Source organism: Dasypus novemcinctus, chromosome 29 (genome assembly GCF_030445035.2).
Source record: "Dasypus novemcinctus isolate mDasNov1 chromosome 29, mDasNov1.1.hap2, whole genome shotgun sequence".
In the NCBI taxonomy this organism is placed as follows: domain Eukaryota; kingdom Metazoa; phylum Chordata; class Mammalia; order Cingulata; family Dasypodidae; genus Dasypus; species Dasypus novemcinctus.
The window spans coordinates 10,236,343-10,380,521 of NC_080701.1; the positions used below are offsets into that span (position 1 = coordinate 10,236,343).

General features: G+C 42.0%; 1 protein-coding gene, 2 long non-coding RNA genes, 1 other non-coding gene and 2 pseudogenes across 4 annotated transcripts; 4 read left to right on the plus strand and 2 right to left on the minus strand.

Moving 5' to 3' along the window:
- Window positions 1–201: 201 nt before the first annotated feature.
- Window positions 202–33,652, minus strand: LOC131276516 (uncharacterized). Its single transcript, XR_009183984.2, has 3 exons — window positions 33,381–33,652; window positions 2,167–2,299; window positions 202–608 (listed from the first exon to the last, which is right to left on the minus strand). It is a non-coding gene; the product is annotated as an uncharacterized lncRNA (long non-coding RNA).
- Window positions 33,653–43,664: 10,012 nt separating this feature from the next.
- LOC131276526 (tigger transposable element-derived protein 1-like) lies at window positions 43,665–49,293 on the plus strand (annotated as a pseudogene).
- A 562-nt stretch (window positions 49,294–49,855) lies between these two features.
- LOC131276527 (tigger transposable element-derived protein 1-like) lies at window positions 49,856–73,892 on the minus strand (annotated as a pseudogene).
- On the plus strand, window positions 52,535–52,606 carry TRNAA-UGC (transfer RNA alanine (anticodon UGC)). Its single transcript has one exon. It is a non-coding gene; the product is annotated as a tRNA-Ala (tRNA).
- Window positions 73,893–75,011: 1,119 nt separating the features above from the next.
- Window positions 75,012–77,674, plus strand: LOC131276594 (uncharacterized). The gene is made up of 2 exons (XR_009184052.1): window positions 75,012–75,256; window positions 77,338–77,674. It is a non-coding gene; the product is annotated as an uncharacterized lncRNA (long non-coding RNA).
- Window positions 77,675–83,556: 5,882 nt separating this feature from the next.
- Window positions 83,557–117,151, plus strand: LONRF1 (LON peptidase N-terminal domain and ring finger 1). The gene is made up of 12 exons (XM_058289809.1): window positions 83,557–84,112; window positions 93,514–93,632; window positions 95,193–95,315; window positions 97,366–97,515; window positions 98,021–98,261; window positions 98,360–98,456; window positions 99,613–99,727; window positions 102,727–102,848; window positions 105,798–105,956; window positions 106,064–106,226; window positions 113,767–113,919; window positions 115,848–117,151. Exons 1-12 carry the CDS (start codon window positions 83,557–83,559, stop codon window positions 116,004–116,006), a joined length of 2,157 nt encoding a protein of 718 aa, XP_058145792.1. The 3' UTR covers window positions 116,007–117,151.
- The last annotated feature ends 27,028 nt before the right edge of the window (window positions 117,152–144,179 follow it).

A 144,179-nucleotide genomic window follows, 5' to 3' on the forward strand; every position in this document is an offset into this window, starting at 1 on the left:
ACTATTAATGTTACTTGAGAGTTTCTGAGTTACAATTGTTAACCAATAGTCATTCCAGAGATGAGAAGTACATTAGCCCTGTAATTCTGTCCTACCACTTCCCTTGTTTCTGGCACTATGTCGTGGTGCCCTGGATCATTCTTACAGAATAAAATCTTTGAGTGAGCTGAGAAATGAGGTCACACATAATAACTTCAGCTGTAAGTCAAAGAACAATCTTCTCTTGAGCATGGATTATAAAAATGAACTGGTTACATTCAGGCCATTTCAACCACATCCATGTAAATAAATGCAATGGGTCCTCACAGTGTGGCACCCAGTTTAAAGGACGGCTGGTCCAAGCCCTTTGTTGTATAATGGGATCCTTTTGCTCATGAAGCTTCGTGGATAGGCTCCAAGCTAGAGCCTGTTGGACTGACATTTTTTTTTTCACTCTGGTCCCAGTGTGTTTTCGGTAAGGCAATATGGTTCACATAATTAAAATCCCAGATACAGGCTGCATTTTGAGCTGGCAAGGAACTCCTTAAAGATTTGCCTGGGGAGGGAGCTAAGTGTCCCATCTGATGTGCCATCTGGAGATCATTGACTGATTGAGTGATCTGTTGTCTCTTCAAAAACAAAATGAAGAAATGAAGAGTTAGAGCCTTATACCAGGACAGCTCAATCAAAAATAGTAATAATAATAGTTTAAGAGTTTACTGTGTACAAGGCATTGGACAAGGAGTTTGTAACACAAAGAGAAGAGTTAGCCATGACCTCCATATCACTGTATGAGTCCACACCACAGGTAATTAGGTATCAATTACAACGCTTTGCGAGATAACACAGATTACCTACTTACACAATCAACTCTTGAATCAATGGTCATAATAGCTTGACAGTGACCTAGTGATTATTTGGACCAGTCACTGTTTGAGGGCACTCTTTGTCCTACGTGCCATGTGGAGTCTTTTCAAATGCCACCCACCCAGGTGCCCCCAAGTCCTTCAGCTTTCTGTGGGCCTGCTTCCTTTTATATTGAGATAAAATACCTTGACCTCCATCCCGAATAATGTGCGAAGTCCAACACGTTCCAGAATATTTGAGGGGCTTTCTGAGGATGTGCAGATGAGGGGGTTAGAGTTGGGTGATACATTCTCCTCTCTCCCTGGCTCCCCCCACAAACACATCAAGACATTTGTGTAAACAAAAGACCATTTTCTCCTTAAGAAGTACTTGCTGTCTTGACCAACAGCTCAAACAGAAGCAATTTTTAAAAATAGCGTTCTTGCTCCCTTGGTCTATACACGTATCTATATATACAACTGGGCACAGTGATTATTATCCCCATTTACAAATGAAGAACCTGGGGCCTAAGGAGGTAAACATACCTGATTTACCCAGTTGTCTGTGACAAAACTGGGATCCACCTCTACAGCCATCCTAAAGCCCTACCCACTGCACTAACTTATTTATAGTACTCTTAAGCAGAAATCAAGAACTACAGAAGCTCAAGAAGGAAATACTGGAAGAAAGGAGAGGAGATTTCAATTGGAAGTAAAGACACATAAGTGAAAATGAGTCCAGACATGGCAAAGATTTCAAATAAGAGGGTGGAAATGAGTCCAAAACATTAGCTATTTGGTAGGGAGCAAAAAAAGGAACCAAAGATGGTTTTAAGCACAAACCAAAAATAATTCCATGTTTTCTAGTCTGGGTGATAACCATCATTCATTCATTCAACTAATGGTTAATATATCAGGCACTTGATCTTCAGGTATTGTGCCAAGGCCTGGGAATATTATCAGAGATAGGAAAGTCAGGATGCAAAGGTGAGGAGTCTGCAATCAGACATGAAAAGTTTGCAGTGAGGATACACTCCCCCGTGTAATGTCCAGCAGGCAGCCGGAAATACCAGACTCCTTTGCTTAAGAGATGAAGGCTCTCAGAACACCAGGTGGCAGCACATGCTCAGAAATTAAAGTGAAGCAGGCCCAGCTAATATCTCTATTAAGTCCTTTATTTTGCTTCAACCAAAATACCAGGAGAGTGTTTTTAAAATATATAAGTAATATTAACCCATTAAGTGCATTTTAAACACTCGTAAATAACTTTCCCACAGTTTCTTTGTTTTAGCAGAAGCATGCATGTATTAATATTGTTAAGCTTTTACATAATAGAACCTACCAGAAAACTTTTCCAAAATATGCAGAGTCTTCAAACCAGACACAGATTCCCAATATTGTTAAATTGCACATCACCATCTTCACAACTTGTAAGCTGACAGTTGCCCATATTGGAAGGTATGAAAATGCTGTAACTGGGAGAAACGTGGGGCGGTGTTACTGCTAAGCAAGATGAATGTTTCCTTTCATAATGATCGCATTATATTCCCGTGTGTTTTCATGCCGATCTGTTGTTACGTTTAGCCTGATCTGCCCACATTGTCTATCCATTCCTGCTCTGCTTTCCCTAGAACCAAGTGCACAGCCTCTCTCGTCTCTTTCAGGGAGCTCTCTACCTTCACACTTCATGCAGACACAAGTTTTCCAGCAATGCAGCAGCGCCCTATTATTAGGGCAGGAATAGTGCAAGAGCTCAACACAGAAGAGCCACGCAGAACAGAGAGAGCCCTCAGGCTCCTGGCTTTAGAAAGAGGCAAAGGGTGATTAATACAGAGCTCAGACGGTATTTACGATGGTTGGTTAGTCCTTGATTTGTGCTTTACTCTACAGAATTAGTCTTAATTGTGTAGTCAGTGGCAAATAGTTAATTCAGAACTATGAATTTTTAGTTCTTCTCAATGAGTCTCTTTATTGTCCTTACATAAATCTACATTATTGAAATTACTTGGCATTGATCTGTGGTCCATCCAAGCAAAGAAAACAAACAAACAAAAAGAACTAGAAGCAGTTCAAAAAGAGGAAGGGGTTCAAAGAAAAATAATCTATAGAGAAACATCAAACCCAGTAAGCGGGACAGTCTACAATTGCCAGTATCGTGAAAGACAAAGAAAGTTTGAACAACTGGTCCAGATTACAGGAGACTAAAGAGACAGAACAACGAAATATGATAAATGACCGTAGACTGAATCCTGGAAAGAGAAAAATTGTTATGTAGAAAATTATTGGGCTAATTAGCAAAAATTAAATATGGACGATATAGTAGATAAAAGTACTGTGCTTATGCTACATTTCCCAATTCTGATCATTGTGTTGTGGCTATGAGAAAGAATGTCTTTGCTCTTAAAAGACAGAGGATGAAGTCATTAAGGGTAAAAGGGCATGCTCTCTGCAGTTTATCATTAAATGGATCAGAAAAAAAATAGAGAGGTGAAAAGCTAAATATGGTAAATTGTTAGCAAATGTTGACTCTAGATGGAGGGTAAAGGCATGTGGAGGTTCTTTGTGCTATTCTTGCAACTTTTCCATATAATTGCAGTGATTTTAAATTTAAAAGTAATAATAATAATGACAATTATTATTAAGAGAAACTTGATCTTGATCCAGAGCTTCATACTAGTCTGTTTCAAATTAGTCTAATGCAGTTAGACACCCTTGCCTAATCATCTATAACAGCTGTGAAATAAATACTCAAGGTTCTGTGCGTAAAGTTCACATAAAAGATCCTTTATTTATATAATATTATTTAATATATATATTAACAGAAAAATTGTCTGTACAGTACAAAGACCTTTTCTCTGAATCATCTGAAAGTTGCTGACCTGATACTCCATAATTATCCAGTACTTTAGCAAGGACATTCTCCTGCACAGTCACTGTACAGCCACCAGTTCAGGAAAGGAACACATGCACTACCATCATCTAATCCCCAGACCCCCCCGAAGTCTCACTAATTGTCCCAATAATGTCCTTTACAGTAAATGGATTAGATGTTTCATTTGGCTGTCAGTCCCTTCACTCTCCTCCAATCTGGAACTCCTGCTCACACATCCTTGGCTTTCATGACCTTGGCACTTTTGGAGATTACAAGTCAGTTACGTCTTAGTTTGCCTGGCTGCTATGACAAAAATACTATAAACTGCTTTGGGCTTAAATAGCAGAAATTTATTGGTTCACAGTTTTGAGGCTACAAGTCCAAAATCAAGATGTGGGCAAGGTCTGCTTGCTCCGAGAGTCCGCGGCATTTTGATTCTGGCTGCCAGCAATCCTTGGAGATCCTGGGTTTACCTCTCTCGCCACTTGTCACGTCACAATGTCCTCCCCTTTCTGGCTTTGGTGACTTCCAGTTTCCCCTCTTTATAAAGCCTCCAGTAATGTGGGTTTAAGATGCACCCTGATCCAGTGGGCCACCCCTGAGCTAAAAATGGCATCTTCAAAGGGTCCTCGTTACAGAGGGCTCACACCTCCAGACATGTGGAGTAAGAGCCAATCATGTGTTTGCTTAGACGTGCGATTCAACCTACCACTTACTGTGAAGAATATCTTCCACTGAGGATCATCTGATGTTTCCTCCTGATTAGAATGACATTATGCCTGTTTGGCAGGAACATCACAGGTGCAAAGCTGGGATCTTTTCATCGCACACTGTGAGTGGTGCATGATTTAGCGTTGTCCCATTACTCCCGTGATCATTTGATTAAGGGCGTTTCTGACAGTCTTATCTGCTGTAAAGCTACTCTTAGTAATTAATATGAATTTTGTGCAGAGGTACTTTGAAACGACATAAATATCCTACCCCTCATCAAATTTTCAACTTATTTACTGATTTATTTATAACAGGGAAGACCCACAGTTTCCTATTTTATTTAATAGGTTAGAATCCATCGCTACGATTATTTAATTTGAAGGCCAGTTGCTCCAGATTTGGCCAGTGGGGGTTCCTGTAAGCTGGCTCCTGCGTCCTTTTGACATATCCTAATAATTCTTGAGGATTTTCTTAGTTTCTGACACACAAAAAAGATGTTTCTGCATTTTCTGGTACATTCTGGCCTTGGCTCTGGAATCAAACTGTTCTCTGAGAATTCCTTTTCGAGGAGACTAAATCTGGTTGCCAGGTCTTTTGCTCCTGCTTTTGGAGTAGCTCTTCTTCCGGACCCTCTGCGTATACATTGAAATCTACTTGTATTTCTTTATCTGTTTATACATATTGAACACTCTACGTTCACAACACACATTCCAATGCTGATCCAACACCGCAGTGCTCACCTAGTTCTCGCCCCCTCCCGTTGACTTTCCTATACGTACTTATTTGACCCATTCTCCAGTAGGTAAGCCATCTCCTGGGGGTGCCCCACACCCCTGGCTTGGCCACCGCCTCTGCCTCCCTCCATGGACCGGCTCCTCATGTTCTTAGGGCTCCGACCCCGTGTCCCCACCCCGTGGCATGCTGACAGCCCTCCGGAGCAGACTCATCCCGCCCCGCTCCAACACCCAGACCAGACCACCCCTCCTCACCCCACTCAGCTTCTCGGTCCCCTTACTAGGACACACCCTGCGTGGATGCCCTCTGTGATGCAGGTGGCCACACCGTAATGAAAAGAACATCCTCCCAAGGTTCTGTTTTCCTGCCCAAGGTTGGGACTCCCTCTTCTTCCAGGGGAACTGTTCATCTGTGATCATTTTTTATAAAATCAATCGAAAGGAGTAGGGAAAGAAAATGTACCTGGAATTAATTTCTGAAAGTGGAAAATGGCAATGTATTGATAAACTTAAATGAAAGCAGGTTTGAAAACATTGGTTACCATTTACTTTTCTGAACTAAAAATGTATGACATTCTCCTGAGGACTGGATACTTGGTAGACAGAATGGGGCTCTGAAATCAGAATAACAAGATTAGGAAACAGTTTACGAGGGCCCAGATGATATCAAGAATTCCAAGAATGTTCCTCCAAACCTGCTCCTTTTTAATGACATGATCTGTTGGTTCTCTTTTCCTTATTCAGCAAGCAATCAGATGTACTGGAAGCTTCTCTTCTGGCTGAATGGCCTACTCCCTGAACAGCTCCGTCCTCAGTATTTCCCCACTGTTGGGTATCCAAGGTGGCCCTGCACAGAGGGGAAGGCGGCCTCGTTTGTCCCTGCACTGTGCCCTGACTTTCTCGACTCCATGGACAACGCCGGTAGCGTGAAGATGCCGGAAGCCATTTGCCGGCTCCTGCCTGGCCGCAGCTCCTGGCTCTGCATCTGTAGCTAAGCTTGGAGCTTTTCAGCAGGAGGCAACAGGGCAGCAGGGAAAAAAGATGGCCTTGGAGCCTGCCAGGCACCATCTGAAATCTGCTGAGTGAAATGTAGCTTCCTCATCAACAGAATAACATCAAAGGGTAAACTTACATTGCTAACTTTTTTATTAGGCTATGGGGTAGCATCAATGTAATGGGAGAAATTATTGGCCATTATCTATGTGCTTTTATTCTTCTGACTTCTGAACACACAGCCTTTATCCTAGTAGAGGAAGGCACCGTGTGCCTGAAGGAGAGAGATTAAAGTTTCTGTAAAAAGGAACACAAGAAGAAATTAACAATAAAATGGCAGATAATGTTGCCTTTCTGTCATTTAAACTAGGATTTTAAAGCAAAACAAAAGGCTTTCTCAAGCTAGGCTTTTGCCACAAGAAAGGATAATCTAAACTTATTCATCTTCTTCTGAGGCTTAAACCAGCCTTTTACATAAAGGGACAAACAAACCTAGAGAGGTGGGGTGGGGAGTGAGCTGGTCAGACAGGGTGCCTGGCTAGCCCTCTGAAATGCTCAACGTCAGCTGAGGTTGTGGACTCTTCTCTGATTGCTCTACTGGGAAGAGGTTACCTCCTAAGCAGCCGTTTTCCAACTTGGGGGGCAGTTCATCCAAGTAAACCTGGGGGTGCCATGTGGTCAGATCAAGAAAGGCCTCAAAGCTTAGCTTCCCAGGGCACCCCCCTTTCCAAGGAGGAAGGACGCAGTCTCCAGAGCCGGCAGGCCTGCCAGGGGGGCTGCGAGGGCAAGACAAAGGGGCCTCTGCCAAGGCCAAGAGGGGACTATCTGCAGGGACCATGTGGAGAGCGTGACAGAGGCTCAGGAGTGAGCAGGCGATGGGGATGAGGTGTTGACTGGCGCTGCCCAGGCGGGTTGCCCAAGGGAGGGTGTCCCTAGGGGCAGATTTGGAGGCAGCTGACCAAGCCCCATTGCCCTGGAGCCCAGCAGATGCTTCCAGATCACATTCGAGATCCAACTGGGCACCAGAGCCCTCCTTCCCCCACCCCAAATCTAAGACATGTGGCCACCCCTTCCCACCTGCTAACACCATCCCAACCATCTCAGGGAGAAGGCAGGCAAAGAGGGAGATGAAGCGAGAGACAGAACATTTACAAATGAGCTAGTTTTTTAAAAAGCACAAACACAATTATCAAATAATTTCTCTCATGACATTTATGCTACCCCAAACCCTTATAAAGACTTTTTTTTTAAAAAAAGCAAAAGTGATTTAATTTTTTAGGTGGTACTTAAACTAGGTTAGAGATTTAATTGTTTTGTTTTCCATCCCACGGAAAGGGGGAAGCTGTCTGCCTATAAAGCACCCTGTCCTTGACCGCACGCTGAGGCTGCTGCAGTGCACACCTTACTTGCCACGTCACATTCCACCCAACCCAGAGCCAGTGACTGCCACCAAAATAAGCAGCCAAGAAACTCTAAATAGGGCCCGAACACAGCCAAGCCAGGTTCCAAAAGTGGTTTTCAACATCCGGTCTGTCACTGGCTCCCTCTGCCAACAGTGAGAAGGTGCCGTTCCGTGGCCAAGGAGGAGAGCCAGGAGAGCCCACGGGTGCCAATTCCTCCAGTGATCACACCCCATACCAACAAATAAGCTTCTTTTCTGTTTTTTAAAGGCTTAACGTTAAGAGTCCTGAATTTGATGAAAACGAGAGAAAGGGTTAGGGCCACTGTCCATAAGCTAATCTAAGAGTTCCTGCCACTCTGGCCATGGACAGACGGCCATGATACCAGCCATTTCGTATCCATGGCTTCCAGGCGACAACAACATCTATCCCATATCTCTGTAGAGACTTTTTTTTTTTTTAATTAGAGCAGTTGTAGGTTTATAGAAAAGTCATGCAGAAGGTACAGAGTTCCCATACAATCTCTCCCACACAGTTTTCCATTATTAACATTTTGCATTCGTGTGGTACCTTTGTTATATTTGATGAAACCATATTATTATAATTATCCTATTAAACAATTCACAGTTGGCATTAACTCTTCATGTTGTACAGTTCTATGGTTTTCTTTGTTGGTTTTTAATCCTAGTAACATATATACACCTAAAATTTCCCATTTTGACCCCTTACAAATACACAATTCTGTGGTATTAGTTACACTCACAATGCTGTGCTACAATCATCAGAGACTTACTTTTAAAACAGTCCTGTGCTCAATTATTAGAACCTTGGATCAAGGGGAAAACAAAAACAAGAATAGAAACACGGCAAAATGTGGGAAGAAAGCACCCAGGACTAATTGCTTACTTTGTACCCCAACAACTGTGTCCTTCATTGATCAAAGCTACCCTGCCTGCACGATGCCTTTAAATGTGCTTGGAACATAATTTGTGTTTAATTTTCAATGGAACCGATGTGAAGTATATGAAGTATGTAGGTTTTATTTGCCAAGAAGGCCGAATTGCCCGGTAGCGTGGGCTGAGATTTTGCCCGAGCTTGGCAGGTGCTGAAGTCTATACAAAGAGAGTCCTAATTCCAAAGAGAAAATAGAAATTTTCCTCCTGGCAGCTTCCCTCTTGGTTAATTACATGGCAATGGGAAGAGAAAGGTTGGCCTTGTTATCTAGAAGAAAGTACCGTTAGAGATGGCATAATATCCTACAAACATTTAATACCCTGTGCTCTGGGCTCTAATGTGCCATCTGGAGCAGCTACTTGGGAAAACACCACAGCAAATTGATAGAAATATTAAAAAATTCTGCCTCACTGAATTCATTAACAAAGAAAAAACTCTTGATGAAAAAGAACACTTTAAGGGGTATTTGTGAATCATGACTTAACAGGCAACAAATACAGATGATGAGTCACTATCCTTGTCTCTCTCAGTAGGCCCATCACATCTTCATTGTTAGAAGACAGGAGACCCGTTTTCCTTATTGTAAAGTAGAGATAATTTTGAAAAAAAGAAAAAAAAACAGCTAAAAAGTCTTCTGAGATGAAGCAAAAATTAGCTATCAACATCTAAGTCTCATACATCAGGTCTTCATTTTCTGACGTAAATGATGGGGTATTCTGATTAATCATTTTGTTGATAAAGACCCGGATAAATCAACTTTTGTTGATAATAACCTTGTTTCGGGAATCTTCTCGTGCTTTCTACCAATTAGATTAGGATGAGAAGAAAGATTGAAATGCTTAAGTATTTCTTCAAAGCAAATAAACCATGGCGAGTACACCTGCTCTTTCCTTACTTCTTGCAGGGGCTCCAAGGCTGGGTGGGAAATGAGAGAAGGTGCTAGAGTTCCACAAAGACTGTTTCAACCACTTCCGGGCCCACTGAGAAGTCAACACCAGCAGACTTGTGTTGGTCAAAGAAGGACAGCAAAATTAGTAACTTAACTGTGAATGTGCTCCGTGTTTTGCCTTTTAAAATGTCTTGTTTTATTTTATGATGAGGGGAGGGAGGTCGGGAGATGGAAATTTCTCGTGACATGATTCATTTCTGATTTTGCTAGCAGAAATGCTCACCATTTTCTGCTGGAGGAAAAGCATTTCCCCACGCTGAAGCCTGGAACTTGCTTAGAAAATAGGAAGCGTTCAAACTTCAGATCCGTATCTGGGATATACAGAGCTCTGATGCTGTATCTGTTTTGTGAGTGTGTGTTGTTTTTGTTGTTTTTGTTTTGTTTTGTTTTTAGGAGGTACCGGGGATTGATCCCAGAACCTCCTACATGCAAAGCAGGCACTCAAGCTCTGAGCTACACTTGCTCTGCTCTGGTTATTTTTTGAAAGTCACTGCTCTTTTGAGTAAATAAATAGGTTTTACAATATTTCGCTGTTAAGAAAGCAAAGACATTAAACCAAAGCATCTTTAAAATTAATAATCATATGACAGAACACTGGAAAAAATGATCTAGATAAAACACAACAAAAAAAGATAATTGTAAATCCCCTTTATTTTGGTAAGACCAATATGTAGGTTAAGCAAAGAATAGCTATGACTTAAGTGGATAACAAGTGGTGCACATTCTGTCCAAAACAAAACTTTATGAAGGACATGTGTTTCATCCAAAATTTGTTTTACATTTGGAAAATTTACCAGAAACTATTATCTGAACCCATAAGGACAGTCTAAGGGAGAAAGCTATGAACTTTCTTGCGTTTTCGGGGTCATAACTAGGAACTGATCCCCGCAAAGGGGGAAAATCTCACCTCAAGGAGTAGAAACCAAGCAGCCTCGAGCAGGACCCCACAGTGCCAGGGCCCTGGGGAGCCCGTCTGCCAAAACTCACCTGCTGGACTCCTTGGTGTCAATCTCAGGCACAGGCCCTGCACCCTCTGGGGCAGCTCATCCACCCCAGGGTGACCCATGTCCTTCCACAGCCACACAGCACTCCATGGTGACAGAAGCAGCATCCCTTGGAGGGCATGGGATACCATTCCGTGGATAATGTACTTCGATATCTCGAAAGACTAACTGCTCCTTTATCAATGTCTGACTTCAAAGTCCTAAGCCAGGCAAGGGTTTCCATGGTCCGGTCATAACATTCCTTTCCAGCTGGTCTCCAGCAATGCCCTCCCACATTAGCCACACTTTGGTAAAGCTGGAATACTAGTTTGTTTTGCTTGTTTTCTCTTAATGCTCTCACATATTTTTTTCTTGTTTTCATTGCATGAATCCCCTTCTCTATTTCTGAATGCTTAAATCCACCCTCCCTTCTGCCATGTAAATGGCATTACCTCTGTGGAACCTTCTCTGAATCTCCGTCAACCCCTGACTAAACGTAGTCTCCTCCAACTCTTCATTCTGCTGACATTTAGCTAGTACTTCTCTATTAGGGAGATGTATCATATTCTAGTCCAACTCCAAAGCTCGTTCATTCTCTTAGCTACTGCCCTGCTATTCGAGCATGAACTTATTTAAAAAAGAGATGGAGGAAACTCACATTTACTGAAGACCTAAACCCATATAGGCACTAGGTCAGAAACTTTAAAGTGTATTATCTCATTTATCTGTGAGATGATAGTATCCACACTTTGCAGTTGAAAAGTTCACCATAGTTATACTTAAAAGGATTTAACGGATATAAGATGTTTGCAGATTATATAACTGGTGAAAGACTGATACCCAGAATGTATAACTATGTCTTGCAAGTTAGTAAGAAAAATAATCAACTCTTGGAAAACAGGCAAAATACATGAATAGACAATTCAAAGAAGGCAAAACTACCAAAAAACATACAAAATATGTTCAGCCTTCCTAGAATTAAGGAAGATACAAGTTTACACAATGTAATAGCATTTCACGTCCATCAAATGGACAAAGATTAAAATGCCTGACAACCTTGGACCGTTGAGGTAATACGAAGTTTCATCTACAAGAAATGGAAAATTGGCACAGCCATTTTGGAGAGAAATTTTTTAATGCTTATAAGACCTAGAAATTTTACTTCTAAGTATATTCCTTAGAGAAACTGTCCTCTGAGGTGAATACAAAGGGGTTGTATAGACCGTGATATTGTAATATAATGAACTATTTGACCAAATTAAATATATATCTATATGCATCAGACCTAAATCTTGAAAACATATTACGGATCGAAAACATCACATTGCATAAATGTGCTATTTATATAAATTCTAAAACATTAGAAAGTATTCTTTGTTGATAATGTGTAGTAAAGCCTTTGTAGGACATACCTAGTTAAAGTATTAAAATATACAGGTTAGAAGTAAGTGCTAGGTTACAGACATTACAAAATTTGTCTCCCAAATGGCTGTAAATGTTCATGCCCGTTTTCAGGATATGAAACTTCCTACTGCCCCAACACTTAGGGTTCTCAGGCATTTTAGCTTTTGCCACGTTGATGGCCGTGTATTAATTTGCATTCATTTCTATTTCCCTTAATTTTAGGAAGGCTGAGCATCATTTCATGTGGATACCTCTGGGGAATGATATAGAAGACTGAGGTTAGGGCTTGATTCATTTTCTCTTTCTGCGTAAGAAACTTAGTCACTTAAAACAAGGCCCGTTTATTAGCACCCAGCTTCTAGAAGTCAGAAGTCAGACCAGACTTAGCTGGGTTCCCTGATCAGTTTCTCACGCAGCTGACATCAAAGAGGCAGCCAGCTTGCACTCTCATCTGGAGGCTTGACAGCGAAGGATCAGGTTCCAAGCTCCATCAGGCTGTTAGTAGAATTCATGGCAGCTTGTTTTTCCAAAGTCAGAAATTGAAGAGAAGGAAAGAGCTTCTGTGGCTACAAGTCTCTGGCCTCCAGACCTTCTTTTAAGGGACCTGCTTGATTAGGTCAGGCCCACCTCCAGATATTCCTCCCCCTGATTAACCTAAAGCCGATTAATTACAGAGTTCAATCACATCTGCAAAAGCCACCATCTGGGCCATATAATATAACCTAGTGAAGGGAGGGGCATCCCATCTCCTTTGCATATTCTCTTGGTTAGAAGCAAGTGCAGCCTCTGCCTGCACTCGAGGGGAGGGAGCCAGGCAAGGATGTTTTGTGGCTGTGTAGGCCTCCGTAGACCACCTAAGGTATAGCCACCGCAGGGCTGGGGCACTTAAGTTTTGGGGAAACATTTTATCTCTAAAAAAGCAAAACAAAACAAAAAATGGAACAACCAAAGCCAAATTTTAACATTTTAAAAATCTGGATGTTGCATACACAGATGTCTGGAATTTTGTTTCTAATTGAAATAGTTCAAAATGTAAGCAAAAAAATTAAAGAAGTAATAATAGGGAGGCTCGCCAACAAAATGGAGCTCTTTTTAGGAATGAGAACCCTCCCAAAGACCAGTAGAAACAGCAGAAGAGGAGACCCAGAAAGGGGCCCGGCTGGAAGGCGCCCGCACTTGCTCTGATTCTGAGAGCCCTGGAGCAGCGTCTTGATGACTCTTTCAGCTCCTCTTAAAAACCAGTGGGCCTATAGTTCTGATGTCTGCACTTCATGCCCAGTTAACAAAATGCATCTGTGTTATGCTTTCATTTGATGACTCAGGAGACGGGCTCCCTGGTTCCCAACAGCTGATTTTAGTAAATGGACAGTAGCTGGCTTACTCTCAAAGTTGCCATCTAAGAGCCCCTGCAAAAAAACACAAAACAAAAAACCACGCACATAAAAACAGTACTTGGGATCATTAAACACACTTATTGTTACATTCCTGCAAATAGAGAAATAACCCACAGTCAGTGTTTTTCAAACAGTCACAGGAGACTGAAATTGATGCTATCAGGCAAATGCCTAGACAAACTTGGCTGAAGTCTAGGGCCCACACTTTAAAATGTATTTACTTTACTCAGAACTAGCAAGCATAACAAGTTTCAACAAGAGATGAACAGACTGAAGGTTGGAATTATAGAACCCAACTTGGTGCTAAGAGAAAACACTGTAGAGTGGTTTAAGCAATGCAAAGAATAGAGGGTCATTAGAGAATTTGAACCTGGATAGGAGAAACCAGTCCTTTTCCAGAAAAGCAGAGAGTGTTTAGGGTATCAATACCTAATTCAACATTTTTAAGGCCTGTTCATTGGCCCCCTATTGATTTCAAATTGGTTTGACAATGGTTTGTGTTTTTTTTTTGTTTTTTTATTTTATTTTATTTTATTTTTTTTTTTTTATTGACTTTGTAATAATATTACATTAAAAAAATATATGTGAGGTCCCATTCAACCCCACCCCCCCCACCCCCCTCTCCCCCCCCCAACAACACTCGTTCCCATCATCATGACACATCCATTGGATTTGGTAAGTACATCTTTGGGCACCTCTGCACCTCATAGTCAATGGTCCACATCATGGCCCATACTCTCCTCCATTCCATCCAGTGGGCCCTGTGAGGATTTACAGTGTCCGGTGATTATCTCTGAAGCACCATCCAGGGCAGCTCCATGTCCCAAAGACGCCTCCACCTCTCATCTCTTCCTGCCTTTCCCCATACCCATCGTCCACCATGTCCACTTTTCCCAATCCAATGCCACCTCTTCTATGTGGACATTGGATTGGTTGTGTCCATTGCACCTCTATGTCAAGAGGAGGCTCAGATTCCACATGGATGCTGGATGCAATCCGCCCATTTTCAGTTGTAATCACTCTAGGCTCCATGGTGTGGTGGTTGTCTTTCTTCAACTCCATCTTAGCTGAGTGTGGTAAGTCCAATAAATCAGATTGTAGGTGCTGGAGTCTGTTGAGGCTCAGGACCTGGCTATCACATTGTCAGTCCAGAGATTCAAATCCCCTAAATATATCTTAAACCCCAACATTAACTGCACCTCCAGCACATTAGCGTGAAAGTCTTATGAAGGGAGATCCCATCTGAGTCCAGATTCATCACACATAAACACCATTTCCAAAGAGGGGCCATCTGCCCTGGTAGTTAACCCCATCGGCCATGACCATAACTCCCATGGGTCTCTTTAGCCTTCAAAGGAACCAATATCTGGGGGTTGTATCTGCTTTATCTGTCTCTCTGACTCTGCTCAGTTGTGCATGAGGGCAATCCTTCTGCCAGCCTCCAGACTCTTTTTTAGAAACTCGTAGCCATATAAACTCATTTCTCCTTTCCATTTCCCCCTTACTTTAGGTCAAACAGCATTTTAAAGTCATGTTATTTTATGTAGACATGGATATTCTGCTGATCCGCATTGAACCTTCCGTATAAGGTCCTTTTCCAGTTGCATCATCAGTTGGTAGTTGATAGTGGTCCCTCGTTGCCAGGGAGGCTCATCCCCGGGTGTCATGTCCCACGCTGGGGGGAAGGCATTGCATTTACATGCTGAGTTTGGCTTCGAGACTGGCCACATCTGAGTAACATGAAGGCTGACAGGAGGAAATTCCCAGGCACAATGTTGCTCTAGGCCTTGTTCTTATTTTAGGTTTATCAGCTCACAAGCATAGTCATTAGCATCAGGGGCTCACTGTTGAACCCTCACTCCCTCCCCGTCCCCGCCGCTGTACCTGGGAGACTGTCACTGCTCCCCTAGGGACCACGACAGAGCACCCCTGGCCAGGAACCCAGTACCCCCCCTGCTGTGGTTTTTAATTGTTGCCACTATGAGTATATCCAAACATTACCATGCACCCTGGACATATTTTACCTATTCAGTAGGATCCAATGAAAATCAACACAAGGAAAACTCAGAAGGCCCTTCTGGAGAGTATTTATCTCAGCCTTCTCTCAGCAGCATCTCTGCGAAGATTCCAGGGATCCAAGTTCTCCATCTCCAGGCTCAGAGGAGCCCAGAGCCAATTACCAGTGCAAGCCTCTCTGTCTTCCTACACTGGTTTCTGTAGAAGATAGGTTTCATTTGAACAAGGACTACCTTGACAGGGAAAAGAGAAGTTGCAACAGAGCATCCTGGTGGCAGAGAAAGGACTGTAAAAAGGCAGTTATAGGGAAATGGATGTGGCTCAACCAATTGGGCTCCCATCTACCCTATAAAAAGCCGGCCCACGTGGAAATGCTGCCCTGCACAGGAGTGCTGGCTGACGCTGAGAGCTGTCGCAGCAAGATAATGCAACAAGAGACACAGAGGAGAGAAAATAAGAAGACGTGGCAGAACAGGGAGCTGAGGTGGTGCAAGAGAATAGTCACCTCTCTCCCACTCCAGAAGGTCCCAGGATCAGTTCCTGGAGCCACCTAATGAGAATACAAGCAGACACAGAACACATAGCAAGTGGACACAGAGAGCAGACAAGGGCGGTGGGGGAAGATTAAATAAAAATAAATCTTTAAAAGAACATAGTTACAGTCTAACCTGATCAAGCTTTGGTGCCAGTTAGAGTTTATACATGGCGTTTCTATGATTCTCAATGCTTTGGCCATATATGGCAGAGGTACTTCCTCTTCTCCTGCTGGCAGCTTTGCTGAATCATTGCCCTAACAGTAGTGTGTCAGTTACCTATTGCTGTATAACAAGTTACCTCAAAATTTGGCAATGTAAACCCACCAACCTTTATTATCACATACAATTTCTAAGGGTCAGGAATCCAGGGGTGGTTTAGCTCGGTGGTTGTGGCTCCAGCCCTCTTACGAGGCTGATGTCAAGGTGCTGGCCAGGGTTGCCATCATCTGAAGACTTTCCTGGGGCTGGCGGATCTATTTCCAAGATGGTCCTCCACATGGCTCTTGCTAGGAGGCCTTAGTTCTTCTCCACATGAGCCTCTCCATAGGCCACCTGAGTGTCTTGTTGACATGGTAGCTGGCTTTCCCCAGAAGGAGTGATCCAAAAGAGAGAGAGCCAGGCAGAATTACAATGTCTTCTACAACCTAGAAATACGATAACCTGTGTAGTATTCTACTGGCCACACAGACCAGTCCTGATGCAGTGTAGGAGGGGATTGCTCAAGGTGTGAATACGAGGAGGCAGGGATCGTTGGCGGCCATCTTAGAGGCTGGCTAACACGCCAGCCCCGAAATAGTGGCCTACTGGTACTTTTGATATTGCTTCAATATTTCTCTTTCTGTTTCAGGTGGCCCCCTTTCCCTAGTACAGTAAAGTTTTTGTTATTCTTTGTAGTGAAAAAAGATCTCAAAATGTATAAATGTTAATTCCAGATATTATATGTTGCCCCTTGAGAATTAATGTTTATTTAAAAGAGGGGTGATAAGAAGGTTCTGGAATTAGATAGTGGCGGTGGTTGCACAACATTGTGAATACACTAAAAACCCATGAATTATACACTCTAAAATGCTTCAGGTAGTGAATTTTGTGTTAAGTGAATTTTATCAATTAAAAAAAAAAGAGGGAACTGGATAGTAGTGATATATATTTTCTCTTCAAGAAAGACTTACGGCTACCTTAACCCAAATTCTGCTGTTCTCTCAGCTCAGATCTTTGAGCATAATTGATGGGGAGACTATCAGGCCCTGGGAAAATTGACTTACGGAGCTAAAACTTATGGGCGTAATGAAAAGCACGGGCGCAGCGTCAGGGCAGTTTTTTTTCTGAGCTCTGTCGAGATCCTTTCCTATAACCTGACTCACATGATCCTTTCATCAAAAAACACACAAAGCATATTTTATTCTGGCCCAAGAAATGTCGGCAAATAATGTCAACAGATTTGTGTTGCTTGGAGCAGTTTCCCCAGATCACTTTTGTCAAGGCTTTTTTTTGGGGGGGGGGGGTTTGCATGATTCATGATTTCACCTGGCAGTCGATTTCCACTATGTTGCATTTAATTGTCGGTTATTTGGAGAATCCCCATTTGCTTTCTTACACGTCATGCCATTTGTGGCTGAGACGGAGCTATGAAAACTCCTAGAGCAATTTTCGTGCGCTGCCTGCACCCTCCTTATCAGTCATCGGGAAGACAAAGTCCACCTCCTCTACCGCAGCCTGTCTGTAGCAGAGCAGGCTGGAGAGTGGCAGTCTCCCCATTGAGCCCCAGATGACTTCCATGGCTCTCCCAGCCAGGTAAAAATATATTGCCAGGCATAAGCTGCTCACACACAAGGAATCTCTCCTCTTTGAAGCAATTCAATAAATAGTAATCGGATTGAACTGAAGTGAATGTAATTGAACTCATCTGATTAGATATACACCAAGGTTGTGTGTCAGCTGGCACCCTCTGAGAAACCACTGTAGGATAAGCTGAAATGGCACAATTATTCAGGGGAAGGAAGGAAATGAACACTTAAAAACACCTAAACCACATTTTAAAATCATCTGACGTAGTAAGAGGAGTTCTTAGAAACAGCAGCTATAGATAGGCTAGACTGGAATGCAGCTAACAGGAAAGTATCCATTATGGTGAATCAATTTAAAAAGAAGACTGGTTCAATGTAGAATCATCATATGACCTGGCAAGGTCACTCCTAGATATATACCCCAAAGAACTGAAAACAAGGTCTAGAACAGATATTTGTACACTAAGGGCTATAGAAGCATTATTCACAATGGCCAAAAGGTAGAAACAACCCACGTAGCCATCAACAAAATGAACGGCCAAACGAAGTGTGTTACATACACACAATGGCATATTCTTCAGCCATTAGAAAGCATGATGTTCTTTCTCCTGCAATGTGGACAAACCTTGAACACATTGTGCCGAGTGAAAGGAAGTAAGCAAGGAACATCGGACAAAGAGTGTCTGATTTCACTCATGTGAAATATCTAGAGACAGAAAGTAGATTAGAGGTTGCCAGGAATCGGGGGAAGAGGGGAAGGAGGAGTTATTGCTCGAGGGTATAGCGTGTTTGTAAATTTGGGAAACTTTTTAATTAGAAAAATGTAAATCTACTTGTAGCAGTTTGATATGGTTTTGAATTCCAAAAATTGGATTATTCTTGTAATCTGATCTGTGTCTTGACTGAGTTATGATTAGGGTGTTGAGTCCCCACCCACTAAGGGGCCTGGCAAAGAACAGAGTTGAGGGTTTTTGATGTTGGAGTTTTGCTTTTGGAGTTCGATGCTGAAGCCTTAAACTGGAGCCCCGGGAAGTCAGTACACAGAGGAAAGAGAAGCCAGCCCCAGGAAGAGAGGAACCTTGGACCCAGAAAAAAGCAAGCCCCAGAAACGTAGGAACCCAGGAAGCCTGAACCCTCGCAGACGTCGGCAGCCATCTTGCTCCAAATGGACTTTGGTGAGGGAAGTAACTTATGCTTTATGGCCTGGTATCTGTAAGCTCCTACCCTAAATAAATACCCTTTATAAAAACCAACCAATGTCTGGTAGTTTGCATCAGCACCCCTTTGGCTGACTAATACACTACTGAATTACACCTTTTCAAAAGGGACTGAAATGTCATAGTAAATCATGAAAAAAAAATTGCTTAAAACTTAATCTTGAAAAACATCCAGAGATATACTAAATATAAGCTTATTTTATTTTGTATTTAACAAAATTTTGGTTTTAATTGCATCTAGGTGCTAATTCTTTGAATGAACAAAGAATACAGGAAGCGTCTGTTAGAGTTTTTTGAGATATTGTTTTTCTGACAAAATGGTGGGATGGCTCCAGGAGAAGCCTGTACTGGGAGACTGTGAGCCAGAGGGAGTCGTTGAAAGGAGGATGGGAATGGGAAGAGGAAGCGAGGTGGAGGGGAAATGCTGGTCCTGGGGCTCGAGCAGGAGCCTGAGTCCTTTGTCTCACTCCCCCAGGGCTGCACATCCTGAGTTGGTCCATCAGAAGTCAGCCTGTGCGGGCGTGAGTGCCACTACTCAGCAGAACAACACAAGGAAGGGTAGGAAAGGAGGAGAGAAGAGAAGCCAGCTGCAAGTGGAAGTTTCTACCAGGTTGGACAGGTGCTTTGAGACTGCTGAAAGGCAAGAGGGCTCCGGCTGAGGCTCGGACTGCCCCATGGAGGAGAGAGCAGGGGGGCATGCAGGGAGGATTTGTGGCTTCTCTGTCCAGCAGCCACTGGTGAGTGGCCACTTATTGAGTGCTCGCCCGTGGGCTGGTGAAGAGGTATTGGCGAGATTCCCTCCCTACAATCATGTTCATAGTGGTCATAGGTGGCCACTCCTAGCCACAGATAAGGTGGTAGACCAGCTGCCCCAAACCATTAGCTCCTGCCCAGTGAGGTGCTGGAACCCAAGCAACCACCTGCCAGGCCCCGTCGCCTCCCCAGCCCTACCTGAGTCTGGACCCTCTTTTCATCCTTTGGGCAGGATTAGGCATTGTTTAGGGGGACTTCCCAGAACAGTCTTCCTTAGCTTTACTTCATGGCCCTCTTCTCCCATCCAGTACCTTTAGATGTGGAGAGAATTCTCCAACACCTGAAAGGACATCTTGTATAGGTCCTCTAGCTGAACTCTCCAATACTCAAACCAGAAAACTATGTTCTTGTGTGTAGTTTCCAAGACAGTTTGCATGTGCTGCCTCTGTATTATTGTTTCATTTTACTACTTATCGCCGTTACTCTTGTACTATTAACTGATTGGAATGAATTATTTCAACATTCTAACAATCCCCAACCATGCTGCTGGGTGCCAGGTGAGCCAGACCTACCTCGGACCCTCCAACACAGGAAAGGAAAAGGCACTTAGTTTGACCATTTCTCAAAGAATGTTCTTTGAAATCAATGTTCATGTGTGGTTAGCAGATCTATGTATTATATTAGGAAACAATATTTTGGGTGTTCAACAATGTATTTTACTACCACATAATACAACTAGTTCTCACTTCATTCCAGGGTTCCCATATCCAGTGCCACCACTGGGTAATTCAGATCCCAGAATTTCCTCTAGGGTGTACAGGGGATGCAAGGGGAATTAGCTACAATGAGGACTATGAAGGGTAAGCCAACTCCTTCTGAATAAGATGGCCGATGGATAGGGAAAGGAGACAAGCAGAGGGAAGCCTGGGTCACTCTTTCTGCCCTGGCCCTTCCTTTCCTGTCCAACAGGGAAGAGATGGTATAGATGTGGTGAGGGGAAGCCAAATCCAAGGAACCTTTGTGGACTGAATCTTTTTGGAACCCTGGGAGAAGAGAACACGAGGTAGGGTGGCCCCATGCATCGTCAGTTGGCTTTCCTGGGCTGGTAGCGGTTGCAGGGCTTGCAGGGACATCCAGGGTCCACTTCCACTGGTGTTAGCAGCCTCATGCGCAGCATCTCTACTTGGCAGTGACAGGAGTCATATCCTCACCAGCCCTGTTCCAGGGCAGGATTTTTGTCCTTGTTTGTGACTTGGTGGGCTCGACGCTTAGTTTTCCAGCTCATCTGGAGAATATATGACTACCTGAAATCCTTTCAACACACTTCTTTCTTGTTTAAACAGTTCTGAGTTCCCTTCCCTTGTGGCAACTATGAACCATGATTGCATCATAGATAATAAACGTGATTACTAAATAGATAAGATAAAATAAATGATTAATACATAAGATAAAGGAGAAGTGGGATTCCATGAGGAACATGTAAAATTGGTTGAGTGGAAGAGTTGGAGCTCCACTATTTTAGGACAGATGACCCTTGAAATTCAATTTGTAAAACAGTCAAATGATCACCCATTGTACAGACAGGGTATAATATTAAAAGAACTAGCAAGTACTGTTTAAGATGATTTTAAGTATCATCTACTTTTGTTGCTTTCAAAATGTCCTACAAGAAAGAGATGAGTTTAAACTGAAAGTGATCATCTAAAAGCAGAGAGGGAGGCTGGAGACAGAAGGAGATAAAATTGGGATAAAAGACAAGTCTAATCTGCCATGTAATGGCCCGATACCTCCGATTAACCATCCTATAACCAAGAAAAGGGAGGAAAAAAGCATAGGGAAATGCTGGATTTTGGCTGGTTCTTCTCCCATACAAGGCTGTTAATCCAAATAACATCAAGGTTGCAGCTATTAACCGGAGACCAAGGGGATAGAGGAGATACTGAGGATCGTGGGTGTAAGACATGGATTCTGACTCAAAGGCCGTGTAGACACACTCTCTGCCTATAGTCATGAGCCCACGAAGTGGAAAAGAAACAAATCAAACCCCCTCCTACAGCATTTTAGAAGGAACCATGCCGCTGGAAAAAAAACCCCACAAAAACAATATTTCCAACAGTATCCAGAGATTGTTTAACTTCTCTGGCAATCTCCATACCACTCAGTGTCTGTTTTGGATGCCAAACATGAGAAGCTGTATCTGGGCCCAATATGACATCATAGCTTACAGAGGCACTGGTTGCTCTACCTGAAAGAAACACTGGGCTGTTTTCCTTTGAGAAAGTAGTAATTGTAATTCACATAGGAGAGGTCATCTTTGGAAGTGCAGATAGAAAAAGGAGAACGTGTTTGGATGTTGAGTTGCCAAAGGACTCCTCTGTCTGTAGCAGAAGCAGCGTATGTCCACCACGGCACCACCTTCACTACGTTGTTTTTGTTCAGGTAGTCCCCATATCTGAAAGGTCGTGTATTTCAAAGGAGGTAAGCTCTAGTCTGAGCTCCTGTCTAAACCAATCGTTGTGGCACCGTTCCCTTTGTGAGTGAGTGATTCTGGCTTTCAAAAAAGGAAGATGAGGAAGTCTGGGAGGGGAGCAGACTATTTTTTGTCTGAGAGATACAAAAGAAAGAAACAAAGCTTCTTTCTTTGGTTTATTGTTGTTTCTGGACATGCCATCTGAAATTGCAGTTATCTTTTATCAGCCTAAAGATAAAGTCAAAACACAAAGAGGGCAGAACTATACAGAATTGGACCCAGAGGCACCATATGTACCACGAACAGAGTTATATTTCATTGAACAAATTCTTGTTAAATGAGACAAGAAAGTTCTTTAGTATTTCAACCAGTTGGTTTGGAGTTTTCTGTTCCTTGCAGCCAAAATCATTGCAATGATGTAGTTCACAAGCTTGGTTATCAAAATCAGAAAGAGATTTTTACATTACTTGACATAACATTTTATGTTATGCAGCATTCCCTCTCCTTAAGTTGATAAATGGCTAATTCTAAATTTCCAGCAAAGTACAAAAGACTAAGAATAGCCAAGACAATCTGGGGTATCAACAAAGTTAGAGAACTTAAACAACCTGGTATCAAGACTTATGTTAAACATGGTGGTATTGGAATACAGATAGGAAAATAAACCAATGAAACAGAAAAGCATCCAAAAAGAGATACACACATATATAGTTGTTTGATTTATGACTCCATTAGCAATAGAGTAAGTAGGTTTTACAATAAATGGTATATGGATATCCACTCCCTACACAAACAAATATTTCTGACAAATATATATAATTATAAGATGAGTATCTGACAAAAATTATATAAGGAATTCCTAAAAAATAAGGAAAACATAGATAACCCAACAACAAAAAAATCCACAAAATACTTAAATAGACCATTTAAAAGAAGATATCCCAAATATCTATTTTAACATTTGAAAAAATATTCAGCATCATTAGTCATTAGGGAAATGCAAATAAGAACAATGAGATACCACTCTGGACCAACCAGAGTAGTTAAAATGAAAAAGAAAAAGGCATGCTTCGTACAAAATATTAGTGTAAATGAGGAGCAATTGAAACTCTCATACATGGCTAAAGGGAGTGTAAACTGGAAAACTGTTTGGTACTTTCTAGTAAAACAGAACATAATTATACTTTTGACCATTGGTGTACTGATAAATGCTTACCAATTGACTCTGTAAGTGTAGTTCCAACAGAAATGTTGGTTGATATTTTTGCTTATGTTAACAAATGATATGAAAGTAAAACAACAAAGAGTATTTGGAACTTCACTCTCTTGTCAATTATATGGGCAACTTCTTTGCTGAATTGGATAATAGTTTTCAAATACCTGAAGGATACTTTCTCAATTTTTTATACCATTCATATTGTAATGGCCACAGACATAACACACTACATAAAATGTTCTCCATCTCCTTCTCAAGTCTTAATAGCCAAGAAGACAATAAATCAAACCTTGATTTGTAGCGATCACTAATTCAATGGTGTAAATACTTGTACCATATCCCCATGTCATGCTACCAACATGACATTACTGAATGCAGAGTCAGGAAGACATGTGAAGTAGCTCACATTATATATATTTCCCCCAGACAGTTCCCATAAATGTAAATAACCTCATGAGCAAAGACAGAGTGAAAATGTAGTAAAATAATTAGGAAATGGAGAGGTTTGAATATTTATCTTTAAAAAAATAACGTGTTCAATTGTATAATGAATTTATATAATAATGTTTTTTAAGTCTGCAAATTTCCCAATTTAACAACGGGTTCTTAGAGGCTGGTACAAGCTGGCTCCTGCACACCATTTATGATGCAGAAATTCAACTTCTAGATTTATATCTATAGAAATGTGTACATATGCTCTCTCAAAGACATGCACAATAATGCTCATTACAGAATTATTCATAACAGTGAAACATTGGAAACAACCCAAATGTCCATCAGTGATAGAGCAGATAAATAAATTGTGCCATTTTCATACCACGGAGTATGAGTCAACAATGACAATGAACACATCAGTGTTTCGGCAACCTCACGGATAAATCTCACAAACAGAATGTTGAGCCAGGTGCAAAACAGTATACACTGCATGATGCCAGTTATATAAATTTGGAAAAAAGACAAAATTGATCTATGGTGATAAATGTCAACATAATGGTTACCCCTGGGGTGACGTGGCCTGGGAGCGGCTGGGAGGCAGCCCTGGAGAGGCTTCCCATGGCTGGCAAAATTCTATCTCTTGTTCTTGTTGTGCTCCCACAATGGGTTGACTTCATAAAATTTCATTGAGCTATACACTTTTTTGTACGTATTTTATACTTCGTAAGAAAGTTTATATTTTAAGCATGACTCACGGAGTTATTTTTTCTATTGCACATGTCCCCTAATAGAGAATGCCACATCATCTTCCCTCCTTTATAGGAAATGAGCTGATTTTAAGGCAAAATGTTGGGCACAGTGAAGATGAGTGAATGCCTATTGTTGAGTCTATGGATGAGAGGTCAAACATACCCTGCCCTGACCTGGGGACATCTTTCCCAGAGGGTGAAAATGCTTTGTATAAGGGCCTACATGACACTAAGAAAACAAAATTATGATAAATAAGAATATATTAAATTGGAGAGCAGATGGGGCTCAAGCAGTTGGTCACCTGCCTCCCACATGGGAGTGGTTCCTAGTGCCTCCTAAAGAAGATGAGCAGATGCAATGAGCTAATGCAACAAGCTAACACAACAAACAGGGAGCAGATATGGCTCAAGTGGCTGGGCACCTGCCTCCCACAAGGAAGGTCCCAGGTTTGGTTCCTGGTGCCTCCTAAAGAAGACAAGCAGACAAAAAGTGGATACAGTGAGCAGAGACAATGAGCAGACACAAAAAGCAGACACAATGAGCAGACAAGAAGCAGACAGACAAGGGAGCCATCTGGAGAGGGAGAAGATATTCAATTAAAATTTAAGGAAGGTGGTGATAGAAACCACCAAAGAAGGACAGGGACTCACTTTCTGTTCTTGCTCTGAGATGAGGCTCCTGGAGTCAAAACCGGAGCACGGTTTTAAAGTGACGTGGACATTTTCCTATTACTCAGGGTTTCATATTCTTTCTGTGGATTGGCTGCACTGCCATGATTCAGGAGAGCATGTGAGAGCAGGAAGAAAAAATACTTATCCTTGTGTCGTAGAGAGCAGAACAGAGTAGAGGCGAAAACAATTGTGTCGAGTAAGGTTTGAAATGATAAGCCAAATCTCAGTTACCCGTAGTAGCCATGTTTTGCTTTTAAAAACAGTGTCACAATGCTTCCATCATCAATTCACCAATAACAAACGAATAACAAAACCATCAATAACAACACTTCTCTCGTCATTAAAAGTCTACGGAACACTTTCCTGCACACTGGAGAGTTGCCCAGAGCCAACTCAAGCCTTCCGAGTCAGCTCAGAGCCTTGTCCACCTTACATCATGCTGTCCAAAGAGCATTAAGGAGTGCTTGGTAGAAGCACTAAAATTTCAATTACAGACAAGAAGCAAGGAGATGGATGATTTCCCTCTACCGAAAACCTGGCTGGCATAAATGAGCAGGCGTTTCTTGCCATTTCTCAAAGCACTGACAGACACAGAGAAAAGGGTCCCTCACGGAGAGCCACAGCTCTGTGTGCATGCAGTTTTTGCATCTCGCCATCAAAGACCCTCTCCAAGTGAGATAAACCTCAGTTTCTCCACAGGTGGGCTAGTGTTTTGTACAGGACACGGGTCGATTGTTTCGGAGACATGAGAGATGGGCCAGTGCCAAAGTATAAATAGCAACATTGCTGGAAATAATGCTTACTGAGCAGCAGACTCCGGACAGGATTAAATAAGATGAGGAGAAAAAATCACCTTCTCACACTAATGCTGAAAAATAAAGGAGAGAGTTTGTGCTGAGAGGTGGGCGCACGGATGTGCTGCTGGAGACCAGGAGAATGTGAGCTATTCCTCGGTGCTCTGGTGAATTTAGCAAACCGCATTCTCGTGCTCCGGGAGAGGTGCTATGCAGACTTGCACATTACATTATCTGGGAAATGTGTAGTTAAAAACAGATGCGAATGTTTTAACTAACATTGTATTTCCCCAGATTGCGTGGTCATGAAACCCCTTTCCTTATAACAACCACTATACTTTGAGACACAGGCTGTGACAGTCCCAAACCTCACCAGTGCACCAATACGACCTGGCGCAAGGGAAGCCATGAGCTGCGGCTGTGCTGTGCACAGGTGGGCTTGCACCTGCCGCTCCGTGGACGACGCAGCGTGAAGACACTGGAAGAATCACTTAGCGTGAGCAGGGACCTCAGGTCTGTGGGGTCTGTGCAATTTGGGGGCCACACTTTAAGGAAAAGAATACAAACTACTCAGACAAACGGAATGCGTGGGACCCTCAGTGGACCTTGGTTTGCTCCCAGGCAAGGGAGGGTTTCCGGGGTGGGAGCTTCATCAGCTCCATGAAAAGCCTATTCCTGCTTCAAATACGGTTGTCGATAGGCAATCAGATAGGAGCTCAGTTAGCAGTGGCTGGCGCCACGGCTCCGCGCCGCACGGGCCCTTGGATTGCGTTCCTCTGGCATCCTTAGGGCGCTGCTCTTGACCTTGGGCTGAGGGAAGGCGGGAGGAAGGAAGCAGCCGAGGCTTCGGAGATATGCCTTGCAGAAGGCACCTAGAACCCTGCCTGCGTCCCAAGGCCAGAGTCCACGGCCCCTCCTGCATCCCATCACCCAGAGTCCAGGCCCCTGCCTGCGTCCCAAGGCCAGAGTTCATGGCCCCTGCTGTGTCCCAAGGCCAGAGTCCACGGCCCCTGCCTTTGTCTCAAGGCCAGAGTCCACGGCCCCTCCTGTGTCCCAAGGCCAGAGTCTACGGCCCCTCCTGCATCCCAAGGCCAGAGTCCACGGCCCCTGCTGTGTCCCAAGGCCAGAGTCCACGGCCCCTGCTGTGTCCCAAGGCCAGAGTCCATGGCCCCTGCCTGCGTCCCAAAGGCCAGAGTTCATGGCTCCTGCCTGCGTCCCATCACCCAGAGTTCATGGCCTTTCCTGCATCCCAAAGGCCAGAGTTCACAGCCCCTGCCTGCGTCCCATCATCCAGAGTTCATGACCCCTCCTGTGTCCCATCACTCAGAGTTCACAACCCCTCCTGCATCCCAATGGCCAGAGTTCATGGCCTCTGCCTGCATCCCAATGGCCAGAGTTCTCAGCCTCTCTCCTAGCAGCTAGGAATTTTGAGAAACAGCCTCTGCTCCAGGTGGTCATGTACCACAGGTATATGCCACAATTTTATTGTTGTGGAAGAAGAAGAAAGTCAGTCTCAGGGCAGCTAGCATTTTCTGAAAAAATTTTTTTTACCTTTAATAAACAAGCACAGAACTTTATTACCAAGCATTACTACTGTAGCAGTTTGATATAGTTATGAATTCCAAAAATAGAAATTGGACTATGTTTGTAATCTGGTCTATTACTGGGCATGATTGAGTTATGAGTAGGGCTTTTTTTTTTTTTTTAAAGATTTATTTATTTATTTATTTAATTCCCTCTCTCCCCCGGTTGTCTGTTCTTGGTGTCTATTTGCTGTGTCTTGTTTCTTTGTCCACTTCTGTTGTCATCAGCGGCACGGGAAGTGTGGGCGGCGCCATTCCTGGGCAGGCTGCTCTTTCTTTTCACGCTGGGCGGCTTTCCTCACAGGCGCACTCCACAGGCGCACTCCTTGTGCGTGGGGGGACATCCTTGCGTGGCACGGCACTCCTTGCGCGCATCAGCGCTGCGCATGGGCCAGCTCCACACAGGTCAAGGAGGCCCGGGGTTTGAACCACGGACCTCCCATGTGGTAGACGGACACCCTAACCACTGGGCCAAGTCCGCTTCCATGAGTAGGGCTTTAATTGGGCCATGTCATTAGAGCGTTGAGTCTCCATCCCTTGGTGGGTGGGGACTCACGGATAAAAGGCATGGCAAAGGACAGAGTTGGAGCTTTTTTTTTTTATCTCCCTCCACTCCTCACCCCCGCCCCCCTGTTGTCTGCTTTCTGGGTCCATTCTCTGTGTGTTCTTCTGTGTCCACTTGTATTCTTGTCAGCAGCACTGGGAATCTGTGTCTCTTTTTGTTGTGTCATCTTGCTGCATCAGTGCTCCACGTGTGTGGTCCCACTCCTGGGCAGGCTGCACTTTTTTCATGCAGGGTGGCTCTCCTTACAGGGTGCACTCCTTGCACGTGGGGCTCCCCTGTGTGGTGGATACCTCTGCATGGCATGGCATTCCTTGCACGCATCAGCACTGCATGTGGGCCAGCTTCACCACACGGGTCAGGAGGGCCTGGGTTTGAAACTTAGACCTCCCATGTGGTAGGCAGATGCTCTACCCATTGAGCCAAATCCACTTCCCAGAGTTGGAGCTTTTGATGCGAGGGTTTCTGATGTTGAAGTTTTGATGTTGGAGTTTGATGCTGAAGACTTCAGCTGGAGCCCCAAGAAGTCAGCACACAGAGGAAAGAGAAGCCAGCCCCAGGAAGGAAGGAACAATGAACCCAGAGAAAACAAGCCCCAGTAATGTAGGAGCCCAGGAAGCCTGAAAAGACATCGGCAGCCATCTTACTCCAAATAGGCTTTGGTGAGGGAAGAAACTTGTGTTTTACGGCCTGGTATCTGTAAGCTCCTACCCCAAATAAATACCCTTTATAACACCCAGTAGATTTCTGGTATTTTGCATCAGCACCCCTTTGACTGACTAATACAACTACCTTCTGCATGGAGGCACTGATGTTACCAAAAGCATTTGAGAAAATTACAGGTTTTTTAGAAGAAAGTAAAATAGAGAAGATTCATGGACTACAGGGGTTCCCAAATTCTTTGTAAGAAAAACATACTTTTCATATCCCTTGCAGGCCCAGAAGATTTGGCTGTGAGACAACTGCCAACTTGGGGCCCTTCCCCACCCCCACCCTCCGAATCCAGGAGAACCTGGGGCCTGGGAGTGTGGGGTGTGGGGGCTATCTCCAGTTGGCCTAAAGAGCCCTAAGGATTTTGTATTTTTCTTGGTGGAAGGGAAGTAGGGACTGAAATACTTTATTGGAGGGAGGTTTTAAAAAGAAAATATGTACTTGGATGTTTGGAAGAGAGAAATGAAGTGGAGGCTAGATCAAGAAATGTGAGACATTTGGGTTGGTTGATGTCTGACTCTCTGAGCTCTATGTTCCTCCTAACAGGGCTTTATCTTTCTGCTGTCACCGTCACCACTTGGGCCAGTAGCTGAACATCCCAGGGTGTGCGGCAGGCTTGCCAGGGCCAACTGTCTATACCTTCAGCCTCCTGGGTCTGGAATCTAGGTCAGAAATGTGCCCATGGAGCAGAGGAGACCCTGTTTGTAACTACCACATTCCAGAAGAATCTCTACCTTTAAAGACATTGCAGGGCTAATGTGGTGCAAACTCCTGTATACCATACTCAAAGTTTTCCTTGTTTTTTTTTTTCAAACTCTAATTGAGATACATGTGGTTGAAATGAATACACACTTACAAAAGGCACCTATCTGCCTACCCCACAGAGTGTTTATGGTCCATTCCAAACCAGGATGGGCTGTGGTAGAAGCCTTCTGCAGTGTAGGAGAGAGGCACAGGATATGGCCTATAAAGAACCATTACTTTTTGTTTTCATAGTAGTTACAATTACAAACGACAACTGAGAGAGTGCTGAGTTCCTACCCAGTTCCTCCAGGGGAGCTCTGGCACATTCCTCAACGGAACAGCAACAATTCCCCAAGTGCAATGGCAAAGACCGATGAAGAAGGATGGACCAATGATGAGCCATTGATACTAATGTCTATGTTTATGAGCCTGTGTGCCTGAATTTTGAACTAGGCCTAGAGCTGCAGGGTGCCTAAGAGTTACCTCCTGAAAGCCTCCATGTTGCTCAAATGCGGCCACTTTTTAAGCCAAACTCAGCATGTAAATGCATTATCGTCCCCCTAGCATGGGACATGACTCCTGGGGATGAGCCTCCCTGGCACCACAGGATTACTACCAATCAATAACTGGTAATGCAACTAGAAAGAGACCTTGAATAAAAGGGTCAACTCAGACCAGCAGACTATCTCAGTCTACATGTAGGATCATGTGTTAAAAACTGCTTTTTGACCTTGAATAAAAGGGGGAAATGGCAAAGTCAAATTAGTTTATATGGCTAAGAGTCTTCCAAAAAGAGTTGGGAGGTCGTCAGAGGGGTTGCACTTATGCACACCTCAGCAGGATCCCAGAGACAGCCAAAGTAGATATAACTCCAGGTACTGGTGTGGCTGAGGGCTATGGAGACACACATGTTCTATGGTCATGGCAGATGGCTCTGGAGTTCAGTGCCTTGTCAGTGGGCCCTACATTGGAATTTGTGTTCCTGAGTGTGATGGGGTTGGACTCAGATGTGGCCTTTCTACACATGCCTCTCCTGTCACTTTTACTGAATCTGTGGTTGGTGCTGGGGTTGGTGTATACTCAGGAGACTAGAATTTCTGGATTGTCCATGTGCCAGCTGGGCCCTGAGCCTCAAAAGAGTTGCAACTCCTATTCTCTGGTTCATTGGACTTACCCAGGTCAGCTAAGAGGGAGGTGAAGATGGTCAATCACCACACCAGGGAACCCAGAGTACTTACAACTGCAAGCAGGAGAATTGTATCCATCAACCATGTGAGATCTAAGCCCCCTCTTCATCTAGAGGTGGAATGGACATTCCCATCCCAGGGTCCACAGGATGGAGGAATAAAATATGGATTAGAGTGGACTTACTGATATTCTACTGTGGAACTATTGTGACTAGTAATAGAAGAAATTGTAGCATTGATGTGGAGAAAGTGGTCACAGTAGTTGCTGAGGGGAGGGAGAGGAAAGAAGAGATGTGATGTGAGGACATTTTTGGGACTTGGATTTGTCCTAAATGATATTGCAGAGACAGATGTTGGACATTATATATCCTGCCATAACCCACTGAAAGTACTGGGGGAGAGTTTAAACTACAATGTAAAGTACTATCCATGTGGTACAGCAGTGCTCCAAAATGTATTCACCAAATGGAATGAAAGTGCCTCAATGATGAAAGAGGTTGTTGATGTGGGAGGAGTGGGGGTGTGTATGTGGGGGGTATATGGGACCCTCTTATATTTTTTAATGTAACATTTTTTGTGATCTATGTATCTTTAAAAAATACAATTAAAAATGATAGGGGTGGGGAGTGGGGTATATGGGAACCTCTTACGTTTTTTAATGTAACGTTTTGTGTGATCTATTAACTTTTAAAAAAGATAATTAAAAAACAAAATAAAATTTTAAAAAGAGCCATTACTACCCTTCATTATCAATGACAGTTTAACGAACTATTAAATTATTGAATATATTAAACTATTCTATAAGAGTAGTTTCCATTATTTAAATATATATATAAATAACAACTGGATAGAGAAAAAAATTGGCAAGGTCTGAACTTCTAGCAAAGATTAATCAAAACTTAGGAAAAATGATTAATAGGCTTTAATACTTTATTAAAATTAAGCATTTTTTAAAAATAAATTCAATATATACAAAAATATAAAGTTAAGTAATCTGATATTTTTGAAGAAATTAATACATAGCTGACTCATTCATACAGTGCCAATGTTAGGTAAATGTCAATTAGCCATAATGTCAATTAACCATCTGTATAATCGGAACTGATACAGAATCAAGTCTGTTCTGGCACATTCAAGCTCATTCCACTGATGAGACAGGTGTTGAGTATGTGCATTCTGGAAGACATCAGGGTGGGGGGACACGATGCAGAATGGGCAGCTATTATTGCCTCAGCAAGCGAAGGATCCAGTGAGGGGAGAGCATTGAGGCCCACAGAGTGACCCAATGCGCCACATTTTGTAGCTAATGCTAAAATGCGGCTGCCAGCAAGAAGAGTCACCCCTTTATAGTGACCTCCTGTGTGTTAGGCATTCTATCACATTGTTTGCACGATGCTAATCACATGACATGACAACTGTTAGTGGGTGTTACAAACATCCCTTATAGGAGGAAACCAATGCATGGAGGGTAAGTAACTCTTCCAGGGTCTAAGCTATAAGATGTTGAGCCTGGTGTCAGAATCAGGTTTTCCACCCTGGTTCTTTGTGCTATGAGCACACAAATGAAGGCTTATCTACTCTCAGCTGAGGTAATCACAGGTGGCTTGATGGATGTGAGCTGGGTCTGAGCTGGGTCTTGAAGAGGAGGGAGTAGAGTAAGTGAAAATCAAGAGATCTTTGATCTTTGGAGATCAAGAAGCACAAAGAGGGAAGCGGATTTGGCTGAACTGATAGAGCGTCCACCTATCATATGGGAGGTCCAGGGTTCAAACCCAGGGCCTCCTGACCCATGTGGTGAGCTGGACCATGCTCAGTGTTGATGTGCACAGGGAGTGCCGTGCCACGCAGGGGTGTCCCCAGCGTAGGGGAGCCCCACATGCAAGGATTGTGCCCTGCAAGGAGAGCCGCCCCACGCAAAAAAAAGTGCAGCCTGCCCAGGAGTGGTGCTGCACACATGGAGAGCTGACACAGCAAGATGACGCAACAAAAGGAGCGCAGATTCCCGGTGCCACTGACAAGAATGCAAGCAGACACAGAAGAACACACAGCGAATGGACACAGAGAGCAGACAACGAGGAGGAAGGGGAGAGAAATAACTAAACAAATCTTTTTTTAAAAAAAAGCACAAAGATTTGGCAACAGCATGGAGAGAAGAGGGGTAAGCCTGGGAAGGCTGAAGCCAGGTGGGAGGCAGTTATAGCCCAGTGGTGACAATTCACGTGTTCTTAGGATTGTGGGTGAGCCCAGGGCAAAATGACACCTGTAGACTGGTTTCCTCAATAAAACAGAATGCCTGGAACCCTAAACTCACTTCCATCCCCTCTTCCCATTCCCCATCTCTGTTTGTGAGGGAAGCAAACACTACCAACCTGCCCACCTGATCCTCCACTAAATCCTCCCTAAAGAAGGAAGTGACTTCCTGGCTGGTAAGAACGTGAGAGTCTCCCAGGTGCATTTTACGCGTGGCCAGACCTCCTGTGGGCTAAAGGACAAGCCCATCTGCAGTCACCCCTGCCGATTTCTGTGTCCATGTGGGAGACTCTGCTTCCAGCGGCAGACCTTGGTGGAGGCCTGCTTCTTTGCGGTAAGACTTTCTTATACCCTTTTTAAAAGATAGGTTTTTTAATTGGAGAAGATGTAGGTTTACAGAAATACGCAGAACATGCAGAGTTCCCTTATATCCCCTGTATTAGTAAGGGTTCTCCAGGAAAACAATCAACAGGAGATACATACTGTGAGACTGATTACAGGAATTGGCTCCCTGGACCATGGGATTGGCAAATCCGGATTCTGTAGGGCAGACGGCAAGTTGAGAAATCCTGTGAACGTTTCATTGAATTCCCCAGGAGAAGCTGGGTTGCTGAAGTAGAGATAGAAATTCCTCTTTCTAACTGCTGAAATGATCAGTTCCCCCTTTAAAGCCTTCAACTGACTAGATATGAAAGCTTCTCTTTATAGACTCTCCTTTGCTAGTTGTAGATGTAATTAGTCACAGATGCAAGTAATGACTAATGTTTTAAATGCACCAGATACCCTCACAGTATCACAGGCCAGGGCTTGCTTGACCAAACAACTGAACATTATGACCTAGTCAAGCTGACACATGAACTTAACCTTCACACCCTGCCTCCACCCACACAGTTTTTCTTTTTATTAATCCTTTGCATTAGTGTGATACTATTGTTACAATGGATGAAAAGTGATGATGATGATGAGACTCTGTTTAACTGTAGTCCATAATTTACATTAGTGTTCATTGTTTGTATTGTATAGTCCTATGATTTTTTAAAAAAAACTTATTCTGCTAACATATATACAACCTAAAAGTTCCCTCTTTTAATCACATTCAGAAATATAATTCAGTGGTGTTAATTATGTTCACAGTGTTGTACTACCATCACCTTAAGCCATTCCCAAAACATTTGAATCACTCCAAAGAAAAACTACCAATCAAGCATTTACCCCCCATTCCCTATCCTACCCACGGACCAGGTATTCTAGATTCTGACTCTATGAATTTGCTTATTTTGTTAATAATTGTTTCATATCAGTGAGATCAAACAATATCTATCCATTTATGTCCAGCTTATTTCACTCAGTGTGACGTCTTCAAGGTGCATCCACGCTGTTGCATATAGCAGATATTTATTCCTTTCTCCCATTGAGTAGGTTAGCTTTTCCCTTCCATGACAATGTCCTTTGGTACACAAAAGTTTTTAATTCTGAGGAGATCTCATTTATCTCCTTTTTCTTTCATTGCTTATGCTTTGGATATAGTCTAAGAAACCATACCTAACACTTGTCCTGAAGATGCTTCCCTACATTTTTTTCTAGGAATTTTATAGCCCTGGTTCTTATTTTTAGGTCTTTGATCCATTTTGAGTTAACTTTTGTATATGGTGTGACAGAGGGATTCCCCTTTCATTTTTGCACAAGGACATCCAATTCTCCCAGCACCATTTGTTGAAGAGACTGTTCTTTCCCAATTGAGTGGATTTGCAGCTTTGTCAAAAAATCAATTCGCCATAGATGTGAGGTCTATTTCTGAACTCTCAATTTGATTCCATTGTTCAATATATCTTTCCTTGTGCCAGTATCATGCTGTTTTCACCACTGATATTTTTCTTTTCCTTCAATTCAGTGTTTTTGAAGTCCTTCTCCAGTCACCATTGGCCTCCAGAGTTCTAAGCAGGTGGGATTTGTCCTTTTATTCACCAGCTCTCTCCGGAGATCTTTTGAGGAGATGTTTTGTATTGCCAGGTCATCTCTCTTATTTTTGAAAGACAGTCTCATTGAATATAAAATTCTTGTTTGGCAATTGTTTTCTTTCAACACTTTGTTTCTTCCTGCTACTTTCTTGCCTCCATGGTTTCTAATGAGAAAGTGATACCTAATCTGATTGGGATTTCCTTGTACAAAGCACACTGATTTTCTCTTGCAGCTTTCAAAACTCTGTCCTTGTCCTTGGCATTTTATTTTTAAAGATTTATTTTTATTTATTTATTTCCCCTTCCCCTCTCCCCCGCCCCCATTGTCTGTTGTCTGTGTCCATTTGCTGCGTGTTCTTCTTTTTGTCTGCTTCTGTTGTTGTCAGCGGCATAGGAATCTGTGTTTCTTTTTGTAGCGTCATCTTGCTGCGTCAACTCTGTGTGTGCGGTGCCATTCTTGGACAGGCTGCACTTTCTTTCGTGCTGGGCAGCTCTCCTTGCGGGGCACACTCCTTGTGCGTGGGGCTCCCCTACGTGGGGGACACCCCTGCGTGGCAGGGCACTCCTTGTGCGCATCAGCACTGCACATGGGCCAGCTCCATACGGGTCAAGGAGGCCCAGGGTTTGAACCGCGGACCTTCCATGTGGTAGACAGATGCCCTAACCACTGGGCCAAGTCCGCTTCCCTGTCCTTGGCGTTTGACAGTGCGACTGGGCATGGTTCTCTTAAGGTTTATGCTGTTTGAGGTTTTTTGTGATTCTTGTATCTATAAATTCATATCTGTGGTTAAATTTTGGAAAATTTCTGCCTTTATTTAACTATTCTTTCTGTCCCTTTTCTCTTTCTTCTCCTTCTGGGCCCTCCTAGTGCTTGTATTGGTACACTTGATGGTGTCCACAGGTCTCTTAGGCTCTGCTTGCTTTTCTTCATTCCTTTTTCTTCATGCTCCTCAGCTTGAATCATTTAAATTCACTCATTCTTTCTTCTGCCAGCTCCAATCTGCTATTGAAACCCTGTAGGGAATATTTCATTTCAGTTATCGCAGTCTTCAACTCCTGTATTTCTGTTTGGTTCCTTTTAAAATTTTCTATATCTTTATTGAGAGTCTCATAGCATTCATCCATCATTTTCCTGATATCCTTTAGTTCTTTCTCCATGTTGTCTTTTTTATCTCCTTAAACATATTGAGAATCAGTTTTTTAAAGTCTTTTTCCAGTATGCCCAAAGGCTGCTGTTCTCCATTAATGGTTTCTGTTTTTTTTCTTGATCCTTTGGACATGCCATCATTTCCTGTTTGTCTTGTAATCTTTTGTTGAACATTGTATATTTTAATGTTTAAAGTGTTAATTCCGGAAAGTAGACTGAGCTGTCTGTTTCTAAAGTTTGTATCCAACTAGTCTGTATCCACACAAAAAATACCTTTCACAGTCTCTGCAACTTGGTTCTGCATTGGCTGGTGCTCTCCTTCGTAGTTAAGCCTTCCTCTCAAGAAGATCAAACCCTACAAAACAAAGGACAGGGTCCTTTCTGTGCTGGTTAGGCTAAAGTGTCAACTTGGCCAGGTAATTATGCCCAGTTGTTTGGTCAGGCAAGCACTGAGCTAATTATAATACAGGACATTTATGGACTTTAATTTTCAGTGAGTTGGTTGCACAGATGACTGATTACATCTACAATCAACCAAGGAGATTGCCTGCAGCAATGAGTGACGTTTTATCCAATCATTTGAATGCCTTAAAAGGGGAAATGATTTCAGCATTCCGAGGGAATTTCCCAGCTCAGCTTTGGACAGCCAACATCTCCTGGGAACTCGTCAAGGACCTTCATGGGAGCCCCTGGTTCGCAGCCTGCCTGTGGATCTGGACTTGTACATCCCCACAGTCATGTGAAAGAGTTTTATAAAATCTCATACTATTTACAGATATCTCCTGTCGATTCTGTTTCCCTAGAGAACCCTGACAATATACTCTCTGTCTTTTCTGGGCTGGCATCTTGTCCTCAGCTTGTGCTGGCTCATGGCCTTAGAAAAATTCTCCTGTTTAAAGGAATTCCAATGCCCCCTATCCCCTATGAAAAAGAATCCCTCTCCCTGGGTATTCTGTTGTATTTCTTAAAGCAAATAATCCTTTGCCACAGAACTCTTTGACTTAATTGTATCTTACACTAGCTGTCTGCAAGCTACAGTTCTGGGAGGGAGAGCCAGAGGTGAGTTTCCTCAGACTGCCACGTGATAGATCGGCATGGATATACAGGCATACCAGTATGCCACAGGAGTTACGGGGTTACTCTGCTCCCTCTGGAACGGGACCAGGGACCACAATGGGGGCACGGGCTGGCGCCACACCACGTCAGGGAGGAGCGGTGGAGGAGCCAGCCAGGGGACCTGGAACTGCTCCTACTGTTTTTAAAGCTATGTTCTCTTGATTTGCCACTTGCCCACTTAGTGCAACCTTTGAACTGTTTTCCAAGTTTTGAGGAAGAAGATTCTAACAGTTTTTCCTACTCCAAGGTGCTGTGGGGGAACGGCACCCTGTGGCATCGTATGCCACCATCTTGGTGGACCAGAAGTCCTTATATCTTTCCTGATTAGAGTTGCGGGAAGAGTGGACTCCCTGTTAATGGTAGATTCAGGGTAAGGAAACTAGAAAAAGCCTTCCCTAGGCTACCTTACTTACATCTCATTCTCTGAATCTCCTTCGTTGGAGACCCTTGCCTTGGGATTACTGAGTCTCTGCCCAGCCATTAATTTCTTCTTCTTTAGCTACTTTTCTTTGTGTGCCTAGATTTCTTGGTTAGGAACTCAGGGAGGGATTGGAGGGGAGAGGAGGGTGATGTGGGGTAGGAGAGGATGTTTATCCACCATTCCCAGGAAAGGCAGATGCTTGGAAGACTGATGTTTGGGACAAGATGGAGGGGAGGAAGTCTGTCAAATCTTTCTGGCTTTATTTTTGTTGTTGTTGTTGTTCCATATGCAAATGAATGAAAATTTTCCAAAATCCAATTTAATTCTACAAGATTTTTGTTTCAAATACAAATCTTGGAAACTTATTGTATGTAAGATACCGACATTGGGAGAAGGTTGGGTAGGGAGAGGGAAAATGTATAATAGCTTCTGTCAAGGAAGTAAAGGACAAAATCAAGTGAATTTAGTTTGCCATTGAAGTTTTGTAGGAGCATTCACTTTTACAATTTACTGCTAAGTCTATAAAATACCAAATGACAAACTGACTCACACAAACTCTTAAAAGTGAGAACTGGGTGTCTTCCAGAGGGTTATGTAAGACAATAGCATTTATAAAACTGAACTTCTTTTGTAGTTTTTCTTGATTCTGGAAGCTTCAATTACCTTTCTCACCTGTGATAACTTTTAAACATCCCCCAGAGTTGCTACCCAACAATTGCCTATTTAAGCAAAGGCATGGTATAACTCATGATCCAATAGAGACCTGCTCTTTTCAAATTTCATCATAGATAATGGAAAACAAATGTTCAGAATAATTATAAACAAAGGAACAAGTAAGAGAGTTCCAGAAGGTAATACTTTTTAAATTAGATCTGAGAAAATACTACTCCAGTGGTTAGATTTATCTCTGTCTAGGAACATAATTCTTAAAGCAGCATGACTCTGGAAAAACCTTTGTAATATTCTTTCAATTGCATCTTTGCCTCCTTCTGGGCCTATTATGCTGTGAAAAGGGATATAATCTTCATTCCTTATTATATAAAATATCTATAAAATGCTATAGGCATATACTTAATATGTTTTTGCTGGTTTTAATATTTTTCTTGTGATAATATTTTTCTTATGAGACTGTTGGTTGTTTTCCAAATAGCTCCAGCGTTGTAGGACTCTAGCCCAGTGAACAGTTTCACAAAGAAACTAAAACCTGAGAATTACGAGGATTATGAGGGATAATCAAATGTGTGCAAAACTATGGAGATTTGAGGAGGGAAGTGCAAAAGCAGATTCCACTGCTGTGTTCGTCTGACAGTGGGCCCCAAGATATACCCCCTTTTCCCACCATCCATTTCTCCCCCATCCTTGACTCCTCTCAGGAGCCTCAGCTCCTGTAACATAAAGACACAGAGCTAAACACTTACGTGCAATTCCTATGAATGTTACCCATAACGGTTGGGTTAGGAAACCTGATAGAAGTACAATAAGTACTTACTGAAAGGGACTCAATGGAATCCAAAGGGAGCGCATTGGAGACGTGTGAATGTTCCACGGCACGCCTTCATTGGTTTACATGACAGTTTACCACACGGGTAAAGAGAGTGGCCTTTCGTGCTCACGTCCATGCCCCATCCCTGGAGCAAATCTATAGAGAATGTTTCTGCAGTTTTCCTGGGTGTGAACTGATGGCACCCTAAGATATTGTAGCATTTGGTTCTTAAAAGGAAAAAGAAAGACACTTAGGGAAAGAGGATCTCCTGCTGCTGCCATCAGACGACAGCTTTGGTTCAAAGGACTTCTTCACGGACCAGGGTGAAAACCTCTGCTTACCTCCAACTATGCCTTTATGGTTAGTTTCCTTCTCACTACCTTCCAAGCTACCATTGCCCCAACTCCATGTAAATTCATGGTCAGATAAGGGTCTCTCGCACCCTTACCTTTTTTCAGCTAATCCAATGAAGAACTGCCCTCAGTATTGATCGCCATGGGCCATTACATCTTCTCAACAAGATTTAGACCCCAAGTGGTCTCCCCATCTCAAAGACTGGGCAGTGGCTTTCTCTTGGTCCAGTCCCTCACTGTCCCTGATGCTAAGGAAACAGCTCACTTGCTCAGCAGTGAACCAGTCTTGTGTTGAGCCTCAATCTCAGATGTATGTCTCCCCCCCATAACTGGCATTCTGCCTTAAACGTTGGTTCTTCAGGGCCCAAGTTGCTTAATGTCCTCCCAGCGACTTTATTTCCTGTCTTGTACTGTAGTTCACCCCGTTTTCTCCTTTCTAGCAGCAACCTGTATCCTATGCCCACTCCCATCCACTTGGGATTTTTTGAATAGTGAACCCACCCTTTGTGTGACAACTACTGTGACAGGTGGAAGTTCCTTTATGAATCCCCAGAAGAGAAGGAATATGTTTTCTAACCAATCCCTTCCTGTGGGTGTGAGACCCTTTCAGTTGGGCTATGTCGGTGAGGCATGACTTGGGTTGAGTCTCTGCCCTCTTGCTGGGCCTTATGTAAACACAGACACAGAAGGAAAGGCCCAGGAAAGGGAGCTCTGCCGTCCTGGGCCCTGCAACGTGCAAGCTTAACTAAGCACGGAGCCCCACGAGGCTGGGCCCATGGGGTAGCTCAAGGCTGAGAGGACGAGCCCGTGCCTGAGAGCTCCTAAGTGAACTCAGCAAGAAAGCGGCGCCACGGAGCCTGCAAGAGGAGGCCTGCGAAGAGACAAGTCCTGGCCTGGCTGCCCACAGCCGAGCACCCAGTGATGGTAGATTCTGGAAGGGAAGGCAGGGACCTGGCAGGGACCGGCAGCCACCTGGCTTCACCAGGTGGCAGGACCCTGTGGACGCCCCTCTGCTGACACCTGATTCGGACATTTCATGGCCTGGGAACCGTGAGCTTTGACCCTGGGTAAAGCTTCTGGGACTTCGCATAGGCAACCCTGTAGCAAACCAAGGCAGATACTGTGGCCTCTCACTCTGGGTTTGCCTAGTTTCCTCTGGAGGTCTCTTAGTGTTAAAAGTTCTCTGTAAGAGCCTATCTCTGATATCATTTGTTCCTAAAATAATTGACTCTTGACCTTCCTTGTCTGTTCTGAAACACAACCTCTGACGCTGTGGGTCTACTTAGGCACTTCGTCTTTTCTTTCTCCACTTTGGTTCATTTTAGTGCCACCTAAACTCTCGTTCAAGAAGAAAAGCTGACAATTAAAAAGAACACTTAAAAATTCATGAACTGGGGTTTTCTTTATAACTGTCTTCTTAATTGCATTATTGTTTTCTGCCTTTGTTGAAAATTAATATTGCTTCTCATGAATTTATTGAATACCTCTGTTTATGTTTGATATTCATAAGTCTTACATTTTTAAGCAGTATTTTTGCATAATGGCACTAGTAGGCAAAGCTTGACATCATTAAACTACTAAATTATTAGCGTACAACTGAGCTCTGTGTAGAACTCTGATTCTTTAATTTGCTAATGGCTTATCATAAGAACACAGGATTTGAACAGTGTGACCTCAGTCAGTGCAACCCAGTTTTCTAGTATGAATAGTCACTCTAAACAACATTCAGTAGGAACATGCAACTGTTTCTAATAAGGAACAAGTTACTTTAAAAGTAACTATATTCCAAGGTGCTGGTAGCAGTTTATGACTCTGCTAGTCACAAATTTGTCCATACCTTTATGATTCCATTTGTATTTCCTAAGAAAACTACTTCTGTTGTGGGTTACCAATCACTCTCTCCAGCTATATCAAATATATAGAAAAAATAATAATTACAGAGGAAGATGGAGTGAGAGAAAATTTTGTTATTCAGGGTTTGATCTAGAAAAGCAGACATAGGCATAATTTTAAAATATTTTATATATTTGGTACTTTTAGTAAGATGTAATGAAGAGAATATAGATTTCAAATCAGACAGATCTAGGTTCAAATTCCAGCTCTGTCCTTTACTATCTGTGTTACCTCTCTGAACCCGTTTCCTCCTCTGTTTTCTTTACAAAAACACAATGATCAATATTTACCTTGATAGTCTGTTATAAAAATTAAAAGTAATAATAAAAACACATTATTTAGTAGATACTCAACATAGGGAAGTCATAAGAATATAATTGCAATTTTGGTTCATCTCATATGGAAATTCTCCTTCAATCAAAAAATAAAGAGAAAACTAAAGGAATTGGCACTTTGTTTAGTCTTGGCATCGTAAAAGCAGAACTCTCAAAGGGAGCATGCTCTAGACTATGCTGTTTACACGGCAGCCACTAGCCATGTCCTTATTTATACGTATATTTTTTCATAGAAACTTCAGTTCTTTCCTTGCAGTAGCCACAATTCAATGGCTCAAAAGCCACATGTGGCAACTGGCTACCATATTGGATAGGGCAGATAGAGAATATTCCCATGACTGTGGAAGGTTCTGTCAGGTTGTATCAGTGTAGACCAGTTATGGTCTTAGTGATGAAGTCTTCACAGAGCAGCTGTCTAGGGCAGGCAGCCCTTCCCAATGCTGGGAATCAACAACGCCTCTTTTGGGTTCCCTTTCCCCACCATGCCAGTTGGCTTCTCAGTCGCTTACCCCGACACACAAAGCATGAAGGTGCATTTTTCCAACATTATGCCCTCATCAACTAGAAGCCCATCATGTTTCAGGGTAGCTGTTCAATAAGCACAGCTTGGATTTTAACCTTTAGCCCTTCACAGGAATAACCGAATTTTAAAATTCAGAGTAGTGATTGAAATGCCTCTTGTTACAGAATTTCAGGAGGAAATTAGGGGGAGGGATCTTTTCCTACACTCTTTAAAAATCATAGAGTCTCGGTGGCTGGTTCTATTCAGGCTGCACTCATTGTCTAGATTAAAACATGAACTATTTCTTAGAGGGATCCTATTTTAGGAGATGGGCAGATATGGCAATTATATTCAAGTGGTACCTGGTTTGGTGAGCTTTTGTTTGTTTGTTCAGCAAACACTGTGCACACCACATTATGCTGGCATGGCCCATACAACAGTAAGTATGAAATGGTTAACAGTAAAATGTTGAGGACTGCAGTCAATGATATTTAACTGATAGCCTCATGGTAGTAATTGAGAACAGTAAAGGGTCAAATCAGCTCAGATCTGATCAGGAAATTGCTCTTCCTGCCCCAAGTTTCTGTTGCCATAATAGGACAGAGTACAGAGTAGAACCATTTGAGTCAGGGAGCACTGTAAGGCCACAGAGGAGAGAGGAGGAATTCCCATTATGTGGCAGGCATTTAGCTGGGATCATTGGAGGAAAGGCGCTCCTTTAAATACAGCTGTTGTAGACATTATCTAAAAGCAGCCCTTTGAACTTTTGTGATACAAGAGACTTTTCTTCATTTAATATAGGGGAATAACAATCTCAGTACAAAACAGCCTGGATTAGAATCACAAAGAAGAATCATAAAATGATCAATAGTACCTGGAGGCTTGAGATAAAATGAGAATTCTGATCGGAATGGAACACAGACAATTTACACTTGAGGAAGGAACAAGTCAGCACTTGTTGGAAAGGGTTATAAATTGGCACTGGAATTCTCACTGTACATTACAGATTGCTCAATTCAATTATTAATTGAACTCAATAATTAAATGTACATAATTCATGATCTAGAATATGAATTAATCTTTTCCTGTTATTTGTGTGTATTTTTTTAAATGCTAGATAAAATTCATCTCCTTGTATTATCATAGGTATACATTTGGGTTGGCAAGACCCAATTGATAATTGGATTTGAGATTGTACTGCTCTAAATCTCAAGGTAAAGAAAAGAGAACCATACCCAAACATACCATAGATGGCTTGTTCCTGCTTACTCCAGTGTCTAGGCATTACGTGTTGGGAGAATACAGAGATATAACACAACACTTCCAGAAGTCAGCAGCCAGAGAAGGACAATTACACATAACGACTTACAAAGAACATATTGTAATTGTTTTGGAGTGCCACAAACTGTGCCCATATAAGATGGTGAACTTAATCAGTAAATGTATGTGTGATGACTGCTAAACCCACCTGCCATTCCCCCATCTTTCTCCCTTTCCTTGGGCCTCCCTCTTCCCTAACACACAACAATATTGAAATTAGGCCAATTAATAACCCTACAATGGCCTCTAAGTGTTCATATGAAAGGAAGAGCCATATGTACCTCACTTTAAATCAAAAGCTACAAATGATTAAGCTTGGTGTTGAAAAGAAAAGATAGGCTGAAAGCTAAGTCTCTTGCACCAAAGAGTCAGCCAAGTTGTGAATGCAAAGGAAAAGTTCTTTAATGAAATGAACAGGGCTACTCCAGTTAACATACAGATGATAAGAAAGCAAAATAGCTTCATTGCTATTATGGAAAAAGTTTTAGTAGTCCGAATAGAGAATCGAAACAGCCACAGTATTCCCTTAAGCCAAAACCTAATCCAGGGCAAATTCCAAACTTCCTTCAATTTTAAGAATGCTAAAAGAGGTGAGGAAGCTGCAGAAGAAACATTTGATGCTAGCAGAGGTTGGTTCACGAGGTTTGAGGAAAGAAGACATCTCCATAACATCAAACTGCAAGGTAAACCACTAAGTGCTGATGTAGAAGCTGTAGCAAGTTACCCGTAAGATCGAGCTAGGTTCATTGATGAAGATGGCAACATTAAACAACAGTTTTTCAATGTAGATGAAACAGCCTTCTATTGGAAGAAGATTCCATCTAGGACTTCCTTGCTAGAGAGGAGAAGTAATGTCTGGCTTTGGAGCCTCAAAGGACAGGCTGACTCTCTTGTTAGGGACTAATGCAGTTGGAGACTTTAAGTTGAAGTCAGTGCTTATTCACCATTCCCAAAATCCTAGGGCCCATAAGAATTACGCTAAACCTACTCTGCCTGTGCTCTATAAATAGAACAACAAAGCCTGGATGACAGCACATCTGTTTCTAACATGAATATTTTAAGCCCCTTGCTGAGACCTAATGCTAAGAAAGATTCCTTTCAAAGTATTATTGCTCATTGACAGTGCACCCGATCACCCAAGAGTTCTAATGGAGATGTACAGTGAGATGAATGTTGTTGTCATGTCTCCTGTGATGGTTAGGCTATTGTGTCAACTTGGCCAGGTAATTGAGCCCAGTTGTTTGGTCAAGGAAGCACTGGGCTAACTGTAATACAAGGGCATTTGTGGACTTTAGTCACCATTGACTTTACTGCAGTGGTAGATCATAGATAGCTAGTTACAATTACATCAGTCAAGGGATTGCCATCAGGAGTGAGTGACACTCAACTCAATCAATTGAATACCTTAAAAAGGGAAGTGATTTCAGCATTGAGAGAGAATTTCCCAGCTAGTCTTTGGACAGCCAACATCTCCCAGAACTCATCAAGAATCTTCACTGGACTTTATTGGAGCTCCTGGTTGTAGCCTGCCTGTGGAACCTGGACTTGTGCATCCCCATGACTTCGTGAGAGACTCTATTAAATCTCTTACTATTGACAGATATCCCTTGTTGATTCTGTTTCCCTAGAGAACACTGACTAATACATTTCCTAACACAACATCCATTCTGCAGCCCATGAGTCAAGGAGTCATTTCAACTTTCAAGTCTTAATATTGAGGAAATACACTTCATAAAGCTGTAGCTGCCATAGAGAGTGATTCCTCTAATGAATCTTGGCAAAGTCTGTTGAAAACTTTCTGGAAAGGATTCACCATTCTAAATGTACTAAGAACATTCAAGATTCATTGGAGGTGGTCAAAATATCAACATTATAAGAATTCCAAACCCCCTGGATGATTTTAAGGGGTTCAAAACTTTGGTAGAGGAAGGAACTGCAGATGTGGGAGAAATAGCAAGGGAACCAGGAGTAGAGCCTAAAAATGTGACTGAACTGATGCAATCTCATAGTACAATTTAAATGGATGAGGAATTGCTTTTTATGGATGAGCAAAGAAAATGTTTGTGAAATGACAACAAAGCATTTTGACTATTACTTCAACTTAGTTGATAAAGCAGCAGCAGGTTTTGAGAGTATTGACTCCTATTTTGAAAGAAATTCTACTATGGGCAAAATGCCATCAAATAGCATCACATGCTACAGAGAAATCTTTTGTGAAAGGAAGAATCCATGGATGTGGCAGACTTCATTGTTACCTTACTTTAAGAAATGGCTACAGCCACCCCAACCTTCAGCACCCACCACCCTGATCAGTCTGCAGCTATCAATGAGGCACCAGCAAAGAGATCACAACTTTTTTTGTGTAAAAAATAATAACAATGCAGATACTACTTATCAAATGTTATAGCATGTGGTCAAATAGCGCATAGGGGACACTTCTTAGACTAAAATATATTCATTATTAAACAACAAGTAAAAATAAATGAATGAAGTAAATATTTATTTATTTATTTATTAAAGATGTATTTATTTATTTCTCTCCCCTTCCCCCCCCCACCCCGGTTGTCTGTTCTCTGTGTCCATTTGCTGCATCTTCTTTGTCTGCTTCTGTTGTCAGTGGCATGGGAATCTGTGTCTCTTTTTGTTGCGTCATCTTGTTGTGTCAGCTCTCCGTTTGTGTGGCACCATTCCTGGGCAGGCTGCACTTTCTCTTGCGCTGGGCGGCTCTCCTTTCGGGGCACACTCCTTGCATGTGGGGCTCCCCTACGCGGAGGACACACCTGCGTGGCACGGCACTCCTTGCGCGTGCATTAGCACTGCACATGGGCCAACTCCACACGGGTCAAGGAGGTCCGGGGTTTGAACCACGGACTTCCCATGTGGTAGGCAGACACCCTAACCACTGGGCCAAGTCTGCCGCCTGAAGTAAATATTTAAATAAAGGAGTTTAATAGAGGCCCAAAACAAAAATAAGGAAAATGAAAATATGGACTTCATGAAGATAAAAGCAGAAATTAATTATATAGCAGAAAGATATATAATTTTCTGCTTATTTTCATGAATTTATAGATGTTAGCACAAAAAGCCCTTGGATACAACAAATCAGGAATTAAGAAAAATTTTTATCTAACCCCCTATCAATAAATATTATATTACAGTTACTTATAAGGTCTAAAGATTTGTTAATAGTAATGCATTCTAGCCCTCATTTTTTGTTGATATGGCTTACCATCACCTCATATGCAAGCCGAGAATGGCTCATAAAATTCAGAAATTCAGTTTTGCCGATGTGTGAAAAGATTTGCCTATGAGGATGTGCCTTATTGGGAAAAATTGGAAACAACATAAATTTCCAAAAAAGGGGTTAGCTTATTAAATTACTCCCATCTTAATCATGTATTACCATGTATCTAAGTCTGCCTGAACTACTGTAAACAAGCACACAGACTAGTATGCTTAAACAGCAGAAATGTATTCTCTCACAATTGGGGAGTGTAGCAGTTGGATATGGTTATGAATTCCAAAAATAGATATTGGATTATGTTTGTAACCTGATCTGTACCTGGGCCTGATTGAGTTATGATTAGGGCTTTAATTGGGCCACGTTATCAGGGCATTGAGACCCTGCCCCTTGGTGGGTGGGGACTCACAGATAAAAGGCATGGCAAAGGACAGAGTTAAGGGTTTTTGATGTTGGAGCTGGAGCCCCAGGGAAAGAGACAGAGCTATTCACCTGATAGTCTACAGCTGACCTTGTGGAGAAAACAGAGGAGCTGAGCTCAGAGGAACCCAGGAAACCTGAACCCTTGCAGATATCGGCAGCCATCTTGCTCCAACACATGAAAATAGACTTTGGTGAGGGAAGTAATTTATGCTTTATGACCTGGCAACTGTAAGCTCCTACCCCAAATAAATACCCTTTATAACGCCCAGCAGATGTCAGGTATTCTGCATTAGGACCCCTTTGGCTGACTAATACAGAGAGCTAGGAGTCCAAAGTCGAGGTGACAGCACCACTATGCTTCTCTGAAGTCTCAGCATTCTGATGGCGGCTTGCTGGCAGTCTAGAGCTCCATCTCTGCCCCCATCACATGGCCACCTCTCTCCCCACCTGTCTCCTACTGCTGTGCCCAACTCTCTTCTGCTTAAAGGGACACCAGTCCTGTTAGTTTAAGTCCCACCCTGGTTGAGCTTGGCCTCATCTTAATAATAGGATCTTTGAGCATCCTATTTACAAATGAATTCACATCCAGAGGACCAGGGGTTAGGACTTGAGCATATTGTGGTGGACCTGATTCAATCAATAAAGAAGCAATAAAATGGCACTGTAAGTAACATGGGTAAATGTTCCCAATACATTACAATTTCAGAACAGGGAAATGGACTTGGCTCAACAGATAGCGCATCCACCTATCACATGGGAGGTCCATGATTCAAACCCTGGGCCTCCTGACCTGTGTGGTGAGCTGGCCCTTGCGCAGTGCTGATGCACGCAAGGAGTGCCGTGCCACACAGGGGTGCCCCCACATAGGGGAGTGACATGCACAAGGAGTGCACCCTGCAAGGAGAGCTGCCCAGTGTGAAAAAAGTGCAGCCTGCCCAGGAGTGGTGCTGCACACACAGAGAGCTGACGTGGCAAGATGATGCAACAAAAAGAGACACAGATTCCTGGTTCTGCTGACAAGAATACAGGCGGACACAAAAGGACACACAGTGAATGGATACAGAAGGGGGAAGGGAAGAGGGAAGAAAAAAAAAAAAGAAAGAAAAAGTATAGGTAGTTATTAAAAAAAAAAAAAAAAGATTCCAAAACAGCAACTCACAAAATGGACTATAATCTCATTTGTTTAAGTGCTCAGAGAGAGAGAGAGGGAAAAACACTGGGCATTACACATGAAAATGGACAGTGGGATTGCTAATGATCTTAATTTTGTGGGTGCCTCCCTGCATTTGTTCAGTTCTAACATGAGCTTATTATTTTTGTATTGGGAACGCAAACCATGACTGCTCTGTATTTTTAAGTAATGCCTTCACCAACATTTTACAGGAGGCACAAGCCAGGTACTGCAATGGCACAAACAATCATTCATTTTTTTAACAAATATTTATAGGGTATATACTAAATGCCAGAAAATGTTCTAGACACTGGAAATAAAGTGGAGGGCAAAACACAGTCCCTGTTCTCTTGGCGCTTTCACTTTAGAGAGAATAAAAGAGAAAGAGAAAGGGGGAGAGGAGGTTAATAAAAAAATTAATTTATATAATATCATTTGCTAATAACTATTGTGAAGAAAATTAAAGCAGCATAGGGATAAGTGACTGAAGTTCTAATTTAGAGGAGAGTCATTATTTGAGCTATTTTAAAGGATATTCATTGTTTTGCTTTTTATATTCTTGCAGAAAAGAATGTCTAAAATGGAACATCTGGAACTCTATTAATTTCCGCTTTCTTTTGACTCTTAACAAGAACTGGCCATAACCCAAGACCTAGAAACTCAATCAACTTTTAATTATTGATGCTTATTTGACACCTGCATTTTAATACCATGACAAAAATGAAGGTGAGCAGGAGGGATCTCTGGTGGGAGCAAATGAAAACTCTGAGTGTGTTTTTTAGAAACCTAAACTCTGATTCTCGGCTTTTGTAATGGCTTTAAGCCACTTTCATTTACACTGGGGTCAAGTCGCCCTGCTTGTGGAGCAGAGAGCCACACCCAGCCTATTGAGTCAGCTCCTGTTTCAGCAAACCCTGCAGGTGATTCTGATGAACGTCAAGGTTTGAGATCCACTGCCTAGGGGACTGAGAGCAAGGATTTTGGCGAGGGCTGGCATTACGCTCTGATGGTCCCCACAGCCGGTCGATTCTAGCATGTAAGGATCTCCTGCTGGAATGACTGTATGTTAACTGTGCCAGTGTTTAAAAAATCATACCTTTGACAACTAGTCTTCCAAATTCCATCAGTGCGTAGATCAAATGAACTTCATAGAGCTTGTTCAGTGATAATATCATTCTCTGAACGAAACATTATGCAAGTGCCAACATAAGAAATGTGTGAAAGTGGGGAATTTGGGTAAGATTAAGGGGCAATGGTGGTGGACCCTGATCCTGAAAGCTGCTGCCCCTCTTCCCATCCCTGCAACCCCCAAGGCACCTTTCAGGGGGTTCCAGAAGATGTGTTTGGAAAACCATTGGCTCTTAGCCTAGACAGCTGGCCTCATCATACACGCCTTCACCCCTGTATCTTCTCATACTTTCAGCTCTATCATCACATTCCTATGTTCATGTCTTCGTTTGGTTTTGTCTTCTGTTTGTCTGATTTTACTTTTCTCATGACCATGGCCTGAGCCCCTGCACGTATAAGACAGGAGAAAAATATGAGCTCGAATTCTTGTGGGCTGTAAAGAGTCCAAAGCCCACAAGGCCAGCACGCTAGCCAGAAAACGGGAGGCAAAGGCTGTGTGCCCCGGGCACTGCCTGCACTTTCCGTAGTTTGTCCAATGCCTGGAAGAGAGGACACAATTGTCACAGAAGAAACAGCCCGGTATGGTGGCGGTGAGGGTGGGCAGCTACTGAAGTGGTTCTCAATCTTTTCATCAATTACAACCATTATTCTTTCTCCCATGGAACCCATATGTAGGAAGATTTTACCCGCTAGACTAACTGTAGTACACTAAGTTATAATTAGTTTTCCCAACTTTACTCAACGTAGATATAGATCACGTATTCTTGGTGTGGATGAAAATTGGTTCTTGTGGGAGGGTGAAATAATCTTACTCTTTTTATATGTAAAGCACAGATATACATACAGAACATAAAAAGATAGACAGCTTTCCTATGATATTAAATTTTCATGGGGAGTGGATATGGCTCAAGCGATTGAGCTCCTACCTACCAGGATCCCAGTGCCTTCTGGAAAAGATGAGCAGAACAGCAAGTTGCCATGATGGGCTGGCACAACAGGCTGACACAGCAAGCTGATGCAACAAGGGGACACAAAGAGGAAACATAATGAGAGAGACAAAAATATAGGTAGCAGAGGTGCCTCAAGCAGTTGAGCACCACTCTACCACATGGGAGGTCCCAGGTTTGGTTCCTGGTGCCTCCTAAGGAGAAGACAAGCAGACACAGAGAGCACACAGCGAGTGCAAACAACAGGGGAGAGGGGAGGAATAAAGAAATAAAATGAACCCTTAAAAAAATTTCTTAGGAGGCGGTTAGGGAGGAAAATGTCTTGAAAGGGTCCTTAGGGGGATGATAAACAGGTTGAGAAGCACTTGTACAGATGATATCCACTCAGAACTTTCATCAGGAGAGTAAACTGGTATTAACCAATCAAAACAGCTCAATGCACCCATAATAAAATATTCCACATTGGGCAATATGATATTATCCCAAAGTAATAGGTCTTGTTTGAAGAGAACTTTGCTGCTTGTGTACACGTTCAAAAAAAAAAAAAAAAATTCTTCCTGGCATGTTAATTCTTCACGTTAGCAGAAAAATAATTCAGCAAATCTCGCCATCTCTTTCATAGGAAAATTTTGTTTGTAACTGCACTGAATTTCCATTTACGCAGGAAGTGCCCTTAGAAAAACACAAGTTTTATATATTTTGCTACATGGATGTCCTTTAATTCTGAAGCCACCAACAATATCTTCATAATTGCAAGTGGTCTAGACTGATGGAACCTGCTAAATGATGTTGCTTTTAAAGTGCATTTGTATTGCCAGATCTCCAGAAGTACATAATGAACATTCATGAGTCTCCCCTGCAATTTTTAGCTCACCCCTGACATTGACCAACTGTTGTGCTTCGCGTGGTGACAGTTTCTTCTAGCTAAAACTCGACTTTGGCCCTGAAGTCTGTTTTTCCAATGGCTATTAATCAATTTTGCAAGTTGCAGCAAATTGTTTTTGGAGCTAGGCTGTCATAAATAAGTCAGAATGATCAGTGGTTGGTCCAGAGAGTGGGGGAGAGCAGCTAGCCTGCGTGCAGGGCAGCATGGCTGGGTCATAGCTGTGTTCGTGGGAGAAGACGGAGCCTCCTCTGTGACCGTGTGTGTGTGTCCTCTTGGTTATTTATCCTCTCCTCTGCAGGCCAGTGGAGCATCATAAACGACCAAGGGCCGACGATCACAACACATACATTTCAGGAGATGTGAGCTCTCACTTAACTTTAGCAATGGCTTGAGATCACTGGTTAGGGTTTCCATAGAAAGTTTTCTGAACAGGCCTATCTCTCTTATAAAGAACAGGATTTACAGAGAAAAAAAAATTAAGGCTCTTTAAAATAGAAACGTAGGGGAGCAGATGTGGCTCAGTCCATCGGGCACCCACACTCTCAAGTGGGAGGTCACGGGTTCAGTTCCTGGTGCTTCCTGGAGAAGGTGAGCAAACAATGAGCAGACAGATGAGAGAACCAACTGCGTGGGATAAATAAGGTAAAATTTTAAAAAACTTACAAAAAAAATAAAATAAAAGACACTTAAACCGGGTTGCTCATTCCTGGCATGGAAATAAGTTCTATGGCTAAGTAATACGGATGTAAACATGTTTTGAGAAAAGATTTATACTCTCTGTTAAAGGTATTATTTGCTGTGTTTGTGTGTGTTCAAAATATACTTTTAAGAAGTTACAAAAGGAAAGACCATTTGGCTTCTCTTCCACCTCAGGCAAGCCTGAGATGGAGAAAAGGTCTTACAATTATTTAATGCCCCGTGGGCTAGCAGGAAAGGACGGAGAGCAAGGCTGCCTTAAGAAGCAGGGCAGCCGGCAGGCTACCGCGCGAGGGCTGAGCCTCTCCTGTGTGGGCTGAGGGCAGGGGCCTGGAAGTTCAGGGCCCTAATGCATGGAAGGCTCAACCAAATGCTGAGGAGAGGGTGCTCTGAAAAGAAGCCAGCAAGTCAAGAAGCGCGGCAGATGGCATGAGGTTCGAACCTTTGTGGTAAGCACCTGCGGGAAAGAAAGGGGGCGCGGACAGCCCAAGGCTCGGGCACACTCCTGTTACGACGCCGAAAACAGAAGGCAAAACATGTTTGGCCTTAAAGACAATAAACCCCTAGATCTTAAGTTCTATTCCATGCCAACTCTATAAGTAAGAGGCCCCAGCAGAGGGGGTGTGGCTCAGTGGTTGAGCACCTGCTTTGCACGTACGAGGTCCTGGGTTCAAGCCCCGGTACCTCCTACAAATAAAAATAATGATAATAAGCCCCTTGAGGGATTTGAAGGAGCAGAACAGCCCTAGAACCCATAATATGTAAGTATGTTATCCATGAATGAAGTATTTCGAGTTGAAAACAAACACCATAATGTTTAACATATGGTATAAAGTTACACATCAGGTATAATGCAAGAATTGCACAAAAATGTTAGTAAGAAATTAAACTACCTCATAGATTGGGTCTTGTGTTTAAAATACACTATTTTCAGAAACTAAGTAGAAAATAAGCCTTTTAAAAAAATAGCATACAGGAAGGTGAAAACAAAATAAAACTGCCATTAAGGTGAATGTGGGGGACAAGCCCCAATTCAGGCTTTTACAGTCTTCTGACAGCCAAAGATTTTGAAGTCTTCTCACACCAAAACTTCCAGTGTCTTCCAAAGTCAGCTATGATTCACACAGAACACCAGCTGGAACCTGCAAACGGGACCTGAAAACTCAAACGTAAATGCTAAGTTTGCAGCTCTAAAGATCAACAAGTACACGGAAAGCAGTTTCGAGTCAGCATGGCCCCACACATGCTTAGGGGTCTTTTTAAACTCTTGCTCTTAAGTAAATTCCTGTAACTATTTGCAGTTGTTTGTATCTTTACATGGAAAAAATGTATTTTGCCATAGGAAATCAAAAATAATAAATTAGATTTACGGCTAATTTCTCTTTTCTCAGTTATCTTCCTTGACAAGAGATTAATCCAAGGATAGTCTGTAAATAAAGTCCCCGTTCTAGAATCAGTTGCTAGAATTGCAGTTGCAGTATAGGAAAGAGAGCGATCAGCTTCAGGCTACCTATTATAACGTTCCAGGCACCTCCTTCCTACCAAGACCCGGGCACTAAATTGCTTTCCAGTGCGGGGGTGGCTGGAACAGGAGGGAAGGATGGCTGATTTGATACCTATCCTGTGGTTATAGGGAAGGAGCCTTTTTTGGAGAAATGCACACTGAAGTACATAGAGTTAATGGAACATCATGACTACAATTCTCAAATGGCTCAGGGAAAATAGGCAAGAGAGAATAATAAATCAATATAAAATATTAACAATTCGGTAATCTGGGTGAGTGGAATGAGGGAGTTTTTTGGTACTCTTCTTGCACTTTTCTGTGAAGTTGAAATTCTTTCAAAATAAAGAGTAAAACGAAAAAGACAAAGAGACAATTGGAAGAACCTGCAACTGGCCAAATTTGGGACAACTTGAACCTCAAAAAGAATAGTGACTGTAATTGATTATAACCCAATGAATAAGTAGAAACCCATCAATCCACAATGATACTAAAATTAAAAAGAAATAAAGGAAAATAAGTATTTACCACCACTGGACAGTACTATCATACCAACTTCTTATTCAATGAAATTTTTGTTGAAAATAGTAAACATTAACCCTGTCTTTTTGGAGGAATTATAGTCTCCACCAGCCAATGAGTGAAAACTCTTCTTTTCAGCAGAATGCCAACCAAAAATGTTGAAGAAATGATAGAGTAAAAAGTCACCATTTACTGGAAACTTCTAGTAGTTGATGGTTGCAAAGCATTGTTTAATACACTTCATGACCCTGAATTGTACACTAAAATGGTTAAAATGGTAAATATATGTTATGTGTATTTTACCAAAATAAAAATAAGCATTTTTAACATCACCATATTATAAGCACCAGTGAAATAATCAGTTAGACAATGATCATCAATACGTGCTGTAAATATTTAAGTACATACACACATTTGTGTGTATAAAGAGATCAGATAGCTAGCTAGCTAGCTAGCTAGATCTAGATAGAGCTTAGATGATAAAATGCTAATGATAGTGATTCTATGATGTGGGGTACAGATATTTTGGGGTACAGATATGAATTATTCCTTTAATTTTTTATGTTTGAAAACACACAAAGATACAAAACCATCCCCAATACCAGTGCCACTCTATGTTTGACTAGAGTATGGAAACCCAGTCCTAAGAAAGAGATAATCCATCCCATCAGTTAAAAAAGACCACAGCTTATTTATTACTTTGCCACCCCCTCAACCACAAAAGATCCATAATAGAGATTTCCTGCTGGCTACTGAATCTGATTACATAGTGTCATTCCAGAGAGCAGCAAGATGATTTGTTTCTCATGCCAGCAGAAGACTTCATGAGATAAAGACAAGTGGTGGAGCAGGTTTCCCCCTGCAGTTGCCCTGGCAATGGGTTCTGCTTGGAATAAGGTAGAACACCTGAGTGGTTGATATTCTGAAACCAGAAATCAAACATCCAGCTGCACTTATGACTTCAGGCCTTTGCGTTATCATCACTCACATATTAAAGGATAATCAAATTTCTCTTTATTCTCTATCATTATGAATACACACCTGCTTCAAGAAAAGCCTGGAACAGTTAACATTAGACTGTTCCTTATATCCATAAAAAAAGTCATTTGGGTATTCTCATCATCTATGAACTATCTCCATGGTGGTAATGGGTAAAGAGCATGTTCATCAATTCCAGCATAACTCTAGTACAGTCCTCAAATCAACAACTCCTCTCATATCTCATCTTCAAAAGAATAACACTGTTTATGATTACCACTCTTTCTAAAACCACAAGATAAAATGCTCTTAAAGTAAATAAAATAGATGTTGCATAAACATAGAGTGATTTCTAATGTTCCTAGTCTTATGGCATAGTGTATTTAAAACATCTTAATATTACCTAAATATGATCTAAGATGACTGGTCTTTGTAAAAATAGATTTGGCCTAGAACCCAATGTCTCTGGGACTCCACTTTCTAATGCTTCCAGGGAGCCAGAGGTCTTCTTCAGTGACAGTATTTAATAACAAACAGAAATGTATCGCTATTCTATGCTAAAACCAATCTGTCCATCACCAGCATGCCACAGATTTTCTGATGGAATAAGCCAATTCTGTAATCTTGTGCACCAAAACTAATAAACGGGGTAGGAGGAGAACAATAGCTGAAAAGCAATATTGCATTAAATTCAGGGAAGAGTTTGTTGAAGAGGGGAGATAAACAAGTCTGTGAAAAATTTTCAAGGACATTTTCTTTACACACATCGATCCCTGACATAATTGAGAAGTTCTAGTTTTAGCATTCTGTAACTACTCAATTTTCTCTTAGGGCAGTGGTATACAAAGCGGTGGACACTTTCCTTTGGGTATGCACAAGAAGATGCCCCTGGGAACTTCTATTTATATTTATTTTTCACCTGTAGACAAGATGAAAAGTAGGCTGTCCTAATATTTATTGCATGGGTTGGCTTTAGTGCCATTATTAGTTTGTGTAATCCAGTTAAATTGGTTGGTGAATTAAATCATCTAGCTCTAATTTAAACTATCTTTCACAAATCAGGCAAGTGGTGTAAAGAGACTTCTGCAAAGAAACCAGTGTGAAGATAAAGTAGCTTAAGTACAAGCAAAGAGGATGATAAAGGCCAAATTGACATTTCTGCTACTTGTAGATCTTCATCAAAACTTCATCAGTGAAGTTTACCCACAAGATATTTAATCTTGCTCTTTAAACCTTTCATCAGTTCAGTACATTTTTGAATATTAGAGTTTAGTAGGACATACATAAAATTCATATGTTAATAATAGTCACATTCTAGTGATACATAGGAATTTTTACTGATAGTCTTGTTTAAAAAAGCTTGAAGAAAACTTTGGGGACTGAATCATGTGCCCCATAAAAACTTGAATGAGTCTAAATGCATGATCCTGTCAACTCACTTATAAACAGGATCTTTAAAGATATTATTAATTGAAGTGTGAAGTGGATCTTCAACGATTCTATTTGGAGGAGGCCAAAATTACTCGAGGTGAGCCTTAATCTGTATGACTGCCGTTCTTACAAGGCAGAGGAAATTCGGACATAGAAGAAGCCACCAGAAGAGACCGGGACACACGTCCCCAAGTGATGGTGGCACGCCAGCAAGCCCAGGAACCCCAAGGACAGTGGCAGCCCAGCGCCAGCATGCTCTGGACCGAGAGAAAGCCTGGTATTGAGACTGGTTTTGCACTTCTGGCTTCCACGAGATGACACGTTCCTCTTCCCTAAGCCACTCTCTGCGTGGTATTTGTCACAGCAGCCCTGGCAGACGAAGAGAGCTGCTGACTTTGGGAAACACGCTGACCATGAGTCGAGCGGTCAGGGCCGGGGTCTCTGATCTGAAAGGTGATGCTCTCGTTAAAAGATTTTTGTTATAGACCTTGTGATAACATTCTTAGATCACTCTGGCCAATTATGAAGGGGTAATCACCACCAATTAATGTGCTCCGGCCATTTGAAAGTGAGCGAATGACAATAAAAAGTAAAATATTACTTATATATATAAAGTTGAGACATGAATCCTTCGTTAGCTGTTACTTTCCAACCATTCAGCATAAAGAAACTAAAGGTTTCTGAATACCTCTCAAGACGCTGAGCAGTGCTGATTTTGCTAATCTGTAAGCAGCTAACAGGTATAGCAGTTTAGAACTGTGCATGGTTGATGATACTTGGGCAGATTTCTATCATGAAGGTACACAGCCATGATAATTAACAAGGAGAACCAAGGAAGTAAGTCCCATCACAGCAGCTGATCCATGACACAGCAGGCTCCCAGAAACCCGGTTCTCACTGGCAGCTGACGTCTCAGGAGTGTGTGAGGCTGGGTCAGTTGCCTTGGTAACCTCAATCATATTTCAAGGGTGCTGAGCAGCTTTTTGTTTTCGATTTTGAGTGAGACACTGAAATCAGTACAACTTACTTGAAACCTCCTTCTCATCTAGGCATTCCTGGGGAAAGGTGCATTTCTCATTCCAACCACAGGTTCTCAAAAGATGATCTACCAAGAGCGTAGGAGGAGAACAATTACAAATGACTTGCTCTTTGCTCTAAACCAGGCCTTGTGGTTAGCAGTTTACATACAGTATCTATCTCACCGGGCAACGTTTCCGAAGAAGTTTTATGACTCTGTGACAAAGCCTTATCTTAAAAGGTAACCATTGGGAAGCAGATGTGGATCAAGCGAATGGGCTCCCGTCTACCATATGGGAGGTCCAGGGTTCAATTTCCAGGGCCCCCTGGTGAAGGCAAGCTGGCCTACATGGAGAGCTGGCCCAAGCAGAGAGCTGGCGCAGCAAGATGACACAACAGAAAGAGTTACAGAGGAGAGACAAGAAAAGACACAGGAGACCAGGGAGCTGAGGTGGTGCAAGCAATGAGCACCTCTCTCCCACTCCAGAAGGTCCCAGGATCGGTTCCCGGTGCCCCTGCAGTCACAGAAGAAGACATGGCACAGAAGAGCAGACAATGAGGGAGAGGGAGGGGATAAATAAATAAATTTTTTTTAAAAAGTAACCATTACTGACCATCCTAATTCATAGAGCCGAATAATTTGCAGACTTTCTTTTCCCTAATAACTACTATAAAGCACGAGTTTTCTCTGTGCAGAGATTTCAGACTTGTTTTAATTATTCTGGCTTTTACTAGATCACTAAATCTGCTTTCAATTCCTCCTACCTCCAGCTTTCCAAAATGGGGTGTCCAGATGACCCCAGCACCTCCGTCCAAATGAAAGCCCACGCCTGGGGTGGGGTGAGACTGGAAGCAGCCCCCATGCCAGGGCCCCGGTGGGACTGCTGGGGAACGCCGCCCAAGGCAAAGGGCAGATGCCATCAGGCTGCGGCCTGATTCGGGGAGTGTGGACTGCCGCATTGCAGAGTCCCTCTCCAGAAAGAGGGGAGGGAAGTAAAATGATCACTGAGCAGAACTCGGCGTGGGTGCTGGGGTTGGCTCGGTGCTTTCTATTTGCTGTCTCATAAACTCATGAGTTTGGGAGTCACACAACCTCAGCTCAAATCCTGATATGTTACTTATAGTCAGGATGGCTTGGACCTCAATTTCCTCATCTGGAAAGGAAAGGAGGGATAATATTAATATCTACTTTGTAGAATCGATAGGAGAATTAAATAAATTCTTTTTATAGATGCATTTCCGGGTATGTAGTAAACACTCAATCCATGTTGCTTATTTTAATCTATATCTTCACAACAACCCTAACAGGTAGATATTATTAGTCCCATCTTAAGGATGAGGAAATAAACTTAGAGTAATTAAGTGAATTTCTTGGGTCTTGCAGCAAGTGAGAGACAACACTGGTATTTGTGCCTAAACTGAGTGGTTTGACTTAAATTAAAGTTCTTTTCTCTACACCACACAGTTCTCTAAGAAAGAAAAAAATTATTTTCTAAGAACCTTAGAATAGAGAGAAATATCTGGGTCATGTCTGATTTTCATTTCTATTTTGGTCAAAATAGCTAGACACCAGATTTGATATAATCCTTTCAAGAATTATTTAGGATAATGAATCCTGAACTCTAACTTTTGAGGAGATATTTTATAAGATATGGGAAAATAAAATTATTTCTTCATCGATTCATAATAACTACATGTGGAATATGGCATTGGAGTTTCAAGTTTTATCACAAAACTGCCACTCTTGTTATTTATATATAAACATATTTAAACATATATCCAACTTCTAAATTACTTCCTGACTGTACTCTAGCTTTGTGTTTGGGGTTTACCTCCATATATATTTGTGTGGTAAAGACTAGATGTATTAAGTGTTTTTTGTTGGTTTTTAAGAATATGAGATGTGTTATTTCTATAAGCAGAGAAGCTAGTTCATTGAAATGGAAACAGCTAAGCAGGAAACAACAATGTAGCCTACTTTTCTTTCTCCCCTTGCTTGTAGATAACTGCATAATTCCGGCACCACATCTGATCTCTTACATAAAGTCTTATGCAAGAGATGTGAGCCAGCTCTTTCCTGACACGGTGCCAGAGCTAATTCAGACATTTAAGGGCCTTGGCTTCCTAATATTCCTGGTAAGCATGGCATACAGTTACTTTACTTAGTTCATGCAGGTTATTTTTAAATTACTTGGGCAAACACACACACACACACATTTATAAACATCCTTGCCAACCCAGTGAAAGCCACATTGTGTTTGTTCAAGTATGCTTAGCCTGGGCGGGGCGGAGGAAAGGGAGAGAAAAGTTCTGTGTAATTAATGCTACTTTCATCTTTTGTAGGAGTGTATCCTGAATACATTTTAAAAACAAGTTAGTGGCATTCGTGGGGCTTTTTCTGGGACGCCACTGCTACCCGGCTCCGGGATTTAAGTTTCCTTATTAATAAAGTTAGGCAACTCTGCTCAAGGACAAAGACAGCACAAGCAGGAAGAGGTTAGGTCTCAGAGATCCTGCCTGGACCATAGGATGAGAGAGTAGCAATGAAAGAACATGAAAAAGCATCAAAAGATACGATTCAAGGAAAACCCTCCCCCTTCATGCAGAGCCCCATCCTCTAGGCTGGCCCACTGGAGGAGCCCCTTGTGTTTGTCTTACTGGTCTACCCTACCTTAATACTTCCCAGGTGGAGGTCCTCGCTCCTTTGTGCCACTCCTTTTGGGATATGAATCAGTTTGACTCATGTCTGCCCTTGTCCTCGTGGAATGGGACCCTGCAGTGAGCAAGCCCCTTTGGGCTCCTGCCCTCATGAATGAATGATGAGGATACGGGCTTGGGCAGTGGTTCTCAGGTGTGACTGCACTTAGAACAGACCAGAAGCTTTTTAAAACCACCAATGCCTGGGCCCTTGGAGATTCTGGCTTACTGGCCTTGTGGAATACTGCTCTGGTGCAAGCAGCTGTTATGAAGGAATAATGTTATGCTGTCGTGTTCTTTCTTTCTTTACAGGAATTGTTTTCTCAGACGGTAAATTTACGGCTCTTATGATATGTGAGGTAGGTCGTTCAGAGATGAACATCTTGTATCTTCACAGGTCTATATTTGTTTTGATATGTACTTAAAAAATACATTGCTGGCATGTTAAGCCTGTAAACTTACAGATATTTTTGCTTGGTAAATTGTAAAATAAATGAATATTAAAAAGTAAGACGGTGAGTCAGGTTAAATAAAAATATTAAATAAACAATAGTACAGGTACATAAGGATATTGCAAAAATCCTGAAGTGGTATGAGAATGACAGAAAACTAGGAAACATTAATTTTAACAATATGGGAATATCAATGTGTGAGCCAAAGCATGCCATGAATTGTCTCAATTATTCTTGGTAGTGGCTCCCAAGCATGTATCACACCTGCAAAATGTGAAAGTTGATTCTATTTAAGTCCCTAAATGGCCATTTAACTAATGACCAATTCACTGGATGACCCAGTTGCTAAAGCTGGTTCACTGAATGATCAGCTAAGCAGTCAACTGAATGAATACAAATATCCTAAACTAGTATTTTGGTGTTTTCTCTGGAGAAGCAGAGGCAAATGTTTGGAAAAGAGCTGAGACAGAACATGTCCTCAAAAATATAAAGCAATTAAGAAAAGTTCACCCTTTCCCATTGCACAGTAGAGAAGGGTTCTGGTGTCTGAAATTTGACACAAACTTGAGATTCATATTCAGTTGAGCTGAGCTTAAAATTTCATGATGAGATAACTGCAGAGAAACTAAAAATTTTTAAAAATCCCACACAAAACCTTAGTAATTAATTTAATAGTTAATCACAGTAACTTTGATTTTTGCTGAAATGTGTTTTTGTTTGTTTGTTTGTTTTGTAATTTAGTCCTTTGATAAACTACTTTTCCACAAAGAAACTTCCTTTTGAATAGTAGCTACCACCCTTATGCAAACTAGATTACAGGCATACTTCAGAGATATGGTAGGTTTGATTCCAGACCACCACAATAAAGCAAATATGACAATAAAGTGAGTCACATGAATTTTTTGGTTTCCCAGTGCATATAAAAATTGTGTGTAGTAGTTTGATATTATTGATGAATTCCAAAAAGAAATATTGGATTATGTTTGTAATCTGATCTGTACGCGAGCATGATTGAGTTATGATTAGGGCATGATATGATAAAAGGCATAGTGAAGAACAGAGTTGAGGGGTTTTGATGTTGGAGTTTTAATGTTGGCATTTGATGCTGAAGCCTTAAGCTGGAGCCCAGGAAGTAAGCTCACAGAGGAAAAAGAAGCCAGCCCCCCAGGAAGGGAGGAACCCAGGAAGCCTGAACGCTTGCAGACATCAGCAGCCATTTTGCTCCAACATGAGAAAAAGGACTTTGGTGAGGGAAATAATTTATGCTTTACAGCCTTGTACAGTAAGCTCCTACCCCAAATAAATACCCTTTATAATAACCAACCAATTTCTGGTATTTTGCATCAACATCCCTTTGGCTGACTAATACATTATGTTTATACTATACTGCAGTGTATTAAGTGTGCAAGAGCATTATGTCTAAAAAAAAACCAATGAACCTAATTTTAAAGCACTTCATTGCTAAATAACGCTAACCATCATCTGATCCACCTACAAGTCATCATCTTTCTGCTCACAGAAGGTCTTACCTTGGTATTTATTGATAGCTGTTGACTGGTCAGGGTGGTGGATGCTGAGTTGGGGTGGCTGTGGCAATTTCTTAAAATAAGACAACGAGGTTTGCCACAGTCATGAACTCTTCCTTTCATGAAAGATTTCTCTGTAGCAGGCAATGCTGTTTGAAAGCATTTTACCCACAGTAGAACTTCTTTCAAAATTGGAGTCAATCCTCTCCAACCCTGCCACTGCTTTATCAGTTAAGTTTAAGTAACATTCCAAATCCTTTGCTGTCACTTCACAAACCCTCTGTTCAAGCTGTATGGTGAGGCTCCAGCAATTCAGTCACGTCTTTGGGCTCCAATCCTAATTTTAGCTCTGTGCTATTTATCTGCAATTATTTCCTCCTCTCAAGTAATCAACCCCTCAAAATCATCTGAGATTTGGAATTAACTTCTTCCAACCTCCTGTTAATATTGTTATTTTGACCTTCTCGCAGGAATCATGAGTGTTCTTAATGGTATCTGGAATGGTTGAATCCTTTCCAGAAGGTTTTCAGTTGACTTTACGCAGATCCATCAGAGGAATCATTATCTATGGCAGCGAGAGCTTTATGAAGTGTATTTCTTCAATATTAAGATTCAAAAGTCCAAATGACTCCTTGACTCATGGCTGCAGAATAGACGTTGTGTTAGGATACATGACAACAACATGCATCTCACTGTACATCTCCATTAGAGGTCTTGGGTGATCAGGTGCACTGTCAATGAGCAATAATACTTTGAAAGGAATCTTTCTTAGCACTAGGTCTGAGCAAGGGGCTTAAAATATTCATGTTGTGAACAGATGTGGTGTCATCCAGGCTTTGTTGTGCCATTTAGAGAGCACAGGTGGAGTAGGTTTAGCTAATTCTTGCAGGCCCTAGGATTTTAGGAATGGTGACCAGGCATTGGCTTCAACTTGAAGTCTCAAGCTGCATTAGCCCCTAACAAGAGAGTCAGCCTGTCCTTTGAGGCTCCAAAGCCAGACACTGACTTCTCCTCTCTAGCAAAGCAAGTCTTAGATGGAATCTTCTTCCAATAGAAGGCTGTTTCATCTACATTGAAAAGCTGTTGTTTACTGTTGCCATCTTCATCGAGGATCCTAGCTAGATCTTCTGGGTAACTTGCTACAGCTTCTACATCAGCACTTAGTGGTTCACCTTGCAGTTTGATATTATGGAGATGGCATCTTTCCTTAAACCTCATGAACCAACCGGTGCTACCTTCAAACTTTTCTTCTGTAGCTTCCTCACCTCTTTTAGCCTTTCTAGAATTGAAGAGAGTTAGGGCTTTGCTCTGGATTAGGCTTTGGCTTAAGGGAATATTGTTTTCTTCTTTTTTAAAAATAATATTTTATTTTATTTTTTAAGATTTTTTATTTATTTCTCTCCCTTCACCTCCCCCCCCCCACCACCCCCAGCTGTCTGCTCTCTGTGTCCATTCACTGTGTGTTCTTCTGTGACTGCTTCTATCCTTAGCAGTGGCACCAGGAATCTGTGTTTCTTTTTCTTGTGTCATCTTGCTGTGTCAGCTCTCCATGTGTGCGGCACCATTCCTGGGCAGGCTGCACTTTCTTTCGCGCTGGGCGGTTCTCCTTATGGGGCGCACTCCTTGTGTGTGGGGCTTCCTTACGTGGGGGACACCCCTGCATGGCAGGGCACTCCTTGCACGCATCAGCACTACACATGGGCCAGCTCCACACGGGTCAAGGAGGCCTGGGGTTTGAACCTTGGACCTCCCATGTGGTAGGTGGATGCCCTATCCATTGGGCTGAGTCCACTTCCCCGGGGGGGGGAGGGGTGGAATATTGTTTGATTATCAATCCAGACCACGAAAAACTTTCTCCACATCAGCAGTAAGGCTGCTTTGCTTTCTTATCATTCGTGTGTTCACTGGTGTAGCACTTCTCATATCCTTCAAGAACTTTTCCTTTGCATTCACAGCTTGGCTGTCTGGCACAAGAGGCCTAGCTTTCGGCCTCTCTTGTCTCATGATATGACTTCCTTACCAAACTTAATCATTTCTAGCTTTTGATTTAAAGTGAGAGATGTGTGACTCTTCCTTTGACTTGAACACTAAAGGGTATTGTAAGGTTACTAATTGGTATAATTTCAATATTGTTGTATCTCAGGGAATAGGGAGCCTGAGGGGGAGAGATAAGGGAACAGGTGGCTGATAGAGCAGTCAGCAGGTAGATAACATTTATTAAGTTCATCATCTTATACAGGCATACTTAGTGGCGCCCCAAAACAATTACAACAATAGCATCAAAGATCAGTGATCACAGATCACCATAGCAGATATAATAAAGAACAAGTATGAAATATTTTGAGAATTCCCAATTTATGACACAAAGACATGAAGAGAGAGCACTTGTTGAAAATATGGTGCCAATGGTTAGTTTGGTGGTTGTTTTTTTAAAGTGTTTTGGTATTTTAGTATTCAGAACATGAAGATTCATGAATTCTCTATCTTTTTTATACATGTTTATTTAGTGCATTTTCTCTATTACCTAGCAATTCTACATTTTTAAAAAAACATTTGCCAATATATTTTTGTTCATCCTCTACTATTTCTATCCTTTTTATATCACTTTGCTTTAGGTGCACCTCTTAAATATATGTTATGTGGTGTTTTGAAGCTGTATGTACTCCAGAAAAACATGTTCTTAAATTGAATCGATTCCTGTGGTTGTGAACCCATTGTAAGTAGGACTTCTGATGAGTCTACTTCAGTTAGGGTGATACCCACCCCAATCAAGATGGGTCTCAATCCTATTACTGGAGTCCTATATAAGCGGAATGAAATTCAGACACACAGAGAGAACATCACAGAGGAAGCAGCTAGAAACTGAAATCAATGGAACCCAGAAGAGAAGGGACCAGAAGATACCACCATGTGACTTGCCATATGACTAAGAACCAAGATGTGGCACTTTGAGATTATTTATGAATTCCGAAGAGAAAGATTATGTTTGCAAACTGGTCTGTCCCTCTGGTTGTGATGCCCTTTGATTGTAGTAGATTCAGTGAGGGGCCTCTGATTAAGTTTACTTGATAACATCCATTTAGGGCTTCTGGTTGGACTATGTCAGTAAGTGTAGCTTGGGTTGAGTCTTCATCCCCTTTGACCTATAGAAATGGACATTCACTCAAGAAGACAGAAGAAGATATGAGAGAGAGAGAGAGAGAGAGAGAGAGAGAGAGAGAGAGAGAGAGAGAGAGAGAGAGAGAGAGAGAGAGAGCTCTGTCATGTTTGATCCTGGGACCCCAGGGAGAGATGAGCCATTTGCCCAATAGTTTGCAGTGGAAGAGAACAGAGCAGCTGAGCAGCTGAGAAGGCCCAGAAAGAAATGAGCCCTATGCCAGAGACTGATATAGGAAGCCCTGAGAGACCAGTGGCCATCTTGCTTCAACACATGGTAACTGACTTTGGTGAGAAAGCGACCTTGAGTTGGACTCCTTAGGGCCTTGTAACTGTAAGTTTTTACCCCCTATAAATACCCTTTATAAAAGCCAACAGATTTCTGGTACTTTGCATCAGCACCACTTTGGCTGACACTAGAACTGCCAGTAGCCAACCCTGACAGCCGTCAGGGAGAATCTGTCTCCTTGATATGGACTTTGTTTTAACTTCAAAACCATACACTAATAAATTCCCATTTTTTAGGTCAACCTACTGCACAGTATGTGCTTGAGCAGCCTAGGAAACTAAAACAGTTTATTGGGGGTTTTGAACTATTTAAGAATCTTTGTTTTTGTTGTCATTTTTTTCTTTTATACATTTTCCCATATTGTTATAACCTATAGGTTTGGCCTTCTTTTTTTACACCTTATAATAAGGACTTACTCTGTCATCTTGTTTTTTCCAGGACTCCTTTTTAAAAATTTCCTGCTTTAAAAAAAATGCAGATATGTTTTACTCTTTTCTACTGATTGTTAAACCATTATTTATGGTTTGCTTTGAGTTTAAAAACCTTCCTTTATGTTTCTCTTATTATCAAAATAAAAAATGGAACGTATCTTTTAAGTCTCCTAGCTAAGAGAGGGAACGGACTACACTATTAGTCCCATTGATTTTTTCAGTTTTTCAATATAACCTGAGAATATAGATTAACATTAGTTTTTTTTTGTTTTTAAGGCAGTGCTTGAGAGTGAACCTGGGACCTCATCATGTAAAGCAGGTGCTCAACTACTGAGCTACACCCACTCTGCACATTAGTTTTTAATTATTTAACATTACATATTTGTTTTCCAAAAGTAATTAGAATTGTTTAGCTTTGCAAATGGATTTAGATGAATTGCTTAGATTAATGCTACGTATAACCACTTTCAGTGTTCAGCCCAAGTACTTCTTTACCACTACTATTTTATTCTTGAACTCTTAATTTTGCTTTATTCTTAGTTAGCTCGATTATATCTTCAAGTAATTTTTTTTTCAAAGAAAGTACATGGCTGGCACATTCTCTAAGCTATTAGATTTCTGAAAATATCTTTGTTTTGCCTGAAAGACAATTTGGCTGCCTATGAAGAACTGGACTCAAATTATTTTGCCTTAATTTACATAAATTTCTTGTCTTCTGACCTCAAGAGTTGCAAAGGCATGTGAATCTTGTCTATTTTTCCTTCTTTTTGTATGTAGATTGTGTCTTTTTGGCCTAGACAATAGGATTTAAATTTTTTATCTTTAAAATTCAAAATTTGTGCTAGGATGTGTCTGTTTTACTTGATTTTCACTTAAAATCAAATTGCTCTTAATTTCCACAAATATTTTTTCACCTTCATAAAGTGTTTTTCTGACCCTTTTTCCAGAATGCAAATAATCTATATTTTGATGATCTCAATTTTTTTGTAGTTGTCTTCCTTTCTTTCATACTTTTACATCTGCTTTATTTTCATTCAATAAAAACTCAGGCTTGCTTCCACAGCTCTAATTCATTTTCCTTCACCCCAATTATGTCCTATACACGTCCAATGATGATTTAATTTTCCTATTGCATTTTTTGCATTCTTTCAATCCTTGAAGTCATTCATAAACCCTAATTTCCCCGTATTTTATTGCTCTTTTACCTACCCATTTCTTATATTCACATCTTTCATTTTTTACAAGCTTTCCATTCTTGCATTCAACTGAGAGTGGTTTTCTTCTGCAGTTAAGTCACACTCAGCCCTGTTTCTTATTTACGTCTTCAGATGATATTTCCTTTCATCTAAGCAAGTTTTTATAGGCCCAATTTATTTTCCTCTTTCTTCACGGTGTAACAAGGTGGGAGTCATTCAAACCCTATGTTTGCCAACACATCCCATGTATGGCTGATGACTGATTTCTGAAGGTACGTAGTGACCGGATTCCGTTCTCAGATTGTTAGTGTGAGGTAGAATGTTCTGACACATGTCATCTACTGCAAAACAACACACTGCCCTTCTTCCCCATCCAATTTATGATTCTCTGTTACTGTGTACCACACAGCAGTGAACAGGAGAGCCTGCTCTCCACTCCTTTTGCATTTGGGAACCACAGAAACCTCCACACGACTGGGACTGCAGAATGACTGCCAAAAATGTTTCCTCTTCTTCCTCGACCCAAAGCCAGACTACACATCCCACTTTCCTCGTAGACAGAATTCTAGCCAGGGGAAAGTGACCACATCTAGTCTGACCAATGAAATCCTCCCCATGTGTTCTTCTCTCTTCCCCACATGTGCTCACTGGATGGTGATGCTCAGGGCCACTGTGGAAGCAGCACAGTTCAAATGGCAGAATCTCTGCTAGCCTGGGTCCCTGAAGGACACCAAGGAGCAGACTCTGGGCTCACATCCTCCTTCCCATCTTCAGATCTGATGTGGACAAAATCCATCTCGTCTCAACAGCACCTCCTGATTGAGGACTTCTTTGACCACCTCTGTCTAAATTAGGTTCCCACTGCCAGGTGTTCAGCCTTAGCGACATCTCCTTCACAGCACCATGCCCCATTTGTTGGATTATTTGGCCAGTGTACATCCCAGTAGACTGCAAGTTCCATACATGTAGCGATTGTCTCACTCAGTGCCTTCACCAAAGCATCTAGCACCACGATGGCCCTCAGTGAATGCTCAATAATATTTATACAAAGAACAGATGAAAGACCCCTGTTGTATCGAAAAGGTTCCTTCTGTAGAGTGAAGAACCACTGTAATGTAAATTATCTCTACCAATTTAACCATCAGGAAAGTTCAGACTTTTGTTGTCTGATTTCCTTAAAATAAGAAACATCTATAAAGTAACTAATGGACACAGACAAGCTCTAGAAATACTTGTACACAAACTGGAAAAATAAAATATTATTGATGAGATCTTTCTGGAAAAGTTGGAAAAAATAATAAAAAAGCAGATAAATTAGCATAACCTAGAAATAGGAAATACATTTAACTAATCTTTAGATACAGACAAATTCTTTTACAGATGAATGTTCAGTGTTGGATTTCCTTTTTTTAACATTGGCTCTTGAGAGAGTATATGGCCATTTGATTACAAAAACAGGTAATTGGAAGTGTTTACAAAAAGTGGTAATTCCAAGTGTTTTCAAAAACGGGTAATTGTGTTTACAAAAACAAGTAATTGTAAATGTTTTACTCTAAACAAGATACCACACAAGTGATGACTTATGTCTAGGAAAAATCATTTAGGATTCATTCCTAAGAGATGCTTCCAAAGCTATGTAATATTGTTAATTGACTTGAAATTCCCTTACAGTCAAAATATTGGCTTGACAATTGTTACAATATTTTGCTAGGAGTTTTAAAGCTTGTAGAGGAAGAAGACATATCCATATCAAAACAAACAAACAAAAAAACTTCCACTGTAACAGAAGGATCCAAAGCAAATTAGAGCCTACACAGCAGATAGGTACAGAAAACTATGTATTTATCCTGACCATGGGCAAGTTTATTGGAAGACTGTGTCCCCAAAACACAGTGATTTAATGTCAACATATAAACTTTTCTGAGCTAACATACTTAGCATGAATGTAACTCAAATCCACATTATTTACAAGTGAACCTTTCAGACCTAACGTTACACTCTGTAAATGTCATTATAAATCAAATACCTCAGAATACTGAGATCTCTCAAAAGACCTTTTTTGAAGGTGACCCGATATTCAATCAGGTCAGGTTTTTGTACTTCCAAAGCTTTTATAACTCCTTCCATCGAAACCTAAATAATAAATGGGAATTAGAGACAGGTTACAATAAATCCAAAAGCGGCAGTAAAAGTAAATGAACCAATTACAGAGCAACAGGAGGTGTGTGTTCAAGGTGAGTCGACCCTTCTTACGAGATTCCATCAGAAGGAAGTACTGTCTTGGCATGCTGAGCTCTGCAGTACCTTCCTGTTCCCATCAGTTAGCAATATCATTTGGCTACTGCTTTGGGCATTGATGTTACATAAACATGCTTATGTAAGGAAGGAAAAATAAACACACAGCCAAAAGCAGAACCGTGCTGGCTGTTGATCAATGCCCTTCAGAGCATGTATCTTTTGGGTTGTGGTTTATATAAAACACCTAATATGACTTCATTTAAGTTTGTACAATAAAGTGTGGCCTATTTGGAAAGTGGCATCAAAATACATGGTGTGGAGATGTATTTATTCCATTTTCTTAACTGAATTGTCATTCTCCAGTGCATGGCTCCATCTGCATTCTGACTCGGCCCTAATGATATATGTACGGAACATCTGGCTAATTTTTTTCTCTCTGCCTAAAACAAAATTGGTTATGCTCATATTAAATCCATGACCTACCTCCCTATTAGCATTGTACTTGGAGTTAATTATCCTAGGTACCCCCTTCCCCCAAAATGCACAGACATGTCCTGGTTGCTCTGGGCTTGATCCAGGCCACCTCTTACTAGCTAAGCACTTAGAGCATGCTTCCTAAGGCTCCTAAACCTGCTTCCTTGTTTATACAGTGTGGATAGTAGTACCTATCTCAGATTAAAGGAGATTAAAGGAGAAAATGTACTGGTGTGTGGCACATAACAGCTAATAAATAGGTAGTGACGTTGATGATCAGCTTGCACCTGACAATGGGCAAATCAGACTTCACGGTCCACTACAGGGTCTCAGTTTGGCAGCCCCGGAGCAGTCACAAACGTGAACCACCAAATACCAACCACCAGACCACGGTGCCTCTTCCGTAGGTCAAAGCCCTCTTCCCTGTTACTTGCTGGTTTCACTCCCAGATCATCCTTTACATAACTCTTACTGAGCCCGCAGGAGCCTTATTTGCCTTGCCACCTGGCACACCAGTGTGGAAATCATCCCAAGCAGAAATCTGAAAGGCCCATGGGTCCCCCCTTAAGAGGTGAAGGAGAGGCAGAACCGTGACTTGATAGAATCACCTCCCCTCTCTTCCTTGCTTTTCCACTCCTACCTTTCCTCTGGCGCTGTCCTAATACCATGATAGCTGCTCTCTCGCATTATCGCTGGGAGCTGACCTCTTAGTTTTTAAGTGACCTATAGGTGCTATCACACTCCTAACCCATGCATAATTAAACATGCAAGAGGCTTTGCGACTTGTATTTGCCTAGTGTGCTTATGGAGAAGTTACGTTCCCTCACTAAAGACTGAAAGATTTCTGGGTTTACTATCTGCCATAATTACCTGTGGCCTGCACAGTCATTGTGTAACTGGCCTACAATTCATATTTTTATCACTGGTATATTAAAAAGCCAGTCTTTTCTTTTTAAAAACCTAAGTATATCCCTTTTGCTTGCTTTCTGTTGGAGAAGAAAATACTTGATTTTTAATGCTTTCTGAAGTAGCATTATTTCTTTTATTTCAACACATAGAAATGCTTTTTAATTTTAATATTCTATTTCAGTGGATAAAACATGTCATCATGTTGACCCTTCTCATTCTCTTGGTGTAAAACCAGAAGTTATGACCTTTCCAAAGGTGACTATAGTTAACTAAACAACTTTTTTTAACCTGTACATAATTAGGTAGCCACTGTTTACAATACCCCTCCCCCACACTGTTGAAAAACAATTTTCTTTTCTCATATATTTTGTGCCATATTTATTTATATATATATTTGCAACATTGTAAAGTTTTGGAAAATTAGTGCCTGCCCTGTATTTGCAAAGGTAATTATCAAAACAATAAAAATAAAGCAGGCCATTGTCCCCTCTTCGTCTTTCCATCCTGTCCCCCTTGGAAGGAAAGGTTTATAGCACTTGTCCACACAGTGGAACACTAGGCAGCAGCCAAAAAGAATGAGGAAGATTTGTATATCACATTATAGAACTCAGATCTTCAAGAAACTGAAAGGTTCAACCAGTACAACCCTAAACAGTGTCTGGCAGTAAGAAGCTTATTCCAGTATCTGTTAATGAATTTACACAGCAGGACTGATTACAATGAATAAGTACATAGTCCAAAAAGATGTGCACACATAGTGAAAACCTGCAGGACCTACCTGCTGACTCTCAAAGCCAATTCTTACACTGGGCCACGTCCCAGTGTTCTGAGTCCAGAATCACCAGGGATGGTCCCACCCCCAGAGATCCTGGTTGAGTTGGTCTAGGGCAAGGAACTGGCATTTCAAAAAGCACCTCAGATCGTTCTTAAGTGCTTTACTAGTGCATTCTGGAGAAAAGGAAAGAAAGTAAGAGGCTCCTTCTTGGGAAGCGGACATGGCTCAACTGATAGAGCGTCCACTACCATATGGAGGGTCCAGGGTTCAAACCCAGGGCCTCCTGACCCATGTGGTGAGCCGGCCCACGCGCAGCACTGCAGTGCGCAAGGAGTGCTCTGCCACACAGGGGTGTCGTCCATGTAAGGGAGCCCCATGCACAAAGAGTGTGCCCTGTAAAGAGAGCCGCCCAGTGTGAAAGGAAGTGCAGCCTGCCCGAGAATGGTGCTGCACACACGGAGAGCTGAGGCAGCAAGATGATGCAACAAAAAAGAGATGTGATTTCCCAGTGCTGCCTGACAGTGCAAGTGAACACAGAAGAACACAGTGAATTGACAGAGTAGGCAAAAATAAATCATAAAAAAAAAAAAAAAGACTCCTGCTGACCAACACAGGCCCAAGGAGTACACTTTCCATGTAGGGAATGCTGGTTTCTTTCTCTCACAGACTTCTAATATATGAACATGTGTGAAAGTCGTCCCGGCCCGCAGGACACTGACGGGGGCTCGAGTACCGCTAAGGGAGGAATGTTATGGGACAAGAGACACGAAGAACGACAGTCAGACAGAGTTCAGATCCAGCTGCAAGCTGCTGCTGCCGCAAAATTTTATTGAAGGGGCTGAGCATATATACTCTAGGGAGGAGGGGGGGTGGCGGGTAAGGACAGGTGGTGGTCTGGGATTGGCAGCTGCTGTTGCTGGGGGAAGTGGCAGAGGTAAGGTGATTGGTTCTGGCTGTTACTGAGGGAAATAGCAGAAGTAAGGTTAGGAGGCAATTACTGATCGGTGGTTGCACTGACTGCCTGAGGCGTTGGCTGGGCGGGGTAACTGCGAGAAAGGGCGCGAACCTTCTTCCGTGAAGGAGGCTGAGTATACTGTAGACTGTTACTGTATCAGCTCTGGCAGCCATTATGTGCTCCTTGGTATTGCTGAAGGCAAGCGCTGTCCTGAATGTCCCCAACAAACATGCATTTCATGAAAAGAGAATGCCACTGAATGGTGCTGTATGCTTTTATTTTCATCTTCGAATACATTTTATTTACCTATTTATATACTTAAAACTAAGGCAATCTAAGCTGGAAACACCTTAAACTCCATGTCCTGAATTTTTTTTTAGGAGGTATACTAGGGATTAAACTCAAGACGTCATACGTGATAAGCAGGCATTCAACCAGAGCTACATCTGCTCCCCCAACTCCTTTTTTTGATGGGCTTCAAAGGTGACTTGTCTTCTTGGTTTCTGATTTGGTCCCAGTGATGTCCAGCTGCTTGCCGCATGCTGCTAGGTGCAAGTTGGCCTCCATGCTTTTCTTGTCCACAGTCTTAGATTCGATGTCCACCTTTCTACAATGTGCAGCAAGGTGGACTTTGAGGTTAGAGCCATTTCTGCTTGTAGACTGGTTCCTTTACAATTTTTGAGGTAAGCTAGACTCCTTTGTGGTGGGACTGAGGCTGGTGTTTTTGTTGGGGAAGGAACTGTGTCCTCAGTCCCCTGGTCTGCTCTGGTTATTTTTCTTTCTTCACCCCTAGAGGTTGCAGTAGTGGGCTAAGGGCCAGGAAAGGATGCCATTACAGTTGACCTGTCCTCCCCTCTTCTAATGAGAGTGCTGTTCTTTTCCTTCCTCTCCCTCTTTGAGCCTTGTGCTAGGAGACTCGCTGGCTTCCAACCCATTCAACTCATGTAACCGTCACTCTGCGTGGCTGAGATAATGAATCACCTCCTGGGCCTTTCACTGTTTCTACAATAGGCTTGCTGGTTGTCTCTGCTTCTGCAATCACATTTGTACTACCCTCTGGGGAGGAACCGGCAGCTCCTGCTGACATGCAGTCCTTGCTCCAACCATGTGAAGATCTCCAAGGACATGAGAGCCTTCTACCCTGGCCAGGAGGGTTCTGCTTCCTCCAGGATCCACAAAAGCTACTCCTTCCAGGGCTGTGTCTATGTGCCCTGAGTCTGCAGATTTGGTTACTACCATGTCCACGGCACCTGCTGTGGTGCCTGTAACTGCTGCTGTTGCCCACCCACACAGTTTGTCAAGCACTGTGGCTGTCGTTTTCAGAAAAGCATGCTTTCATGAACTTGGTATTTACTACAGGCATGTTGGAGCCTTTCCCCATTCCCCATCATAACCAGAAGAGGTGGCTCTAAACACCTCAGAGGCCATGGGAGGACTCCTAATGCTGACCTGATCTCCATCCTCCACGGAGCTCCATGGCCACTGGACTCTCCTTGTCCTCTGCCTCAAACATAGGTATATCCATTGTGTCCCCAGCTGGGATGGCCTGGGTACAGCTCTAAGTCTCAACTTGGTCTCAGGTGAAGGAGGTTTTCCCAGTGAGCAAAAAGATAGCCTGCATCTGAAGGAGGACACCAATGATGGTAAAAAGAGCAGCCAACGGCAAGCTTCAGGTGGAAAGGTTGGGTGAGTATCTTAAACTGCATGGAAAGTAGCCTGGTTCACTTGGTAGTCTTGGGCCTCTTCCCTGGCTGCCTCAGCTACGCCTGGCATGCTCTTCACAGTCTGCGGGGAGGGGGCAGCAGCATGACATCTGGCACTTCCAGGCTGGGGCTGGTGGAGACGACCTCCACGGTCACCATTTGCACACGGTTGTGTACACAGATCACTTCTCTTTCGCTCACCTGGATAAATGCACTCCCCAAGGCCCGTGTATACTCGAATATGACTGTCACTGCCGTTCCCCCGTGGAGGCATCGCGCGTCCTGCGCACAGCTGCTTTGGGCGGGATGTTAATATGGGTTCACTTTTTACCAAGACAGGGCCTCCGCCTTCCTCTCCATCGGCCTCAGGCAGGCGGGCAAGTGGGGTCCTCCGCCGCCCTCTTTTTGCCAGAGAGCAGACGACTGGGGAAAGTCTAGGGCCCAAATACACAGCGCTTGGTGCCCGGGCCCATCCTGGCACCTGCATGCAGTTCTCGCCAGGACGCGGGCACGTAGGGGGCCCCCGGTTCCGCAACGTGCCCTGCAAGCCACCATCCCCACTGCTCCTCACCTCCCTCCGGAGCCTCCACCAGGCCCAGGCACCCGCTGGGGGCGCCTCTTAGCCTCCTGCCCACAGCGGCTTCCCGCCAGCGTGCAGCACCTCGCCCTCGTCCCCACACGGCCCGCTTCCCTGAAATCGCGCCGCCGACCCAACATGGCGCCGTCGACGGCACGGGCAGAGGCGAGGCGCGCATGCGCTGACCCTGTCGCGCATGCGCAGGCACAGTGCGCATGTCTCCCGAATGCGGGGCGGCTCACGGGCGTTGCTTTTAAACTGCAAAATGCAGCCTTTCGCTGGTGCTGTCCGCACTGCCCTGCAAAATTAGCCAAAAGCAGGGATGTATTTGTTCAGAGATTACAGCCTCTCTGAGCTGGAAGGAACTTACGCGGTTATGTCACAAGCCCTTGTCCTACTGAGGTGCCCCACGGGTATAAAGCAAGGCAGGTTTTCAGTTTGCAGCGTAACTGCGCGCCCCGCTGTTGTCTTTTAACTCACGTGCCTTGGAAGTCATCGGTATTTTTACGCATGTAAGTGGCTCTCTTTTCTCAGACAAACACAAAATTGAAGTTTGAGTTCTCATATAACCAATTCAAAAGCATCCTTTTCAGCAAGCTGTTTATGTTAACAGACATAGATGAAAGCATAATGAACTCAGCTATAGCAGGCTGTATTTGAGCCATCTATATTTGGAAGCAGATAAACTTGGCTACAACTGACTTAGGGGAAACAAAATGCCCCTTGCTGCTGAGAGGTTTGATCTAAATCTGGAAGAGCTCTTTAATGGGAGAGACGTTGATTCTTCTAGGCCTGTGTAGATGGTATGGGATATACAGTGATAGAGTGATCCCTAATAAATCCCCCATGGCCAAAAGGTACGGGTAGGAAAATTACCCTGGGAGTAAATGGGCTTGTGGGAAGCTTTGGTTCCCTCCACACTGGATTAGAAGTGTTGTTACCTAAGGAAGAAGAGTCAGTCAGAAACCTCAGGTCCAGAATTTTCACAGACGGCCAGGGTTGGATTAAGATTAGATTGGAGGGGAAACGGACTTTGGCCCAGTGGTTGGGGCTTCCGTCTACCATGTGGGAGGTCCGCGGTTCAGGCCCCGGGCCTCCTTGACCCGTGTGGAGCTGGCCCATGCGCGGTGCTGATGCGCGCAGGGGGTGCCGTGCTACGCAGGGGTGTCCCCCGCGTGGGGGAGCCCCACGCACGGGGAGTGCACCCATGGGGAGAGCCGCCCAGCGCGAAGGAGGGAGCCGCCCACGCTTCCCGTGCCGCTGACGACAACGGAAGCGGACTGGGAAACAAGACGCAGCAAAAATACACAGAGGGCAGACAACCAGGGGAGGGGAGGGGAATTAAATAAATAAATAAATAAAAAAAAATCTTAAAAAAAAAAAAAAAAAGGTTAGATTGGAACTGGGATTTTGGGGGATCATTTGAACTGGTCAGCTAGGAGTGGGAGGGGTCATTATAAACTAGCACATATCCTGGAACATATTCCTCTACTCTATATTTTATTTAGCTCTCTTGTCAAGATGTTTCTGATTGCAAGGCATTTTTTTTTGGTTATTATGTGTTTATGGTTTAATGTCAAAAGGGAATCGATGGGGTTAATTAAGAGGAGACATAAGAATACAGGAGTCATCCTCGGGGTCAGACCCCCAGATCATCCAACCCAGTGTTCTCTTCTTGAAAGAAATGTCAAAGGATGAATCATGGGAAAGCATCACTGTCCTCTCGTGCCTGACCTAAAAGTTTGGTTGAGTCTCACTTTCCTTTAATGTTTCTATCATTCTTAAACTTGTTTTAATCCCTTTAATATGTTTTGCTAATTTTTTTGATAGCTTCATACTGCAAGAAAGTTCTTTGCATTGTTTTCTTAACCTATTTCACTTAATTTTTTTTTCTCTCCCCTTTCCCCCCACCCCCGTTGTCTGTTCTCTGTGTCCCTTTGCTGTGTGTCCTTCTGTGTCTGCTTGCATTCTTCTTGTCACCGGCACTGGGAATCTGTGTCTCTTTTTGTTGCGTCATCTTGCTGTGTCAGCTCTTCGTGTGTGTGGCACCACTCCTGGGGAGGCTGTGCTTTTTTTGCATGGGGCAGCTCTCCTTGCAGGACGCACTCCTTGTGTGTGGGGCTTCCCTATGCAGGGGACACCCCTGCGTGACATGGCATTCCTTGCGTGCATCAGCACTGCACGTGGGCCAGCTCACCACACGGGTCAGGAGGCCCTAGGTTTGAACCCTGGACCTTCTATATGGTAGGCAGATGCTCTATCAGTTGAGCCAAATCCGCTTCCCAATTTCACTTAAGTTTGAAAGAATATTCCCTCAACTAGGTATTTTGGAATCGGGAAAGAAATGCCCATCCTTCTCTCTAGTCCAATGCCCTAAACCAGCCTTGCCTAAAGCATGCACTGGACACTGAATAATGATTATCTGTAATGTGTATTGACTGATTTGTTCAATACCTTTCTCGTCTTGTCTGGCTTGTTTATGTATTCTACACTTATGTCCTTGTCTGAAATTTCTGATCTGCACATTTTTATCTCCTGGTCATGAACTGTTCCATTATCCAGTTCCTCACCTCTCCTTTTTTTTTTTTTTTAGCACTGAACTGGTGGACCATCGTGGGAAATTGACCACCAGGCTTGACCTACTCACAGGTGCCTTCCTACTAACATGCCTGACCTTCTCCTTCCAACCCAAGTGACTGTCCCATCCAGCAAACTTCCCCTACCCTGTCTCTCAGACAAAACCCACAGAAATATCCACCTCATCTACATCACTCATTTTGTGAATTGCAATCTTGAATCCTTTATATTTTACATATCAACTCAGATTTTAAAGAAATCATCCAGGAATTGAAAATGAGACAGGAAAAAATTTAACTCCATGCCTTTATCGTCTGATCCAGGTGATAGTCCAATAAAGTTGTAGAATCTTGGGAATGCATTAATAAATCAAAATCATGTGTGGTGGGTGGTAGAGATTCTTTCTCAATTATTTGATGAGTGTGGGGGATTTTAACCACAGATTGCTAGCACAATTCATGAACTTTCCAAGGAGGTAAATTCACTTAGTTTGGGTTACCAGGGCTACTGATTGCTTTTCTAATAAGCAGATACTACAGCTTTATTTCTACTTATCTCTTAAATGTAATTATTTTGTTGGAGCTCATCTTAGGAAACTGCCATTAGAGCTTCCATTCCACATTCTCAGTTACATTTGTGGCACAAGTGATCATAACCATCACAAGCAGAAGTTGAACATCAAAATCAATATGTCTGTGTGTAGCATTAAAACCGCTTTCTCATGTGTTTTAGTCAGCCAAAGGGGTGCTGATGCAAAATACCAGAAATTGGTTGGTTTTCATAAAGGGTATTTATTTGGGGTAGGAGCTTACAGATACCAGGCCATAAAGCGTAAGTTACTTCCCTCACCAGAGTCTATTTTTACATGTTGGGGTAAGATGGCTGCCGACGTCTGCGAGGGCTCAGGCTTCCTAGATTCCTCTCTTCCCAGGGCTTGCTTCTTTCCAGGTTTAGGGTTCCTCTCTTCCTGGGCTCCAGCTTAAGGCTTTGGCATCAAACTCCAACATCAAAAACCCTTAACTTAGAAATAGTAAGAAGAAGGAAAAAAGAGGTAGCATTTGAGATATAGGGAATAAAATAAAGTATATCAATGACTTCAGTAAGTGTGACAGGGCTTAAAAGAAAGACTGCCAAATGAGTTAAATTAAGAAGAAAACCTATAGGATTCTGCAACACAGTGAACACTAATGTAATTTATGGACTATAGTTAATAATATAATTATGGTAATATTGTTTCATTAATCATAACAAAGATACCATACTAATTCCATGTATTAGTAATAGGGAAAGCTGCGTGTGTGAAGGGGGTATATGAAAACAGTATTTTCTGCGTTATTTTTCTGTAAACCTACAGCATCTCTAATATAAACAACCAAAACAAACAAACAAAAACAAAAAAACCCTTAACTGTGTCCTTTGCCTTGCCGTTTATCTGGGAGTCCCCATTCACCAAAGGGAGGGGAGTCAATGCCCTAATGACACAATTACTTAATCAAGTAAACCTCTGAATCCAGTATAATCTCATATGCCCAGAGGAAAAGACCAGTTTACAAACATAAGCCAATATTTCTTTCTGGAATTCATCAATAATATTAAACTGCTACATCATGTTTTCATTCAACAATTTTTCATTGAGGACCTACTATGTGTCAGGCACTGTTCTAGGCCCTGGAGATATAACAGTGAATAAAGTAGTTAAAAAACCCCTCATGGAGCAAATGGTCATTGGATGAGATTTAAAAATCAAACAAGAAAAATAAATAAAATATACAGTATAATGGCGATCAGTGCTAAAGAGGAAAAAAATAGCAGGGAAAGGGAGATAGTGGGGCCAGGAACGTCCTCACAGAGGGGGTGACATTTTCATACGAGCCTGAAAGAACAGAGGAAAGCAGTCCATATGTCAGGAGAGACAAGGGAGCAGGAAGGATAAAGGCTCTGAGGTGCAGAGAATGAGGATGGGGAGACCAGCAGGGGATGAGATCTGGGAGGGTGCGGGCGGGGCAGGGCCATGCTGCTTTCTGGGTCGTGGATTTTCTTCCCGGCGAAACAGGTTCTGCAGAAGCACATGGCTGATGTTTTACGGCGATCACTCTGGTTGCTGTTTCGCTGGGACGCCGAGGGCTGTGGCACAAGCAGAGGCCAGTTTGGGCAGTGTTGCAAGGAATCAGGTGAGAGAGGCTGATGGCTTGGACCAGGGTGGTGGCGGGGAAGGGTGAGACAGAGTCCAGTGCTGGATATTTTCTGAAGGTGGAACCAAAGGATTTTCTGGCAGAGCAGATGTGACGTGTGAGGGAAAAAAAAATGTTAAATGGAGAAAATAAATTTTCCTGGCATGTTAACGGTAAATGGATTTTTTGGTCTCGCAAACACAAAAAAGAATAATTGTTATTTTTAATTGTTTTTGGGGGGTGAGATTTATTCAACAATGATTATCCCGTAGCTTAGAGATACAGTAGAGAAAAGGCAGGCAGAAGCGCCAGCTCTCAAGGAGCTTATATTTGGGAGTGGGAGTTGGGGGAACATGCGAGACCAGGGAACAAGGATAGGGTGTACCAGGGGATTTCATAATTCTCGGCACTTGTTGAAATAATTTATGGGATTTATTCCTACATCTAATTTTAACAGCTTAGGGTTGGAAAATACATGCATTTGATCAATTTGACTACCAATAAAATAGACTATAGATGAGCCACTTAGAATCTCTAGATTCTTCAGAGTATTAGGAAAGAAGAATTAAGAAGGGTGCCCTAGTGACGTGTGAGCACTTTGACAGCTTTCCTCATGGGGTTAACAGAGATTTCAGTAAGGAGTAGTAAACTCTCCTTGGTTAGAGAGTAGCCGTTGTAACAATTGGGTTGAGACACTTACTTACCATCACCTCTGTTTAACCTACTCAGATTGTCCTCATTAGGGCTTTCTGAAAACTTAGAGCACCATTATAGCACTCATATACGCTGTATTTTTAGCATCTTATATAAACTTTCCCATAAATGCCCAAGTTATATAACCCACCCCCCCGGGCTTTCCTCCAGCCTCTCACAGATTTACAGTAGGGGCCAGCAGGTGGTGTGTGTGCGAGGGGTCCCTGCAAGTGAAGGAGAATATTCACCACCCAGAGATGGATTTCTGCTCTGAGCAGAGCTGGTGCCTCTCGACACTCCTCCTCCCAGCCCTCCTGCTGCTTCATTTTCATCACGTGTCACAGGGCTGCCTTCTGACTCTGCCTCTTCTCACTGGGTTCTGTGAAATCCCTAGGGCTGGGTTCCCGAGGCGGAAGGGACCTTCGAGATCTTTTCAGTTCCCTCGTTTTACAGATGGCAAATGGAACCAGGTGACTTCCTTTCAGTTCCAGAGGCATAATTCCCTCTTCAGTTTACGGCCAGCGTAAATTCCCTCTTCAGGGCGATTTCTGTTAAACCAGCAGCTGCTCAGCTCTTCTCTCATAAAATGGGGGAGGGGGGGGTGAGCAGGTGGTCTCCAGTGCCCCTCCCACCTGGGTGTTAGGTATGAAATGCTGTTGGGTACATTGTATTAAACTTTAGCTTTTAACTGTTTTCAAACTGGGTAGAATGCTGTCAACCACAATGAATCAGGAAGAGGACATAATTTAGTTTGGCCCTTTAAAGCTTCGTTCAGTCTCTTTTTAATGATAAGAATGTGAAAACACAAAAGGGGAGTTCACCCACGTGGGGGAAAAAAAAAGAGGTTCAAATATTCATCTTCATCTAATTCGTGTATGAGAAAATCATTGTGTTATGCTATTAAATAGGCGTTTACCTAACTCTAGGAGGAAAGTCTCCTTCTGCTGTGGGGGTGGGGTGGGGCAGGGATAAGCAGGGAATGGTGGTGATAAGCAGTTTCCAAATTAGGAAACAGATAGGTTTTTCTTCTCACTCTTACATAACTGATCTCATTTTAGAAGACACTAAAAAACTGAAATAAAATACAAGTCTCACAATTTTACTATTCCGTGAGCAAAGAATGGCAGGGACAAGTAACTAAGTAACGCTTAAAGGAGAAGAGAGGGGAGCTCTTCACCCCACCAGGCTCTTCACAGCCCAGAGGCTAAGCCACAGGACTCTCTTCTCCATCGCTGTCTGCAGGCTGAGTCAGAGACTCAAGACTAAATTTTAGAAAATGAATGGGAAAGGATGCTAGTTTCTCCTTTGAATTTAAAGAATAGCCTTAAAGTGCATGCCTACCCCTTTTCGTGGCACAGAACGACAGAGTGACCTGTTGTACTGCCAGAGTGACTGCTTTGCCCCAAACTTCCTGATTCAGAAAGAGGTTGAGCAGCACACAAAGGCCACAGCAGCAGGCCAGTCTCTTACATAAATAAGTTACATAAACGAGAACAAGTTATGTAAATGTATAAACCAGCAAGCATGAATTATAACCATTCACAAATGCCAAGGAAGGCAAGGGCCAGAATCCTCCCCCGGTTTTTCTCACATTGTCACGATTGTGCCATCTTAATTTTACACCAGAATTAGATTTGGTTATTTGTCATAATACATTTATTAAGAAAAGCACTCCAAAGGACAAACCATACCACCCATTATTTTCTGAATCACACGTTTTACATTAGGGGAAATCCCACAGTAAAAGCGTGTGGGCATCTGACTAAGTTCTTGTTCTGCTTCTTGAAGGGAGCAATTTAAATGGTCAGGATGAGATTTAAGGTTATGCTCTCGAATTAATCCCACTGCCCCACCACAAATGGTTAGGAATTCTTCTTGGGTCGTAGATGCAATTTGCTTCAAGTTCAAGGTGAATGACAAATGACCTTGTGTGCCTCTGCACCCATTTGGAGGAAGGGCCACCTCTTCTCCTCAGTATACTCTATCCTCCTTCCCTTTGGGGATAATGTGGCTACTTCTTCTCTGAAGTTACCTGATTTGTTCATTGTGCAGTAAAAACTGTTCTCTATAAAGAGGGATATTAATTAAATGCTAGCCAAATTCAGACATAACATGTTCACTTTAACATTCAGTTAGCATCTTTACTTGGAAAATCTCAGGAAAGACATTGCTAAGATTTGACAGAGTGATATACTAGCGGAAAGAGAGCTGACTTTAAAACCTCTATTATATTAGCTGTGTGATTTGGGGTAAATAACTCTCCCTCTCTGGACAACCGTTTCCCATTTGAAAAAAAGGACTAAAACTTGTCTGAAGCCACTCTCAGTACTGACAATCTAGTGTCCTACAATCAAATCTTTAATTTTCAACTGGAAGCTTTAAATGCTGCTGTCAAGTTTAAAGGAAATGAAACCCAATGTATCAAGAACAGAGCGTTTTCTTCTACTTCTGACGTCAAAACTGCGGACCCTGCTTCTGGTGTAGCCAGGTGGCAACTGCCTGTGTTACAAAGACCAGGTTTCCTGGTGTTTTCTCTTTTAAAAGGCCAAACAGAGACCTGAGTGACTGGGGTGTGCAGAGCACAGCCGGCGCTCCCGAAACCTGTGGGCTCACTCCCTGGACGTGGAAGGTGTGCGTGTTTTTTGTTTTTATTAAGTTACTTTATTTCAAAGTCAAAAAATCAAATAGGAAAATGCAAGATGGGTTTGAAACAGCAAAGAGCAGCAACTCGGCACCGGGGAGAACGGCTCTCCGGGGGGAGTCGCCCCCGGAACGTGGGCGTGTCCTGTTTGTGTGCAAGGGCGGCCCACTCTAGACTGGTCCCCGGACGCCCTGCGCATCCCCGGGCCCTCCGCCTCGCCCTGGCATCGGCAACCTGGGGCCCGAACGAATGACGACGCGGACCTGCTCCTGACAACCCCCACCACCCCGGGAGCCGCCCACGGGCCGCGCGGCGAGGCCGGGCCCGCAGCCAGGTGGGCGGCAAGAGGACAGGGGCGAAGCCGCGAGAGGACAAGTCCAGCGAGGGGACGCGGCGGCCGGAGCTCCCGCGCGCCCCCGCCCCGGGCTTGGCGCACTCGCCGCAAGCCCCGCCCTCCCGCCCCGGGCAGCCAATCGCGTCCCGCCGGGGGAGTCACCTGACCTCCCCTCCGCGGCCGGCAGGGGCCTGGGCGGAGCCCCCTGCGGGCCGGCGGCGTCCGCGACGCGGGAGCCCCGCCAGGCCCCGCCCCCGCCCCGCCCCCCGGGCCGCGCGGGCGCGCGCCGCCCCGCCGTGCCCGCGCGCCACGCCCCCCTGCCCGCGGGCCGCGTGGGAGCGGCGCGCGCCGGAGGCTGCCGGACCGTGGCGGGCGGCGCGCGGCCCTCGGCGGGCCATGTCCTCTCCGGCGGCGGCGGCGGCGGGCCCCGGGCGGCGGGCGGCCGGCGGCGGCGAGCGGCGGGCGCGCGCGGGGCGGCCCCGGGGGCGCGGGGCGCTGGCGGCGCTGGCGGCGGCGCGGCGGCGCGGGGCCCCGGCCCGGCCCGGGCGCCTGGGCGCGCTGGTGGACCGCCTGGCGCTCGAGTGCCGCCTGCGCCTGGGGCCGCGCGGCGCGGGGCCGGCGCCCGCGGGGCCGCTCAGCTGCCTGGGCTGCCGCGGCTTCCTGGGCGAGCCCGTGACCGTGGCCTGCGGCCACAGCTACTGCCGCCGCTGCCTGCGCCGCGCGCTGCGCGCCCGCTGCCGCCTGTGCGGCGCGCGCCTGCCGCCCGCCGCGGGCCCCGGGCCGCCGCCGCCGGCCGCCGGCCTCCGCACCAGCGTGGTGCTCACGCGGCTGGCCGAGAAGTGGTTCCCGCGCCGGCGCGAGCGGGCGCGCGCCGCCGGCCGCCTCGGGGAGCTGCTGCAGCAGGGCCGCTACGGCGAGGCCCTGGCCGCCGCGGGCGAGGCGCTGCGCGCAGGTGACCGCGGGCCCGCGCGGGGGGCGGCGGGGGCCGGGGGCCGCGGGCGGGCGCGTTGCGTAAGCCGCCGGGGGGCGTTGTGTAACGGCTGACGTCGGGGCGCGGCGGGAGCTCGGCGCCCGCACCCAGGCCCCGGGGCCCCCGGAGCGCCCCCGCGGGCTTCGAGCCGTGGCTCTCGGGGGGGCGGCCGAGGGCTGGCTCTCCAGCGCCCCGTTCGTGGGCAGGCGGGTCCCGATGGGCGCTGCGCCCCGCCGCTCCTCAGGCTGCAGGGAGGGCCTGGAGGGCTTTTGGCTGCTGCTTGCCCAGCGGCCCCGGCCTCTTACCGCCCTGGGGGGCAGTGGCCCACTTCCCTGTGGAGTGGAGAGCTGGGCCTTCACGTCGGTTCCCTACCAGGGGCAGGTTTGAGCCCCAAGGGGACGTGCGGCCACAGCTGCAGACAGCTTGGGAGGGGGGTGGTACCTAGGGGGGCTCAAGTGGGGAGGGGCCAGGGGTGCTGCTGAACACCCCGCAATGCACTGGACTCCCCCCAACAAAGAGTGAGCAGGCCCAGGATGGCTAGTGTGGCTCTGGATAAAAGCTTGTGTTAAGTAACAGGATTTCAAGATGTCAGTGTCTTAGATGTAGGCATAAAGTAACACTTGGGGAAGTAATCGCCCAGAAAAGACACTTAAAATGTAAGGTGTTAGCAACTAGGTAAATTTATGAACCATGTAACTGCACATTACTTTCTGTGGGGCTTTTACCAACCAAGTGCTTATTTGTTTTGAACTAGTGACAGTATCTTGAGTTACTCAATACCTTAAGAGTGCAACGCACAGAGCCGACATAGTTCCATCTTCTTTCAGAATCTTCGTGGGGTGTAAGCAGTTATAAAATAGAACAGTGATAGACCCAGAAAGAAGAGGTCTGTTTGGAATGCAGAAGTTTGTGCAGAGAGCTCTGCCTCTCGGAGAATGGAGTAAGGCTCGGAAAGCTGGACTTGGCTGTACAGACGTCTAGTAACTGGCCGTGGTTTTAATTTTTACGATGAAGAAGCAGAAGCAGGGCAGAGAAATGACCTGTCCATGGCCATACACTAGCTGTTCTTCTAAATGTTGATCCACGGTTCACAACTGCCTTTTCCAGCTCATCCAGTGAAAATATTTAATATACATTTCTAAGAAAGTATTTTTTTTTTGGTCTCTACTATAAAGTTGAAGATAAAACAGATTGACAGCATTATTCAGTATTAACAACTAATTTTATCATTATAACTCTCTTAAGTAGGGTGCTGCTTAAGTACTCAGGTTCTAGTCCCTGGAAGAATGATGAGTACATTTGCCAATTAAGGTCTAACTTAAAGGTTTTATGAACAAGGATAATTTTTTAGTTAAAGAAGATCCTGGACTTTTAGATTGAGGATACTATTTTTTTAAAAGGTCTGAAAACTACACATCCTCCTTTTAAAAATTTGTATAGATTAGCAATAGGAAGTTTGCCCACTCACCTACTTTCCTACTTTTGTAAGATTAGAGCCCAAGTCTTCTGACCTAAACCGCATTAGAGTATTTTAAACTCCTTTTTGTAGGTCTTTCCAAAATCATTAATTCCATCCTTGAAAATTTGCCTGTTTGGTACTAATGAGGATCAATTTTTGCATCCTATGAATTAAGTGAAGTAGGAAGAAGAAAATCTCAGAGCCAACAAATTATAGGCTACAATATTTCATAGTTATGGACATAAAAATGTTTACTAGTAGAGTCATATTTTTACACTTGTTACACTAACTTCTTGAGAGTTATTTGAAATTTATGTAAGTGTATAGTTGAAATTATGTGTTTATTTAATGTTTCATTATTGATAACGATAAAGACCTCCACTATAATTTATTCATAGAATTCTTATAATGAAACAAGTCAGTACTGTTAACTAGGAAAAAAGAATCTAGTCTACAGTTAGCCCACACACATCCATGCTTAATCTTGTCTACAAGAAAGAAAAATTTGAAAACCTTTGCCAAAATCAGAAGCTTCCCATTAGATTACATAAGTTTCTGTTGCATGGAGGTATATTTAGATAACATTTAATCCATTGATCTTTTCTATTATCTCTCAGATGTTTCATAATTTTGTCTTTTTAGTAGTCAAGATATGTAAAGATCTTTTCAGCCTTGAATCTTTGTAGTTAACCGGAGTCTATTGAAATGATCCCCTTTGCTTTATTTATTCTGAATGGATTTTTATACTGGCTCCCTCCTCCCTGTATACATCAGTCTCCTAATAGCATATACCAGAGCAGTATAATTTACAATTCAAGGTAATAAAGGTCATAAGGGAGAACATTTTATTTAAAATATTTGGGGGAAGAAATTTTTGTCCTTCATATTAAGTAGTCCCTGCCTCTCACCAAGTATTTTTGTATTTTTTGTGTCATTTGATCTTCACAGAGACTCTTTTGGGGTTCTGTTTGCCTTAGAAGGGAACTGAGGCAGCTAGGCTGAAAGCGGTGGATGCTCCAGCAGTCTACCTGGTTTGCATGCCCATGCAGCCCTCTGCTGACTCTCTAATCTTGGGCCTTTTTTCTGCTTTGTTTTTGTTTTTTGGAGCCAAAAATGAGACTAATATTGTCGTCTACCACATAGGGTTGAGAAGTGAGTAAAAAACATGTAAAGCGCTTTGATTGATGCCTGACACAAAATAAGTGCCCAATAAATATTAAAATATTTTTAAAATGTAAAAGTTGTACTACAGCCAGAAGATGATTTATCTGATATTAAAATCTAGACCTTCTGATTTCAGGTCCTGTTCATTTCTGTCTACCACATTAATAGTATTTACTACCAGAATGAAAATTAAATCCTGATTCTAGTCTTAACACATGTCGATTAGTAGTAATATTTTAACAATTAGTGTAAAGCTTTAGTTATAAAATGATCAGTCAAATTATAAGTAAATACTGAGTACATTTAAGGAAATAAAGGTTTTTCATCTTTAAAAACTCAACTAGGTTAAAGAGAAGAGATTTGAATATAATCAATAACATCCTAATTCTGTAAAGGACTCAAAACAGTACACACTGGTGTTTATATAGTGTTTTATAATTTATAAAAGATTTTCACTTCCATAGCTTAATTGATCCTTATAAAAGTTTATGTGAGTTAAGAAGGAGGGTATCCCTAATTCACAGATTGAAGGAAAAAGCTCCAAGATTTTTAAGTGACTTTCTTAAGGCAGGTAATATAGTCCAGTTAGAACTGAAACCAGAAACTGAATCTGTGGATATTGTCGCTCAGCATAAAGTTGATTTTTAAAACGGAACATATGAAGCATAAAATTTTAAGTATTCTTAAGATTTGGCATTTACTGACTACCAACTATATAAGCCAGGTATTGTTTTAGGTGCCCTGTCATAACAGAAGTAAACACAATAAAGTCCCTGCCCTTAAGGAGTTTGTGTTTTTATGTTTCTTTTATAAGTGCAATAAATTAGTACTTACTGAAAATCACTAAAAACACAGGGCTTCTTGTTTAACTGACTTCTAAACTTATGTGGTATACATCAGATTCATTTTTTATTTCATTCTGAAGGCACTCAGGATTTTTGCGGTACTTGGGTCACCATAAATAGCAGTTATAATGGCATATTCTTATTGATACAGAAGATGAAAATTGGTGATATAAATGACTATTAAGTTTCTTTTTAATAAATAATGTTCATGCTTCACCATTTTAAAATTTACTAAAGAAGGTAAAATTTACCAAAAGTCAGTTATCTGAAGTTTCTAGTTATGTGTACATTAATCTGTTGATTCAGAATTTTTTTTTCTATTTAATGGAATATTTCTGAGACATGGAAATATCAGAGTAAAATTTTAAAGGGATTTGTATTGTATTCTACCTATTTCACTGTGCAGAGATACTTTTCAAAGTTGGAATTAATATTTTGGTATAGACTGAATGACTTAAGAGCATTCTAAAATTCAAGACGGAAGTTTGTATTCTATTTTTGTCTCTGGTGAGATAGGACTGTTTCTCTCTTTCTCCCCTTCCCTCCCACCCTCCCTCCCTCTGCTGTCCTGAATCTATGCTACTGATTCCTGATTCCTAAAGCACATGTTTCTCCCTGAAGTATGTTTTATTTGATTAAAAGATTAGGTAGAAAATACTTTTTAATACCTTGTATCAAGGGCTGATCTCATTTCTTTATCAACATGTTTTGATATATTCTGTAATGCTGTTGACCCTAACTGTTGTGCACGTATTATGTGACAGGCAGTATTAACTGTTTAACATGCATTATCTTATTTAGTCCTTACAAGAGTCTAAAAATGTAGGCTTCATGAGTATTTTATAAGAAGGTATACTAAGGTTCAGTAAGTTGGTAAACTACCCAAAGGGGATCTGAACTCAGATCTCTTGAATCTGATGGTTATAATCTTAATCCTGTGCCAAATTACTATTCCTTAACTCAAGTAATCAGTCATTAATATCTTGTCAATTGGCAGTTTCTGCTTTAACGTTGGTATTCAAGTCCTAGCATACCGAACTTTATAAAGTAATAAAAGTAAAGGAATTTGATGTTTGGTTAGGTATTAAAATTTTTGAAATAGCTCAGCATTATAAATCTAAGAAAAGACATTCAAATAGAAAATGAACTTCTTTTTGTTAGAGAAGTTGTCGGTTTACATGTACAGGGATGATCCCAATAGACAATAAATAGTTTTCAAGGTCAAACTCACTAATGAAGAAATGTGTATTAAAATAATGATGCTATATATCAGTATTTTTCTGGTTAAAAAAATACACAGCTGTGAGGGTATAAAATTAAAATTAATAGTTGTTTTTTGTTTTTTTTTTTAAAAAAACCAATCTGGTTACCAGAATGTAATAAAACTTTCTACACAGCCAAAAACTTTATAGGAAATCATTCCAAGGAAATAGCAGACACATAAAAGCATATAGATGTTTGCTGTAGTACTTTTTATACTAGCAAAAATTACAATTAAGTAACTTAATTGCAGAGTAGTTAGATTGTGTTTACAGTAGAATACTTTGCAGCCAAGAAAAATCATGTAGACTAGGATTTAATTACATGGAGAAATAAGTTATAAACATATGTACATATATATAAATATATATAAAATGTTAATTTTATGAAGCTGTACATTAAAAATATCTGCAGATGTAGAAAAGAGATATAGGTTATACAACAGCACTGGTTATTTGTGATGGAAGAGAAAATGATTTTTATCATTTGAATTCTTAATTTTCTGCGTGTCAAATTTTATACAGTAAACATTTTATAACTTTCTTAATCAGAAAGTTTCTTGAAGATGGACTCAAGAAACACCTTTGAACTACCCACACTAATCGTGGATGGGAAACGGTGACCTAGAGACTCCCTTACTTCAGCTGGTAGATACCTGGGGACAGCCTGGGAGGAGATTCCTCAGATGAGCAGCAGAATTGTATTTTAATTTTTTTATTTGCCTGATGCTCACAAGTGGACTTACTGGGCCCGAGAAAAAGAAAATAGGAATGTAAGGAGTAAAAGGAGGCAGATCTTAATGAATTTTCTCTAGACCAGCAAACATTTCTCAGAGCCAGGATTTAAGTATATAAAGCCAGGAACCAATGGGGGAACCAGTCTCAAAAATAGATTTTAAAACCGAATACCTGTAATCGATGCGAAGTGGGAACACAATCTTAGTAGAAAACACTGGTCTAGTGCTTATATGCCAGGCCTTGTTCTCAGTTCTTTGCATGCATCAATTTGTTTTCTTAACCCTGTGAGGTTGATATAGTAGATGCTGTTATTGACATCACGCAGCGGTAAACAAAACCCAGGAGCCAGGCTCCCTAAGTTGGAATCTTGGCTCTACTGCTTACTAGCTGTATGATGTCAGACGAGGTATTTGAACTCTGTACTCAATTTCCTTATTTACAAAAAGGGATAATCCTAATTCCATCGGCACAGGATTGTCCTGAGGACGATAAACCAATATTTGTAAAACCTTAAGAACGGTACATAGTAAATGATAAGTGTTCAATAAAGTAAGCTGGAAAGAATCCTCTCAGTGAACCGCTGAGGAAACTGAGGTTCCAGAGGAGTTCAGTGATCTGCCCGAAGTTACAGGTATCAAGTGGGAGAACCCGAATTCCAGCCCAGGCAGTCTGATGTCAAGGCTCCTGTTAGGATCTCCCTGATACGCTTAGTGGAGGTAGACACAAAGGAAAGTATCTTGGGGAGGAGACTGGTGAGCAAGTCTTGCTGGATGGGAAAAGCTGTTGAGACTAAGGGGAGGAGGCGTGGGCAGGGAATGTATGAGCGTGGAGGTATGAAGTAGCCTCGTATCCATGGGGCAGGATGAGTAGTTGGATGTTACTGGACCTTAAAGTGGGAGGCTGATAATCAGAGTAAGGAGAGCTGGAGAGGTGGGCAGGAGTCAGGCGTGGAGGAGCAGGTGGACTGTACCTAACGCAGCCCGTTTTATGTTGTGGACGATGACGGTGTAGGTATGGTGGAGCCAGAGACGCTGAGTGAGCTAGGGCCAGAGTCCTGAGTGGATCTTTTGAGAGCCTGAATTCGGGCCGTTAGCAGTAGGGTTGGAAAAGAGGGACAGGTTTGAGAAATACAGGAGGTAAAATTGACAAAAGTTAAGGATGATTCCGATTTGGGAAGTTAGTGGTGTCGCCAGTAGAGAATAGAGTGAAAGATTACTTTGTTTTTTGTGAGGAATGTGCTGAGTTTGAGGAAAAGTACAGCAGGCATTTGGAAATTGGATGAATCCAAAGTTAAGGGTTAAAGACTCAGGACTGAAGATAAGGGTCAGAGCTAAATCATGACAGAACCCTGGGCCTCCTAGACAGGAAGTCAAGATAAGAAGTGGTTTAGGATAAAATCATTCACTTATGTACCACAGTCCTTACACTCAATACAATTATTAACCCCAAACAAACTTTCCCTGATAGTCCTTCACTTTTCTAACAAACTGAAAGGCTTGAGTGTGCCAGGCCTTGGCTGGGCCCTGTAGGGACCCACAGGAGAGATGACGGGGGCAGAGGGCTGGCTGCTTGACGTCTCTAGGCCCCAGGCCCGGTGGAGAGCTTGGCACAGTGCAGGCAGTCAATATTTGCCGACCCTTTCACACTTGAGTTGATACAGCAGGGGCTGCTGGCTGCTGGTGTTTTTTTTTCACAGTTGCCTTTGGTCAAAGTTTACGTGGAGGGCAGATATATGCTTTGATCAGAGGTTTCTGTTTATATAATGTCACGTGAAAAACTGCATTTGGCCTTTTAAAAGTAAGTATGGTGGCCATAATATCATTTTTAGAAAGACTTAGAAATTTGAACTCAACTTTACTAAAGAGAATCATGCAAAATAACTCCATCAACATTTGAAATTCTCGGTCAGAACATTACCTCCTAGGACTTGGAGAGCAAGGATTTTAACATCTGGCCCTGTGGTTATCTCTCCTTACAGAGATCTTCTTATCCTGACATACACTAGCTTTTCAGGACCCCCTGTGGGGGGTGTCAGTAGCTTGAGTGTTCACTGTAGTTGAGGGGAGGGGCACAGTTTTCTTGCTTGGGTGAAAGTGACTCAGTCGCAGCCCTGGCTGGTGGCCTTGAGAAGCTGCCTAATGTTGGCAGAGCCCTGGGATGCAGCAGTTCTGAATGTGCATTGAGTTGTGTGAAGCAGTGGTGACTTGCTGGATGAGAGCAATGTAATAAAAGAGCAAGGGACCCAGGAATGGTGGGGACTGCTTGTGATAAAGAACCCGCTGTCGCTGGAGGGGCGGTGGAGAGAGGCGCCTTCTCAAGGGGTCTGCGGAAAGCTCTCCAGCTGTGGCTGGGAGGCTGCTTGTTTTGAGCAACAGTCCTTCACAGCTCGGAGTGTTCCATGCTGTTCTACGACTGTTCATTCTTAGGCTGTTTTAGCAAACACTGCTCTCCCCTTTCTGACTCTGTCTGTACCTATCAAATCAGCGTCACGTGATGCTGTTGCACCATAAAATTTTTTTCTGACGATATTGCAACCACCTTGAAGACATGGATAATGTAAAATACTTTCAAACACCCACAAATAGAGCTTTGTGCTAGGGCTCTTAATTCTCAGTTGACTAATTATCTTGAGCTTTTAATTTCTGTGCAGTTTTGTTCCAAGGTAATGGTTTCCAATTATGTTGCTCTAAGAAAATGAGTATTGCAAAACAAAATATTCTACACTTGACTTCTTAATGTAGGAAGTAAATAGAAATATTGTCATGAAATATTAATTTCACTCTTTAGTAAGTAGAAATATTTTCATGAAATATTAATTTCAATCTTTAAGTTTTTTATCAGTATACATTTGAAGGAACAGTATAATTCCATTTCTCAAGTACCAGCAACTGAAAATGGCCTAATTATTAAGGCAAGAGTTATTGGTAGAAAAGCAGTCATTTAAAAACTAGAGTAATACTAGAGAGCTTTTTCGCAAGGTTTTATTATATATTTTTAAATGAGATATTAAGTGTCTTTATGCTCTTCTAGACATGAATACCTTTTTATTGAAGTACATCTAGAAGTTTTGTCTGCTTTATAAGAACAATTTTCTGAAGTTTTCAAAGGTTAATAGCTTTAAAAGAAGAGTCCAGTTAAAATCAACTATAGATATATTTAAAATTAGGTTGTTGCTTAGACTTGGTTTCAGAATCTTTTTACCTGCAGTAATTACAGTATCCCTGATGAACCTGCTAAACATCTGAAATTTTGAATGACATATTTGGTTTCTTTTGTAGAGTTAGAAGATAGTAAAATAATCAACAAAGCTTTTTTCCTCTGGAATTTTTGACTTGAAATCTTTTAATTTGCGATGATCCAATACCATTCTTGCTGGTGGCTGAAATTAAAATTTTGATGGTTTTAAAGCTTACTCTTAGCCCATTTCCTTCAGAATTAGGACCCCATAAGACCCTTGTGACAATGGGAATTCCATCTGCAATGGAATTAAAAAACACATGGTTGTTTTATAAATGAAGGTTTAAAAATTAGGGTGTAAAAGATGTATTTATAAAGACAAGCCTTATAAACTTCTTAACACATACATCTTTAAGTCTTTATAGAATACCCCATTTTAAGAAAGCAAGTATGCTTTCTTAGTGATTATTCGTATTATAGTATTTCCAGTAATCTTAAAAATTATTTCCTCCACTAAAGAGTGTTAAAGTAGTCTACTTACAACAGTTTAATATACTCATAACTTACGTAAGAGTCAGCATGTTAAATGGGTTGCATCTACAGAGCTCTGGCTTCATTATCTTTGGTTTGGTGATTATTGACTCTGGAATCACGAATTCATTCCTTAATCTTGTATATTATATTTTGTGGATTCTATACAGTACCTTTTAAAAATAATAAAAGTTTTATTATTTATTTCAGAACCCAGCGACTTGACTCTAAAAATTTACAGAGCTGAATCATATGCTGGTCTCCAAGAGTTTAAAGCAGCCATTGAAGATTTAAATGCAGTTCTTGCTCAACTTCCCAATTGGCCTGAGGTAAAACTACTGTTTTACATTTGCATGAATTTTAAACTTTCATCTCTATATGGAATGTGCAAGTTTTAGCAAAATGTTTTGGTGGACTCTTAAATACGTAGGATTTTAACAATCAAGGGTCAGTCTTTTGAGTGGATGAATACCATTTGATAGTTTTTAAAATTAGAAATCCTTTCATAACTAAAACTGAATTGAAGGAACAACAACAACAAAAAATAAACATTTTAGACAAAACTGTATTTAGACAAAATCTATATTGATACCAAAGAACTACAACTTGCGGTATTATGAAATTGGATCCAAATTGGAATTCACTGAACATGGAGGTTTATTAATGGAAAGAGAAGAGGCCCTTGAGGCTAGAAAATTGGCACCTTATCTCAGGAACCAGGTGATTAGGCAGTGATTTAATACAGCAGAGGGGGGCAGAGGAGTTCGCCTTGCCCATTTAGGCGTGTGCATATACTCAGTTTTTATCCAATCACCAGTGTCAGTCCTTCTTCCCCATATAGGCTTTTCAAGCTGAAAGTTACTCTTTTCTGTGACTTTTTTCCCCTCTTTTCAAAACTGTGTCTTGGAGAACTGCATAGTAGGGATGCCCTGAAAATTAAAAATTAATAGGGAAAATGGTATGAAATCCCATGATGTCATTAATGGTTAAAGTAAGTATATCGTAAGAGTAAGTGAGCAAATAGTCTGTACGGACAGCTTTAAAACTTGGAAGATGTTTAAAAAGGAAAGGACTCTGGGCTTACTGCAGTGATGTAATTGGTCATACAGTTTTCCTCAGCCATTTAAAAGGTAGCTTAAAAAAAAGTCATGCTATCTGACTAGAGCACTCTTTAGTTCCCTCTGATATTATTTAACATTAATGGTTTTATGACTTGTAAAACTTCTTTTATTCTAGTCACAAAGTGAGACACATTGAAAGCTTATCTGACACTTTGTTTTAAGATAGTGGACTGATCCAGAAATGGAATTTCAGATGTATCAATATAATTAGGAGGGTACCGATTTTTGTCACAGAGCTAGCTGAACTCATTTCTTGCAGGAAAAAATAAAAGACTAAAGATGTATGACAAGTATTGTATCTATTAGTACTTTCTTTAAAAACAGCAGAGGCAAACCTGAGTGCATAATAATCTGGAAGATATTCATCATAGTGCCTCGACTGGAGGATGAATGGCTCCCTATATTTTGTTTCTTTAATCTTGATCTATCTTAAAGTTGATATGTATTTTGTATATTATTTCCTTTACCCCCCAAAGAGCTGTTGTTACCAGTGATCTTTAAACCAGCGATGCCTCAAGAGCGAGGGGATATGGCGTTTCTGGTCTTGCCCTGACTTGCTGTGGGACTTCGGTTGAGTTGTTGTGGGTTCTCCCCAGCTGTGCTCCTTGAGGGGTGTGCAGCTAGACCTTCAAAGTGCTTTGGCTGCCGCAGAGCCATTAGAGTTTCAAAATCAGCATGTCTGAGCAGACTGTTTCCTTTCTTTATTTGATACTGATTTAAAAAAAACAACTCATGAGTGAAGGTCTTGTTTATGTGCTTTTATTGAAGGTCTACTTCAGGAAAGGAAAAGTGCTCCATGATGCTGGGTTTTTAGGGGATGCCTTACAGCTGTTTCTGCAGTGCTTAGCCCTGGATGAAGATTTTGCACCTGCAAAGCTAGAAGTAGAAAAGGTAATCAGCTTACAAACTGTAAGAGTTCAAGATAGGGATAAGACAGGTATTTTTAAAAATGCTCCTTAGAAAGTTGGCAGAGGAACGTAAGCACATAAATCAAACTTAGCAATTTGACCTACGGTGTTTAGTTTCATATACTTTGTGCATTGAATTCTTATTGAAATCAAAACATTTCATTAGCTATATTTAAATGCAGTATTTTTGTTTTGTTAAATTTAGAAGTTCCCTAGTAGTTTGTTTAATCTGAGCCAAACTAATCCTCCTTAATAAAACATTGCTGTCATGAGGTTCTAGCTGAGGAATCTTTTGGGGCCAGCCTTTGCCTTTTACCTCAGATCTACACTTCTCTTACTTTCTGTGTTGCCAATAGTATTGCCTCAGCCAACTTACTTTACCTTATTTTTCTCACCCCTCCATGTATCACTTATCGAAGGGGTGTGTGTTTTCTATGCTGTGTTAGTAGGTGTTACTAAAATGAAAGGTTTCTCTGGTCAGATGACTTTGGGAAACTCTAGGTTAAACCAGGTTAAATGGTTTCTTCAGAACTTCTCAGAGGTTTTGATATGCCAGCCTGCAAATACCATTTAGCTTTTCTCAGATTTATTCACAGATGTAAAAAGACTAGTGTCTTTGAACACATTCTTTGGGAATATTTACCCGACTGCAAATCCACCGTCCCAGTCACGGTGCTCCCCTCGTCACCCTCCTACCATGCCACGGAATTTGTCACCTTCGTGACAAGTGCTTCTTACAGTGTGACTCTTTGTCCCCCTATTAGACTCTTGGGGGTGCATGTTAAACATAAAGATTCTGAGGCTCCACTGGAATCCTTTGGAATCAGAATCTGGAATTGGAGCATATTTTAACACGCACCAGGTGATTCTTACATACCCTGATCGAGAACTTAGAAATTTTGCTCAGGTTCCAAGTCCCTTTGAAGCCAGCCGTATTAATCCATCCTCTCTGAGGCTTGTTTGCTTGTACATTCTCACCCACTAATTACACTTACGTAAGTATTTACTATTGTGTGTCTTCTGACGGGTCTGTGTTTTTGACTGTTTCTTTGTCTTATTTCCCTGGTGAGATTTTAAACTTTTTAAGAGTTTATAATTTTGCATTTTCAGTGTTGCTGGACATTCTTATATTTTTGTAAATATCTGTTGGTTAATAAGGGCAGGTGAATACAAAACAACTCCTGTTTTGAAATATTTTGGTTTTCCCTAATTTGCTTTTGATCAATTATGGCATAATTTACGTATAGTAAAATGCCTGGATTTTTACAGATAACTGAGTTTTGAGACATGTATACACCCACATAACAGCATCCTGGTCATGATACAGCACATTTCCGTCACACTGGGATGTTCCCTGGTGTTCCTTTACCATAAGCCCCCCACCCCCACCTCCGCGGCAGCTACTGTTGTGATTTTTGTCACCGTAGAGTAGCTTTGTCTATCTAGCACTTCATATAAATGGAATCATACACTGTGTACTCTATTGTGTCTGTGTTTTTTCCCAACATAATATTTTGAGATGTATCCAGTGTTTTTTTTTCTCTTTTTATGGTTGACGAAGGATTCCATTGTATGAACATACCACAATCAGTGATATTCATAATAAATAGATAACCACCAAGTGATTCGTATTTGGTGGTTTCCAGTTTTTTACTGCTGTGAATAAATTGCCGAAGAACATACTTGCGTGGATATATGCTTTAATATCTCTTTGGAAAATACCCAGGAGTGGAATTGCTGGGTTAAGGAGTCTATAGGTCAGAAGAAATATAAAAGGATATACAGATTTTTAAGTGTTTGCTCAGTAAATGGAGTATGTCACATACCTTGGCTTTTTTTTTAAAACTTAACTAATCATTCTGGCAGTTCTGTTTACTGTATTACCTAACTTGTTCCTTCTCTGCCCACTCGAAATAACATCTGCTACAAACTTTCTAAAAATTCTTAAATACTAGGTAGTTAATGTATATTTTATTAAAATATTTAAAAAATATTTTGTGTTTTCCATTACTTCTATAATATTTCTGTTATAGATATTGTGTGATTTATTATCACCTGAAAATTTAAAAGAAGGCCTGAAGGAATCTTCCTGGAGTTCGTCACCATATATTAAAAACAAAGCTTTGGGAGTTCCTTCAGTAATGGAAGATTCTCTCTCTCCCACTGAGCTTGGCCCAAAGCAGGTAAGGAAGGCTAGAAGGAGACCGTGAGCTCAGTGTGTCTGTTTCTTTATAAGTTAAATAGCCACTCTCCTGCTATCAGGTGCACGAACTTGGGCTTTTAGCCTTGTCTTAACATGATTTCATCTTGATCCTTTTATTTTTACCTGAAAACCTTTTATGTAAAATTTTTGTTTGTTAATCACAATTTTAGGTCACCAGATTGTCAGTAAACTTTAGGTCTCTTAGAATATATAGAACATGGTGTTTTAGTTTTCTTAGAGTAGGAACACCTGTATCGGCATGACTGTTTAAATCTCATCATACCATAAGCCAGCTTCTTGACTGGAGCTGTACACGTCCTGGTGAAAACATTTACGTGCCAGGGTTTTGAAATTAAAACTTAGTGCTCTTCAAGTGACCATCCTAAGGCATTGAAATTTCATTTCAGTTTGGTTCTTGGCAAAGGCAATTTTCTGTTATTTAAAGTAAAGAAGTCTAGTTACCTTTGTTTATTTTATTTTTGTAGAATGAAGAAATACCAGAGGTTGCTTCAGAGCCTGTCAAAGGAAGCTTAAATCGCGCCCAGTCGGCACAGGCTATAAATTTGACAGAAATGCCTGCCCGAGAGGAGTGTTTGAAAAGAGTGGCCTCGGAACCGTTACTTACTGTTCAGGAGAAAGGTGCTCTGCTGAAAAGGAAGTTGTCTATTTTAGAACAGGACGTGATTGTCAATGAAGACGGAAGAAATAAGCTTAAAAAACAAGGAGGTAAACATTTTATTACACTCTGATGTAAAATAAATTTATTTACATAGATGGGCTTTCACATTTTTTCCTAAAGAAGAAAATCTCGTTTGTTTTAATAGAACCTCCCAGTGAAGTATGTACAATTTCGTTAGTTTATGATGACATCCCAGAAGAATTAATAGATGTCTCAGATTTTGAGTGTTCTCTCTGCATGAGGTAAGTATATAAAATTTTATAAAAGATGAAGTTGTATATAAATGTAAACAAAATGGAGCAATAGAGAAAGGCAATCATAGGCAATGTAAAGTGATAGAATACTGAACTAAAAATTCTAAAGAGGTGAATTTAGGCCCTTGGATGAATTACTTTTGTCTGAACTTCGGCTTTCCTCATCTAGAAAGTATCTGCACAGCCTGCCTACACTGCAGTGTTGAAGAAACAAATGGTTTAAATATAAAAAGAATCTGGGCAATTGTGAAGTATTATGAAAGTTGGGGATATTGTTCTTAGATTTGAGTAAGAACTCTAGTTAGGTGTTATAGAGATATGATTCTATCTTGTTTACATATTTTAGCCACAGAATCCTTTTTAAATAACATTGGAAAAAGATTTCCATTTTGTAGAATAATTCTAAAAGACTGATAGTTTTAAAACATTTTCAATTGAGATAAATTGTGGTAGAGTCAAAGGAGCACTTCCTGAAGAGCCCGGAGGCCTAGAGCTGGGGTTAAGCCAGGTGGTTTCTAAAGTACCTATGCATCTAACAACATTTCTGTGAAATGCAGAACTATTATGTTTCAGAAGATATTTATAATGTAAGTAAAAGTTAATTTTTCTGCAGTTTCATATTTAATATACTAGTGTATTCATATGATTATATTAGTATAATATACTGATAATAGAATTAAAATATAATTTCAAGCCTGATGTTTCTTTCGGGTCCCACTATAATATTTGTTAGATTATTCTTATTAATAGTTTTTATATAGTCAAGCTTTTATCAGCTTATTAAGAAAACCAATTTAAAGTATAAAACTAGACCATACAAAAGCTAATTGAAAGTTAGTAAGGCGGTTTCCCACGTTATTTGCTTTGTGCTAAGTCTTTGAAATCTGGTGTGTATTCTGCACTTGCTGCACCTCCCTTTGGACTCGCCAGGCGCCCGGGGGCTGTCACGTCAGCGCGGCCTAGGCCCTTGGCAGGACAGGATAAGCACAGTTATTGCTGCCCCTTCTTCCTGTCCTGCCTTCTGGAGCCCTCCCCCTGCCTCCTCTAAGTAGAGATCAGAGTTATGTTTCCACTATTGGTTTGTTCACGCGTTTCCAGCGGCTCGTTCGATATACCTACTAATATGTATTCTGGTTGATTTCAGGTTGTTTTTTGAGCCAGTAACAACCCCTTGTGGACATTCATTCTGTAAGAATTGTCTTGAGCGCTGTTTAGACCATACACCATATTGTCCCCTGTGCAAAGAAAGCTTAAAAGAGGTAAATATTTGTATATGCTTCTGTTGATCGGTCTTAAAATTTAGCAAAGTTGTTTGATTTCCTTTCAGCCACTGAAGGAGTGATTATTTCGGAATGAATTGCATCATATATGCTGAGGGATAAAAAAGGATATTGTTTTATTACCCAAATGCTAGTTTTGGAAGAAGTTGAAATAGGAGTGGAAGAAGAGAGCTCCTGGAAGTCAAGCCCCTCGTACCCCAGGCGGAGGCCGGCATCGAGCCTGGGCCATCGCCCTGCGCCTCTGGAACGGTGCTGCACAGTGGGACTTCCTGCGCTGATGGAATCGCTCTGTGTCCACGGGGTGCAGCATGCTGCAGCCACAGCGGGCTCCGAGGCCCTTGAGCTGGGACTGGTGCAGCTGAGGAACTGAGTATTTCATGTTGCTCAGTTTTAATTGAGATTCAGGTAGCTGCACGTGGCTAGCAGCTCCCACAGTGGACAGTGCAGCTGTAGAAAGTGACAGGCCGGAAGGGAGGGCAGCTTCCATCTCCCCTTCTAAGCCCAGGCAGCGATCTACGCTGATCGCCTATAACGGGAAGCTGGGGTTCAGGTGGGCTCTTCTGTTACTGATGGAAGGACAGACGAGCTTGAGCGGCGGAGACCTTGCAGGGTGAGGCGGCGCCTTACAGTTCTGAGCTGCAGGGGAAGGCTGGGCGAGACCAAGTGGTTTTACCCCTGGGGATGTCAGGACTGACGAGCACAGTGTCTTCCAAATAGGAATAAAAAATTAGCAAAGCCATTTTTTTAAATTAAATTTACATGGAGTGTTTTCTATATAGAAAACCCACCTCTGCACAGCTAGAAGATAGCACACGTGTATTATTACACATGATGTGCGTCTTACGGATCAAACTCGTATGTTAAGACACAGAACCATTTCCAGAACGTTCACTAGGTCGGGAAGCTTAGGATAAACTTATTAGGAATTTGTTAGTTGTGTTTTCAACTAATAGGCTCAGTGTTTTCAGGTCAGATACTCTGACTAGACTCTATTTCCTGTTTCCAGACTTTGTAGAGACTCTGTAGCATATTTATTTGGCTTCCCCCCCCCCCCAGATTAACAGTTTGATCCATTGCTTTAAGTTTAGAGATGTTCTCCTTAGAAAATGTCTGGAGTTTGAAGAAAAACATATTAAGCCTGTTACTTGAAAGTACAGCTAACATAATGTTTAAACATAAGTTTAGCCTAGGTCCCAACTTTGAAGAAGCTCTGTTTAATAACTTGTAAAATAAAATATATAACTAGAAAAATTAATTTGATATGCTCCATATACGGTTTTACACTTATCCTGCTTGTCATTTTATTTTGATCACTTTCATTTAAATATATTTTAAAGACAAGATTTTTATAGCCGCATAATATTCCCGTGATTTAATGTTTCCCTAATGTTTGGGCATCTAAACTGTTTTGTTCTTTCTCTTTTTATATACCATGCTCTAGTGAATATCATTTTAAATTAATGTATGTTTGTATCTTTGATTATTTATGTAGGATAAATTCCTGAATTACTAGATCAAAAGGCCATATATCATAAAGCTGTTAAAACCAGCTTACAAATTGCCTAGCCCTCCAGAAAAGTTACCACAAATTTAGATTCCTATCAGCAGTGTAAGAGAGGCCCTCTTTTTCCAGATTTAATACAGGAATATTATATTTTAAAACATCTTTATTAATTTAGTTAAAAATGGTTATGAGATTGCTTTTTCATGTCTGTAATTTGAATTATTTTATGATAAACTCTTAAATTATCTGTGTACATATTATGTACTCAAGGATACCCCTCTCAAATCTATAGCTCAGTGGTTCTCAGAGTGTGTTTCCCTGAACAGCTGTATCTTCAGGAAACTTGTTAAAAATGTAAATTCTCAGGCCCCACTTCAAACCCTCTAAGTCATAAACTCTGGGGTGGGCCCGGCAGTCTATATTTTAATGAACTCTAATTCATACGAAAGTTTGAAAAACACTACCAAAACCAATTTCTCTACCTCTCATATTTCTTAACCTGTTCTTCATTGGATAATGACAAAAGCCTGTTTTTGCTAGCTCTGCAGATTTCAGGATGACTTATCCTTTGTCTGCCAAGAGCTTCTCCTCATACTTTTATTAAATAAATACTTACTGGGCATTTCCTTTGTCCAGAGTTCTCTGCACACACTCTAACCTGGCCGCTGGTACTATGTAAAATTTAAATTACAGGGATTTCTACCCATGTACATATAATACAGTACAGGTCTGGTAAATGCCTCTTATGTGTAAAGGCAGTAAACGATACGGACTTTAGGGGGATGGAAAAACAATTTAGGAAAGCTTTATGAAAAAGGTAAAATTTAAGCCCGACCTTGAGGAATAAATAGGCTTTTCCTAAGCAGGGATGAAATAGTTGAATCTGTAGCAGTTGAATTAAAGAATGACAGAACTTTTCAGAGTTTTCAGGGAGTTGTGCGGATGTTCCATTTTATTTAGAGTGAGGGGGTGGATTGTGTGGGAAAAACAACCTCTTGATAAGAATCTGAGCGATAGTGACGGTGGTGAAAAGAAAATGGGAAAGAACTTCCACCAGAAGTGGGAACAAAGAAAAGGCAATAGTTTTGTCTTTCTTAAATAAGGTAAACTCATTGTTTTCTTTATTCCTTATCTTATTTTTATGTCTCAGTTGAATGACAGTTTCAGGTATCAGGTTCCCATGGAAATTGGCCTTTGGTGTGGGAAGTGGCTGCTAATAAAGGATTTGTGATCATAGCAAGAGATGAGTCTACACTCTGCTTGGTTCAGGTTGCACCCAGGTGTATTTAATGCCCTTCAGCAACAGCTCAGACAGTTTCACCTGTTGTGCATCAGCCATTACGATGGTCTCCCCACACTTGTTAAAAGAATTCAGGACTGACTATATCAATATGTAATCAAGGCTTTCATTTTCAAACTGTTATAATGCAGGGGAAAAAAAACTACTGGAATGTAAAATAATACTGTCTTTTAGTATCTAGCAGATAGGAGGTACTGTGTCACACAGCTGTTGGAAGAATTAATAGTGAAGTATCTGCCTGATGAGCTGTCTGAGAGAAAAAAATTATATGATGAAGAAACTGCTGAACTCTCACAGTAAGTTTCTTCTCAGAAAAATTAAATGATGAACCACTACTCTTTAAAGCAGTGAGGAGAAACCCCACAGCAGCTGGGCCCCGTCTTTAATTCACTTCACTCTAGTCGCAGACACATATTTAAGAAGTTATCAGTCAACGTCCCGTGTCCTCAACAGACGGGATTTTTAAAAGTTGATTTGGTAACATCCGATGTTCTGTAGGAAGTGGTGCCTCCGCTCCTTGCACTGATACAGGGCTTGGATGGGGGAGAGACTTCCTGTGGTGACACGAGGCAGTGCAGTTGGAATGAGGGAGGTGAGGCTGGTAAGGGTGTCCTGGTGGGCAGGGCGAAGAGGAGGAAGGCTGAGGGAGAACAGCTGGACAGGCAGGCGCTTTCAGTCACGGAGAGGGCTGGACGGGCAGGCGCTTTCAGGCAAAGGGAGGGCTGGACAGGCAGGCGCTTTCAGTCATGGAGAGGGCTGGACGGGCAGGCGCTTTCAGCCGAGGAGAGGGCTGGACGGGCAGGCGCTTTCAGCCGAGGAGAGGGCTGGACGGGCAGGCGCTTTCAGCCGAGGGGAGGGCTGGACGGGCAGGCGCTTTCAGGCAAGGGGAGGGCTGGATGGGCAGGCGCTTTCAGCTGAGGACAGGGCTGGATGGGCAGGCGCTTTCAGGCAAAGGGAGGGCTGGACGGGCAGGCGCTTTCAGCCGAGGAGAGGGCTGGATGGGCAGGTGCTTTCAGACGAGGGGAGGGCTGGATGGGCAGGTGCTTTCAGGCAAGGGGAGGGCTGGACGGGCAGGCGCTTTCAGGCAAGGGGAGGGCTGGACGGGCAGGCGCTTTCAGCCAAGGAGAGGGCTGGATGGGCAGGTGCTTTCGGGCAAAGAGAGGGCTGGACGGGCAGGTGCTTTCAGGCAAAGAGAGGGCTGGACGGGCAGGTGCTTTCAGCCGAGGAGAGGGCTGGATGGGCAGGTGCTTTCTGGCAAGGAGAGGGCTGGACGGGCAGGCGCTTTCAGGCAAGGAGAGGGCTGGATGGCAGGTGCTTTCAGCCAAGGAGAGGGCTGGACAGGCAGGTGGGACCTTGAGACCTGAGATTGACATTGGAGGGGACGTTTGGGGGCACCAGTCTTCAGTTAATGAAAATATTGACTGATAGGATTGTGTTAGTATCAAGAAGGTGAAACACCCGAATCATTAAGAGGTAGCTTTGGGGTTTAATGGTGCACATCCTAATTTGAGGACATAATGGCTCATCAGGGCTGGAAGGGTTGGGCCTGATTTTTTGTGCTGTGTACATCTTTCTCTCTCGTACTTTTCTTCTCTCTTTCTCTTTCAAACCTGTCACTTGGGTCTCTCAGTTTCTTTCTTAGGTTTTAATTTCTTAACTCTTTTTTTTTTTTTTTCAACTTTCTTACTCAACTGTTTTTACTCAACATGCTAAAGAACAAAACTGAAATTTTCCTATGATGTTTTATTTAACGTTTTGTTCCCATTATTTTTCAAAATATAAACTGAACCTTTTATGTTTCTTACTTTTCTAAGAGAAAATTAATGTGTAGACTTGTCTTTTTCACTATGTAGAAATTGCCCATCACCTGTCTTCTGTTGGCTAGTGACCTTGAATAAAAGGAAGATTTCCCATCTTTATTTTATAGAACTTGATATTGATTTGTCTTCTCATAGAATTGATATTTTATTATGTAGTTTTATGTAATATTATTGATAGAAAATATTCTGGTGTGAGAATTATGAACCTTTTTGGCCAGCACTGAAAAAAAGCTAGATAAAAGAAAGCCTCAGCTATCCTTTTGAAAACCTAAACACAGTGCTGCAGCCTTACCCCCTGCCCCCCAGAAGAGTGGTGTAAGTGAACAGCAGATGCAGTAGTGAAACCTGGCAGCTGAGAACGGTGGAGAGAATCCCGCGGGTCTGCTGCTTACACACGCGGTTGTTGCTTTTAGGACCTTATCCTTCTTTCCTTCATTTTCACCTTTGCCAATCCGATAATGAAAAATGTTATGTTATTTTAATTATCTGAAAAAATGTTACATCATTGATTTACCCATGTTTTGGTAATGAGTTTGAAAATTTTTTATTTTATTTTTTTAATTACCTTTTTTTGAAGTTACTAGATCACACAAAACGTTATATTAAAAAACATAAGAGGTTCCCACTCAACTCCCCACCCCCATCATTTTTTTAAATTTTATTTTTTGAAGATACATAGATCACAAAAAATATTACATTAAAAAATATAAGAGGTTCCCATATATCCCCCACTGCCCTCCCCCCCCTCCTCCCACATCAACAGCCTCTTTCATCACTGTGGCACATTCATTGCATTTGGTGAACACTGCTGCACCACATGGATAATAGTTAACATTGTAGTTTACACTCTCCCCCAGTCATTCGGTGGGTTATTGCAGGATTTATAATATCCAGCATCTGTCCCTGCAGTAATGCCTAAGAATTTTGGGGAGAGGTTGTTTAAGAATTTTAAATACTTTCCTTTTTTGTCTATTGTGGAAACTCATTTTGTTCTTAATGTTGTCTAAGAGTAGCGAAGAATGCTTTATAGATAAAGGATGTTATAACCCTATCAGTCACATTTTACAAATATTTTTATTTGTACAAATTTTACATTTGTACAGATATTTCTGCAAAATTTTAAACAGGTTTTTAATATTAAAATGTTAACTTTTAGTTGATTACTTTTTGATTCATAAATACTTAACTCTATGATTACCTGATATCTCAAAATTCAAATTCACCCTTAAAACTAAGAGGATCACAAACTAATACTTAGTATTACTGTTACAGCAATATTAGTTTTAAAAAGGCGGTGATAATTCTTATTCTTGTCAAGAATAATTACCTTATTTAGAAACTGTTTTATATAAATTCATTACTATTACAAATTTTGTTTTGTTGTATGTGTGTTCCGATATATAATGAAACTTTTTTGTTCTTCAGCTTGACCAAGAATGTTCCAATATTTGTTTGCACTATGGCCTATCCCACTGTGCCTTGCCCTCTTCATGTATTTGAGCCAAGATACAGACTGATGATTCGAAGAAGTATACAGACTGGAACTAAACAGTTCGGGATGTGTGTCAGTGACACGCAAAATAGGTATGTTTTTGCACATGGAAATACGTTAAAACTTTCATTGAATGTGGTTGAGAACCTGCCTGTGTGTGCTTCAGCTATAATACTAATCAGATTTTTAAAAATTTTAGTTTTGCAGATTTCGGTTGTATGTTACAAATTAGAAATGTACATTTCTTACCCGATGGAAGGTCTGTGGTTGACACAGTTGGAGGACAGCGGTTTAGAGTTTTAACAAGAGGAATGAAGGATGGATATTGCACTGCAGATATTGAATATCTGGAAGATGTGAAGGTATTCAAAAGTGTTCTTTTCCAGGACGCTTTGGTCTACTTTGTCCCTGAGATCAGTAAAGGCATGTGTTTTCTGGGCACATGATCTGGCTCTCCCTGTTGGAAACCCTTATCACTGCCACTTAGGAGAATCAGCTCCAAGTTACCTTTTTCTTACCTTGCTCTTAAATCACTGTGCTTTCCAAGAGAACTTGGGAGATGAACCCTGGCTCCCTCATTTCTACGGGCTCAGCAGCCAGCCCCATACCTGAAATGTACGTGTCTTTGTATGCAAGCACATGTGTTTATAACGTATGGTAGCCACTGAACCAAAGCAGTTGATTGAATTAGACTTGCTACCCATTTAAATTTGAAAGGTTGCTAATCCCCGTCCTCTTATTGAATTTATAAGTAATCAAAGCTAATGTAATTAGTAGATTGAAATTTAACATAAAGGTGAAAAGAAAAAAGTAAGAATGGTTCTTGTATACTGTTCCTGTACCTCCAGTAATCTTAACGATAAGCAGTGTTCATTCTCTGGGTAGCACAGGTAAAGTACCAGCAGGACTCTTAATGGTGATAACTTGCTGGGTAGGGTTATTTTATTGTGATAGTTCTTAGATAGAGTTAATGCAACCCTTTGGATATTTCTAGTGCCTGACTTATATGCAATTAGTTTAGATATCAGGAAAATGACTTATTTTGATAACTCCAAATTACACATAAGCTCTTTTGAAAAAGCATTATAAAAGTATAGATCTTCTACTCCTTCTCATTCATTTCAGTGAACATTTATTGAACGTCTCTTGACATTAGGCATTTTCACAAACATTAACTCATTGAATCCTCACAGTTCTATGCAGTAGTTAACATATGAGGAAAATAAGATTCAGAGGTGTTACATAATCAGCTTAAGGTCCTATAGATTATGCATAATGGAAATATGACCTGAAGCCAACTTCTGACTCTAGGTTCTGTGTTTTATCATCATCATACCATATGACCTCTCTGCTGATAAACTTTACTAATCTGATATTGCCTGTTCTATCTTCTTATAAAGATGTGATGGGGGTTCTGTGCTTTGCACAATAGGCCAAAAGTACTGGGTGACTTGAAATTTTGAGTTGATTGATATAGTTTGTAGGAAGACAAGCTTGGTAAATGGAATCATTTGTTAAAGGCAATATTCTTTAAACTGATAACCCTAATTTAGTTTTATGTAAATTCATATCATATATTGGGTTTGATTACAAAATCTCTTGGGCATGTAGCTAAACATATGACAGTTTATAAACATATATGATAATAGGATAAGATATTGGAAAGCAGTATGGATTCATTGTTTAGAAAAGTGAATTCTCTATGTCTTCATAATCCTAGGAATGTCTGGTAATTTTTCCTCATCATCATTTCCTCATCTATATAATGATTTTCTTTTCCATTCTTGAAAATCAACTCAAATTTGTTTTTTGTTTTTGTTTTTAATTTTTAAAGAAGTTTTAGATTACAGAAAAGTTACATAGAAAATATAGGGGATTCCCATATACCTCACTGCCTCCCTTCTGATTGAGAGGGGGCTGGTTCCATGGGGCAGATGGATAGAACTGTCATGCTGTAGTTGTAGATACTCTGTTTTTGGGAATGGAGGTCCATCATCATTTTGTTAGTTGTCCTGGACTAATCTGATGAACTGGAGAGTAGGTGTTAGCCACAACTCTGCTGAGATTCAAGGCTCAACTGGCATATTAACGGACTGAAGAGTTAAATCTCTGGGACATATATTTAATGGGTAGAGTGCTAGTTGTAGGTTCAAATAAATGGGGCAGAAAAACCATGTGTAGGGGAATTATAAATGAGTCTAATTCTGATACATTGGGGGAGATGGGTTATCATGCATTCCCCAGGTAAGACCTACCAACGGAATGCTGATTTCCTGGACTTGTCTGCCCTGGCCTGTAGTGTCTAGATGTCTCCAGAGCCCTCAGGAGCCCCCTGCTTGAGTCATTGTTTACTGTGGCAGTCATTGAGATCTTCCCAAGACATGCATAAGTATAACCTCTGGAATGACCTCCTGACTCACTTTGAAATCTCTTAGCTGCAGAAACTCTTTTGTATTTAATATTTCTCCCTTTTGGTCAGGGTTTTTTCCCAAATGCATTGCTAGTTGGCTCTTGGTAATAATAATCCCTTGGTGCCAGGGAGGACTGTTCCCAGGAGTCATGTCCCATACCAGGGGGATGGCAGTGAGCCTATATACTGAGTTTGGCTTAGAGAGAGGCCACATTTGAGTAACAAGGAAGCTTTCAGGAGGTAACTCTTAGGCAAAATATATAACTAGGCGAAGTTTCAATTTTACAAGAATAAGGTTCATAAATCAAACATTAATATCAGGAGCCTGACATATCAATCTGTCCTCTTTCACTAGGCATTGCCTGTCTACTGTAGAGATTCTTGACACTCTATAAGAGAATGTAGCAGGACTACCCGGGATGGGAATTTAAGATTTTGTTGGTTAGTGTGCGAATCTCCAGCACTGAGATAACACCCCATGACCACATTCATATCCCACGGAGGTATGCCCTGGGTACATCCTTACCCACACATCCCCCCACCACTGACATCTGGCACCAGTGATCCTCTCCTGCCATAGTTGTAACTTTCTGTAATCTAAAACCTCCCCAAAAGCAAAGTCAAAAATTTTTTTCTTGCATTGTGCCTTTCATCTCCTTTATTAATGCTCTTTTCATCAATAAAAGCAGTTTTATTGAGCTATAGTCACACAATTCAGTTCATCCAAACTGTACAATCAGTGGTATATTAGACAGCCAAAGGAGTGCTTATGCAAAATACCAGAAATTGGTTGGTTTTTATAAAGGGTATTTATGTGGGGTAGGAGCTTACAGATATCAGGCCATAGAGCATAAGTTAGTTCCCTCACCAAAGTATATTTTCACGTGTTGGAGCAAGATGGCTGCTGATATCTGTGAGGGTTCAGGCTTCCTGGGTTCCTCTGGGCTCAGCTTCTCTGTTTTCTCCACAAGGTCAGCTATAGACTATGTGACTCTCTAGACTTTGCCTCGCTCCACAAGGTCACTTGGTGACTATCAGGTGAAGAGCTCTGTCTCTCTCCCTGGGGCTCCAGCTTCAGCATCAAAGTCCAACATTAAAACTCCAACATTAAAAGCCCCTTAACTCTGTCCTCTGCAATGCCTTTTATCTGTGAATCCCCACCCACCAAAGAGTGGGAACTCAGCACCTTACTGGCACAAGAAGTTTACATAATTACTTAAACAACCCAAGCGAGGGTCTATTTCTGAACTCTGAATTTGATTGCATTGATCAATATATTTATCTTTATGACAGTACCATGCTGTTTTGACCACTGTAGCTTTGTAATATGCTTTCAAGTTAGGAAGTGTGAGTCCTACAACTTGGTTCTTTTTTTAAGATGTTTTTGACTATTCAAGGCCCCTTACCCTTCACACTAATTTGATAATTAGTTTTCCCATTTCTGAAAATTAGGCTGTTGGAATTTTGATTAGGGGATTGGATGGAATCTGTAAAATCATTTTGGGTAGAATTGAGAGCGTTAGCGATATTGAGTTTTCTAATCTATGAACATGGAATATCCTTCCATTTATTTAGGTCTTATTTGATTTCTTTTAGCATGTTTTATATTTTTCTGTGTACAGATCTTTTATATCCTTGGTTAAATTTATTTCTAGATATTTGGTTCTTGTACTTGCTATTGTAAACAATTTATTTCTTGATTTCCTCTTCAGAATGCTCATTACTAGTGTATAGAAACACTACTGATTTTTTGCATGTTGATTTTATATCCCACCACTTTGCTAAACTCATTTATTGGTTCTGCTAGCATGGTTGGAGATTTTTTGGTACTTTCTATATATAGGATCATGTCATCTACAAATAGGTGGAAGTTTTACTTCCTCCTTTTCAATTCTAATGCCTTTTGATACTGTATTCAATTTTTCCCCATTCTTTTCTTTTTCTCTTGTCTTTTCAAGTTCTGATGCTTTTGTTCTCCAGTTCACTTATTTTGCCTTCAGCCAATTCAAATCTGCTATCATATGCCTCTAATGTATTTTTCTTCCTCCGTGTCTACATCCTTTCTTTTTTTTTCCTTCTCATTATTAAGTTTGTCTTCACATACGTTTTAGATCACAATAATTCACATATACAATATTTGGTACTCCCACATATCCAGCATCAAACTCTTTGTCCCTTCCCAAACAATGATCTTTTTACATGTTCATATTACATTTGTTGCAGCTGATGTACAGATATTGAAACAATAGCTTTCAAACATGGTTCCATTTGGATTTACATTATGGTTTATATTTTAGACTATACAGTTTTCTAAATTTTAGAATTTTTAGTTATCTTATGTTTTACATTATAGTTTGCATTTTAGCCTATAGACTTTTATACATTTTTGATGTAGTTTAACATGTCCTATATCCATCGTTGCATGATCTTGTGGAACACTTCCATTGCCCCACAGTTACACTGATTTCATCTATTCAACACCTCTTTCCCCCTCCCCTCAGGGCCCACCATGACAATCAATCTTCATTACTTGAAGGACCATATTCAGAGATACTTGCAACAAAGTTGAGGGCTTGACATACTTGACTGCTCTAACCCATTGGGAGCCACCACTTCTCTCGAGAGATACAAGTCCCTCTATTTGAGAACCTCAGTCCTCCCCAGGATGTAGGTATATCTTCGCTCTCATTGTATGGGTCTCCACCCAATGATATAACCCACAATGACAAAATGAGCACTCACACACTCCCTAGAAGCCTGCCCTGTGTCAGATTCTCACCCTTAAGCATCTTAAACAGGTAATCTTCCATATTATATTTTCTAAAGCGTTTTGTCTACATTATAATTTCAACCACATATGTTCCCTCCCCCCTCCCCCCAATTTTTTGGGCCATCAGAGATGGTCTAATGTATTTTTAATCTCATCTACTGTGTCTTTCATTCCTATAAGCTATTACTCTTCTTTGCAGGCTTTCAAATTGTTCTTTATGCTCACAAAGTGTCATCTTAATATCCTTTTATCTCTTTAGTCATATCTTCCTTCAACTCCTTGAATAGATTTAGGATATTTGTGTGAACACCATTGATTAATTTTCTTAAATTCTGTGTCTCATCAGGATTCTTAGTTTGTTCTTTTGGCTGGGCAGTATCTTCCTGTTTCTTAGGATGGCTTGGTAATTTTTTTGCAGATCTCTAGACATTATGTTGGTGATTTACTCTGTTGGTCAGTTTCTGTCTTGCCTACTGGTTTGTTTCACAACTCCTCTTTGATTTTTGGTTCAGTTATTTCTAAAACTTTCAGACTGTCCTGTTTAAGTTATCAGAACTGGGCCAGGGACCCCTCATGAGGTGTAGACCAGATCAGCCTGGCCTGGGAAAGGAACCGGAGACAGGGCTTGTCTTTCTTCACTTCCCTGGGGGGCCAGCAGATGGTGCACTTCGGCAAACCTTTCCTCGTAGATGGCTCTTTGAATTTCTGCTGACTGGATTTTCCAAGACATTGACTCAAAGCTGGGCTATGCTATTTAAGCTTCCTGAAGAGAAACCACACTCAGTTCTTCACCTCACCCTCCCTGGGGACGAATATGTCCCTTCCCCACACCTCTGGCCGCTCAGCTGCAGGCTTTACAGAGGCTGTTGGCCTCAAGGGTGGGGGAATGGGCAGCGTTCCTAGTCGTTGGGGCTGGTAACTTAGTTTTCCTTTTGGCCTCTTGTCTCTCTCTCCCCAGTCCCGCCTGGACAATGCATTCGGCATGTCACTGGTCTGCAGATCTCCAAAGCAGTTCCCTTGGACCACTTCTGCCCTTTCTCCCCAGGCTTGCAAGAGAGCTGCACGCTGCCTGACCGTCCCTGAGGCGGTCTTCCTGGAACTTCTCTTTCTTCATTTTAAATATCAGCATTTAGGGCTATAAATTTCCCTCTCAGCGCTGTCTTTGCTGCATCCCCCTAAGTTTTGATTTGTTGTGTTCTTGTTTCCATTTGTCGCAAGACGTCTACTGATTTCTCTTGGTATTTCTTCTTTGACGCACGGATTGTAAGAATGTGCTGTTTAACCTCCATACGTTTGTGAATCTTCCAGTTCTCCATCTGTCATTGACTTCCAACTTCTTTCCTCTATGGTCAGAGAAAGTGCTTTGTATAATTTCAGTCTTTTTAAACTTACTGAGACTTGTTTGTGACCCAACATGTGTTCTGTCTATCCTGGTGAATGATCCATGAGCACTTGAGAAGAGTGTAGATCCTGCTGTTTTGGGGTGCAGTGTTCTGTTCAAATTCATTTTTAATATCAAATCCCTTTTTTGCCCTTTATTGTAGTAATTCCATGCTCTTCCAATTAAATTTTAAATTCTGTTGTATTATTGCAGTAAGGTTTGTTAACAGATTGCTCTTTAAATTTCTGCCTACTTCTTAACCAGCTCTTGCTTCATCCCAGCCTCTTTTTAAAAAAATCTTTCCTTATTTTTTAGAGCCCATGCTTTGGTTCCTTGAATTTTGTGAGAGTGCAGAGCACATGCTTTTTAAATTTTAGTTTTACTTTCCATCTCAAATCTTTCAAAAGTAAAAAGTACGTTCTTTTCTCTCTTGTGTGCTAAATCTTACCTTTTATGTTTCAAGATGTTTTCAGAGTCCCTTTGTTGTTTTCTGTTTAGTCATCTTGAGGTATGAAAGGCTGAGTCAGGCCTGGCATTTATCCCAATGAGTATAATGTACGTGAAGCAGAACACTGCCTGGCACATAGTAAGTGGGGTGATAGTGTTTGTTAAAGAAATCAGTGTATGTTGGAGGGGTTAATTTTAGATCTGCCCACCTGTTATTCTATGAGAATACTCCTCGTAGGTCTTAGGCTGGAAGGTTGAAGCACTTAAGCGTGCATTCACAGTTTGGTGATCCAGTAGTCTTAAGGCTACAGAGAGACCTGGAGGTAGCCACAGCTCTACAGCAGAAGGTCAGCATTGGATAGTTTTTCTATTTCTTGATAGGCTACGAAGTATTTCATAACATGTTTTTGTTTTTTCCCAGTTGCCTGGTAAAACGTGTCATTATGCCTCGTCCCCATCTGTTAACTACCTTCTGCATATCATCTGCATCCCCCCCCCCTTCCCTTTCTTGTAGCAACTTGGCCTTTTAGTTCCACTGATTTCAAAAGCCATTGATGCATGAAGACAAGAGAAACTCCAAATTCATGCTGATGTATGTGCCAGGACTTACAGTCAACCTCACCCCTCCCACTCAGAGGCTGTGGCCGGGGTTCTCTAGAATTGTGCTGCCAACTCAGGAGCGGGAGGCAGTGCCCAGAGCCTGCCGTCTTTAGCCTGGCTCCACAGGCACTATGTAACGCCGAAGTATGGCATCTGTAGCATAAGGATGATGCGAACAGTCGAGCTCGGAAGAAGGCATTCCCCTGTTTTTCTGATCCCCTTCATCTCTGTAGGGTTGGTACTATGGAGAGGGAGATGAGACACAGAAATCTTACCGGCTAATGTTGTTTCCAGGTTGAGAATGAGGATGAGATCAAGGACCTCAGAGCGCTTCACGATTTAGTTTATTCTCAAGCCTGCAGCTGGTTCCAGAATTTAAGAGACAAATTTCGAAGCCAAATTCTTCAGCACTTTGGATCAATGCCTGAGAGAGAAGAAAATCTTCAGGTATGAAAGCTTTACTACTGCTCCAGAAAGTCTAAGGCATTTTTCGAAAACCCAAATGAGCAGAATTTTTCATTTCCCTTAGCACAGCCTTTCCTCCGAAGCCCCTGCCTTTAAAATCATGACCAGTTTTTCTAGGGCAGTGGTATCTACGACTCTACTCTGTGTAAGGCAGGGATGGGAATAAGAATTAGCGGGGATGCCTAGGGAGTGAGTGCCAGAGGGGAGAGAATTCTTAACTGAGAGAAAGGAGAAGGAATTAAAAATGGGACGTTGGATCGTCTAGAAAATTGTAACTACAAGACAGCTGTGCCTTCCAGCCAGCCGTTGCTGTTACCCAGCATACAGAGAACTCAACATTGCTTTCCCATCTCCTCCAAGTGCCAGGTCAGGCTTTGCCTCTTATTACCCAGTCCTTTCTGTTACTAATATTATAAAAGTTAGAATTTGGCCAGGAACACAAAAGCAGCCGTCCGTGTGTTCCAGGAATGCAGGGTCTCCTGTGGGACTTAGAGCTGGACGGGTGAAGGTCAGGGGCCAGCCTGGAGCAGCAGGGCTGGGTAGTTCTCAGGCACCTGGGTGCAGCTGCTGAAGTGGTGAGCCCACGTGGGCGTCTCAGGCCGTGGCCGGAAGCAGGTGCGTCCCGGCAGCTGTGAGGCGCCCGTGAACCTGGCTTCTGCCCGTGCTTCCGTTGGCTGCGGTCTCCAGAGCATGATGGCAGCTTCCCGTCGAACCTCCGCATCTCCCAGGAGGCATCTCGTTGGCAGAGTCTGAACTGTGTGGGGAAGGGCGTCTCAGAGATTTAGTTCCTGGCTTCTCTACAAGGCGGAGCTGTGGAAGAGACGCCGAGTTGAGAGCAGAGTGCTCCAGTGTAGCAGGAGCTTATGGAAATCCACACTGCTGTCACAGTCCCTTTTGTCACTCAGAAACTTCATGTTTCAGCTTCAAGGAAGGGCAGTTCAGTGTACGGTAGAGGTGGCTGAACAGACGCCTTCATTTAAATGCCCGGCTTTCCACTTGCCGGGAGTCAGCCCTCACCCCATCAGGGGCTTCTTTGCTGGAGGCACGCTTGTTTTTCAACAGAATTGGAAGTTGAGGCTTTTTTTCTATTTTTTCCCTTGGAGTCTACAATTTTTAAAATAGCCTTTTAAGTGTCAGTTAACTTCTCATAATGCTTAAATCTGTATTTTAAGACAGTAGTTCTTAATTAGGCAATTTTGCCACCACAGGACATTAGGAAATATCTGGGGACATTTTGGGGTGTTGCAGCTGGGGAGGTGCTGCTGGCATCTAGTGGGCAGGGTCAGTGCCGCTGGACGAGCTGGCATCTAGTGGGAAGGGGCCAGATGGTGCCACTGGACGAACTGGCATCTAGCGGGCAGGGGTCAGTGCTGCTGGAGGAGCTGGCATCTAGCGGGCAGGGGCCAGATGGTGCTGCTGGACGAGCTGGCATCTGGAGGGCAGGGGCCAGATGGTGCCACTGGGCGTGCTGGCATCTAGTGGGCAGGGTCAGTGCCCCTGGACGAGCTGGCATCTAGTGGGCAGGGGCCAGACGGTGCTGCTGGACGAGCTGTCCCAGCACAGGACAGCCCCCACAAAGAGCCAGTAGCCCCAAGGTGCCAGCAGCACTGAGTCTGAGCAAACCTGTGAAGGGAAAAAAACCTGCTGGCTCCAGAGGCAGGTCGGGGTTGGAGTCGTGGCTTTCCCAAGTAGGAACTGAGAGATTTTGGACAACTTGCGATGCGTTTCCGAGCTTCCATTTCCTCGTCTTACGTGGGCACAAGGAGAACCTTCACGTGACGGTCAGGAGAAGCCGCGGTGGGGCCTGACACGTGGGAACGTGCTCAAGCAGCAGGAGCTCCTGGTGGTTTGTGGCTGCGCTGTCCTTAAATGCCTGTCGCCGTGACCCTGTCGCTGCTCGTGTCTTTCAGGCAGCGCCGAGTGGACCCGCCTGGTGCTGGTGGCTGCTCGCAGTCCTGCCCGTGGACCCCCGCTACCAGCTGTCGGTGTTGTCCATGAAGTCTCTGAAGGAGCGGCTGACGAAGATACAGCACATCCTGACCTATTTTTCCAGAGACCAATCTAAGTGATTGAGGGCCAGGCTCTGCCTTTCAAGTGACTCTCATCTGGCTCTGCTGACAACCAGATTGTCCGCTGCCTTTGCCCATCTAGTGCTGGTTGAGAAACGTAAAGACACTGCTCTACCTTCTTCCACCTCCTGAATCCCGTGGTTCTTCAGACGAATACCTTCAAGAGGATTTAGACCGCTAAGAACCTGCACTGAACGCGTGGTGAACCTCTCCGTTGTGATGACGTTGCACTATGTACCATATTCGAAGATGAAACGACAGCGCTGTGTCTGTGGCGTGTGCGTGAGAGAGAGACAGACTGTGTGTGTGCGTGCGCGCGCGTGTGGGTAGCGTGTGTGCATTTTCTCTGGCTTTAAAATTTTAAAAGAAAAAAAAAAAGCCATAGAGAGCAGAACTTGCCAAGGGTCAGTGACTGCCCAAGTTTACAACGGTAGCGATACGAGTCTTTGCAAATCGAGTTAGCCTCAGAGTTACCTGTCCTCATGCTTACACTTGCACAAGTGTGTAAGCTACGGTGTGGTTGGCAAGCCTGCTCTTGCTCAGCTGTCTTGACCATGGCACTTGACACAGTTCTTACTAGGTAAATACTTGCATCCCAGTGGCCAAGACATGGGACGCAGGACCTCGAGCCAGTTTTCAGGAACAGTCGCAAACCTGACGTGGTACTGTGTATCTATTCATAAACACTTAAAACTGTGAAAATATGGTTTACATCTAATTGTACATAAACGCAAATGCAGAACTCAGTTCAGTACCAGTTGGTTTGTATATTTTAGGGGCTTTTCACATTAAATGCCCGTCTCTGTAATTTATAGTTTGACATGATGTATTTGTTTAAAAAAAAAAAAAAAAAAGGTAGTATAAGCCCATTAAGGATTTGAGGGAAGAGAAGAAGCTTAATATAGAACTAAGCTTTTACAGTTTGTTTTTTAAATTCTTGTCTTGGTGCAAATGTTAGTTATGCCTTATTCATATAACAATTAGATCACCATGCTGCCCTAGATAACTTTTGTAATTATTTGTTGCAAACTTGTGACTGTCCTTATTAGCTTTCTTTTATGTAAGTCATTTGTAAAAGTTTCTTAAAAATTTTGCCTTTGCTTATTTAATTTTGAATAAAAGCTAAATTCATAATTTTTAAAAAATTTTAGGTCATGTAAAAAGAGTATCTAAGGAACAAATTGTATATGGTAAAGAACACACGCATTTTGCCTACTATTTTATGACATGAGACATAGACTGTAGTTCTCAAAATGTTATTTTTTGCCCAAAGAATGCAGTGTCTGAAGGAGCTTTAGGCCTAGAACCATCCTCCAAAGCACTTGTTTTCGACCTTTCTCTTGCATACACGCCACCCCCATTTGCAACTCTTTGGTTATACTAAGTTGACCATTTCTGCCCCCATATCCTCAGCTAAGATTTTCATAAATCATTTTTTAGTATCAAATGTTATTTTAAAAGGATATTCATAAATGACTCCCTGGAGGGCCCTTCCTCACACCCACAGTTGTGCCAGTTGAGAATCTTTTCAACAGTCTACAGAAAACATTGCCCAAAGAATGGCCAGTTCCCCCCACATGCCTTCCTTATCAATAGTCTCTGAAGTGTCACATTAAGCTTTCTTGTAATAAAAAGCTAATTTCTGTTAAAAAGTGACTTGGTAGTATAAAGTTATAGTTCTCTCTAAATCTCGAAGTATGTATATTAGCGGAAGTGTAGTTCTAAATATGTATCAGATGATAGAGGTTTAGTGTTTAAGCCACATCCCAGATAAGCAAACATACACGAATGCTAAGTGGTTCATACACACATGCTTTCTCGTATATATAGAGACAAACACATACTAATGGGCATTTATGGGCCTTATTTATTATTTGACCCCTAATCTTGGGATAGACAAATGGCTCTGACAATTATACTTGAAAGATAAAAAAAGGAAAAATTTTTTTTCCTGCTGTTCCTCACCTACAAAAAAACCCCCTAGGATTCTGGCATTTTTTTCCCTTTACCACTTTAAGTTTCCAAGTTCTGTCATGAATTCTTTATTTCAAACCAAGGTAGCTAGATGTTCCTTTTTTCTTACATGTTTGTCTCTACTTGTCCAATTCTGTTCGGTCTAACTCAGAGGCTTTGTCAGTGAGAAGTCCAAACTGCCACAGCATTTTTCTTGCACTTTGCTTATGGCCCTTAATCTGAGTATTATGACTAGTGTCTACCAGTTTCAAGCAGGTGGAAGCTCCAAGTCGCAGGCTGACTGCTGAGCGGAACTCAAATAAATGCCAGTTAAGAAGGGAGATTGGCTAAAGACGGCTCAACTGAACAAATTCGTTACCTCCCCTTCCTCCCCAAATCCAAAAAAAAGTGTGTTAGGAAGAACATCTAATGGCATGGGGAGTCCAAAACCCATCACTTGGCCAGTGCTTGGAGGAATTTCTGAGACACAGGAGCAGGATCTGATAGATCAGACCAGAGGACAGCACAGGTTTACAGAAGTGGAGGACTGTAGGTCAAGTGGGAGTGGATCCAGGGAAGCCCCAAACCAGGTCATGGTGGGAAACTTGAAGTGATCCTTTGGGGTGCTCCCCGTGAAATGCCGGGGGCGTGGCCAGCTCTCCCCGTGAGCTGGGCAGTAGCCAGCTACAGCCGTGGTTCTAAGGCCAAAGCACTGAATTGGACATTGGGCCAGAAAGAACCACAAAACCTGAAGCTCCAGACCCCCTGTAGTGTGTGCAGACACAAACCACTGCCCTAGAAGGTGGCAGGATGGCCCTCGTCCCCACAGAGGCGGCCTGCCTTTGGTAGGACCAGCAGCTTCGAAAGGATGGCTAGGAATCCCAAACAACAGACAAGTAGAGAGTCAACTCTGAGGCAAGTGCAGAGAAGAGACAAGAGTCAGTACCCTTAGTACTTAGGATGGTGCACCCAAAAGATTGGAGAATTAAAAAAATAAACTCACAGTTCCTGACCCCACAGAGACATTCAGCAAATGCTGGTTGATGACTCAGGCAAACAAGCTCAGTAGATGAGCTGAACAGAAGGCAGTGAAGGAATGAATGAGGTGGAGGGCTGAGTCAGGGGCCCCTTTCCAGAATGGGATGCAGAGAGATCAAGGGGGTAAACGTACAAGAAAAATTAAGACATGGATACATTCAAAACACCCATCTAACAGAAGTTCCAAAGCAGAGCAGAAGAGAAGAAAAAATAATACAAGTAATTTCTCCAGAATTCAAGACTAATAAAAGTAATAGTGGACTTGCTTAGTGGAATGAAACTCATCTGTTTAAAGGGAAAACATAAATGAAAGTCAACATTGGAGGACAAACCATATAGTTATTACTCAGTTGTCTCGCATTGAGATGACAGCAATGAGATGACTGAATTTTCTTCCTAAGCTGATGTTAAATGCCAGCCTTAAAAAAAAAAAAGTTGAACATTTTTGTAGAGTAAGGCATTTGTGACTCAGCATAATAAACTGTCTTGCTGATCTGCCTCCAAATACCTTGGCTTTTCACCAAGATGAAATCCATCCTTAGAGATTTTTTCTTTTTTGGTCACAGTTAAGGATATTGAAAAGAATATAGGCTAAATTTCAAAAGAATATGCTTAATTTCAGCCTGGGGAAAGGCACCATGTAATTCTTAGAAGAATCCTGTGAAGGAGATATTCTTATATAGATGAGGAAACTGAAACACTAAGCGGTTAAGTAACTTATGAAAGATTACATGGCTAATAGATGGTGAAACTACTGCACATCTAGGGAGTCTGCTCCACCTTATTTCTAAGCTATAAAACATCTCAGCAGGTCAGATGAGTGAAGGGCCTGCAAATGACTGGCTTCATTCTTGACGGACTTTCCACATGAGTGTATTTCATAGCTACAGAATTAGAACATTTTAAATACTTCAATATTGTGAGGTAGTTCAACCGAGTTTGCCTATATTAGGCAAACTTATTTGGGGGAGCAGTATAAATTGATAATCTATTTAGAAAGTAATACTGCCGTATATGTATCAAAGATCATTAAAATATTTACACTTTAACCCAATCTCACATTGGAGGAATTACCGTAAGAAAATAATTCAAGGGAAGTGGATGTGGCTCAAGCAATTGAGCTCCTGCCTACCAGAGGGGAGGTCCCAGGTTTGGTTCCCAGTGCCTCCTGAAGAACAGCAAGACAGCCAGCTGGTGCGACAGGCTGGTGCAGTGAGCTGACACAACAAGATGATGCGACAAGGAAACAGAGGAAACAATGAGAAACACAACAAAGTGGGGAGCAGTGGTGGCTCATGCAACTGAGCACCTCTCTCATACATGGATGGTCCCAGGTTCTGTTCCTGGTGCCTCCTAAAGAGAAGACAAGCAGATAGAGCACACAGTGAATGGACACAGAGAGCAGACAGAAAGTGCAAACAACAAGGAGGGGTGGTGGTAATAAATCTTAAAAAGAAAATTAAAAAAAAATTATAACATTCATAAAGCTATTCTTTCCAACATTCTATAGAAGAGCAAAACCTTAGAAACAACCAACAACTTTTACAGATGACAGAGGAGTCTTAAATGAGTATTGTGCAGTCATTAAAAATAATTAGATTTTGTGTGATCTATGTATCTTTAAAAAAAAAGACAATAAAAAAAATAACTAGAGAAACTAATGTGGAAAAAAGTGCAAGTCAAAATCGTAGGCATACCACAATTACCATGTTGTGTGTATACAATTAAAGACTGAAAGATACTAAGCAAAAATGAAAATGGTAAAATTGACAGGTAATGTATTTTTCTTTCTTTCATTCCCTCATATATGGGAAGCCAGCACTCAACTACTGAGCCACATTGGCTTCCTGAATTGGTTTTATCATTTGTTTTGCTTGTTTTTTGTTTTTTTCAGGAGGCACAGGGAACCAAACCTGGTACCTCCCATGTGGGAGGCAGGCACTCAACTGCTCAAGCCACATTCGCTCCCTGAATATTATTCTTTTTTTTAAATTTATTTTTAAAATTTATTTCTCTCCCCACTCCCCACCCCAGTTGTCTGTTCTCTGTGTCTCCTTCTATTCTTGTCAGCAGCACCAGGAATCTGTGTCTCTTTTTGTTGTGTCATCTTGCTGTGTCAGCTCTCCATGTGAGCGGTGCCATTCCTGGGCAGGCTGCACTTTCTTTTGCCCTGGGTGGCTCTCCTTATGGGGCGTGCTCCTTGCACGTGGGGCTCCCCTACGTGGGGACACCCCTGCGTGGCAGGGCACTCCTTGCGCGCATCAGCACTGTGCATGGGCCAGCTCCACACGGGTCAAGGAGGCCTGGGGTTTGAACCGTGGACCTCCCGTGTGGTAGGCAGATGCTCTATCCGTTGAGCCAAGTCCACGTCCCTGAATATTCTTTTAAAAAGGTTAAAAACATTTTAAAAAATGAATACAATGTAGACAGTAAAGTGGACTGGCTTTTTAAGGGTGATGTTTTTAACAATCAAACACTTACTTTCACATATTAAAGGTGGTGAGTTCTTCCTCCAAGTAGCTATATTTAAGAGGATACCATTTTGAGTGACACTGGGGGAAAGGTTGAAAGAACTAAGTGTAAATCCTGGCTCCTTTAATAACTAACTGTGTTTGGGTACATTTTTTCATGTATACGAGCTTCTTTCCTCGTCAAGATGGAGATTAGAGACAAAGGATATAAAACATGCAGTAGAATAGTAGAAACTCAAATGAGAAACTATAAATGTATAAATCTATAAAATCTGTAAAAATGAAGCTCTTAAGATGGGCTTCAGTTGAATCATTAACCAAGAATACATTGTGAGAGTAGGAATCCAGAAATTCTTAAATACAAGAAACTTTCTATTTTAATCAACTTCGAATTTTAAAAACTCTACTTTAAAAATCTGATGACTTTGCCCCACTATACCCTACATTTATTGGTCCTTCAATTTGACATTTTCTTGATAAACTTAGTGCTCAAAGAGAAACAGAAAACAAGAAAGCCAGGGAAGATTCAACAGTCATCACATACAGCCTGGACTTCTGTTTACAAGATAAATGTGGGTATCTTCATTGCTTTCAGGGGCTGGCTACGATTCTCTAGCCTGTAGCAATTAGTCAAGTACTTGGAGATGAAATAGCTTTGCCCATTAGTTGAATTAAAAGGAGTAAAGAGGGTCCTCGAATAGCCAAATATGTCTTTAAAAAGAAGAACAAAGTTGGAGGCTCTCACTTCCTGACTTTAAAGCCTATTACTTAGCTACAGTGGTAAAAACAGCATGGTACTGGCGTAAGGACAGACAGATTGACCAACCGAATCAAGAACTCAGAAACTGACCCTCACATCTTCAGTCAAGTGATTTTTTGACAAGGCTGGTAAGCCCACCCAGCTGGGCCAGAACAGTATATTCCAATAATTGGTGCTGGGAGAACTGGAAAGCCATATCCAAAAGAAAGAAAGAGGACCCCAATCTCAAACCTTATACAAAAATTAACTGAAAACAGATCAAGGATTTAAATATAAAAACAACCATAAAACTCCTAGAAAAAAATGTAGGAAAATATATTCACGATCTTGTGGTAGGTGATAGTTTCTTAAACCTTATGCCCAAAGCACAAGCAACAAAGAAAAAATAGATAAATGGGACCACCTCAAAATTCAACACTTTTGTACCTCAAAGGACTTTGTCAAAAGGGTACTAGTGCAACTGACTCAATGGGAGAAAATATTTGACAGTCACATATCTGACAAGGATTTGATATCCAAGATATATAAGAGATCATACAACTCAACAATAAAAAGACAAAATATCCAATTTAAAAATAGGCAAAAGATTTGAAAAGACAGCTGTCCAAAGAGGAAATACAAATGATGAAGAAACACATGAAAAAATGTTCAGCATCACTAGTGATTAGGGAAATGCAAATCAAAACGACAGTGAGGTCATTTCACACCTATTAGAATGGCCCCTATTAAAAGAGCAGAAAACTGTAAATGTTGGAGAGGATGTGGGGAGAGAGGAATGCTTACTCACTGTTGGTGGGAAGGTGGAATGGTACAGCCACTGTGGAGGACTCTTTGGCAATTCCTAAAGAAGTTGAATATAGACTTGCCGTGGGACCAGCAATGCCATTGCTAGGTATATACCAGAAGAACTGAGAGCAGTGACCTGAACAGACATCTGCACACCAATGTTCATAGCAGCACTATTCATGATAGCCAGAAGTTGGAAACAACCCAGGTGTCCATCAACTGATGAATGGATAAACAAATTGATGGAATATTAAGCAATGGTAAGAAAAAATGAAGCTGTGAAACATACGACAACGTGGATTAACCTGGTGGATGTTACGTTGAGTAGAAGCAAGCCAGACACAAAAGGACAAATATAATATGATTTCCTTATTTTGAATGAAATATGTTATATGAAATATAAATACATTAGGTGAAATATGAACGTGGGTAGAATCACATATATAAGACTACTTTTCTTTGAAGCTGAACAAATGTAAGTTAATACTACACAATGTTAATATCAGGCAAAAAAAACCAACAACTCCACATTATACTAAGTGAAAGAGACCAGACAGAGAGTACTACACATTGTATGATTCCATTTATATGAAATGTAAATATAAATCAATTTATAAAGATGAAAGGACATTAGTTGTTATGTAGGTCCGAGGAAGGAATGCTAAGGGGTATGGAGTTTTCTTTTTGGAGTAATGAAATTGTTTTAAATTTTTTGAGATGGTGAATGTACATTGTGAGTATACTAAAAGCTATTGATTATATACTTTGGATAGAATAGAAACAGCAGCTATGTACAGTGGGAGAAGCATAGAGAGATTGAGAGATGAGGAATTTTCTTGTTTGTTTTTTGTTTATTATTATTACTGAAATAATGAAAATGCTTTAATAGTGATTGAACTATTATAAACACATAACTATGTGATTATACCAAATACCATTGACTGTACATTTCAGAAGAATTGTATGCTTTATTAATAGGTATCAATAAAGTTGATTCATTTTTTGAAAAAAGGAGTAGAGAAATTTGAGACTGGAATTCAGGTTTACTTTTCATTTACATGACTCAGAAACAACACTTGCTCTCTTAGAAATCTATATTCAGACCGTGTTTTTAAAAAATTGTTCCTGGAAATTGTTTTGGGAAGTAAAGTAACAATATATAAATTATATAAATTAAAGGCTAAAAGAACTATGTAAAATGTTTAACTAATGAAGAAGAGATTGTTTGGGCATTTAAAAAAATTTAAATGGCTTTAGTTCTAAAGAGCCATTATTAACTAGAAACCTGGATTAATCTTGATAGCAAGAAGTAACTTCATAGCAATGAAACCTGTCTGAAAGCCACTTCAATATACATATTCAAGTAGTGGTAATGAAAACTTACCTTGCTTCCATTGGGAATCTTCTGTTTTCATTTTAACAATGAAAATAGTTTTACCTCTACTGCTAAAGTAAAATAGCTGCTAATTAACATCTTCATGGTAAAAATGTAAAAGTAAAAAGCAAAGTGCTAAAAAATTAAGTTCATTTGATATGTAAACATTGCATTAAAAATGTTTAAAAAGTATACAAAAATCAAGAGATAAACTTCAGCATTGTCGAACTCTCTTGTGCATTCAAACCAGGCCTTTGAATGCATTGCAGGTTGCCTCTCCATGTGAGTTATTGGCTAGTTTGGTCACTGACCTTTAAAAAATAGAATAGCTACTTCATCTCTGGTCGTGCTCCTGAAGTGGATGGAAACTACTTTGCAGCTTCAAGCTCCTGCAGCAACCAGCAGTGGCTAAGGACAGCCAAATGAACAATGAACAGCATCTTCAGACTGGCACTGTTTCATAGAGCCAGAGAGCGCTCTGCACCAGGCCGGTAAAATCTACTCCCTAGTTTCTCTCTAGGGTCAGTGGTGCTGCAGCTTCTGTGAAGAACATACAGAGTGGAGCAATAAATACAAGAATACTATAAGGAGAACTTAAACACAATTGGCATTATGGCCTGCCCCCATGGAGAGATAACATGTAAAGTATTGAAACCTGAAACTTAAAACTATTAATTGCAGCTCAAGAAAAAACTTATGCTTAAGTAATACATTAATTAATATTAAGTAATGTACCTTTACCCTGTTCTAAATATATGCCTAATAAATATAGTGTTATCTTTTCTATTCTAAATCATGTGCAAAAGTACACTGAACATGTTAAAAATCCTGGTAAACTTCATTTTCTGAATAATTAATAAACATGTGTATAAGATTTTAAAAAATGCCATCTTGCCTGAAAACAGTGGGGCTAACAACCCTTTTAATCTAAAATTCACCAAACTACCTTGGAGGCAACCTCTCACAGTCTTCACCCCATACTGGGTGAAGGATGTACTTAGGGCCAGGGGCCACCAGTGGTTTACAGGTAACTAATTAATTAATTAATACCAGGCTCAATTACTAAAACCCCCCTGAAGTGCAAATAAGGGTGTCAAACTCTTAACCCAGCCACCCTACTTCTGGTAGAGGGCCAAAAGTCAAATCCTAAGGAACAAACAGTACTGTTACTTGAAAAATTAGCAATTATGCATTGTCCAGGCCATCAAAAACAAAGCCTGGTAAGAACAGTAAGAAAAAAAAAAAACGACCAGGAATTATTCAATTAAAGCCAAAATACAAAAAACAAAAACAAAAACAAAAAAACAAAAAAAAAACCCAAAACCACTTTACTCTGTAGTTCTGATCACTCCCACAGCTAAAAGCTAAAAGAATTTTCAACGTGGTGCACTAATCCTGAATGAAACCAGCTGCCCAAGAAAGTGCCAGTTCTCCAGAAGCACCTGATGAAGTACATGAGTGCCAATCACTGAACAGCCTGGAACGCATCTTCAAAAACAAAGCTAAGTACCTAATACCATTATCGATTACAATTTCTCTCTGGGGGTTAACCAAGAACATAAAATAACTTAAAAAAATAAAATAACCAACTTGACAAAAGGTGCCATCTTTGCAGGCACCTAACCTTTTCTACCTCTATGATCCAGGGTCCTCTCAAAAAACCAGGTATTCCAAAATTCTAATTAAATTTATTTCTTTCAGAATTGGCATCTTATTAGCCATGCGAAAACTTCATCCAGCTTCAAACAGAATGCCAGATCCATTTTCCTCCAGTCAAAGTAAAATAACAAAGTTTTTACACCTTGTCAGGTAGGGACTACAGCTCACGACCAGCAGGATGTACCTACAGAAAAAGAATCATCTCCCTTCAGCACCCCTTTAAGATTAAAGGTGTAAACTCTCTAAAGAAAAAATGAAAATTAAGAAATTCATCTGAAGCCTGGCAAAAAAATCCACATAAGCACCAGTAACCCCCAGGATGGCTGCTGGGGGGGCCCCACCCCCAGGATTCTGCAGTCCAGGATGAGGACTCTTCTGGAAACAGGAAAAAAGCCCTGGATGAAGACCCTCAGTAGGAAATTGATGAGTGGGATTATCAATCAAAACAAACAGCTGCCCACCTCATAACTCCAACAAAAGTAATGCCAAAGCTTAGCAAGTTAAGCTTGCATTAAGGGGGGAATGATACGGGCTATGGGTGGGGCTGTGCATCTCTTCATGAATAACCTGGGCTGTGTGTATCAGACAATAAGACCTGCAGCCCTGCCCTTTGTAACCATGCCAACCACTCCATCCCAGAAAGCTGATTAAGTGATACAGGTTCTATAGGCTTTGAATACTCAGGAAGGATGCAAACTACATAGGTTAATTCAAGCCTACCTGGAATGTGGGAAATGTGTGTTAACTCAAGCTTATCGAGCACTCGAACAAAGCACCATTTGGCTCTTCCTCTGTATAAAAAGAACCCAAAAATCTTATTTGGGGCTCAGGTTTTTGGACACAGAAGCTCCCAAGTCTGGCCAGTCATAAATAAATTCTTTTTTCCTTCCCAAAATTACTACTGAGTCCTGGCCTTCCATATGCAATTATTGAATCTCTCCGCTTCCACAACATACTTATATCTTCTATACTGTTCAAATGCCTTCATCTACTTGATTTACTTATCGACCAGTGTCCCTGGAATCAGCCATGAGGCTCCAAGAAGCAAGTCTGGTCAGACTCTTCCAAAAGGCAAGCGAAGGATGGAGTGGGGGACAGGAAGGAGGGGGAGGAAGAAAGGAAAGAAGGAATGATGAGTTGGGGTGGGAGTTCCTGAAATAAATGTTATCATCATTGGCAAATTGAGTGTGAAGTAAGAAATAATGATGTAGGAACATACACAACAATCATGGTTGAACAATCTAACATGCTGGAACATATCCAAGCAAGGACAAGGAAAGAGCAGGTGGCAAGGTGGAAGGCTTTAAGTGACCCTTATGCAAGCCAGGGAGTAAAAGAAAAGTGTACCTTTACTTCCAAGGATATTGCCACATCCAGGGAGTTAGAGAATTCCATGAATTACCTCTTGGATGCAAATGCCCAACCCCAAGATAGGATGGCAAGTGGCAAACGAAAGCAGGAGCGCCGTCGGCAGGTCTCTCAGCAAGCCAAAGTCGAGCACCTCCGGGGCAGTGTGAAATTATTTTATAAATCCCAAAATGGGACAGATGATGATTGTGGGCTGGTCCACTCCGGTGGGTGTGAGACCTTTTCCACCTGGACTGCCTTGGAGGTGTGACTCAGGTTGCGTCTGCGCCCTCTTTCTGGGTCTGATAAAAATACACAGGAAAAGAGAGCTCTGCCAGTTCTGATCCTGCCGTGGCTCAGAAGGGAGATGCTCCAGTCACTGAAGCCCGGGAAGACATGAGCCATGTATGTCTGATAACTTGAAGCTGGAACAGGGAACAAAGTGGAGCAGCAGAGGCCGAGAGAGGAGGCCCGTGAGAGACAAGCCCTGTGCCTGGTGGCCCACACGGCCCTCCAGGAAGCAGCCCAGCCCGGAGGGCAGGGGAGGCCAGGCAGGGCTCTCCGCCATCTTGCTTCGACACGTGGCCACTGCCGTGGGTGAGAAAGCACCCCTTATGGTGCCTTCAGTGGGGCTTTTTAGGGCCTGGAGCTTTTACCCCGAAGAAATACCCTTTAAAAAAGCTAGCACATTTCTGGGGCTTTGCATTGGTACCCCTTTTGGCAAACTACTATAAAACAACCTCCTAAGTGCCAGATGCCATAGCATCCTCTATATGTTCTTTCTCTTACATATCCAAGCAAATTAATATAATTTATTATAGTAATATAATTAGTAATAGATATAAAATAAATAAGTATCCTAACAACCCTATGATAGGCATTGTAATCTTCACTTTTCATACAGTAAAACTTGAGTGTGGGAAGCGGCTGTGGCTCAATCAGCTGGGCTCCCATCTACCAGATGGGAGGCCCTGGGTTCACATCCTGGGGCCTCCTTGCGAAGGCAGGCTCGCCCGCACGATGTGGAGAGCTGCCCAGCCTACAAGTGCCATGGAGTGCTGACTCAGCAAGGTGATGCAACAAAAAAGGGAGACAAGCAAAAAAAGCAGAAAAGCACAGCAGTGGACACAGAGAGTGGACAGCAAGCTGCAAGGGAGGGAGGGGAAGTAAATTAAAAGCAAAAAACAAAAAAAACAAAACTTGGGTGAATTACTTGCCTTGGGATCCCATAGCTATTAAATGGCAGAGCCAGAATTTAATCCAGGTGTGTTTAATTCCAAACTCCATGCACTTTCCATCCTGCTACCCAGAAAGAGGAAAAGCGAATGCACTTGCTAAATAAGGCCTCTCATTCTGGTTGGTGGGAAGAGACTCTCTAACTAGGGCAGAGTGTAGGATATTCCCATGGGTGGGAGGACCCTGGAGAGGAGCAGCTTCTCAGCTGGGCCCACTGATCTTCATCGCACCCTATGGCTTGCTCCATAAGCAAATCACAAACAGATGTGGGCATTTGAATCACCAGGAACTACCTCAAGCCTTGTTTCCATTTCTTCTGGGTTTACTCTAATAAATCTAGACCTAAATTCTTGGCACCTAATCCCTGCTTCTGGACAGCAACCTTCAAGCCCCAAATTTGGTGACTCTATGAATTCCCTTTCTGGGGAATTCTGGGAAATTATGTAATTTCACTTCTCTCCTCTTTCCATCTTGACATTTTCCGATGCTCACTTGGTCTGCCTCGACTCCAATTCCAGTCTTGTAGAAGGCTTTTCAAACAGACAAATAGAAATTCAACTGCCAGCATTTTTGAGAGTTTGTCACTCTGGGCTTGGGTTTAGAGTAAGGTTTACAGGTCCTTACCAAAATTGGGGGGTATTCTCCTTCTTTGAACAATCCTAATTTTGGTCATTTTAACATAAGAAATTAGTAAAAGTCTCAGAACACCATGAGACCTAGAAATCAGAGTTGTTCTGTAACTCTTTTATTCCCTACTCAAAGCAACATTGTAAAACAGTTACGACTACATTGTTTTTAGCTCACTGAGAATGAGGTTTCTTCTTTTCTTTTTTGGTTCTTTTTTTTTTTTTCTTTTTCTTTATTATCTTTTCTGAGGTTTCTTTTTTGGCTTGAATGCCTAAGCACTCTTTTGGAGAATGGTGGGCAAGCCAGAAGCAACTGGGTATCTCCTTCAAGAGAAAGATGTCTTGATTTTTTTTTTTTTTAATAATTTTTCCTGGGCAGAAATGATGGATGAGTTGAAGCTCCACCATAACTCCACTACCGCAGTTGAATAAGGGCCAATGGGTAGGCCAGTTCTCTATTCTTTAGTAGCAAAATTAAAGAGCAAGCTATCACATATTTTGTAATTCTTTTTGGTATTTAGGAAGGTTTTGTGTGTGTGTGTGTTTGTTCTACTTGTTGGTTACCTTTTATGGTAGTTTGAGTCTTTGGTGGACCCCAGGAAATTATGTTCTTAAATTGGTCCATTCCTGTAGGTATGAAACTATTATGAACCGTTGACTAGATTAGATTCTGTTATTTAACACTGAAAGACTAAAAGCTTTCCCGCTAAGATCAGGGACAGAGCAAGGATGCCTGTTCTTGCCACTTTGAATAAACATTGTACTGGAGGTTCTAGCCAGGGAAATTACCAAGGAAAAGAAATGAAAGGCATCCAGACTAAAAGGAACAAGTAAAACTATCTCTGTTTGTAAATGGAATGATTATAAATATAGAAAACACTAAAGAATCCACAAGAAAACTATTAGAGCTAATAAATGAGTTCAGCAAGATTTCAGGATACAAAAGCAATTGAAAAAATCAGTTACATTTCTATATAATAGGAATGAACTATCTGAAAATAAAAATTAAGGAAAAATTCCATTTATAATAGCATCAAAAAGAATAAAATACTTAGGAATAAATTTAACCAAAGGAGTGCAAGACTTGTACACCTAAAACACAGCTGAAAGACATTAAAGAAGATTAAGTAAATGGTAAGACATCCCGTGTTCTCGAATTGGAAGACTTAATAATATTAAGATGGCATTGACCCCCAAATTCATGTTCAGATTCAATGTAATTGCTATCAAAATTCCAACTGCCTTTTTATTTGCAGAAATGGACATGCTGATCTTAATATTCCTGGAAATGTCAAAACAATGATAAAAAAGAACTAAGTTGGAGGGTTCATACTTACTGATTTTAAACTTACTACAAAGCTACCATGAACAAGATATGTATGGTCCTGGCATAAAGATAGACATATAAATCAATGGCATGGAATTCAGAAGTCATAAATAAATTCATACATCTATGGTCAATTGATTTTCAAGAGGCCAAGAACATTCAAGGAAGAAATAATAGCTTCTTCAATAAATGGTTCTGGAACAACTGGCTATCACACATACAAAACAATGAAACTCGACCCCTCTATGCAAAAAGTAACTGAATATGGATCAAAGATCTAAATGTAAGAGCTAAAACTCTAAAATTTTTAGAAGAAAACAGGTGTAAATTTCCGTAACCTTGGAGTAGATAATTGATTCTTAGATATGTCACCCAAAGCACGAGCAACCAAAGAAAAACTAGATAAATTGGAATTTTGTAGTTCCAAGGATACTATCAGGAAAGTGAAAAGTCAACCCACAAATATTTGTGAATTCTATATCTAATAAGAGTCTAGTATTCAGAATATATAAAGAACTTTTACAACAATTAAGAAAACCAAATAAACCAATCAAAAAATTTGCAAAAGATCTGAACTGACTTTTCTCCAGAGAAGATAAACAAGCACATGAAAAGATGCTTAACATCATCAGTCATTAGGGAAATGCAATCCAAACCACAATGAGATACCATGTCATACCCATTAGGATGGCTCTAAAAAAAAAAAAGGAAAATAAGTTTTAGGGAGTGTGTGGAGTGTGGAGAAATTAGAACACTCATATACATCTTGTGGGAATGTAAAATGGTGCAGCCATTTTGGAAACAGTACAGAAATTCTTTACAAGGTTAAACATACTGTTACCGTATGAACTGGCAATTCCACTCCTAGGCATATTCCCAAAAGACCTGAAAACGTGTCCACGCAAAAACCTTGTATGCAAATGTTTATAGCAACGTTAGTCATAATAACCGAATAGAGGAAACAACCCAAATGTCCATCAACTCATGAATGGATACACAAAATGTGGTAGATCCATACAATGGACTATTTCTCAGTCATAAAAAGAAATGACATAATAATACAAGCGACATCACAGATGTACCTCGAAAAAACTCTGCCAAGTGAAGGAAGGTGACTCGAAAGGCAATCATTTGGGGATGTAGCTCAGTGTCTGAGCACCTGCTTCCTGGGTATGAGGTCCTGGATTTATAACCTGGTACCTCCTGAAAAAAAAAAAAAGGCAATTACTTGTATGATTCCATTTATATGAAATGTCCATAATAGGCAAATCCATGAGACAAAAAGTAGATAAGTGGTTGCCAGGAGCTGGACAGAGCTTAAGAATTGGCAGTGACTGCTACAAAGTATGGGCCATGATGACTAAGTTCTTAAACGAGATGGTGGTGACATTTGCACAGTTTAGTGAATATACCAATGTATATTGTAAAGGAATCAGCACTGGATCAGACAGCCTCAGGGAGTTTCGTATTGCTTACAACGTGGCCAAGAGAAGGGTATGATGAGGAGAAGTAGGCCTAGGTGAGCTAGAGTGGTGAGAAGACTCGCCAAGAGGGCAAGGCTCAACCTCAGGCACGATCAAAAAGGTCCCACACCCACAGGAATGGATTAGTTCAAGAACACAATCTTTTTATTTTTTTCTGTTCACTACTTGGGTATGTTTGGGCAGAAGAGGCTTCTTCATACTAAAATGGTAAAAAGGAAAAAATAATGCAGCATCTGCCACATTTCCTCATTTGTAGAAACAAGCCTCAATGAACGAATCTAAAAATACCCCCATGAGCTTTGAAAGATCCAAAATTTGTAAGAATTGACACCAGTGTTTGAAGAAATATCAAATCCGAAACTTGGTGCTAGCTATGAGGTGGCACCTTTTAAAGAATATAAAGACTATAGATGGCACGTTTTCACTCTCTCCACAATCTTTCACTGATTGATCACATGTTGGGTTGAGACTTTTCTTGCTGCCAGTGTTAAAGTGTGAACATTCAGAGTGAGTCAAGGATCAAATCAGATTTTTTAACAGCTCTTTAGTCCCAAAAATACGTGTATCTCTGTAAGCTAGTCTAACTAGAAAATTCTCTCTGTTACTACATTAATACTATTAACTAGACTTGGGTTTTGGGTCAAGGAGGATAACCAGACAATACTCCCTCAGTGGCCCCTTCCCGTGTGATTGTCCATTTATGCCTCTTAAAGGCAGTGAGCTTACGCCACCATCGTTCCTGTGACCCACTCCTGGTATCTGTTCCCTCCTAAATTCAAGGCAGTCCCAACCCCACTCGCCCTGGGATTTTTAAAGCATGATCTGAGAAATTCCCGAGGATCAGGCGTGCTCCGGCTGCCGAGATGGATGTCCTTTCCAAGGCTGCTGTGAAGCCACAGTTCCTTCCATGTCCCTCTTCAGGCAGTGAACAATGGGTCCCACCTGATGCTTGGCAATCAAAAGAAAGAGCACCAAGTTCCTGCTCTTGGCGCTGCCCTGTCGTGGGGAGAGGTGGGTGAAACCCAGCGCCGAGGACAGTGATGGGCATATGGCGCCAATATGGACCCAAAGATGGTGGCCTAACCCACATGTGGGCTGGATAGGGCTCGCGTGGCAGCGGAGGTTCCCGGAGGGAGCAAGTCTAGGCTGAACCTTAAAGATGAAGCGCGCTTAAGAAGGTGAAGAGAGGGAAGCGGTCTGTAGCGAGAGGGCAGCAGGAGGGAGGGCCTAGGTTCTTCCGAATCGGTTATAAGGAAGACAGGCAGGGCTCTTCCTTCGGGACATACCCTTGTGACGGCTCTGCCAGGTTCCTAAATCATAAGGAACTCGGCACAATCTGAAATTTCATCAACTTCACTGCATCTGTAAGCACACATAGTGCTGAAATTGTCCCACAAATGCAAAGAAGTGTAGAAATCCACCACTGCTCCAAATTCTATGATTGGGGCACAAATATTAAACGACTTGTTATCAAAACAATTCTTAGGACTTAAGAATGATGAGAAGGAAAAGAAACTAGCAATTAGTTTATTTTCTTTGTACAACAGCTGGTATTAATATCTTTGATTTTAGGGTACACCCAGATGGGTAAGATGTGAAGATTTTATCTCTAGTCAGGCAAGAGAACCGCTCATTTGCCAAATTCATATGGGGTGGTTTAACTGAATGGACAAAACCACGGATGTGCATGGCAAGGTGGATTTACCAAGGGAGGAATTTGTAGGGTAATAACTATTTGGTTCCAATGATCCATCCAAAGGAATTTTCAGATAACGTAAAGACCCTTTATAATGAAAGTCATTTCAGGAAAAAGGAAACTACCTTCAGCAAAATAAAGCCTAGGCATATAATTTTATAGGAAATACGGCCCAGGTCATGTTAATAGAAGGAATAGACATTCCTTTGGTAGACTGGACTGTATGGTGTTGAGAAGGAAAGCATAAGCAGATAAGACCAGAGAGCACTAAACATGAAGGATCTACACAGCCCTGGAAAGCCCATCTGAACTCCCAATAGGGAGCCCAGGCTTCCTTCTTTTGTGATCACGTGTAGAAGAGCCTTCGATATATCACCAAGGCATTTTCACCTAGTTTTCCTGTCGTGCTGTGATCATTCCCTCATGGGGCAACAGCCTTGCTGGCGGGAAGGCTCAGCCAAATTTGGAAATAAAAGTCAAACTCTGAGTTTTCTAGGGGAGGCAGAGAACACTGGCAAGGACAGAGTAGAGCTACAGACAGGCAGGTCCCTGCCATGGTGCCCTGTGCCCACCCATCCCCTTCCATCCAGAGCAGCCCTCCTGGAAAGAGCTAAAAGCGTTCACACATGCTGGAATTGCCTCCAACACCCCATGGAAAAAGGCGTAAAAATACCAATTAAGTCCATTTCTAAAACCTTTAAAAAAGAAAAGTGAGGGAGGACCTTCCCAATCAGATGTCAAAACATCTATATGAAGAAGGATTGCAGATGTTTATTGCAAGTTTGTAATGTCCCAAAATAGAGCTGCTCATTAAGGAGAGGAAAAGGTAATTAAAGACGCTACTTAGGTCTAGACAATAAAATATTATGAAACACTGTAAAGAACGAGCTCTGTTTCTTCTGACATGGAAAGTTCTCCAAAAACATATCTGAGAAAGGACTACCCCAAGTGTCTGCTGAGAGGCCTCAGTACTCAGTGGGAGAGCCCTGCCGCGGTCCGTCACTGCGAAATGACAGGGCACCTCCGCTTTCCCGCTTCCCTCTTTCTGAAAGTCATTCGATAGCTTTTCCCCATTTAGATTTGTTCTCAGCTTCTAGGTTTCTCTCATTTCCTATTTTTCAACTATGCTGTTTTTATATATCCACCATTCCTGGAGTTTCCTCAACTTTCACCTTCAGAACTTACCAGGCACGGTTATTTCAGTTTCCGTTCTTTATACATTGCAAAGAGCTCTTTTCCCTTTTAAAAAATACCTTCTTTCCATTATTCCCCTGTACCCCATGGCTCCCTCGTCTGTTCGCTCATTGTTGTTGTTGTTGTTTGCTCGTTGTCTCTGCTCATTGTTTTTTGCTCATTGTCTGCTTGTTGTTCCTTGTCTTCTTTAGGAGGCACTGGGAACTGAACCCGGGACCTCCCACGTGGGAAGGGGCGTTTACTTACTTGAGCCACATCCGCTCCCTCCATTATTTCTTACAGACACAATAACTTACCCCCCTGAGAATATTAAGTGAAGCTTTTCCCCCTCCATTGTCATCTCTTCCCACCACAAGGCTTTGGCCTTCGGCTTTCGTGGTGGTGGCTGCCCGGGTCCCCTGGCCGCCCCTTCACCTGGAGAGGTGGGCTGAGCGAGGGGAGGGGTGTGGCGAGCGGGGTGCTGGCCTCACCGCAGCAGGGGACCCTGATGGCCACACCCGCAGGCCTCCCCCCTGCTGCTGCGCGGCTTCTCCAGGGAAGACGGGGGAGCAGAGCTTGGGAAGGAGGCCGGGGACCCTCCCCACTCCCTGCTGCTGGCCCCCCGCCTCTGAGGCCAGAGCCCCTGTGGGGTAAAGCCCGGTCCCTCAGGGGCAGCTGAACCCCCCTGTGTCCAGCTTTCTGCAGGACGGTGTGCCCTCAGCCTCACGGGGCAAGCGGGTGCTTTCCCTTTAGGGACCCCTCTGCACCCCTGACTTTACCCCCTGGGACCACCTTAACATATTTGTTGAAGTCTTTTGTCCCCTCTCAATTGGAGGGATTGGTCTCTGGTTCTGATTAAGGATGGGTTTATTTTGTTACCCTATTTTTGTGCAATTTGGGGAGGCAGAGGAGACAGCTGTCATCCTGCTATTTTTTTTGTACCCCCCCCCACCTTGCAGCTTGCTTGCTGTCTGCTTTCTGTGTCTGCTGCATGCTCTTCTGTGTGTCTGTATTTATTTTTATTTATTCCTCCTTCCTTGTGGCTTGCTTGCTGTCTTCTCTCTGTGTCCATTTGTTGCGCTCTCTTCTGTGTCTGTATTTATTTTTATTTATTCCCCCTCCCTTGTGGCTTGCTTGCTGTCTTCTTTCTGTGTCCATTCGTTGTGTGCTCTTCTGTGTCTTTACTTGTCTCCTTTTTTGTTGCACCACCTTGCTGTACCAGCTCTCCGTGGCATGCGGGCGAGCCTGCCTTCACAAGGAGGCCCCGGGACGCGAACCCAGGGCTTCCCATACGGTAGACGGGAGCCCAGCTAATGAAGCCACAGCCGCTTCCCCATCCTGCTATTTTTCACTGGAAGCCAGAAGGTAATTTCTGTCTCTCTTCACCCAGGGATTAGTTGTAAAACGGTCACTCCTCGGGGCTATGCCTCATTGCACCACTAGATGGTGCGAAGATACTGCTAAGTCGAAGAAGGGTGGCGGAGGCTCCCAGTTTCCAGCACAGCGTCGGAGACTTCGCGCATTTGGACAAAAATATATGGCCTTAGATATGGCCATCCTGCATGTAACAATTTTTTTTTCTATTTTAGAAAAATGTCATCAAATTAGAAGGAGAACCCTTTCAGGAGCCTGAAAGATTAATGAATAATTGTCCCACAATACTACCTGTGAAATTTTACATGAGTTGCTTAACTTTTCCAAGCCTCAGTTCTCTCCCTTAAAATATAGTCAAAATAATCACTGTAGCTCATATTTTTTTGGAGTTAAATTTTGTAGGACATACGTCACGGGGGTATATGGTAGGTGCCCCCCAAAATGAAAAAGGCTAAGATGATAGCATTGTTAGAGTAAATATCAGGCTATTCAGATGACTGCTAAAGGTCGGCATAATTTCTGGCATCGTTAGTTTAAAAGCGAATTATTTCTTCTTACTCCCAACCACATTCCACCCCAAAGGCTTTTGAGTGCAACAACGACTGAGCTTTTTAAAAAACCTAGAAATGGTCGCACATGAACGGGCTCTGTGTTCTGTGAAGAGAGTTCTACGGCCCACAGCACACGTGAGCCTGTGTGCCTTTGAGGCAAGAAACCAGATCTTGTTCACGTAGCAGTTCACACCATGCACCTTTCTGGGGTGTCCTGGCCAGGTCACACTGATTTCCTCTTCTGTGGGAATTACCTGTGATCCACAGTCTATGCTCCCCAAATCTGCACTTTTACTACGAGAGCTTAAACCCTGCCCTGGTTATCAAATTTTCTTGAGTTCTATTAGAAACTGCAGTATCCTTACAATACATCCTGCAATCTGCTTACCTGAACTTGATTTGGACTTATTCCTATAACCAAATGAACCTTAACTAACCCGGCAAGACGAAATAATAAAGCATTTGAACAGGACCAGAATTTCTTTGTGGAAGGAAGGAAATTGTTTTTTGCCTGAGCAAAATGTCTTGAAAGTAGCTTAGGATTTACGGTAAAAATCCCTAAGGCCTGACTGGCAGGCATTAGCTGAACTAGTAATACTACTAGAGAAATGAGCAGGAGTTTGAGGTGGAAAGACTGGTTTGCACATTGAACCAGGGTGAAGGCTGGGGCAGTACAGGCCATTCGACACCCAGAGTGGGACAGCTCCGGAGAAACAGAATTTTGACCAGAGATGTAAATCTGGCTCCTTTACCCAAATGTGGAAAGATCTGAAGGGACTCAGAGCTACTGCAGCCCTTGGCATAGATTTAAACCAGTTTCATTGGATTTCAGAGGAGAGGTGGCCGTGGCTGACATTGGAATTCCAATGCTAGGAGCAAATATTTATGGATTAATTTTCTTGTTTAAAATCATCAGTTGTTACTTTATTGTCACTCCTTATGTGTGGAATACCTTAACTTTGTCACAATTACTATTTTTCCCCCAAACATGGTACTCTGATTAGCTTCTCTTAAAATTAAAAAAAAAAAAGTGGTTTTCAAGACTTGGCGATTGATTTTAGAATGAATGAGATTTCCCTTGTAAAACTTGTAGTTTTGTTCAGTTGTCTTCCTAAATGTCTCACGAAAATTATCTTCTTGGCTATTCTCTCAATTATCAATTGAAGTCATCAAACTAAATGTTACCAAATGTATTTATTCAGCATGTGTTGAATTCTAGGCATGGAATTGGCAGAATTGAATATCGCCTGTGTTCATGTCCCTCAAAGTCTAGCTAGAGAGAGCACCTATCTGCTGCAATAACAAATAAGTATATCTAAATTGGGATGAAGTAATCAGAGAGGATATGGATACAAAGAATAAAAGGGATAGGTGACCTATTTGGATGGGGGGGGGGGCAAGGAAAACTATCTCCTTATTAGGATAACACAACACAACATTTCCCCTTCTGACCACTTGCAAGTGTGAAGTTTGTGGTATTAACTGCCTTCACAATGTTGTGCTACAATCGCCATCATCCCTCACCTGAACTTTCATGCCTTCCAACAGGAACTCCGCACCCGTTAAGAGCAGCGCTTCGGGTGAAAAGGTAGCATGTGTGAAGGCTCCAAGTGGACAATTCTGCCACATTTGAAGGTCGGGAGGGAGCCTTTGGGAAAAGCACCCTGCAGAGCTGGAGGGAGAGAGTGGAGTTAAGAGATGCACCCTTCACCTCCAGCGATGGCCACATTTCCTGTAAAACACCATTTGTACCCGTCGTGAACACTTGCTCTAGATGACTTCCTCTCTATGTCCCCCTAACATGGCAAGAGTTCACAAGGCTTGAAGAGTTAATCTCATGCCAAGTTCAATACTGATGCTCTGCAGCCAGTCGGCTCACACTGGCATCTGTCGTGAAATGCCCAGGAAAGCAGCTACCCCACGACTGCGCGCATGTGCTGTACCAAGGCTGTCAGGTAAAATAAAATGGGTTGCAACCCATCCTCTTTGGTTCCAGAAGCCGTCTGTGAAAACTGACCTTTGTGCTTTAGGCACACGTCATGGCTAATGGCAGCCCTGGACACAGGGCTCCCCACAGCGCGGGCAGAGCAGCTACCGTGGGACTCTCCTGGTTTCCCGTGAGAAACTACAGGTGACAAAAGCGGAGTAGAGTCTTCTCTACACAGGAGAAGTCAAAGGAGCCCCTGAGTATGACAGGAACACATTGATGGGAAGCATGTGACTTGCCCTGTAGAGCAATTCCACAACTGGCCTGCAGAGAACTAATGATATTAAAGTTTTCCAGTTACTAAAAGGGAATCTTATTCATGTGGAAATATAATCACCACTTCCGCAATTTCTTTACTGGAATTTTTATTATCTGATGTATGGTTGTGGAAACAGACTTACTTGGTAATTAAGAAATGTGGGTCTTACCCAAGGAATGTGATCTTGAGCAAATTTTTCTTTGTCTGGACCTCGTTTTTCCCATCCATAAAATTAAGGTTTGAATCTGAATGTTTTCTATTATCTTCTCCAGTTCTAAATTCAATGATACTATTGAAAAGCAGAGTGAAATAGTAAATAGACAGTAATGATTCAATTCAGCAGAGCTTAATACGAGTTTGGCTTGATCACTTAAAAGTCATTTTGCTTTGAAAAAAATTCTTAACCTTTCTAGCCTCAGTTTCTTCACATATAATGGCATATTAAAATAATATACAACTTAATTACATCTGGTTGATGTCAAATGAGATGACATGTGAAAACATTGTGAACTTACATAGCGTAGCGTAATTACCATGATTAGGACAATATAAGTGAACACGTCAGATAACATTTGTTTATTCTTCTAAAGGCTGTGCATATATGGTGGGCTCAGGCTTTATGACAACCCTGCAGGACTGTACAATCACCACCTCCAATTTCTAGAGGAGGAAGCAGAGGCAGAGATTAAATGACACACACTGACAAAGAGTCTACACCACTGGCCCCTGGCAGAGCCAGGCAGTGTGAACTAGGTGACTTCTTGAGTGATTATAAACCCAAAAACTCTGATGTGACTTAATTTGACTATGAATGATGGTTAGTTCTGCTCCTATACCTTCTTCAGTCATATCCTAAATTGAAAAGCCTATATTATTTTGGTAAAATTCTCCCAAGTGACTCAAGTATTCACAAACTTGCAGCAAAATATATGTTTTTTAAAAGATATTTATTTATTTATTTTTCTCCCCTTCCTCCCCACCCCAGTTGTCTGTTCTCTGTGTCTATTTGCTGCGTCTTCTTTGTCTGCTTCTGTTGTTGTCAGTGGCACGAGAATCTGTGTTGCTTTTTGTTGCGCCATCTTGTTGTGTCATCTCTCCGAGTGTGCGGCGCCATTCCTGGGAAGGCTGCACTTTCTTTCGTGCTGGGCGGCTCTCCTTACAGGGTGCACTCCCTGTGCGTGGGACTCCCCTACACAGGGGGCACCCCTGTGTGGCAGGGCACTCCTTGCGCGCATCAGCACTGCGCATGGGCCAGCTCCACACGGGTCAGAAGGCCCTGGGTTTGAACCGCGGACCTCCCATGTGGTAGACAGATGCCCTAACCACTGGGCCAAGTCCGCTGCCCTTTCGTTTGTTTTTTACATGGGAAGCAGCTATATCCACTCCCCAATAGGAGTTGTTTTCTCAGTTGTTTGCTTTTTTGTTTTCATGGGGATTGAACGTGGGACCTTGAATATGAGAAGCAGGCACTCAACCACTGAGCTACAAAATATATGGTTTTTAAATTTTCCTTAAAATTTATACATTAAAAGAAATAAGGATGATTACCAAATAGAGCTCCTATGTGAAGAGAAGGGAAACATAGCAAGCAGAAAAGTACAGTTCCAAAATCTAAGAAAACCAAGAAAAATGCAAGACAAATGCCGCTACTTAAGCTTCTGGATGTACATCCTTAACCTCTGTGATGTGTGCCTTTCGGGTCACGTGCTCCCCAGGGAAGCACTTACCCAAAACGCCTGTGTTGTGATTCAACCCAGGCCTCTAGCACAAAAGCTGCACTAGTGACTGGCAGGATTCTATGGCAGAATTTCAAAAGCAGCAGGCAACAATTTAATTAGCTGTAAGTCAATAAACCTCTGCTCACCCCAGCAAGTCGGGAAAGCACCATCTTCACTAGCAATTATCAGCAAAGATTATTCATGCAGAACTCGGATGCCTAAAATTTGGCACTACCAACAGTGGAATACTGATAATTTTCTGAGCATGACTAACAGGGAAGAATGGCATTAAAATGCATCAGAATGAATTCTGTTAAAACTGTTCATTTAGAAGGAGCTTGCACAAATGGATAAAAAGCACAGGAAAACCCCAGTTGATAAGTGATCAGAGGATAGACGGCTCACTAAATAATTACACAGGCACTTTGTACATTTTTTCTCAAACAAGCTACTACATGAATAATTTATATAGGAAAATATTAATTCTGGGAGGAGGAGGTCACTCTGGTGTTACTATATATACATGTGCACTATATATAACTACTCATTGTATGAGTCCTGCACTTGAATAATTCTTTACATTAAGCAACCCTTGGAATCTGCCCCCAAATCTCATTTATGATGCAAAACTTGGCTTTGGGGTGTGAGGTGGTTTTAAGTTGATGGGAGAGTTCTGCTTTGTGAGTTTATGAAAATGTTGGTAAAGAACCTAGTGAGAGAAATCAGAGAAGCATGTTGGAGCTAGGCACCTAGCTCCAGCCCCACATATATGCCCATTGGAAGCTGGTCCAGTGCAACTCTCACCTGTGCTTTAGGGCTTAATCTTTGACTACTCATACCCAGTAGGCTGTGGGATTTCTCCCTACAAATTCACACACACACACAAAAGACTTCAAATTTTCAAGTGTGGGAGACTAGTGGAATGCTGTGTTTCCTGGGTTCCCATAGGTTTACTCTGATCTCCTGATCTTTCTGTGGTTTTCACTGCTGGTTCTGCTGACCTTCTTACTCAGTATGGATTAGATTTGGGTATGAATGGCAGAAAACCCAAAATAACAGTGACTTAAATAAGATAGGAAAAACAGATCCCAAGTAAAAAGGGCTGGCATGAGGCTCTGCATCGATCCAGAGACCTTCTTCCTGAATTGTTGCTCTGAAGCACATGGCTTCAGCCTCATGGTCCAGGTAAAAGCATGTTCCAGGCAGCAGGATGGAGGGAAAGAAGAGGAAGAGAAAAAGGGTGTATGCACATTGTCATTAGAGGAAAGGTCTGTATGATGGTTTCTAAAACCTCTGCAAATTCCTTGACACTCTTGCTGCCATCAATAGCTGGAGCTATGTCCCATCCTCTTGAACCTGGGCAGAGCTTTAGAATGTAGCAGAAGCAATGCTGTGTGATTTCTGAGGCTAGGTAGTAAAGGATAGGACATTTCCGCTGGTTTCTCTTGGGATACTCACCCTGGGAGCCTTCACCAATCATGGAAAAAAGGACTCCAGTTGCACATATATTAGACTGCTTGAAGTTATCCCACAGCTTACTAATGCATTTCTCCTCCCCATTTTTTCTGTCCTGGGCTTCCTTTTTTTGTCCTGTCCTTTTGAATAACTTCCATTGCTATGTCTTCAAGTTCACCAATCTTTCTTCAACAGTGTCTAATCTGCTATTCATTCCACCCCATATATTTTTTCAACTTATACATTGTAGTTTTCCTCTCTAGAAGTTCAAAAAGTTTAAATTGTTTTTCTTTCTCTCTCTCATCTGTTAATATGCTCAATCTTATTTCTACCTTCTTAAATATTTGGAATACAATTATAATAACTGCTTAAATGTCTCTTTCTACTAATTTTATCATTTGTATCATTTTTGGTTCTATTCTTATTGAATTGTTTTTTTTCTCTTCATTATGGGTCATACTTTTCCTTTATATGACTGGTAATTTTTTTATTGAATGCCAGACATGAATTTTATCTTTTTGTGGGCTACCATTTTTGTATTCCTATAAATATTCTTGAATTTTGTTATGTGATGTAGATAGATTACTTGGAAATAGCTCCTTTTGAGATTTGTTTTTAAGCTTTGTTAGGCAGAATCAAAGCAGCCGTTAGTGTCGGAGTAATTTCTCCCTCTACTGACGCAACAGTCTTCTGAATACTCTATCAGTCATCCTGTGAATGATGAGGTTTTTATACTCTGGCTGGTGGCAACTTAAATTATTCTCTGTTCTGTAGGTGCTCTGAGGATTATTACCTCTCACCCTTTCAGGTGCTTCTTCCCAAGGTCTTGGATAACTCCAACATGTAAATGGTGATCAATACTGAGCTCAAGATTTGAGAAGAGAGAAGCGGATGTGGCGCAACTGATAGAGCATCCATCTCCCATATGGAGGGTCCAGGTTTCAATCCCCAGGGCCTCCTGACCCATGTGGTGAGCTGGCCCATGCACAAGGAGTGCCGTGCCATGCAGGGGTGCCCCCACGTAGGGGTGCCCCATGTGCAACGAGTGCGCCCTGCAAGGAGAGCTGCCCTTTGTGGCACCGCACACAAGGAGAGCTGATGCAGCAAGATGATGGGAAAAAAAAGACGCCGTTTCCCAGTGCTGCCAGATAATGCAAGCAGACACAGAAGAACACACAGCAAGTGGACACAGAGCGCAGACAACAGGGGGAAGGGAAGAGAAATAAATAAAATAAATCTTAAAAAAAAAAGATTTGAGAAGAACCTTCTACGTATCACTGGAACCCTTGCCATGCAGGTCTCCCCTCTCTGGGCTCTGCCAGCGAACTGTGGCCACCTGGCTCTCCCCCTACTCCCAGCTCCATCTTTCCAATCAGGGAGACTTCTGGTCTCCACCTGAACTTCTGTCTGCACTGTGGCCGGGCACTATCCAGTAAGCTGGGCAACCATAGGGTCCACCTTGTTTATTTTCAGTTTCTCAGGGATCACTGAAGACTGTCTGGAAATTGTTTCATGTATTTTGTCCATATTTAACGTGGTTTCAGGTGGGAGGCTAAATACGGTCCTTATTACTCCATCTTGGCTGAAAACATTATACCTCCTTTAAAACAGAGATGTAGTTTTGCTTCATAGGAATGGGCCATAATTTACATAGCCTATTAACTTGATTAAAATTATTACCATGGTCTAATAATTCATTAGTACAAATAATGCCTCATTGAACCTCCATGCATACAAATCTTTGAGTACTTGCTTAAGTATATCTGTATGATCGACTATAGGTCTAGCAGCTGCAGGATTGCTGCGGGGAAAATGTTACATGTATTTTAATATTTACTTCCAAATTGCCTCCATTTTCACCAACACCAAGAATGCAAGTTCTCTGGCCCCTTCCAATG

What these genes read in the sequence shown, in the direction of transcription:
- LONRF1 (XM_058289809.1), top strand. Translation starts at nt 83,557, where the DNA reads ATGTCCTCTCCGGCGGCGGCGGCGGCGGGCCCCGGGCGGCGGGCGGCC. An exon ending in GAGTGTTCTCTCTGCATGAG is followed by an intron (nt 98,457 to 99,612) that starts GTAAGTATATAA and finishes GGTTGATTTCAG; the next exon opens with GTTGTTTTTTGAGCCAGTAA. An exon ending in AATATCTGGAAGATGTGAAG is followed by an intron (nt 106,227 to 113,766) that starts GTATTCAAAAGT and finishes TGTTGTTTCCAG; the next exon opens with GTTGAGAATGAGGATGAGAT.